This window comes from Schistocerca nitens, chromosome 1 (genome assembly GCF_023898315.1).
Source record: "Schistocerca nitens isolate TAMUIC-IGC-003100 chromosome 1, iqSchNite1.1, whole genome shotgun sequence".
NCBI classification, from domain to species: Eukaryota; Metazoa; Arthropoda; class Insecta; order Orthoptera; family Acrididae; genus Schistocerca; species Schistocerca nitens.
Window position 1 is genome coordinate 1,049,212,336 of NC_064614.1, and position 140,400 is coordinate 1,049,352,735.

General features: G+C 41.4%; 1 protein-coding gene across 1 annotated transcript; it reads right to left on the bottom strand.

The window, feature by feature from the left end:
- Nucleotides 1-56,751: 56,751 nt before the first annotated feature.
- LOC126224746 (peripherin-2-like) lies at nucleotides 56,752-120,745 on the bottom strand. The gene is made up of 4 exons (XM_049942208.1): nucleotides 120,600-120,745; nucleotides 89,871-90,029; nucleotides 65,926-66,070; nucleotides 56,752-56,964 (listed from the first exon to the last, which is right to left on the bottom strand). The coding sequence occupies exons 1-4, from the start codon at nucleotides 120,743-120,745 to the stop codon at nucleotides 56,752-56,754; spliced, it is 663 nt and encodes a 220-aa protein (XP_049798165.1).
- Nucleotides 120,746-140,400: the final 19,655 nt, after the last annotated feature.

The window sequence follows — 140,400 nt, forward strand, 5'->3', positions numbered from 1 at the left end:
CTTTCAACAGCACTCAGCAAATCAAGGAAACGTCCATCACAAATTAATCCCTTATTTTGCTATCCTATTAATACTGCTTGCTTAACTTATTCTTGCCAAATTCTCTCCCTGTTACATGAATCTGTGGATTTCACACACTGCCTTTCACAGAACCCAATTTAATATGCAGCGTTTTTAGAGTCAACAAGTGTTCGCCACAGTCTTCCCTAGGCAGTAGTTAGTAAGGAGCAGGCCATTTTTTTCCCAAAACAGTGTTTCTTTTCCACCTCTGCTGCCACATTCGCATAGAAAGTAGCAGTGCTTTGTATACCCGATTCGAACCCCGAGAGGAACTGAAAATACCTTGAGAGCTTCAGATATACGCCATTTATTCTTCCCACACTGAATAGCTCAAAATATCATTTCTCCTTTAGATTAACAGCAAACTTAACATAAGGGAACTTCTTCCAGTTGTAGAGCAGTACTGCTTTCAGACTACCTTTGATGGAATTTATGAACAAGCGCCACACATTTACATATTTACACTGCAATCATGGCCAAGAGTTTCGATATCAAAAGAAAAGACCATGTCACCTTCCTTGGAGAAACATTCATAAGAAACAGTATGCTGATCATGATAATCAGTCACTTTCGTATAGTGGGGAAGAGTATTCCATCCTTTTATTCATGAATGTAAAGACTCAGCCTGTTACTTCAACAAATTTACATCTCTTTGATACAAGAAGTGTGCCTCATTTGAATGACAGTGGCCATGAAATAACGTGTCGGCATTCTTACCTCCTTCGTTGTCGTCTACGTGAGCATCACTCTTGTGCTGACTATTCTCAGCAGGCAGTGATATCGGCAATTCGCTGGCATACAGGATTTAAAGCAGATAGTAAATTAGGATCTTGCACAGATTTCCTTGTTTCCAGGTGATTGCATCTATTTTGCCGGAAAAAAGTAGACCATAATGTGGTCCTCGGTTTCCTCCAAACAATGGGAACAGCAAAAGACATGTGACGTGGCGAGTCAGTTGGTTAGTTAGTTAATTACGTTTTCCATAAGTTTTATTCAGGATCAGTATTATGATGTGAAACACGTCAACTGAAGAAACTTGAACACATTATTGAAATAGAAATAAAAGAACCTGAAAAAAGTTTATTGTTACGTACTTACCATTTACAAGTTTTTTCTTCATAAAGGACCAATTATTGATACTCAAGAATTCCTCTATGGTATAGAGGAAGTGGGTAAGAAGAAACATCTCTAATCTACATTTGAAAACACTTCTGCTATCTACCAGACATTCTGTGTTCATGGGTAGTTTATCAAAAAGCTTTCTTTGTAGCTGTATATTTCACCAATTTCTGTGGCAATATTAGATTCCTTAAAGACTAACATAAATCATTTTCCCTTCTACTGTTCCGCTTGTGAATATCCCTGTTACTCAGTTGAATTGTTGATAACAGATATCGTATGTAAATAAATGTACTCTATGGTTGTGGTTAACATTTCCAGCTGCTTGAAGAGATGCCTACAAGACGTAGGTGTATGAAACCCGCAGATCATTACCCGGAAATTCATCAGTGACTAAAAATAAGCACAATATATAAACTTACTGCCTTCTGTGTCCCTAAAGTTGTGAATTATTCTTATGGGAAAAGTAGTCGAACCAATATGTTTTAGTACTACTATCTAAGACCTAAGAAAGCATAATTTTGTACCCTGTTTAATACTTGTTGTTGGCATTTGAACTGAGTTTTGACAGTACAGAAATGGATGAGCTGTATTATTCAAAGTTTAAAACTAGCCCATTTATGAAAATCCAGTCAGTAACACTCCCAAAAACATCATTTACGACTTTATCTGTTGACACTTCTTTGTTCGGATACACAACAATGCGTATGTTATCTGTAAACAGGACTTTAATCAGCATATCAGGAATGTAGTACATGACGAATAGGACATGTGGGAACCATCACTAGGGAACGCTTATTCTGACTACCGCGACGATGATCAAAGGCGTTTATTTCAACATTCAAATGGTTCAAATGGCTCTGAGCACTATGGGACATAACTTCTGAGGTCATCAATCCCCTAGACATAGAAATACTTAAACCTAACTAACCTAAGGACATCACACACATCCATGCCCGAGGCAAGATTCGAACCTGCGACCGTAGCAGTAACGCGGTTCCGGACTGAAGCGCCTAGAACCGCTCACTCACAGCGGCCGGCTATTTCAACATTTTTGTTGAACAAGCTTTGCGCTTTCTTTTACATCTTCATGATGAGCATTGGACGCTTCTGTCTTCCAGGATGACAGCCGTGTTGACAAGCCTGCACGCATACGTTCCTGGTTCGGCGAAAACTCACCCAGCCTATCGCATCTCAATCTTACCCCCATAGAAAATGTCTGGAACTGTTTGTAACAGCTAGTGGAACCTAGTATTCAACAGTTACTTAATTTGGAAAATCTACCGGATCTGACTACAAATTAAAACTAGTTGAGAGCTATTTTACATTTGATATGTGAATCTTAGTATTTCAGCACCGCTGATTTCGTTTTTCTCCATTACATCTGCTCTTCTGACAAATCGAGAATGAAATATTCACATACTTTCTTCAAAAAGATTACGTAATCATGACTTACATAAGAGTTACCAATGAAGTTGTGAGTTTTTTTAATATCAGATTTAACATTTATGCCCACTTTATAAACAACACATCATTAAAATATTATTCGTTTAGCGTGGAATGTTTGTCTCGTGGATTTTCTCTTGTGTTTTTCCGCAGAATTCCTTACAGCATCCACCAGTTATCTGCAATTATTGAAGTATTCCATCATGCTTGATTCTCCTCTCTATTTGTCGAATATCCTGGTGGATCTTCTCTCCCTGTTCCTCGGTGACTGTCCCAAGGTTATCAGGAAATACGAAGGTCATTCAATAATTAAAGAGACAAATTGGTCTAGAGAAAAAAGCGTTTATTTTTACTAAACAATACTTTTCCTACTTTTCAACACAATCCCTTGAACATTTATGCACTTGTTCCAACGGGTTTACAAGTTTTTTTATTCCAGCTGCAAAGAACTATTTATCTTGATGTTTGAACCAATTTCCCCCAAACTTTCTCACTTCCTCATTGTCCTGGAACCTCTTCCCACGTAATTCCTCCTTCAGTGCACCAAACAAATGGAAATCACTAGCTCGCTAAATCAGGACTGTAAGGGGAACGAAGCAGTACTTCCCAGCCCATTTTGTCGATGGTTGCTCGGGTTAGTTGAGCAATATGAGGACATGCGTTGTCTTGTTGGAGAATCACACCTCTCCTCTAAGATCCACGAAGTCTCTCTCTCTCTCTCTCTCTCTCTCTCATGCCTGACTTCACCTTGTTTAAAAGCAAACCCGAGTAGTATTGGCTGTTCACAGTGCGCTGCTCTTCGAGATAATCAGAAAAACTGGACCTTCTGCATCCCAAAACACTGTCGTCATGACTTTTCCTGCTGATGCTTGGGTTTTCAATTTTTTCTTGTCAGATAAGTTAGTGTGCTTCCACTCCAAGCTTTGTCTTATACTAGTGAACCCAAGTTTCATTACAAGTTAAAATTTTGTTGAGGATGTATTCACCTTCTTTTTCATAGCGTTCCTTTAGCTCTATGCACACTCTCAATCTTGTTTCCTTGTGTAGGCGCGTCAACTCCTTTGGGGCCCATCTTTCATATGTTTTGCTGTTCTTCAGCTTGAGACAGATAGTGTTATGAACTGTTCCAGTGCTAACCTGAACCTTATGAACAGTCATTTCCACAGTCACACTGCGGTCGGCATGGATAATGCCAACAGCTCGACTTTCAAGTGAACGAGTTGAAAGTGCAACTGGTCGGCCAGAACGGTGTTCGTCAGCCACTGATTCGCGACCATTTTTCAACTGCTCTACCCACTTGTAAAAATTTTCACGATTCATACAACCTTCACCACAAATTTTAGACTTTCTACAGTATTTATTCATTGGTTTCTCGCCTTCAGAAAGCGAAAAACGAATAACAGAATGTTGTTCAACTAATGTGGATGTTTCAAGTGGACTAGCCATCTTGAAATGTATTTTTGAGGTTATAAACAAAATAATGTTTATACATCAGCTGATCAGGGTTTATCCCAGTGATGCCAACTCAAAGCCATAAAAGTACCAAACTTGCCCTACTAACAGTTTTTTCCTCAGACCAGTTTGTCTCTTTAATTATTGAATGAGCGTCGTATATCCAAATGTAAAAACAGAAAGAGTAATTTGAGACTTATGTTGCACACCTGTGTTCTCAACTCCTGTTGCATGTTGTTTACAATTTTGACATAATCAGGATGTTAATCGTCTCCTAGAAAATTTTTCATAATTTATTTAAATGCATTCCAAGCAATTTTTTCTTTAGAAGTCACATTAGCATCATATTTTCTATCTTTAGATAGAGCTCTGACATGGAGACCCACAAAGACTCTTGTCTTGTTTTGTCACCGATACATTAAAGACAATCACCATCTTGGTCAAAAGAATTCATAAGCAATTTCAATACGACAAGTTTTATACGAAGAAATAGTAAAAGGGGTTTCTTAGGATCCTCTAGGCTTCCTCTTATTACGTACTTACTACCTGATATTAAAGCTTCTCTTTTGGACCTTTTATTTTGTTTCCGACATTTTTTCGTGCCCTGTTACACCACTCGCACAAATAACATAAATTTTTGTGAATCCCTTTTGTTTGCCTAATAGCATAAATATTACTTTCAAATCTGCACACAACAACCACTGATGTTCAACATATTTAATTTTCTCCAAACCATGCTTCAAATTTTCATAATTGTCCTTCAGCTGCACTGAGAATGCTACTGGAGCTGAAAACAGAGCAATACCATTGTGTAGTAGCGCACCCTTAAGAATTCTTTTACTAGAATCTATAAATAGTCTCAGTCATTTGCATCCTATTTAACAAAACCCAGTTTGTTTATTAAGTATGAAATGTTATTACAATCAACTAGATTTTCTTCATCACTGAAGTAATGCAAGAGATCTTTTTCTCTCTTCCTGAAGACAGACACCGACGTATCAGCTGCAAGTAAGTTACTTTCCTGTAATTTGGAACCTAAGGCTCACTGCATCCGTGGGAAGCTTATATCTCTTACTGTATCATTTAGCTTGGCTTGCTATAATGGTTACGGTGCATTTGATGTTTTAGGAACGAACTCGTCCCACCTAAGTGATGTTAATGAATAACTGTTCCTGGCTTGGCCGAAATCAGTTTGCTACTGTCTTGACGTGGTTTAGGTATACGGATTCCAGGGCCAGGTGCCACTGTTCTCAATCACATGGCAAGTTAAGGTATAAAAATCCTTTTCTTGTTCTTTGCATATACAAAACTAATAGCCAGTACTTGATTTTGACGTTCATGCCACACCATTGTTATCCCAAAATTTAGTGAATGTTTCTTCACCTTCGTCCAATTTCGTAAGCCTTCCAAAAAAAACCCGATTGATCTCGTAGTTAATACCGAATTAATACCGAAGCACATAATACCTCTTTTGCGTTACATCGTACTGCACTACTTATTTATATGTTGGTTTCTTGCTTTATAGAACAACTATTACATTTTCTGTACATGAATTCACAATACGAAATTGTGTAAGCGGCTAGGGATGTTCTGCCATCTGCCTTACAACTAGTTCTGTTAAGGGGGGACGTCCATGAAAACCACACACTATTTAAGAGATGCACCAAATCTACAGTTTTGAAGATGCACCAATGAAAATCTGTATCATGCTTTACATGAAGCTAACACATTAACTGACGAGTTCCTTGGATTATAAATATTTAACTTTCTGTGGAATTTAAAAAATTATTTAAAAAATAATATATGTACCGTTTTCTCAAAAACTATTCAAGAGAGTTCTACAAAATTTTCTCTATTTAATCTCGTTGTATATAGGATACTTCTCTCATACTGTTTTTTGAATATATGTGATAGGAGAATCATTTTATTTAATCATAATTCTGTAAGTATAATATAAAATTCATACAAAATTCCAAGCACTTTGCCCCATCTCTCAGCTTACACTCAGAATCTCCAAATTTACTCTTGAGACAACATTTATTGGGTGTATAGAGATGAGTGTACAAAATTTCATAAATCTACCTCTCATAGGTTCTGAGAAAAAGGTGTGTAAACTTTAAAAAACTTTTCAGGAAATGTAATCTGAAGTTCAACTTAACTTTTTTCTTATGTCACCTCCTCAGAAAGCTCCAGATTTGTTCTCAGAGTCCTCCTTACTCTTTACCTTAAAGGCTTCCCTTTTGGTTTCGTGTTTTCTGCCTTCTTTCCTTTACCAGGTCTTCAACTGACTATCAGCTTCAGAGAGCCACTGTAAATCTATTTTCCTCAAGATATCTTGAGTGAATTTTCCTATCTTCATGCCAATTCTCTCTAATACCTTGATCCTCCATATGTTCCCATCATTAAATACAAGGACCGCCTTGTAAGTCGCAATTCTTTCAACTGTAGCAGATGAAAGTGTGGTTTTAGGGCATTGTTTCCATATTACTGAATTTAGAGACTCATTTTGATTCTGGCTTTTGCCACGAACAAGCTTTTTTAGAAGTTCATGATCGGCCAGAAACTTGTAAGTGGGTTTGATAACATCCACGATACAATTTGGAAGAGGTTGTTCACCGAGCTAGTATTGAAGTTATGCTCCAAAAAGTGGGCTTGGCAGGAAGGTCGCATCACACACTTAACTATTTTTCAGGCGTTTCGGATCCGATTTCATCACTAAAAATTTGTTTACGTATTGTTCATAAGTTATAATAATCAATGAAAAATAAAAATGAAAATTGACATTTTCGGTTAATTTCAGGAACATCGCCCATTTAATAGATTCATTCCAATACATATCACGTGGTAGTGGTGTAATGGTTTACGCTCACACTACGGATAGTCAAATAAATAAAAATTGAAAATATTAATTTTGAAGGAAATGATGTATGATAAGACGATTTGAGCCTAATTCTTAGAATCAAGACATATAAATTACTATCAAAAAACCTCAGAATCTAAAACAGCAAATTCACTGTTGACCTGTGACATCAGTCAGTGGTTTCAGATGGATGTGGCTACGTCAGTAAACTTGTAGACATCCTTCCTCGCCATTGAGGCGGTTATAAAGGCTATAGGCGCTTTTCACGTGACTAATGTGATGTCTCCTGAGGGAAACTCATTTTATGTACTGTGCGCTAATGATGATAAAGTAAAATTTACCATTTATACTGGGTGTTTGAAAATGTGTCCCAATTCTTCTGATAAACAGTAAAGGAATCACTCGTACAGATAGATGGCTGGAAAGAAATACTTTCTGAGGTGTGGACTGCTTTAGTTGTGTCGAGAATCTTTGCAACGTTGTCTGTCTTCCTGAGGAGATCCATTGCTCACATCTTACTATTTGTGTTTGTCTATGTACTTATTTCAAGACTATGGTGGATAAGAGGCTCATTGCAATTGCAGCTGTATTCTACATTAGTTCGGCTATAACTTACGTATCGCATTGAAATCGCGATTTTATCGGAACAATATTAATGATATCGTGCAGAGCGAAAGCCGTAAACATTCAAATGGAGTCCTATTACTGCACGTGGGAAACCGCGGACGTGGTATTCTGCTACGGCTCATTCACTGGCGTTAATCGAAATGCTCTTGTCGTGTACCAAAAATGACATCCACACCGCTGCGTTCCATGTGAATAAATGCCCAGCATGCTGTTTCAGCGACTCTGAGATTATTCGCGGTAAGGTAATAGCTCTCGATAGACTTCTTTCAGTTCACTCACCAGATATGGAAAAATGCTTGTTCTGATAAGTAGAAGATGATCTTGAGAGAAGTACCCCAACTGTCCAAAAAGCTTCAACGCTGGATCAATCAAAATAAAACCAGAGAAAAGATATGATGGTCGTTTTAATGCTTCAGGTGTTCTAGGTAGTTTCCCGCTACTTGAGCACTACGCACAGGACGTTCATACAACCATGTGAAACTGTCAGAAAAGTTCTTCTGTGGTATGCTGTTCAATTTATGAGTGACATTCGCACCTTCTTCGATCTTGGCGAACCATCAGAGACCCCTCCGGCGCTTCGTCATTTTGGGGTAAGTTCGTATTTACAACACTAAGTCTCGTTACCCATGATGATTTTTTTCTGAAAAAGAACTGTCCGCGCCTTGCATTTTAATCGAGAAGCGGCAGGTTTGTAAACGTCGTAGCTTTTTTTGGGAGTCAGGGTGTGAGGGACAAACTGTTGACACACTTTTCTTCTAAACATCCTGTAGAATGTCTTGAACGCTTGATTTAGACATGTTCAGTTCGTTTGCCCCATTGCGATTAGTGACGCTGCAACAGTGTTAACACATTACGGCCTCAGTCTGCTACTTAGCACTGCCTGCTCACAGCTAGCTGGTCGAAGGCACATTACGACGCTTACATTCGTTCAAGCTGTCTCCATATTTAATGCGCTGACGTCGCTTGTAGGCCAGGAATAACGTAAGTCTCGGAATTTTTTGGACAGACAATGTAGTCTGTGTGGAGAGATTCACCTATTGAAAGTGTCACCTGGGAGCTGGAACGTCACTCTCTCACTTCAACGACATTGTCAGTCAAATTAACGTTCACATTTTAGTCCACGATCTCAGTGTTCACCAGGGAAACATTTGGTAAGGGTGGTTCATGGCCTCATTTTACATGGGGAAATTGGGGGAAAAGGTTCTAACTGCATGATTAACCCGAGTGGCCGTCGTGGAGGCACCGAAGAACAGGGAGAGAGATGAGTTGGGGGCCACAAATGCTGAGTGTTGTGACTGGACTGTGTGAGTGATTCCGGGACGCAGCGCTCAGTCGATCATACCTGCTGAGGGAGTTCTGGCCGAACCCCTCTCCTAATTCCCGTTTAGAGTCGGATAGAGGCGCACCAGTTCGCAAAACATTTTAGTGGGTGGAGGTAGCAATTTAAGAGAAACTACCATAAACTCAGCCTTTGTGCAAACCCTGGAAAGGTCATAAAACTCCTTGCATTCTCATTTTACAAGCTGGGACGATATGGACAGAGCGACTGGTGTCCTTTTTTTATTGGAGGCAAGACTGTAACCCCACCCCTCTGGCGCCAAGGAAGTCGCCAGGTTCTTCTAGCGAGTGGAGAAGACATGACCACGACCGTCTCGGCAGCCTAACAGCGTTCTTTCAGAAACTGGGAAGAGGTCAACCTGGAAATATTTGATCTCTCCGGTGGTTCCGTCTGGATAGATGTTTATTGCAAAACATGGCCATGCTTACGGTGAGAACGACGCCTCCCTAGTCTAAAATTTTCTTTTTTCAGGTAAGAGAGATTTGGAGGGACTGATTGGCTCTCCTCAAGATATGCAAAGCGAAGGCTTGCTCCCCAAGCGTGGGAACACTGGTGCAGTGTCTAGGTTGGCCACCAGTCCAATAAAACAGTCCAGAGGGAAGATTTAATCAGTAGAGGATCGTTCGATTGGTCTGTGCGATGTGGGGATGGTTCCGTTTTTGCTAATTCAGCTCCTGCGCCGAGGTTACGTGCAAAGTGGTTGTGATTCTTTGCCTTCATCGTCTTCTCGTCCTCCCCTAGTGGAGAAATTAAGGTCTTATCCTAGTGGATGAGACTTGTGGTCTGTATATTGTGGTGGACTAAGAGCCAATGGCAGTTCCCAACTGTACCAACAGTGGAACTGCGTGTTATCTCGGACATATCGTGTGTCACGAGGGTGAACTTCTTCGTCCTGAGACGGCCGTCTGACTTTTGACAATTCCAGCACACACCGTCATGTCTGTGAGTCCAATTGATTTGGCCAGACCAGACACTGAAATCTACGGGATGTCAGCGCTCTGATAGGGAAGTTCCCCGCGTTCTGATAATCAGAACGCCAGACTGCATAGTTTTCAAATTTTCGTGGATGCGTCAGAACATTACAGCTGCCTTCAGCGCACCGCTCCTCGTCCACTTGGAGCTGTTTTCTGCAGGTCAGAGGGTAAAGTAAGGTTGTTAAATGATATTCTCAACACCCTCTTCTCAAGTGAATTATAGTTTGTGGTGTACTTGGTCATAAATGATTCCATTTGAATAGATTTGGGCCTCACAATGTATTCCAGTAAACAAAGTCCGATTGCTTTGTAAAAGGGATTAGTCGAGGAGAGAATTGGTATAGCTTCCACCCGAAAGTATGCTTTGTCAATGAATCACCATTCCTTTTCTGATTTGCGTTTGTCCTTTTTGCGTAAGATTTGTCAACTAGTTGTAGTTACAAAAGGATGAATAAAACTTGTCATTATTTCGTAAACTTAAATACGCCACTGTTCTCTTTCACACTCCTCAACTATTCACTGTTTTTATTTGATTGTGGTGGTACAGGGCACCAGAAATTTAAGGTTCAGTTTTATTAAATTAATTAATTTGATTATTTAATTCCAAAGTGACCACAGGCATAGGCAACAAAAGTGCCATGAGTAAATTCGCTAATTCATATATAAGAATTAAGGGTGTCGCTCACGATTTGAAGGTTACTCAGAAGATAATACTTTTCTTTATGTAAAAATAATAATTTTTAGCATCACTGTGACATATATTCATGATTAAAGCAAGCAACAGCTTGCATACCCACTCTGTTGATGAGCAGTTATTCTATCTATATAAATTAACAAAGTGCGAAAGCTCTCGCATCACAGCATCATAACCCCGGATTACTGTTCTGACAATGTCTTCTAAGACAGGGGACTGAGGATCGCTTTTAACAGCTTGCATTTTATTTATTTTCATGCAGACTAAAATAGTGAATGCGAATCCTGTAGTTATAACGACAGCAACGCATTAGATTAGCTTTAATTCAATGTGCAGGCAGGAACTGTGAATGGAAGACTCACAGGCCAATGCACTTTATGAGACAAACCAATACGAAATGCTTTTCAGTTAGCTCTGCGCGAAAAGGAATCCGCATTCCCGGAGAAAGTTATAAGTGTAGTAAAACAGCGGATGTTTCTTATGCACGATGAAACACCATCATACGTAGCTAATTCAAATATTCAATGAGGAATGGATTGGTCGAAGAGATCTAGTAACATGCCTTCCCTGTTCACATGACCTCAATCCTTATAGTTTCTAGTTATGGGTGCAGTTAAAAGTACACACCCGTCGACAACGTGTAAAATTTATAGGAGTATATGTCCCATTGAACTAAGTAAATGCAAGGGCAGAAGGTATGTTGGCAATATTTCATGATTCAGTGAAATGAAGAACTGAAGTTTGTGTAAGAATGAGAAGAAACAACATGCAAACTGAAAAAGCCCTTGTAATGCCAACTGATAGATAATTAATGTAGGACAGAATGGTCCATATGCCAAAGCTATTTGTTTCTGGGGAAATACATACTTTTTCTAGTTTTGATCAATACCATATTCTGTGAGAATATGTGAGTTTTTTTAAAGGCCTGCTTATGCGATGTAGCTACTGGGAGACAGATTATGAAGACTGATTTTTGACAAGCGTGAGAAGAATCGTAACGTGTCGTTGGGAGGAAATGGAAGTGCTGTCTCATGTTCCTCGATCATTAGCATTTACCAGTACTGGGACCTTGGATCTTCCAACACTGGTACTGCTTATTCATCAAAATTGTAATTCTTAGGAATAGACGAATTATGCAGTCGACTAATGCCATCTACCAATAAGACTAAAAATTTGATTCTGAACTTTGAAAAGACTTTCTTAACGACGAGGAAAAACCCATAAGACCAAAAGCAGCGCATAAGTCCAAAAATATCGAGAGTGGAACAAGTATGATTGGAGAAGTGTGTTACCCTCAGATCGGAGGCGTAGCACTGTAACTGACATTCCCAAACAGCATGGGCAGACGGTTTTTACTCAACGATATACATTGTAATCCTTCAGAACTCTTAAATATTTCATACTCTCGTGGAAATTGGTTATGTGAGCCGATTAGGAGTCGCATTTAATTAATAAAGACGAGGATATTGCAAGAAATTATGCATGGGTAACGAAGCCCTTTTCCATATGCCAGGATATGTCAACAAACAGGGCTCCAAATTGTGGAGTGACTGAAGTCACCGGCACTTGCATCGGCAGCCTCTCCACTGTAAGAATCTTTGACTACTGCATCATCAACGACTTCATTACATTACGTGAGCACAGCCATACGTAGCGTTCAGTATGCTGACTACTTATCAGAAGGTCCTGAATCTTTTCCCTGTGATCACATCAAATTTTTTAAAGATGATAGTCTGAAAGGGGCGCCACTGCTTACAAGCCCCATAAGGTTAAATAAGAAGGTGACGGGAAACATACTAACTCTCAGTCTTACAAATATTCAAAGTATGCTATTCAAAGCAAATAAAAATAACTTAAATAACTTACAGGTACATTAAATAGAGATCAATGGACACACACTGAAAGAGACTTCTTGCGTGTAGTTCTTCGATATCCATACGGATAACAAACTGAGGTCGATTCAGCACATGGACAAACTAACAAATATTATTAGCACTACTTGTTTCTCACTAATATATCTCTTTCGCATCACTGACCTGTGGGTGCTAGCGCTACAACATTTTGCATACTTTCACTCAAAACTATCGTATAAGATGATCTTCTAGAGCAATGCAACTTAAAATCACCAGAAACCTGCAACAGCAACAACTTATTGTGCGAAATTGCTAATCCTCTTAGAGGGTTGTAGGTATTTCCCTTTGAAAGCCATAGCTTTCAATCGCCAAGATATACAGTATAAACTATAGTTTTCTTCAGTTTTTTGTGAAACATAGGCGGTTTGTTAGAGATCATATTCAGTTTCTGAGATGAAAAGATCTTCGTATTGTTAATCGGATTACAGCGAGTGTTCAGTAAATGGTGTTACTTCTTGTGTCAATAGCAAGTGCAAACTCGGCAGACTGTTAATTTAATGCCTACAGTAAGAATGAATCATTTGCATTTGTGTTGAAAAATGTCGTCTGAAATGAATTACCTTTGTCTTGACCTAACAGTAAATTAATTCAAGAAGCTATTAACTCGATAGTGTGTTTGGACACCACACTAAACATGGAAGGAAAAAAGCTTAGAGTTTAATGTCCTGTCGACATCAAGGTCATTAGACATGGAGCTCAAATCGGTTTGATTCAAGGATGGGGAAGGAAATCTCCTTGCCCTTTCAAAGGAACTGTCCCAGCATTTGCCTGGAGCGATTTAGGGAAATCACGGAAAGTGAACATCAGGATTTTCGGATGCGTGTTTGAACAGTTGTACTCCCGAATGCAAGGCAAGTGCAACTAATCATGGATATCCCACCGACAACCACCTCACTCAACTGGTACATTAAGTATGGACAGATGATTAGGGGGGCGGGGGGTGGGGGTTTGCATCGAGAGTCCCATCATTCAGCTGGTGTCTTCTCACACATCAACTCAGGTAATGGTCGTGTTAGGGACAATAAAAGGTAAACTCCAGAACCAGCTGGGGATCAAAACCAGAACCTCTGTACTTGCAGTATGGCTACACAGCAGCTCAGCTCTTAATCCTCACTGGAGAGACTGGTATTCGTAAAAACATTGTCAAGGCGAGAGATATAAAGGATTTTCAATAATTTTAAATAAAAATTTTCTTATGTTAATGACATCAAAATTTAAAAATCAGTTGTTGTAGTACCTTAATTCATCATTCTCATGTGAGAAACCAAAGTGGAAGGTTACGGTTCTACCAAAAAATCTCTCTCGTAAAAACTGATCATGGGGGCGTTGTCAGACGAGACAGCTTGTGTCACGTTAGCATACAATACAGCAATATACAACTACGATGATGGTTTCAAATTTTCCCACACAGTTAGAAAGATGGCTAACCACCAGCGAACTCCCTACTAGCATGATGTACAATTACGGATTCATGTCGTCTGCTTCGTACGACATTTTGTAGTTAGGCAAAAAGTTTTCATTGGTTTGAAGGTGACTACGGATTATTTTCTTATTTTTGACTAGGAAACTTAGAACATTCACAGTAGCTGTGTCTGAAGCAGGGAACTACCAGATCAGCACGATATTTCGGTAATGATTAGAACATCCCCACCTAAACCGTTATCTTACTTCACATAAGCTACGAATTTTACAATATTCCCTGCCATGTGATTTCTGCAAATATTAACAGGAAGTTTAGAGCTCTATAAATGTTGCGTGTGGTTTGTATTATTAGTGAGTGAGTATGACACGCACCTTGTTCGCAAGCATTTGCAGCATTACTCCCAAAATGCTTCGTCTCCTTGTCATAAGAAACCATATGCTGTATTCAGATATGCAGATAATTTTCCTGAAAACCGATATTTAATGTATTTCTGACAGAAATACGTTGTCGCATTTGCCCTATGTGTGTGTGTGTGTGTGTGTGTGTGTGTGTGTGTGTGTGAGAGAGAGAGAGAGAGAGAGAGAGAGAGAGAGAGAGAGAGAGTGAGTGAGTGAGAGCCCCTGCACATTTTAATAACGTATTTCGTTGTTAATTTACCTCATCAGTCTGAGCATTCAGTGTCAAAGTTTTTCAAGCGGCGTCTACATTGTTTACGACTCTCGATTTTAGTAGCCACGCTTTCTTAATGGTTTGAATAAGGTAGCACATAATTTATTGATTTCCATCTCATCTCAAGGTGTTGCTTTGTACGACAACGAAATGTAACACATACGTAAGCGAAATAAAGCAGAATCAATATTCCATTCAACCAGTTAACGTCGGAATCGCACTACAGTTTTGAAATTGTGCAGGATTGCCGCCGTCTTTTTGGACAGCTTCTGAATCGGTTTATTTTGTTCTTCTCTAGAAATCTAGAACAACTGATGTTGTGTGCTCATATGGGAGCGAATAGAAAAGTATTTTCTTTTTAATTTTAGTAAAACTTCATGGTCGGCCCGTTTTCGTCAGGCAAGAAAGGAATGCAAGGGTCTTCGCTGACAGGCTCAGAAAACAGCACTGCTCAATTCGTTTGCATTTTGTAATAATAAGTAGGAAACATTACTTCGATCTCCATGCTATGAAAGCGAAATGCGTCAAACCACTCTTTTCTCTGTTCATTTTTTTTTCAACAACATTCTGTTTCTGTCAAATAACATATTGCACTCTACCGGAAATACTACGGCATACCGTAGTGTACACTTGATTTGATTTTATTTCAGTGGCACCATTTGAGTGGAATTACTTATTGGACTCTCTTGCTACATTACTATTGCTTCTAGCGAAAAAGGCCGGCCGCTGTGGTCGAGCGGTTCTACGCGCTTCAGTCTGGAACCACGCGGCTGCTACGGTCGCAGGTTCGAATCCTGCCTCGGGCATGGATGTGTGCGATGTCCTTAGGTTAGTTAGGTTTAAGTAGTTCTAAGTCTAGGGGACTGATGTCCTCAGATGTTAAGTCCCATAGTGCTTAGAGCCATATGAACCATTTCTCGCGGAAAAGATACGAAATTGTCCAGAGTTTCTTGTAATATAAATTTTATGTATAGCGTATATTGGACTAGACAACAGTGTAATATGAAAGAACACTTGCCAAACTCATTTTATCGCAGGAGTGGTTGCCATGTCTAACTACCCACTTTTATATTTAATACACGTCAAAAACCTATGAGCGGTTTTATTAAAATGCAAGTTCGGAAGAGTAAGGTAGAGGTAGTTAGCTTTGAATGTGGCAGATCAGTTTAAACTGGTAAGAATTATATGTCATTTTATACTTGAGATACTGAGACATATAAGTCAGGTGTGGAATGTGGGTAAAAGTCCATGTGATACTGTATTATCTGTTGCTTTCATCTTTTTCCGATTGCTCTCCTTTTCAACAACAGACGCATATCGAAAAATGTGGTTAGAAATCTATGGCTAGAACGGGTGTATAAGCCTTACAAATTATATCACCAAAGCAATTGGAAAAGTTATGGGATGATCTGTTGCACTTCTTTCGTCATGCTGATTTTTCTCCGCAGTCAGAAGTGCATCCCACGCGAAACATTCAACTTCACACGGGAATCTCGGTAACGTCAAAACGTTTATCCGTTTTTCTTATTATAAATGAGGTTTTAGTACTTCTGTTTCCTAATGTGCTGGGAACATTGACGTAAATATCGCGATGTTGTTCATGTCATTGGACCATGAGAACGGGTTGCACCGTATACTCAGTGAATAATGCTGTCGATGCATTTACTAAATGCTCTCGTAACAGAAATAGTTCTGTTTCCCGGTGCAGTTCGGCATATCCTGCCTGTAGCGCGTTCAGTTTTCATAGCTATGGTGGAGAATTTATTCACACGGCTGCGTCGAAAGAGTTCCTATCCCTTCCCGCTTACTTACGCTGACAGTTTCTGTTTGCGCTGGGCCGACACATGTCAAGCGAAACTCGCTGCTGCTAATATCTCAGACGTCCGCCTGTCCGCAGGCTCTGTGGCGCCAGCTACATTAGCGTAGCCACAACACGTCAAGCAATAGACTGTCCAACGTAACTTGCGTTAGTGACACAGTTGCACTCGAAAACTGTGAATACTTGTTGCTTCTAGCCTTAACTTCTAGCTAGATCATCAAGTCCACAATCACCAATCCAGGTGCTGCATGTTTATGTTACTGGACCATCAGATAGCTGATATGTGACAGCAGCAACAAAAATGAATGTTTGACTACACGTGTGTTCGCTGTTACTGTTATTACTAAGGTACTGATTTCTACGTGTTTGGCTCGAACAAAAATTCATTTTTGAACAACAAAATGTACCACGAAACGTGTTAACTCGTTCTGCAACAACTGCTTAAACAAGTTGTTAAGCTACTAGGGAACAAACAAGCGCATCACAATAAGCAATGGAACATGAAGTTTTCGTTACCTAAGCTACTGCGCAGAGATCCGTTGTCCCTCGTGTATCCCTCTGCTTCTCTGGAATAACTTAGGAAGGGGAGGGGGAGGGGTGGGGGGAGGGCGGTTCAAACCGCACCAAATAACTACTAAGAAAACTGCGTTAACGTTGCACTTTGTTTAAAGTCATCATAGATTTTCTCATTTTCTAACATTGTGATCGGCACCAGACCAATCAAACGGTAGCAAATTTGGTTATACGTGTTTAAATATTATTACTGTTATGTTTGATCCTAGCCATAGTCTCATTGGTATACTCTTTGTTTATTCTTTGGAACTAATGTTTATTAACTACCGATATGCTGTTTGGCGGTTAGTGAATAGTAATCTCGTTAAGACAGACTTCCAACAAAAGCACTCCTCTCGCTTCAGCAAGTGAGTGATGACTAAACCATATTACATTTCTACATAGCACTGTTTCTATATTTTTTTTCCCGTTACTGTGTTGTCTTTCGCTTCTGTAACTGCATTCGATAGCTTAGCGATCAGTGTATGAATATGAAAACTCTATCATACTATCTTGCATACAATGCTTTCGGAAGGCAATGAGTCGATTTTTTTATTTTGATTTTTTCTTTTTTTTTTACTGTTCGACTTAATTTTCTGTCCATATGATATTTATACTTTTGACAGATATCTTTATCACCGCAAAAAATGGTGATTCAAAAGAGCTTACTGAATTTCTTGACAAGATAACTGAAAGATTGCATTAGGCCTACATTATGTTTGGTGTATGTTGCAATCGTACAAGAAAATAACAAATAATCCTTGTACCTGTTTCATAAAAGTAATTGTAGCAAAGTTAATAAATTTGCGTAACCTCACAAATGTCAAAAGCTCACGAACCTATGTCTTTCGCCTGTTTTCGATACTAATGGCTGTATATATGCGTGGTTTCGTATGGCCGTCGGTGGCTACATTTGTGTATATTTAGTTTGTCCCCACCCAAAAACCCCCAATTTCCCGCGCTGGTCCCGTTAGAGTCATTAGGCTTTTTGTAAAACTTGTGTATTTTAGTGTTTATAATACGTATGCGATGTTTTTATATCCGCCATATTGGATAATACGTATGCGATGTTTTTATATCCGCCATATTGGAATTGTCGTTTATGGTCGTTTCCGCTACATTTGTGACGTCATGGGTCAAAGCCGACGGGTAAGATCGGACGCTTCTGTATTTCCGATATTTTGATCATATTTGCGATACTGGTTATTGGCTTTGACCTGTGACGTAATGGTAATGGGTGCTGCAACGTCACTTCTTGGAGCTCTTTGAATTGCTTTGTTCTGTATTGTTGATCGTTACTAATTCTCGCTGGTTTATAACACAGAACAGGAATATCTAAGTAGTAAGCATTACGTACGCCATATATCATCAGCATCAAACCGAAACTGTCACATAATTTGTAAGATACATTCAAGTGTCCGATTCGTCGACTCAGTCACGTCATGCCAGGCAGGGACGCTCATTAAGGTAAGAAACGAAGGCTGATGGCACTATGGACTTACCATGGGGGTAAAAAAAGAAGAGAATTGGCGCTACATACTTACACTGTACGTTGTTTTGAAGCCAGGGTGAGAGGGGCCTGCAGCCATTTTAAATAGCCCAAAACATTAGCATACTGCTGTTTACGATTATTTCTTGTTCATCATTTCTGTCGTGAGCACGTAACAGCTGTTTTAAACACATATAATTAAAGTTCTTACGTGAATGACGTAGTGTCAGGAAGATCATTACGAACGTTTTCCTGTTATTGAATGTGCATTTGTTTTAGTAACACGACACGTTTGGCCTCGTTAATGTAGCGTGTTTTTCGTTGATATATTTCGAATAATCAAGAAGAGAAGGACGTTATGTGAAAAGCATGCTTTCGTAATACATTTAATTCCATTTCTGCTGCATTTTTATCGATAGAAAAGAGGCTGAACTCCGAAACCAATGCTTGTTTGCTTACTGGTACTGCTTCTTGTTCGTTACACTTTCAGCTTTCGTATGCACAACATTTTTAATGTTCAGGGAGATTCCATGGTGACTCACGCTTTGAAATCAGTGTTTTTTGACTTGCTATCAATCTATATAAACCCCGATTTTCTTTTGTAAATCATCATTATAAACTGTGTTATTCAGGCAAAGATCTTGAAATGTTATTTAAGCAGGGAAGAGCATTAAAATTAAAGAATAGGAATGGAATTTATGTTGTGACTCATGTTACAAATATGGAACATCCTATTCCTAGTGTGCGTTTTATGTCAAAAATGTCCTCAAACTATTAGGAGTATGGATCTGGTTTTTATCACAGAAAATGCATGTTGGGTTGGCATTCAAATGACAGAGTTACAGATTTCTAAAAATATTTATACCATGTGAAATATTGTAATATATTGAAAAAGGCGCGTGACTCAATGTTAGGTGACTCGTGTAATTTGCTACTTCTTGTTGGAAAAACTTTTCTCCTGCGAGTAGACAAATGAAAATATAACATTATCTGCCAAATGAGATAAACTTAACATTAAAATTTCACTTTTCAAACACTACTAAAAATTATAAGAGCATGGCAGCTGGGAAAATGAATTGTAAATTCAGTTAAAAGTCAGAGAAATGAAAATATCCTTTTGCATTGACAATATCATGTGAATTAATTTTCTTTATAATTTCATCGCATTTAACAGTCCATTTCCAATAGTGACTAGCACACTCCATTGCACTGGTTAAGTAAGAATTTCCAAAAACTGCACTTACTTCTCCAGCATTGAATTTACTGTCATATTCTTTGTACCAGTCTCCAATTTTCTCACTTTCTATAGTTTCTTCAGTGCGATGATTTGCAGCAGCAAAATTCTTTGGAGACAGCAGATATATTTGTAGTACTCCTTTCTTGTAGTGAAAGCAGTGAATGCATTTTATGTTTGGTGCTGATGGTGCTGAAGAAAATATTTGACCCACATTAAGTTTCACATTGATTCCTTGAATTTAATCAATAGACACGTGAAAAACCTGCATAGTTGTGGTACTTGCAGCTACCTGAGCGAAAATTTATCACCTACTACGAATTTTCGCTTTTTTACTGCATTCTCCACTAGCCGTTCTGCAACTGCACCATTTCCATCTACGGCTCCTTTAGCATGGAATGTAGCAAATTAGTTCCAGTAAATATCCACATTACGAAATGATTGAAATTGAGGTACAGCAGCAGTAATATATTTGTTTTTAAACTGTGAGGCAGGTCGACCTGACCAGACTGAAACTACCTGCACATTTTCAGGTATAGTTAACAGTACGCTGCTAATGTAAGCAATTGCGGCACTCGAGCCATGGCTTTATCCAGAGACTATGTGATGTATACAGTCACAAAATTGCTTTACTAGGTTGCTGATCTTGCATCTTATGTTGCCTATATTTTCTAACTCTCCCTATTTTTAGCTCTTCTTTCTTCTAATAACAGCCCTTGCTTATGTCGACTCAACTGCAAAAACTTTTGTTTCTGCTTCTGCTGGCTTTTTCGAACTACTTCCAGATGCTTCTTCTTAAATTCTAAATATTTTCCTTCACTCTGTAACTTTTCCCTTCTCACTCTGTCTTTCTGCTGCTGCTAAGGGCATCCTCTTCCTCTAATCTTAAAATAATACAACTGTGACTCAGATTACGTGACTCACGTTACACATTTAATTTTCTGTTTTTACAATACTGGGTGAAATTGGGAAATTTTGAGTAGTGATATTAGTTACACATTCACACTAAGAAGTAAATTACTGAACAAGATTAAGTTACCTCTAATATCTCTCTTGGTATAAAAACTTAATTACTTGCAAGTGACTCATGTTACATGAAACTTCATGCTATTGTATTATGTTATTTACCCCAACCTACAATTTACCTACTTAGTTTTATACTCCTTTTGCAACACTTTATGGTATGTAACAGTAATATAAATAATGATATGCTAATTCTTATCTGCCAATTTGTTGAAATGAAGGTCTAAAATCTCCAATAATTCACGCTCTCATCACATGAAAAACATACGGCGTTATAAAAATAGCTAGAAATTATGAATGGAAAGTAATAATTGGCCACAAACCATTGTTGCCATACAGAAAAAAGTCCAGCCTTTAAAAAAGCCACAAAAAGTACCAAACTTTAAACTTTTAAATATCGTAAGTATGTCCTACTTTACATGAAATATCCCTCCATATTTGCAAAAAAAAAAAAAAAAAAAACTTTTCTACGCCTTCTGTGTTGGCGCATAAACATAAGGACCGAGGAAAGAAGCAAGGCATGCCATCGCATCCCGCCAACAATTTGAAGCATTATTGAAATGTCAACGAAACCGAACTGTTTAGGAATCGATAGGAAATCTAACGTCAAGTGACAGAAAAAAGACCACTACAGTAAAAGTAAACAGCACAAGCATAATTTATGTATACAAAAGAAAATATTGCTTGAACGACTCCACTTACGAACGAAATGTGATTCCTTTAAACTTTAGACTACTATCGGAGCGATTAGCACACCCGTAAACGATCCAAGATGACAGTTTTGACGAAACAATTATGTCTCCACACTATCAAAGCGCCAGATGCTATTTGGGATACGCCCACGAAAGTCGATAGTTATTCCCAACGGTCGAAACAGTGTATTGGCACGTCAAAAGTAACGTCACGGGGAAGTATCAGTGTGGTGAACCATGGAGGTATGCCGTGATCCTAATGTTTTTGGGCTGCATAAGATGGCAAACGTTGGCTTTAAGTTAGTGACGCAATGACAACTCCCTTACCTCCATGGGCATGCCTCGAGGAAAACGGTTTCCGAAATTCGGTTTTCGTCTTCTGGAAGATGTCATATGTAAACACAGTAGTCTAGGGAGTCTTTGAAAGCAACGGATGATATTCATAAACATAGGAACGTAGCATACGATAAAATTACTATCGCAGTTTTATTTACTTATCCACTGAAACGCATTGAAAATAACAGGAATAAATAAGAAAAAAAGAGAAATATATAGGTGTGAAATAAATTGTCGTAATTTATGCCCACAAAGAACCTCTAAATTCCATTACAATATAGCGCCTGGTGAAGTCGTAATAGTATAAAATAGCATTAGTTTATAATATTAATTATTGAACCTAAGGAACTATCGCGGGAAATTGGTGGTTTTGGACAGAGAGAAACTAAATATAACATAACGGGAAAATGAAATAAATAATCACGTTTATGAAATAGTAGCATGAATGGTGTGAAAAACCGACACAGAAATCCTTAAAAAGAAAGCCAGTACAAAAATAACCAAAACTGTCAAAAAGTAATAACTATTACAATCGATAACTAGAAAAGACAGTTATACGTTAATTCTAGTTAAGGATACCAACATTAGTTACTTTTTCGTAGCAATTCAGAGAGCAATTACAAGACCAGAAATCATATTACATTTCAGTGCACACACCTGCTGCAAAACTGATCTAAATAATGAACAACGCAATGGTTGGTAGAGGTAACTAGAACTGACCTACTATTCTAGGTACCTATTCTAATCTTTGTTATTTTGTAGTAGCAGTTTAGAGAGCAATTACAAATGCAGAAATCCCATTACACTTCGGTGTCCGCACGTGGCGGGAAATTTATCTAAATAATGAACCATGGAATTGTTAGAATCGGTAACTATAATTGACCTATATAAGAGATAACTTCTAGTTACCGATTCCAACTGTTCTCTGAATCATAAGTTTGGAAATGTTTGCAGTACGGGTTTTTGTAGGATTTCTAGAGTTTTGATAATCTCTGAACTAGTGCGAAAAAGAAGCGAATATTGTAGCTATAGATTCCCTTTTTTTTCTTTCTTATAGTAGTATAGAGAGTAATAACAAAATGTAAAAATCCTGTAACACTGTAGTGCTCACACCTGTTGCAAAAATGGTATAAATAACGAACCGTGGAATGGCTAGAATCAGTAACTATAACTGACCTATATAGCTTAATTCTAGTTACCGATTCCGATATGTGTTACTTTTTGTGAATTTTCGTTAGTTGTGTACTGGATTTTCTGAGGATTACTATGTCGGTTTCTCCACATTTTGTGCTATCGTTCTTGTTACGTTTCATATAAGTTATTATTAATTTCATTTTTCTGTTATTGTGTTACATTTTAGTTTATTCCTTCCAAAACTCGAACTTTCCCGCGGTAGTCCCATTATATTCAAAAATTATTGTTAAAAATTAATGCTTTTTTACAATATTACGATTTCACCATGCTCTTTTCTGTAATGAACTTAAAGGTTCTCTGTGTTTTTAACACGTGTATAAATTTCGATAATATTTTATTTCAGATATATATTTGTTCTTATTTACTTTTTTTTACCTTCAATTCTTTTCGATATAGTTTGTGGCTAAGTAATAACAACATGAAGTGTGATTGTAATTTTATTGTATGCTACATTCGTTTGTTTACGACTACGGATAATTCATTGCTTTCAAAGAAGGAAGTAAAAAAAAAGAAGAAAGTTCTCATTACGCCAAAAACTTGAAGCCGACGTCCGCCATCCTAAGTAGCCCAAAACATTAGTTTTACCGCGGTGGTACTTCCCCGTGACATCATTCTGACTTGCCCACTTGCCCATGTCCAGTTTCGACCGTGTTGTGTGCTTTGAATGTCTGGAGACTTTGTTGTTTCACAAAAAATGCCAGCTTGCGTTGTTTACCGGTATACTAATCGATCCGATCGTAATTAAAGTGTAAAGGAATCACATTTCAGTTGTAAGTAGAGTCGTTCAAGCTAGACTTTGTTTTGTATAGATGCATTATGAGCAACGGCCTTGCCGCAGTGGATACACCGGCTCCCGTGAGTGTCCGGAGTTAAGCGCTGTCGGGCGTGGTCGCCACTTGGATGGGGGACCATCCGGGCCGCCATGCACTGTTGCCATTTTTCGGGGTGCACTCAGCCTCGTGATGCCAATTGAGGAGCTACTCGACCGAATAGTAGCGGCTTCGGTCAAGAATACCATCATAACGACCGGGAGAGCGGTGTGCTGACTCCACGCCACTCCTATCCGCATCCTCCACTGAGGATGACACGGCGGTCGGATGGTACCGGTAGGCCACTCGTGGCCTGAAGACGGAGTGCTTATAGATGCATTATGGCTGCACTCTTTACTTTTACTATAATGGTTTTATTTCTGTTATGTGCCTTACTTTACTCAGTGTCCATTCTTTCTCTTCTTTCCCGTATTTTTCAATGCCTTCCAAATCGTAAACGCTCCGACATACGCGTCACACTGTATCAGTGGTCTTGTCCCCGCACAACACGCGGCTACGCAACCACGCTGATTGTTGGGGCAGATTCTGATGCCCTAAATTCCTCTCGCCGATAGCTGTTATTCACTGTTCACATTTCCTCATCCTTTAAAGAAGGTTCTGGCTAGAACACTGGTGATAGCGCTCACGTGTGTGCAAGTTTTGTGTGTATAATTGCGTGAACCTGTATGTGTGCTTTGCTTCGTTTCTAATGAAGGCTTTGGCTGTAAACTTTCGTTGTGCCTGCCTGCCGCTCAGCCTTTAAGTACCAGTCTACCCGTTTCACAGTACAGTTATTCCCTCATGAAGTTTATTTTATATTTCAACAGCAACAATGATATGGGCAGTAACAAGAGAATAAAACATTCATTACGCCAGTTTAAGATTGTCTGTCGCACAAACAGGGGTTCACATCGCTGCAGTCAAAAGTTTGAACACTTACCCACTGACATAAAATGTGTGACAGAGACAAAAGTAAAATTTGAAACTAAACTGAAAATCTTTCTCTTTGACAACTTCTTTTATTCCAGAGTAAGTCATGTATTACTGTAATGTGTAAATGGCGATGGGTAGGTATTACTAACATCTTTGTATCTTTAATTTAAAAAAACGAAAAAAATAGTAAATGATCAGCATGGAGGCACATTTACAAAAGAAAGTGATGTGAAACAACCTTAGCCATGTAAAATATTAACTGCTTCTTCACAATTTTCGCTGCAACCAAGTGCTAAAACTAGACCTAACAATCAAAAAATCTGTGTACTGAAAACACTGGAATTCAGAAAAATTGATATTTATTCGATAATATGTCTGCAGCTAGAGTCCACCCGTCAGCTCATCGAGATGTTAGTTTTAATATAGTAACATCTATATAGTGTATATATCATCTATGGTGTTAGTAAGTGTGTGAGAAGAAAAATACTGTCTTTTATATTTCGGTGGAAATTCCAGTATTTCGTCGTGTTATCTGTCTTTCTCATTGAGAAGTAAGGAGCAACTCTGAAACTGGTTGAGAAGATTAGACATCCGATGAGGATCATTACTCTTATGACAAAGATGAATGTTATTGCAAATAGTTGTATTTGCATTTTCTGTGAGTGCTGTGTGGTGTTGCTGAAAGAGTCACAAAAACCTACTCGCGACTAGTAGCGTCAAGAAGAGTACTCTTGAGAACCAGCCGTCTTTCATCAGTAACCGGCAGAGATATGGCTTAGATTGAAATATACATGGCGTTCGTGCTCTAAGATTATAAATGCTAAGCAGCGAGGTGCGCTAACTGCTATCTACTGCAGTACATTCTCAGAGTGATTTTCAAAAGAAAACGTTAAGAATGAGTGTCAGTAACTGGTGAAAAATATTTCAGAAGAGAATTAGGAGCTTTAATTTTGCTGTAATCATACGGAGCAGATGTCTGCATTATAGGCAACGAACATGGCATACACGTCACGTAGTGCCTATGCCCTGCCGCCACTCAGGGGCATAACCAATACAAAACGACGCTTACAATCGCTGGGAAGCACTACCAAACATTTTGTCTCAGACGAAATTTGTTTCCTATGACGTGATCTACCACTAGACGTTTGCTGCAAGGATACTGAAAAGCCCTGTACACTGCAGTCTTCACTCGTAGTACAAACCAACAGCTTTTTGCAGCGCATATTTCCACTACTTTATACTGAATATGTTTCGCGAGGATTTCTTAATCTTAGACTGTTTATTGTAGGTACTCCTCATTCTACAGTTAATGGTTTAATACGACGCACTAATTATCGTCATTAAAACGTCCTGTTTCATTTGCGGTAATTTGTTTCTATTTTTAATTTACTGCAGGGATTCCTCCACCCAAAAATCCGAAATTCCCACAACTCTGCTAACAATTAACTTTTGTACTGTCGCCGTGAATAACGTGGTATTTACATACATGTTATTACACATTATTATAAGCACGTTTCCATGTGAAACTCCGTCTTTCCGCAGCAGTTTCGATACATCAAAGTTCAAAATATACCCAAGAATTTGGCATTATTGTCGACAGTTTAATTATGTCTTAAAATCTACTACACACATTGTTTATGTGTTATATATGTATTTGTGGACTGTGCATATTCCTTTCATCCAATACACGTTAGAATTATTCGATGTGTACACAAAAATTATAACTTCCCAGTATATTGGATTCACACACAGATATCCACGCAAGGGTATTTAGCGTTTATGGGATCCATATAATGCCGAACTAACATGGGTCGCAAAGGGTATAGAAAGGAGGACAGACCAAATGGCAATAGATCTCCTTGTATAGCTTGAGAATCTGACGGAACTGGACATAAAAGTCAAGGGGCAGATACTCTAAGAAATGTCTCTGATGTCTCGAGAGCATTTATTTAGAAAATTTCAAACAACAAAAAATGAAGGAAAATTAGGGTTTAACGACCAGTCGATATTCAAGAACCGGTTCTCATGGTGGAATATACGCATGTTATTCAGTCTGTTTACATTCGCTCCCACGGATATTGTGAAAACAACAGAATAATGGCAACTAAAACAGTAGGATCATAAATTATCTAATGTCTGACAGGATACCTAAGTATGTGGGAATAAAAATTGCGCTCTGCCATGTATTTTATAGTGAGTCTAATATTATATGTGCAAATGGGGACTGCCAATGGGATAACTTATTAGGTAAAATCCAGGGAGAGGTTAAAAGAGTGAGCATAATCAGAATTCGGTATAGAATATTACAGTTCAAGGGCGTGTCTGATCAACTGGTATAAAAAGAAGGAATCAGGTGTAAACTTGTACGTCTTCTCTGTTTATTTAGTTTTTGGAGATCGCCTGTTAGACTTTGAAGACTTAAGCAAATACCAGTAATGCACGACACAGTCTACTGGTAAGTCAGAAATGTTTTAAGCTATGCTGAAAACTGATTCGGACTGTGGCAGAGACACAAAATTGTTTACAATTTTCCGACGTATTCAGCCAGCTCAGTTGCTGAATGTGTGCGGCATTCTGCAGGATGTTTTCCTGGTATCTTAAATTGCTGTGGAAACACTAGTACATAGGAATTAAAATAAAACTAAACGCCTCTCGATGAGTAACTTAGTACATTAGGGAATCCGGTCGTGACCAATGTGAGATATATTCGTAGAATTGAGAAGAATTGTTTCCACCGCATATTTAAATGAAATAAGCTATAACGTCTAATTACATCATACAGTAGCTTAATTTCAACTTCCTCTGAATTCTTTTGTCGGCCGAGTAATTTGAATGTGTATGAGCTTAGATTGTAGCAGTATCTCCTTAGTTCCCGATGATACATATTAACGCTGAATACAGCGATAATTAAATAACTTGATCCACCATGAAAACTTTAGAGGACATTCGATATGTTGAAAAAACATGAGTATTTGTAAGATTCTGGCAAACGCGACCCTTTATTTTGTTATGTTGTCAGGTGTTGTTTCATACATTACCTCACATTTCGAGTAATAGGCTTCATAATAATTACCTCTCTCTGAATGCTTTCGCGGCGATCACCTTTGGCGGAAATAATTGGCCGTTTCTATCATTCTGTCATTACACCTAAACCTGCATGTGCAGGCTACAAACAACTGTGAAGTGTATGGCAGACGGTATTTCCCATTGTATCTCATGTTAGGATGTATTCTCATTCCGTTTGCCTATGCAGAGGGAGAAGAACGACTGTTTAAATGCATCTTTGGGCGTTGTAATTATTCTAATATTACGAATACGGAATAACAGTGTCTTTCTTATTAAGAAGAGAGAAACAGTGTACCTTCGGACATTCATGGATGAATGCATGTCCGAAGGAATATTGCACCGTACTTGTTAATAACACGGGCTCTGGTATTTCGTATTTATTATCCAGCATAAGGCCCTCGACTCTCAATAAACGTGAAGTACGAGTTCAGGTTGTGACACATGGATGATGACATATGAAAGTTTTGGAGTGGCCGTGATTCATGCACGGATGTCTGAAAAGGTTAATGCAACCGCCTGCGTAAAGTGGTAAATCCGGGTTCGGATCCCGGTCTGGTGCAAATTTCGATTGACTTCATTCCAATTCAGAGCCGAAAGCGATTCATGTTCGTATCTGCGAATATATTTCCTGTATTCAAATACTGTCTTCACACTTCCCGTGGATGCGACACGCAGGGGACTGCAGTGTATTCCTAGATTCCTGATTAATACCGTTTCTGAAGCATTTGCGTAGGCTTTCGTGGCACAGGTGATGTCTATCTCTAAGCGTCTGGAAGTTATGGTTTATCAACATTTTCGTTATTCTCAGCCGTGAATCAAATAAACCTATGACAATTTGTGCCATCGTGTCGCCTGATAGTCCTATTGTTGTGTATCCCACAGACTCAAGCCGCGCGGGGTAGCCACGAGGTCTCGGGCGTCCTGTCACAGTTTACGCAGCTCTCCCCCCCCTCGGAGGTTCGAGTTCTCTCTCTGACATGGGTGTGTGTAGCGTAAGTTAGCTTAAGTTAGATTAAGTAGTGTGTAAGCTTAGGGACCGATGACCTCATCAGTTTGGTCCCATAAGATCTTACCACAAATTTCCAAATTTTTCCACATACTTGAGCAATATTCTAGGCTGGGACGCAAGAGTGTTTTGAAGCAGTCTTATTCCTAGACTTCCTGCACACTACTTTCCGAAAATAATTTCAAAATTAGTAACTCTTTAAGCAAATTCTTCCGATTACTTTGCATATGACATGCTGTCAAAAGATAAAAAGCCATAAAAAGAAGCCGACTTGTACAAATTTACTTCCCCAATGAATGTAGTTTCGAGTGAGGAATCGAAACAAAATTAAAAAATGTGCATGTCATAGTTTTCAGGCCTAAAATATGAGGCGTGTCTTTAAAGTAAGTTGGCAAGTAGAGTCATTCGGCGTGATTACTTTTGTTTGTATGTATTTGAAGTGACTTCTCCGATTGAGAAATATGCCTGTGATTCATTTTCTTGGTGCTAAAGGCATGAAAGCGACTGAAATTCAGCGTCAGATTACTGAAATGTTTGGAGAAAACGAGCGATGGGATGGTATGGAAATGGGTACAAGCTTTTAAAGATGGTCATACGAATGTGCCTGATGAGGAACGAAATGGGGGACCTCCAGTCATTACTGACGAGCTGGTGCACAAAATTGATGAAAAATTAAGAGTGGACAGACACTTTAGGATTTCTACGTTGCGTGATGAGTTTCCTTAGATGTCAAGGGAAGAAGTCAGAACGATCATGTTGAAATGGTTGTCTAATCAGATGACAGATTTCTGTGAGGATGGTATTCAAAAGCTCCTTGTACAATATGATAAGTGCCTTAATATCGGTGGGAATTCTGTAGAAAAGTAGATTAAAGTACAGGGTTTCATGCAAAAATAAAATTGCTAAGAATAGTGTACTTGTTTTATTTTTATTTCAAAACGATACTTAAAAAACTTGTAGAAAAACAACCATCAACTTTGTACAACATTTTCACATAAATAATTCGGGATCCATTGCAGATGACACATAGGTGTCAACATAAGTTTGAGTAAATGGAAAAAGTAATACATTGAGTTTTGGAGCTAGTGGAGATTAAAAACTCAAGTTTCATTTACAAACACGGAAAAAACGTCAACAAGACCTTTGAAAAGACGTTAGAGGAATTTGAGAATGGGGAAGTTAGAGGCGGTGAGAGGGGGGGGGGGGAGAATTTCAGTAGCTGAGAGAAAAGTCGTGTAGAAGAGGGAAGAGTGAGGTGGAAGGCGAGACAAACTGACTGCATGGCGTTCAAGGATTTATAGGGAAATAAGTTTGTAGGTGGGGGATGGGGGGTGAAGAGCCAAGCTACGTTGTTAGTGATGGTGAGCATGGGTTACTGACTGCTTTTGTAGATGTAGAGAACGGTTGGAGGATGAAATCCCTACATATGGCTCATTAGCTGTATCGGTAATTTAACCTGTTGTAAGCCTCTTGTTGGATGGTTGGTAGATGGGTCTGAACGTCTGTTCGTGGTTTTAGGGTTAATCCAAGGTATTTAGAGAGTTAATAAGATGGATGAGATGCTTGCAGACAGTGAGGTGGAAGCAGGGAAATAGATAAAATAGGCCATACGTCTTATTTATTATTGCGTGTAGTTTGACGATATTGCTTTTGATGTACCAGAGGTGACACCAGGAGGTGCAGCTATTGAGATTTGTGTAGAATGACAATTCAAGTATTTGATGAGTTGAGTAGAGACCATGGAAGTGATATTGTCACCACACTGAAGCAGATGGATGGGTCAGGTGACTGGATCTTCCAGCTGTGTAGAGGCAATGGAGGAGAGAAGGCAGGACCGATAATTGTGGAGCATTCCTTCGAATGGATGGACAACAGATATACGATTGAATATGATTGAGATGGGTGGCATGTTGGAATAGAAGCTGTAGCGTGGGCATAATTGACGGAAATTGCATGAGGTTTTATATTTAGTCATAGGATTTTTCGAGGTCTGAGGACAGAAAGAAAGGAAAAGCAGTTGAATGCAATTGAGGAGCTGACCATCTCTAGATTGCTTAGAACGAAAACCACACAGAGTGTTAGGATATGGTAGGGGTATTCCAGATGTTTCTGGATACGAGTGCTTATTATGTGTGTAAGTAATTTGTTGAAGTCGGTAGTAAGCCTTTTCAGTTAGTAGCATAAGGTTTCACGGGGAGGTTTGTTACGTATAAGGAAAAGGGGCATTTCACTAATTGGGGGTCCCACTGCATGGCGTGGCTGGAATTTGTAAGAGGGAAAAGGAGCATTCTTTAATGTGATGTTAGATAATGGAAAAGTTTGCACTCATGAACAGGCGCCGTACTGTATTTCCCCCAGTGTACTGTTTTACTGTCTTACGCTGAACTGTTACATTTGATTCGATTTGTGGCATTGTCTGTAGGTATCATAAGCTGGGAGCAAGGTGTGCACGGTTGTACTGCAGCGCTGCTAGAAGACAAATCTAACCAACGCTCGCTAAATAGCGAATCTCAGTTGGTGAAGCAATGATTGTTTCGTACGCATGCGCAGGAGCCACCGCACTGCCATGGAGTGGCTGCCGCCGCCTCGGCGTTCCGCGAAGCCGGTAGCGGTGAAGGCACCGTCGGTGAAGGGGTCCGCAGTGGACGTTCGCCTGCTTGAGGAGGTGCGCGGGAGGCTGCCCGCCAGCCCGGTGAGGCCCGCCGTCGAGATCATCGCCTTCGTCGGCATTACACGGCCCAAGTGATCGGCCGCTACCGTCTAGTCACCATCTACGTGCTAAACGTCTGTCATTAAATTTGATTCAGTGTTATTGCCTACCTTCTTTCATTTTATCCACTTAACATACATTGCGATTTCCAACTCTCGGCTATCTAGAATGTAATCACAGTTCTTCAGTGTCTCATTTGAAAAACCTGCCACTGTCACCAAAGTCGCTAAGGAATTCCGGTGTGATGGGTATCAGATCGAAAGTAGAGTTCACTTAAATTAAACTGGACCCTGCACAGAAATGCATTCTCTTTTCCAGTGCTGTAAGAGTCCACCCCTTTTTCCGAAGGGCGGCCACTTCAGTTTGTTGTCCGCTTCAGGGCTGTTACATGGGGCAGTCTCAGTTGTTTATGCACTGATTTTCTTATTCGGCACTCCAACGAGAGACTAGTGGTTTGACGAGTTATTGGTCATTCTTGCACAACCTGTTAATGTTATGGTTTGCAGTCTCGCCAGCTGTAGCTTGTACATTGAGATGACGTAAGTCATAGGATACTTCCTAACATCGTGTCTGAACTCCTTTTGCCCAGCGTAGTGCAGTAACTCGACGTGGCATCGACTCAACAAGTCGTCGGAAGTCCGCTGCAGAAATACTGAGCCATGCTAAATCTGTAGCCTTACATAATTACTGATGTATTGCCAGTGCAGGATTTTGTGCACGAACTGACATCTCGATTATGTGCCATAAATGTTCGAGGGGATTCGTATCGGGCGATCTGTTTGGCCAACTCATTCGCTAGAAATCTCTAGAACGCTCTTCAAAACAGTTGCAAACTACTGCAGCCAATGACGTCGCCTATTTTCATCCATAAAATGTCAATCGTCGTTTGGGAACATGAATGGCTCCAAATCGTCCCCACTGGACCTCATCATCCCCTATTGGTGGACGTCGCACCAGTTGACGACCGCTGAATTAAAGATTTACGGAATAACTTCTGTAACAAGTTGAATGAAGCTTTCAGGCACACTCACGGAATTTGCAAGGCGGTCCATCTTATGCGTTGCTGTAATTTTCCTATACGAGGAGCTCCCAACTTTATGACTGCGTACCACTATACATAATTAAAAATTTGGACGTACCACTATAGCTTGTTCACTTTTTAACGAACCAAGAAATGGGAGTGTTACGTTTTCCTTCCTTTGTAATTCAAAAATTAGCCAGGTATGAGGCTTCTATCAAGTTAGTGTCACTGTTAATAAAATTTGCCATGCAATTTGATTCCTTTTTTTTTTTTACAAAACACGGATATCTTTGGCAAAAGTAAATACGTTTACCAACTAACTCAGAGTGCTTATGACTTTGATGACGTTTTAATAATGAAGGCTTCATGCTACTGGAGTTACCTTCGGTAAATTTGGTATGTATCTTTCAGCAGACTTCCTAACACACCCATTCCAAATACACGACGGTAGTCAGAATGATTTACAGGCTGCTTATGAACAACAAATAACTCATTCCGTGGTTAAGCACAGCATCCACAGTGGGGCTGCATTGTTTCTGATGTAAGGCAATATGCAACAATAAACATCTTTCAAATAAGTGTGGCGATTTCCTTTTATTTTTGAATTTGTTATGGTACAGAGATTGCAAGTTTCCCTTCAAGAGCAGAGGAGGTTAACATCTAAGATAGTGATTTCTCTTATAACTGGGAAAACCTTGGTTAAAATATGCTGTTTCCTTGTAGATACTTGGAACTTCACAAAAACAAAAAACAAAACAAAAAAAAAGAAAACAAACAAACAAACACGTCTCGAACTTGTTTCTGAGCTTAAGCGCAGTAATAAACTGAAGTAACAAACTCGAAAATAGCTTAAATTTACAATACACGCTAACACTGTACGATACACTGCCATTCAAAATGTAACACTATGTGATAGCTCTAATACGTGCAGAACGTGTCATTACGCCAAAGCATTCGGTTTCATAAGAGCAATATTTACGTCGAAATTGTACACTTTCAAAAGCTTGCTTAGGCCATAGTGAACGACCAGAAAAAAGATGGCAATATTGCTCTAACTGTGTGAATACTAACACTGCGATTAAGGGAAAACAATTTTCCAACCAGGTACTGCTGTTGTAATTCTAGAATACGCAAAAATAAATCACAACAATCAATCACTGCGAAATATTTTTTGCTTGATACTACCAAATTTATGAATGTTCTCAAAACTATACACTTAGATACGCAGATTTACACTGAAATTACAGGGAATGAGTGTCTGAATAGGGATACCACTATTACCAAAATTGTTTAAAACAAGAATATACACTATTGGATGATAAAGCCGATTACTCAGTCGACAAAAGTACACAATATATCACGACACACGTATTAGCTTTAAAGCAAATAGTGAACAATTATGGGAAAACAACATGAGAAGTACTTTTAAATCCTACTTAAATTGATAGAATCTCATTTTTCGAAGTGTATTTCTCTGACTCACGTGATCTCGATCGCACAGGAATCCGTTCTGTAATATAGTTTCTAGCAGAAAAAACATCAAAAAGTTTTTATCATACACCGTGAAATTTGTACAGCGTATGGACGGATTGTAATTAACTAAGGTCTCGTGCGTCAACAATGTTGTTTATTTAAGAGTATATGGATGAACATTCGTGATGACGACGTTAGTAGTGACAACCCTTCATAGCTGCATCAGTTCAAATTAGACAGTTTTGAACCGTCACGCTACAGCCCTGTCTTAGTTCGAGTTCCAATACTTTGACGAAGAATATCAAGATTATGTCAAGGGCTGACTGCAATCTCAGAAGTCATAATTTTAAGCAGATAGACCTTGCAAACTCACTGACAGACATGATTTATGTTTAAATCTGAGTGTAAATAAGTAACACAAGTCTGTAATACCAAGATTTTTCTAATGAATATTTGCTTTAATTATTTCAATATTTCATTTATAGCGTAACAGGGTTTCTTTCCCGGATAGCCTTCACATGTGCGTTCCCAGCACTGTAGTATGCAACTTTAAGGGAATTTCGAGTTACGACACCAATAAAATACTGCTTTCATCGGGGTTGGTGGAAACGCCTAAATTTCGAAATATTTAAAATGACGACACTACCTCACTCCAAGCTCCTATTCGCAAGAAGTAAAAGAAGAATGAATAATGTGAAGCAAAGCTATGATGTGAACGGATTTTTATTCACATTTGTGTAGCTGAACTCACAGTCAGACAGTAACAGTTATTAAAGTCTACAGACTGCAAGAACTCCACTAGCAGACCCAGGAGAGTCTACTGCAACAGTGACTCTGTATGCAGGACATTTTGTATTAACTAACTTGGGCCGCTGAAGCCGATGGACTGGCAATATATTCTGTCTTGCATGAAAAAAGAGGTTCTCTTCTTTCTTCTTTTTCTCTTGTCCTGATATTACAACTCCCTGTGTGTCTTAGCTCTTCAACAAGTTTAGTCCACTCAGACCTCTGGAACGCGGTTCTTTGTCATTGTCTAACTTTAAGATCTTCTGTGTCTTTTTCCACATCTCTGCTTTTGTGGTCTTCCTATCTGTCTTCTTAATCTCTGCTTTTGTGGTCTTCCTCTCTGTCTTCTTACAGATGACTTCCATTCATAAACCAATTTTGTCCTTCTTCCGGCATCCATGCCAAGAACATTCCCAAGCCAGGCTGCTCTACTTTGATTATTCAGTCTCAGGTAATTGTCAAGGCGGTCCAATACATTACACCCGTTTTACATCTCACTTATCATTATGATTCTGTGCTAACCCATAGACTTTACGCAGCACGTTAAGTCCAAATATTCTGAGCTGCTGCTCATAAGGACGTGTTAATGTTTGACCCCTTATATGACGACTAAGTTGATCTTTATTTTGCTGCAGCTGCGCGGTCTCATGCGCCTTGCCACGGTTCGCGCGGCTCTCCCCGTCGGAGTTTCGAGTCCTCCCTCGGGCATGGGTGTGTGTGTTGTCCCTAGCGTAAGTTAGTTTACATTAGATTAAGTAGTGTGTAAGCGTAGGGACCGATGGCCTCAGCAGTTTCGTCCCATAGGAACTTACCACCACCATTTGTCTTGCTGCACATTTGAATTTCATCTATCGGTGTAATATCACGGACGCCAGTAGGTTGTCAGATGTATGGTAGCATCTATTATCGCTTAATACGTGTGACTTTGTTTCAGTCGACAAGGAATTTGTTCAATTAACATTCTGTACATGTTCAGAATTGAAGCTTTGTTGCTGCTGAATTATCCAAGTAATAAGAGGTAGTCATAAAATATGTGAGGTTATTTGATATATTCTGCAACTTAAGAAAAGCATTTGACAGCATTAACCATAATACAGCGAGGTGACAAATAAAATGAGATACCTCCTAATACCGCATCTGGCCTTCTTAGCCCGGCGTAGTGCATCAGTTCGACATGGCCTGGACTCAAAAAGTCGTTGAAAGTCTCCTGCAGAAATACTGAACTGTAGTGTCTCTATAAGCCGTCCATAAGTGCGAATGTGTTGCCGGGGCAACATTTTGTGCACTAACTAACCTCTCGATTATGTCCTTCAAATCAGTCGCGAACAGTTATGGGACTGTGACATGGCGCATTCGCATCCACAAAAATTCCATCGTTGTTTGGGAATATGAAGTTCATGTATGGCTGCAAATGGTTTCGTAGTAGTTAAACGTAATCATTTCCAGTCAGTGATCGGTTCAGCTGGGACTGAGGACCCAGTCCATTCCATGAAAATATAGCCCTTACCATTATGGAGCCACCACTAACTTGCACAGTGACTAGTTCACAACTTGGGTCCATGGCTTCGTGCGGTCTGGTGCACTCGAACCCTGCCATCAGCTTTTACCAACTGAAATCGGCACTCATCTGACCACTTTACGGTTTTCCAGTTGTCTAGGGTCCAACCGATAAGGCCATGAACCCAGGGGAGGCGCTGTGGGCGATGTCGTGCTGTTGCCAAAGGCACCCGTGTCGGTCGTCTGCTGCCATAGTCCTTTAACGCCATATTTAGCAACGCTATCCTAACGGACACTTCGTCATACGTCCCACATTGATTTCAGCAGTTATTTCACACAGTGGTGCTTGTCTGTTGGCAATGACAACTCCACGCAAAAGTCGCTGCTCTCGGTCATTAAGTGAAGGCCGTTGGCCACTTCTTTGTCCGTGACGAGTGGTGATGCCTGAAATTCGATATTCTCGGCGAATTCTTGACACTGTGGATCTCGGCATATTGAATTCCGTAAACATTTCCGAGTGGATTGTCCCATGCATCTAACTCCAACTACCGTTCCGCGTTCAAAGTATGTCATGCGGCCTTAATGACGTCGGAATCACGTGAATCACCTCAGTACAAATTACAGCTCCGTCAACGCACTACCCTTTTATATCTTGTATAGGCGATACAAAAAGGTACGGCCAAACTTTCAGGAAACATTCCTCACACACAAAGAAAGAAAATATGTTATGTGGACATGTGTCCGGAAACGCTTACTTTCCATGTTAGAGCTCATTTTATTACTTTGTAAGTAGGCTGTTTAGGTTTTCTTATTGGCAACGTTACGTAGCGCTCTGTATGAAAATCACTGGCTGTGCTGTGTGCAGTCTGTGGCTAGTTTACATTGTTGTCTGCCATTCTAGTGTTGGGCAGCTGGATGTGAACAGCGCATAGCGTTGCGCAGTTGGAGGTGAGCCACCAGCAGTGGTGGATGTGGGAAGAGAGATGGCGGAGTTTTCAAATTTGTAACACTGGATATCATGAACTGCTATATACATTATGACTTTTGTACACTATTGAGGTAAATACATTGTTTGTTCTCTATCAAAATCTTTCTTTTGCTAACTATGCCTATCAGTAGTTAGTGCCTTCCATAGTTTGAATCTTTTAATTAGCTGGCAGTAGTGGCGCTCGCTGTATTGCAGTAGTTCGAGTAACAAAGAATTTTGTGAGGTAAGTGATTTGTGAAAGGTATAGGTTAATGTTAGTCAGGGCCATTCTTTTGTAGGGATTATTGAAAGTCAGATTGCGTTGCGCTAAAAATATTGTGTGTCAGTTTAAGCACAGTCATGTATAATTCTTCTAAGGGGATGTTTCATATGGCGACCCTGCCAGGATACCTCCCTGGAATCTTCTGATTTTTTCTTGTAGTTTGTGTGATTAGTGTAGATTTTGTTTATTGCTAGCGCATAATTGTAGAGAGAATCTCAGTCTTTCATTGTTGTACAGTAAAACAGGTGTGGCACGCATGTAAATTTGCACCAAGTATTTCGCAGCTGCGCTTGCAATTAACTAGATATTATTTTCAGTGCTGTGTTAATGTGTTTTCTTATTTTTGCTCTTCAAATTGTGCTTTTCTGTGTTATCATGTGAAAGATTGTGACAATAATGGCGTGTGAACAACGTAACACTGGGCTCCAAAGTAAACACAGAAATAATAGTGACGATGAGCGTAGCTTACCAGTACCACTGTGTAATGAATTAACAGACATTCAAAGTAGTAATTTGGTAACTGTGCATAGGGAAATGGAGCGAGCGTCAAATAATGGTGTAGACAGTGAAACAGGTAGTGAACAGGGAAGCATTATCGATCGATCGGTCGGCAACAGCTCGCCTCAGGAATCGGGAATGACAGAACACAATATTGCAAATACTGTAGACTCAGGTTTTGGGTTCTCACCGTTTTCTCAAATGAGTCAAGACACATTTTCCGCTTGTCAAAATGTGAATGTTGCCGGTGCAAATTCACTGCCGAAAAGCATAGAGGAACAGATTCCAGACACAAATACATTATTATTGCAATTAATGCAACAAATGAAACAAAATCAGAGACAAACACAGCAAGAGTTAGACACAATGGAACAAAATCTTCAAAAGTTAGACACAGTGGAACAAAATCTTAAAAAGTTAGACACAATGGAACAAAATCTTCAAAAGTTAGACACAGTGGAACAAAATTTTAAAAAGGTAGACACAATGGAACAAAATCTTCAAAAGTTAGACACCACACTTGAACAAACACGTGAAGATTTAACTACAGAGTCACATAACATCGAATCGAAATGTCAAAAAGTCTGTAATGATGTAAAAACACAAATTTGTGAGCATTTCCAACCTATCTTTTCGCGTCATGAAAATGCATTACAGAATCACGAAGCAGACATAAAAGAACTGCAAACTATTGTTCATTAAAATCACGACACCTTGCAAGCTAAAATTGACTCAGTTGCATCTACCGATTCGGTTACGCAACTTGCAAAAACTCAGGAAAACTTAAAGGACACAGTAGATACGATTTCAACACCAATGGACACTCTGAAACTTGGTTCAGAAAAACACACAGAGGAAATAATTTCACTATCGGAGAAAGTAGCCGAACTTTCGGATCAGTTCAGTAACTTATCTACAAAGGTAGATGATGATCTGAATGACACAAGAGGAGGAGGAGGAGATTAGTGTTTAACGTCCCATTGACACAAGACCTGTAGCCATTACTGACATAGAAGAGTATGAACAAATTAAGAAATTCAAACAAAATCAGAATCAAATTAATACGCAACACAAAAGAGAGAAATCCGGGAAGTACAAGATCAGTTGGCACAAGTAATACAAAAATTACATATTTCAGAGGACAAAAGCGCTCCAACACGGGAAGAGGGACTTAGAAATACGGAACAACCACAAAATAATAACACAGGACACTTCGGAAATTATGAAAGAAATTGGCAAGGCACACCGAATTTTGAGATGGAACCGCCGAAACGACGTAACAATGACCGATATGTGACTCGCCAACATGATGATTTTGACTGTAAGCTGTTCATTACTACACGTAAATTCAAAACATTTAAGAATTCTGGCAACGACATTCATCCACAAGCGTGGGTTCATCAATTCTCTCATTGTTTTCCTCCCAACAGGTCATTAGAGCACAGATTAGAACTTACGTGTGGCTACTTAGAGAATGAACCAGCTGTAAGAATACGATCAGTCATTCACGATTGTCACAGTGAAGGAGAATTTTATCATGCCTTCCTCTCAGCATATTGGTCTTAAGCTACACAAGACCGAGTAAAACATAGCATCATAATGATGAAACATTTCGAACAATCTGAATTTTCCAGTCTTGTGAAATATTTTGAAGACATGTTGCACATGAATCAGTACCTGTCAAACCCATACAGCCCCTCAGAACTCATCCGCATTTGCTTAATCAAATTACCTGAACAATTACGACATATTATTTTGGCAGGACGTTGCAAAGACGACATTGAAGCTTTTCACGGACTCTTACAAGAATTAGAAATTGACACTGACAATCGCGGAACGCGAAAACAGGAACACAACAATTACAGGTCACATCCGTCGCAATTCCGCGATGAAAGAAATAATAACTGGACACGACAAGGCTATTCTCACAACACAAATCGTGACCAAAACAGACACCACCTGTATGACAACCGTTGGCAGAGTAGTAATAATTACAGGGAAAGATCACCTCTCCGCGGTAATCACTATCACAGAGACAATCAGAGAAACAGACAATATGGGAACAAAAACAATTATTATCAAGGGAGACAGAATAACTTCAGACGCAACAGTTCAGCGCGCAGTTACGATTCCGGGAGAAATTCTCCACCACATGTCTGACACACAAGAAACTATGTAAACTACCGACAAAACGACAGACCTGAATTCCATCAGAACTGGCGGGATTCAAACAGAGCAGGGCACTCTCGACAAGATGAATTTGTAGAAGTTAGGTCTCCTAATCCCAATAACGACGCACGCCAACAAAGAGACAGACAATGACTGACACCGCAGGCAGCCACATGCGCTGGCTGGGCTTGAGAAAAATAACATAGATGCTAACCTTGAGGAAAATTCCAGTGTTCCTTATCGACGTATACCGCTTGATAATTGCGTTCAGGTTGAAACTCTGCGTACTAGGAAGAGTAAAGGATTGCACCACATTTCACATGTAAAACCGTTTATTGAAAAATAATCTGCTTTTTAACTTTGTCTTTGCCATATAACTTTTCACTTTATATTACTAGTATGCTTTGTCAGACTTAGAATCTGTTAATATGCAACAATGTTTGAAGTTAAATATCCAGTCAAGAACCAAGAGAACTTATTTAAACAGTAATTACTAATGCATTGTTATTGTGAACAGACGACACAGTGTTATTGTGTGTGTACATTCTTGCTTGTTAGTTGCACAATTACATAACGACTATAAGGCTCACATACTTAGAACATTTACCAGTACTGCTAATAAGATTTTAATGCAAAATTTTGGTTTACTTGAAAATACATTCTGGATTTAAAGTACTTTCTGTGAGATACCAGATGACACAGTGGTTAGTTTATGTGACAGCTACACGATTTTATCACGACGCTACTAATGAGTGACAATTTACAATGTTGTTTTTGCGGTGTATCTGTTTTATATCTGCACAGGTTTTCTGAATTCTTCTGGAAAGTAAAACATGTTTTAGTAGTAACTTTTGTGGTATAGCTACAATGAGACAGCCTTTATCGTAGCACAACAATACGTTACATTGTAGTACTTTCTTCTTCACGGGAATGAGCATAATAACTACGATATCTATACGCAAAGCATCTCACTTTTGTTTATGATGAGGTGAGTACATTGACTTCAGCAGAACTTTGCTTACAGAGGACGATAACTACGACACTTCAACAGAATTATCTTACAGCAAGACGCACATTTAGCGCTACAGGACACGCATTTCAGTGATTAATTTTGTACTTAAAACATTTATTTTTACAGATTTTTGAATTACAAAGAAAGTTTTCCATGATACATTTCATTCCATTGCTGTAATCTGTAACACCTGAGGGTATAATTACATTAATCCTCAGGGGGGTACACGCTTACTTTGTGTAGCTTGTGTGTGGCAAGCACAAGGAGCCCTAGCTAATATGGTATTTGCTTATACAACTTTAGACATCGGTACCATATTGCTCCAACCCAGAATTACACAGCTACCTGATTATTTAACAGAGAAACAAAAATTTTTTTACTACATCAGTGACACATGTTTACGCAATTACACAGTTGGGTAACTTCACACTTACGAAATTGTATTTTGTCTGTACTTTGTGAACTGTTCATATTTTTTCGGACCAATTGTGATATTATGAGAGCTTTGAATGATATATTTGGTATGGGATCATGATTTTAAAGTACGTTTGAGGCAGATGACATTTTTGACATGAGCAGAGAATTTTTTTTAGGTTTTGAAATTATTGGAGGAAGCTACGACGATTTTGAGAGTTGACTGAGGTGTTATGATGTTATTATTACGACGACTATGTGTATTATGCTGTTGCGGTATGTTTATGATCAATAAGCTGATGCTATATGAGTTATTTGAGTATGCTACATATCTGTTATGATGAAATATTGAAGAAGTGTCGACGAATAAGGTAAGGAATAATGAGTAGTGGTTAGGGACTCCGGTTTGTGAAAAAGGTTGTTGGAAACCAAGAATCATACTTTAAGCGTTATGAAATGTATGTAAATGCATGAGTGTATTACAATGCCAATGAAAATTTTTTGGACAATGATATCAAAAGGATTTTGTTTCTACAGATTTGTAACGCAAATTCTTGACCTGTGAAATTTTTTATATGAGACTGCCACTGCTGTCGTAAATATTTCGGTAAGAAAGTTAAGTGACCTTCACGTAATGCGTCGTGGACGCCCAGTTGTACCACCTGCCTGGAAAAAAGCCATTCGTGTGTGCCTTTCAGAGGCACAGGTGAAAAAAAAAAGAAAAGAGGTCGTTATCCTTGCTATTGACATTTCTTTGTAGAAAGCATCGCAAAAACGACACACTCATTACTTGGAAACATGATTACTCGTACTTTGTGCAACTTACTGAAATGCTTATGGATTGATGGGAAATATTCGTACATCTGCACACCTGATTATGACAGGTGTCTTTCTACGAGAATTGAGAGAATTTCTACTGACTTATGAAATGCCACATAGCTGTTGAATGATGTTTTTATGCTTTGGTTTGCATAATTGCTTATTTCATTTGATATCTGTTTTCCAGCTGTGTTGCAGCATTGGTTTTATAAAATAAAATTAAATGCATTTGCTAATGTGAACACTTTCTGTCAACAGATCTATTAAATAATTACTTTATGATCCACATTCTTCGAAAAAGGAGCTCTTGGAATGGAAGGAACAATAAGAAGGGACTAATAACAGTAACTGCATATATAATTTTCTTTTCAAGTACTTGGTAATTTTTTGTAGAATTAGTTTTTGTGGTCCACCACTTTAATGACATAGGTATTAAGATGTGAACAGACATTTCCCTTATCTGCATTGTTGTCTTTAGTGTAATATTTTTTCTGCTTGAGCTTTTTCATGTTTAGATATAAGTTATTGCATTTGCTGCTGCTCTTTGCAAGGCATAATGTTACTGAATTTGACTTTGTATTACTCTGTTAAGCCAGTTTTACTACGAATTTATTTTTCTTGTTTGCTGCGCATTGCCTTATATTAGTTGTAATGTGACATTTGCTTTGCTAATTTATGCTGCTTGCTTTGCCATTTGTATTTTTTATCATTGCTGTTTGTGTTAATTGTTTTGTGCTGCTGCATTGCCTCGTTCCTTAGTTTAGCATCTGAGCTCAGTGGATTTAAGTTAGCTTAAGATGGGGTAGGCTATATGAGAGAACGAGTTGTGATGAATTGGAAGAAATGCATTGAGAAGCTATAAGAAAATGTTTGGCAAAAAAAAGTATTTTGAAAGAGGATATGAGCAAAAAAGTAGGGTTTAGGGACAACAGGTTTACGTAGGATTTTCTTGGAAGTAAATGATGAGGTAAGATAATGGAAAATAAATAATGAGGTAAGAAATATGTGAACATATAAATACAGAAAGCATGCTTGGATAGGATTTTTTTGGCGGAAACAAATCTTGAAATAAGAAGAAAGATCTATGGAATGAAGTTTTGGGTTGGACTGCAGTACCAAATGTCACACTGAAAACAAACCCTGTCCTGTATTTTTGTGTTATTACACTATGTGAATTTGTGTTTTTCCTGTCTTAATGTGTTTAGCTAATAAGAGTTATGTTGTAGAATTTTTCTGATAATATGTTATTTTCTTTGTAAAGATGTTTAGACATTATTTATTCTGTTCTGTTTTAATGCTCATGTGTGAAGTTGATGTTTCAATAATTATTCTGATCTTTTATGCATTTACTTATGTCATAATTCCTGTAACACTGATGTATATGTTTATTTCTATTCTTTTGTAAAGCCCCTATTACTACAAATGTTATCTGTATTATTATGTTTTAATGATGTATTTTGTACCGTTGTTATTGTATTCTTATGTTATAAAATTGTAATTAATACCAGTTCATCATATTATTAACTTGTAAGTTACATTTCACTGCACGCGTTTCTGTTGGTCATAGTATATGGACAATATGTGAGAAGTAGGGCCTGTTAGTGTTTGCACGTGTGTTAATAATTCAGCAAGGGACTGGATAACAGCATTGCTGGTTCTAAGGACAATTCCAAAAACTTTGTGAGTGCACAAGTGGTGGTTATGGACTTGCTATATTATCCGCAAGACTCTTCAATGGTGATTGTGCACCTGCACAGTCACAACAGATGGCTGCTGGCCATCTCTACAAGGACTACAGTGGGTCTGCATCTTTGATGACCCACCAATACGATTATTTCTACAAGGACTACAGTGGGTCTACACCTTTGCTGACTCATCAGTACCATTATTTCACAAGGACTGCAGTGGGTCTGCACCTCTGGTGGCCCACCAATACCGTAATCTCTACCAGGACTACAGTGGGTCTGCTCTGTGATGACCTACCTACCAATACTCTTCAAAATTTCGACTGACTCTGCTGTGGGTTTGCTCTGATGTGGCCCATTACCTGTCTGCACGTCGAGAGTCAGCACTGTCTTTTCGTTGGAAGGACAACACTACTTCTACAAGACTGCATGGAAATCCACTACTTCTGTGTGCATTTTCTTCTACTGCTCAGACTTTGAGAAAAACACTGCTATTTTACTGTGATGATCGATCAGGACTGTCGTTATGGACTGTGAGAAAATTTTAGCTTTTGACCAACATTGTATCAATAAGTGTGTGCATTTGATTTCTTTGTTATTGTAATTATGAAAAATTTTATCAAATCATTATTGGCCACTGCCCAAAACAATTTGTAAAATTTTTTGTGGGGAGCATGGGGGCTATGTAAGTAGGCTGTTTAGGTTTTCTTATTGGCAACGTTACGTAGCGCTCTGTATGAAAATCACTGGCTGTGCTGTGTGCAGTCTGTGGCTAGTTTACATTGTTGTCTGCCATTGTAGTGTTGGGCAGCTGGATGTGAACAGCGCGTAGCGTTGCGCAGTTGGAGGTGAGCCACCAGCAGTGGTGGATGTGGGAAGAGAGATGGCGGAGTTTTCAAATCTGTAACACTGGATATCATGAACTGCTATATACATTATGACTTTTGTACACTATTGAGGTAAATACATTGTTTGTTCTCTATCAAAATCTTTCTTTTGCTAACTATGCCTATCAGTAGTTAGTACCTTCCGTAGTTTGAATCTTTTATTTAGCTGGCAGTAGTGGCGCTCGCTGTATTGCAGTAGTTCGAGTAACGAAGAATTTTGTGAGGTAAGTGATTTGTGAAAGGTATAGGTTAATGTTAGTCAGGGCCATTCTTTTGTAGGGATTATTGAAAGTCAGATTGCGTTGCGCTAAAAATATTGTGTGTCAGTTTAAGCACAGTCATGTATAATTCTTCTAAGGGGACGTTTCAACTTCTCTTCAAATTACATTAATCAAGGAATGGAAACACACAGCAACAGAACGTACCAGCGTGACTTCAAACACTTTGTTACAGGAAATGTTCAAAATGTCCTCCGTTAGCGAGGATACATGCATCCACCCTCCGTCGCATGGAATCCCTGATGCGCTGATGCAGCCCTGGAGAATGGCGTATTGTATCACAGCCGTCCACAATACGAGCACGAAGAGTCTCTACATTTTGTACCGGTGTTGCGTAGACAAGAGCTTTCAAACGCCCCCATAAATGGAAGTCAAGAGGGTTGAGATCAGGAGAGCGTGGAGGCCATGGAATTGGTCCGCCTCTACCAATCCATCGGTCACCGAATCTGTTGTTGAGAAGCGTACGAACACTTCGACTGAAATGTGCAGGAGCTCCAGGCGGTGAGTCGAAGAAGTACAGTACATACTGACGAAACTAAAATGAGCTCTAACCTGGAAATTAAGCGTTTCCGGACACATGTCCACATAACATCTTTTCTTTATTTGTGTGTGAGGAATGTTTCCTGAAAGTTTGGCCATACCTTTTTGTAACACCCTGTATAGCTAACCGATGACTTCTGTCACGTCAGTGTGTATTACTAAATAAAGTAAAGTAGTGTGGTATTGAGGGTAAGGGTTCAGACGGCTTCGGTACTTTCAGAGAGGAAGGAGGCAGAAAATTGATTTACACTTGCACAGAACAGGAAATGGGCTAGCGACCGACTGAGTTACTGTAATGTGGGATACACCTCGCTTGTCCACAATAATGAGATTTGTATCATGATATGTTTTTACGTTACTGACTTGCTCTCATCTGCAGCAGATAACTCTCAAGCTGTTTTGTTTCCGTATGATATGATCATATTTGTTACAGATTTATCTCGGAACTGGAAACTATAGTAAAGCATGTACTAGAGGGAAGTAGCACTTGCTTGGAAGCTGATACGTCGGCTCTTAATCAATATAAAATACAGTACATCCATTTTCTTGAATACGATTGTGACCGCGTTGATCTTCAATTTTCTACACTCACGATGCGGTTAATGAAATCAGAAAACACCACATTTCTGGCTGATTAGAAATGATAAGATCAAATTAATGACCTCATGTGTAAGCTAAATTAAACTACTTTTGCGCTTAGAATCTTGTTCAGAATGAGCGCAAGTGATAAAGTGAAAGCTGTTAATACAGGAACTTTTAGTCTTTAAAGTAATAAGGGGTAATATTGTAAGGCAAGTCAGTTCAGGCAGCAAGAATATTTCTAACCAAAAACCGAGTCATCCAGATTGCTTGGATGTAACTCACAAGGCTCATGTAGCCTACTATTCAACGAAATGGCAGCTGTTACACTTACATGGCAATAGATAATCTCGATTGTTAGATATGTCTTTAACGATATGAGCTTTGTCTAGAGGATCAGCAGCACCCACTGAGTGAAATGAACTTCAGTAAGTCGTGTTCTACACGAGAGACACATGAAAATTAACATTCTGAAGTCTTTATCTCACTTGAATGCATTTATACTTATATATCATTAAGTTTATATAATTCTTATCATAGTGTCGTTTGGTTATGGACAGATTGTACTCGATGATAATTTCATACTAGGGAATAACTTCAAAAAAAATGGTTCAAATGGATCTGAGCACTATGGGACTTAACATCTGAGGTCGTCAGTCCCCCAGAACTTAGAACAACTTAAACCTAACCAACCTAAGGACATCACACACATCCATGCCCGAGGCAGGATTCGAATCTGCGAGCGTAGCGGTCGCGCGGTTCCAGACTGAAGCGCCTAGAACCGCTCAGCCACACTGCCCGGCTAGGGAATAACTTTCAGCACTTTTATCAGCTTTTATTTAGTACGTCAAGTTTATTTAAAAGTGAGGAAAGAGTATCAACATCCCAAGAAGATTACTTATGAGAAAAGTATTTATTAATAGCAACTATTTAATTCACATTCTGCAAGTGCGCTCTAATTATGCCGTTTAGTACCCTGAAACCAATATCATCAGACTTATATTGTGTAGCTACATGTAGCTCCAATGTGTTGCATTCATGTTTAGAGACGACCGTAGAGATGTCGGATGTCTAGAGAGACCCTGTCCCACACTACCGGTTTTCGCAGTTAGCTCAAAAACGTGAGCTGGAGAAAATACCGTTCCATCATGTCCGTTACTTTTTCAATAGGAGACATGTCTGTTGATTTTACAAGCCGTGGGATAGGAGGAACATCTTGGAAAAAACGTTGGGTAATTAAATAAATATATCCTGAGGAATTATCCTGCTGAAACAGCGCATCTGCCTATGGTGCACCAAGAGCAACGGAATGGACTGATTGATGTCTGGTCGTATCCTACGGTGTTCATCGTTCCCTCAACAAAAATCAAAGGTGTACTACCATTATAGGGTACAGTTTTCCAGACCGTGATATCCAGATTTACTCACCTATATTGCTGCATGAAATTCTGGAGTTTCCTCCCTCCCGGTCGACCGACGGTAATGCGGAAACTTCTCATCGACAAGCATGAGTCCCTACCGTTCACCTTTCAGGGCTCGTCTTGGAGTCTGGGCGAGCAGCACTCTTACCTCGTAGCGCAGCTTTCAACAAGAGGTTGTCCTACGCGGCAATTTACAGTTAAACGCTGCAAGTAATTTTGTTGCGCGTTTAGCTATGTTGTTTATCTCGAAGAAAACCAGCATTTCCCTATCCAAAGATTTCCTTTTTAACCGCTTCCTATGCAAACATTTCTTTTTTAAAGGAAGTCTAATGGCGATCTGAACCACGCTCCTCAGAATGTAAGTCCAGTGTCTTAACTACAGTACCACCTCTCTTCCTAACAACTACATAGCCATCATTTTATGTATCTTCTGCTTTCTCTTAGTCGCTAACTTGATTATTACTATTTTATACGTGCAAGGACGAAAATGGAAAGCGTTGAATCCTGAAAATCCTTAAGGATAACTATCAAAAGGACACTCTAGTGTTTCCATGCCTGTAGTACGCGTTCATTAAAATTTTGTCCTTGTACGAGTTTATTTTCAGTATTATGAGTACATCAAAAGCCATCACTAGTGTAGGGTGTTTCAAAATGAATATCTAGGTTTTAGGACTTGGTAGAATCTTTTACAGTCAAGGTACGATCGTAAATAGTGCATCAAATGAAAGAGCTGCTCAAACTGCAACCGATCAATATAATACCATTCGTCACACAGCATACGTCGAGTGAACAGGCGAATTCTTCCCTTGATCAGTGTGTCTGGAGTAACTGTTCCAACAACTGCTGAATCCTGTTTCTTAAGTTGAATAAATCAACTGATAGCGGAGGTACACATGATCCTTTATGAACACCCAAGGGTAAAATCGTATGGCGTCAGATCGAGTGAACGTGGAGGCCATGCAAAACAATCTCTGTCATCCGGCGCCTTGAAAACAACCCAACGGTCGAGTAAAACGTCATTTAAAAATCGTGTACTGAGTTATGCTAGTGTGGCGGCAAACCATCTTGCTGCCAAATAACGATTTGTGGATCAGCTTCTTCTAGCTGAGGAAAGAGCCATAGTTCTAGCACATCAAGATAACGACCACTAGTTACACTTGCTTCCCTGAAAAAGGAGAACACATTAACTTTACGCTGAAACAGGGCGCAAAAAACACTTGATTTAGGAGAGTCTCACTGCAATTATATCATATCGTGGGGATTTTCTGATCCCCAGAAGAGTGCGTTTGTTTTTTCACATTTATACATATGCGGAGTGTCTACTCATCACTGAAGACGGCACGATACAGAAAATCTTCATCGGCATGCTGTAATATTTCGTTTACAAAGTTGGCACTATCGAGTCGATAGTGCTCACATTGAAGACTAGTAAGAAAAACTGTTTGAGTTGCTCTTTCATTCGATGCATTGTAAGTATTGTAGGTATTGTAAGTTGAACGTAATGAATGCTACAAGGCCATAAAACCCGGAAATTCATTTTGAAACACATTGTACACACATCAAAAAAAGTTTTGCATCACCCTGGTTCCCAGATCTCCTGAAGACAGACATTGACTGTGGATATTGTATCACAGACACAGCTCCTTTGACAGTTCAAGGATGTCACTAAACCCGCCCAAAGATGTAAACAACCGTGCATGAGCAGCGACAGTCGATCAGTTCCAGTCATTCCACCAGAAAGGAGGTACAATGCTCGTGTTGTGTGTAGTTCAATGATGCCTAGACGGTCAATACCGCGGTTCGATCGCGTCAGCATTGTTACTTTGTGCCAGGAAGAGCTCTCAACAAGGGAAGAGAGTGTCCTGGCGTCTCGGAGTGAACCAAAGCGATGTTGTTCGGACATGGAGGAAACACAGAGAGATGACATTCCTTCTCTCAGGCCGCTCAAGGGCAACTACTGCAGTGGATGACCGCTACCTACGGATTATGGCTCGGAGGAACCCCGACAGCAACGCCACCATGTTGAATAATACTTTTCGAGCAGGCACAGGACGTCGCGTTACGACTCAAACAGTGCGCAGTAGGCTGATCCTAGTGCAACCATATCGGCAGCATATTGGCGAGGCATTTGTATTCATGGACGGCAATTCGCGCCCCCATCGTGCACATCTTGTGAATGACTTCTTTCAGGATAACGACATCGCTCGACTGGAGTGGCCAGCATGTTCTCCAGTCATGAACCCTATCTAACATGCTTGGTATAGATTGAAAATGGCTGTTTATGGACGACGTGACCTACCAATCACTGTGAGGGATCTACGCCAAATCGCCGTTGAGGAGTGGGACAATCTGGACGAACAGTGCCTTGATGAACTTATGGATAGTATGCCACGACGAATATAGGCATGCATCAATGCAAGAGGGGCGTGCTACTGGGTATTAGAGGTACCGGTGTATACAGCGATCTGGACCACCATCTCTGAAGGTGTATGGTGGTTCAACATGCAATGTATGGTTTTCATGAGCAATAAAATGGGCGAAAATGATGTTTGTGTTGATTTCTATTCCAATTTTCTGAACAGGTTCCGGAACTCTCGGGACCGAGGTGATGCAAAGCTTTTTTTTATATGTGTATTATTATTCGAGTATTTTTGGGCCGCGCATAATATACTTAACATTACTAATAATCTCCGAGAAAAAATGAGAAAGTAGCATCGTGTGGCAGGAGTTTCAAAGAGAAAATATTCAATTTATCATAACTTCACATAAACGGATATATTTTCTAACCAATCGAGTGACATATGCTCATTTCTTGGCCGCACTTATACTTGCTTTGTGCCGCACGTGGCACGCGGGTTGGACACCCTTAGTGTATAGTATGACGGCTATTGATGTATCTAACGTTACTGTAATTTTTCATACGGAGATCACAACGCAGTGTGCCCAGAGAATGTTCAAGTGCAGTCGATCGCTATCTTTAGGGCTATGAAAAAGTCGAATCATTGGCATGAGGGGCATTGGAGCCGACGTGACGGTTGACTTTAGTGCATTGGCAGCAGAACGAATGGAGACAGATGGGCTCAGAACAACAGTGTGGCGAACAGAGTAGACACAGGCCCTTCCAGAAGGATAGCACTAACAGAAGATCACAAGTTTGTTCCACTGATTCTGGCGAATAGACGGATGACAAGAACAGATATCCGAGCAGATATTACACGCGGAGTGTCGCACGGACAATAGGGAGCGGGCTACTGGAAGCTGGCTTGAGACTTCGAGTTGCCACTCGTCTTTTACCATTGACGGTATACTAATGACAACGAAGAGTTAACGTGTGTAGTGACAACGTCAACTGGGATATTGAATGGCATTCTCTGGTGTTAAGTCACGAGTCTCCTTTCTGTTTGGTGGTGGTCAGACAAAGAAAAACGTGTTAACGATCTGTTAAAGGTGACAGGAAACAGCAATTCTCGAGACCCGTAGCTCTCCAACTCCTGGCAACAGGATGTAGTAAGTTATTGGGCTCTTGGAAACAGGATGTAGGAAGTTATTGGGCGTGTCAACAGGTCTGATAAGGTAATTGTTGAACGAAAATTGAATGTTCGCCAGTAAGTGGCAAGAAGTGGTAAACCCCTTGTCATACCACATGGCGTATTCCAGCAGGATGATACAACACGCAACAATTCAGTTAGGACACAGATGCCTTGAGGAATGTACCGATCCTCGACTGGCCCATCCAGTCACCTACTTCGTCACATGCATGTCTGGCATGCGATGGAAAGAAACACAGGATAATTCCAGCCTCTAGCCAGCAATCGTCGTGAACTGACTCAGAAGGTGTTTCAGGCATCACAAGGAGGTTTTGTGAGTGACATACGAAGTCTGCTTGCTTCCTTGCTACAACGAAAACGGGAGCTCACTCGTTCCTGTGGGGTCATACCTCATATTGATGTTGATGATGGTCATCAATTTCGAATGAAATTAAAGTTTAAACATTTAATGTCTATTACGTTATGAACATTTCCACCAGGTTAGATAAATGTCGGACCGGCGATTTATGGTGTAACACTTTCCATTTCCGATAACGTATTAGTGTGTTTTTGCGCCAAATACTCGTTTCACTTATTTTACTTTCGTTACACCTTCATGATTCAAAAATGAAAGAAACGAAATGCGTATAGCATACACACCAACATTCACAGAGATAGACTTCACCTTCCAAATACATAGTAATATCTTGTGCAACGGTTGAAATGCAAGACCACTCATTCTAAGAGTAAAAATTGTTGTTATGGACACAGCGTTTTTGTTTTCGTTACTTAATACGTGCCCTGTTCGTACTATGGTTCCTTGAATCGTAGCCAGTACTGCCGTTTTCAATGCCCCTATAAATGAGATACATTTCGTCGCATTTTTAGAGGTATTCGTTTATTATTTCCCACTGCTGAGAACGTGAAAGAATTACGAAATATATATTTCATACACACTCTCTCACTCTCCGTCCGAAAAGACCTCGGTAGGCCTGACGGTACCGAGCAATCACCGTGTCATCCCCAGCCGATAGGGGTCACTGGATACGGGTATGGAGGGTCTCTCCCGGCCGTTGTCAATTTTCGCGACCGGAGCCGCTACTTCTAAGTAGCTCCTCAATTGTTCTCACAGGGGCTTATTGCACCCCTCTTCCCGACATCGCTAGGCAGCTCAGGACGGTTACCCATCCAAGTGCCCAACAGCGCTTAACTTAGCTGATCTGACGGGAACCGCTGTTACCACTGCGGCAAGGCCGTTGGCTTTAGTGACAGTAAAGTGATTCACTTTTTAAGATTAGTGTTCTACATCGTATTTTAAATGTGTTGAATGTACTCTTATTGTTTTTGTTTACCGTTTTGTATTCTTGTTTTAATTTAAAAAACTGAGAAAATCAAATTTCTTTTATACAGTGTGGTCAGAAACAGTGTGAAAAGCTGGTGTTCGATGGTAGGTTGTGCTGAGAAATAACTGTGACGAAAACAATTCGATATGTTGCGCCGTTTCTGAGTTAATTACTATTGAAGTTAGCCAATCAGCCCGTTGCCCACGTCAATTCAGAAGACCCCAAGATACAATTAGTGTCAGTTGTTTCATGGCGTAGACGATAGAGCATGAGACTACTCAGCGTTTGGCCCGCTTTAAATCCTTACCGTGGAACGTTCAGTTTTTGTATCGCTCTCTTGCTCGGTTTTGCGAAACCAGACGAAGAACCCTTTGGTGAGGTCGTCTCTGGCGGCCCACTTGAATTTCCCACGCAACAGCCTGATTCAATAATTCCATGCTAATTAACTCTGAAATGACGCAACTTATCGAAATTGTTTCTTAACAATTATTTCTCACCACAACACACCCAGCAACACCGTTATAAGTTTTCATACTGTTTCTGACCACCCTGTATAAACCTTCCCATTAATTCCATTTTTTCGAATTTTTAAATTCTCTGGTAAATATCTGACCTCTTAATGTAGTGTTTTTTAGTCTTAATGTATTGCTACTTACTCTCTGTCTAAATAGTGGGACGTTAATATCAGTGACAGACCCCTCCGCCTCCGTTCATATTGGGCGAGGGAAATGAAATAATAATAAGGGGAAAAAAGTCAAATGTTGAGTGCTCCTGTGAACGGCACGCAGATGCTGCTTACTTATGTGCGACAGCATTATCAGTACCTGACAGAGTTCGCAAGTGACCTTATTGTGGGTCTCCATTTCGCCGTCTGGTCGAATCGTGCAATATCCAGTTTTGTGGAGCATTTGGATGTGACGGTGGCTCGATGTTGGACGTATGAGCAGGCATACTCGTCGTGAAACTTTCGGTCGACAACCTCTAACCATCTGCATCGCCGCCCTGTGCACCAAACTCATCGTAATCCCTTCACATCTGCGCCTGCCACTCGTGAACAAGTAATGGACTCCTTCTCACGCTGTCATCCAGCATCTTTCGTTGGAGACTATTAGGAGCCTGACTACGGAATTACCGTTCTATGCGTAGGTTGCCTTTGGTTGCGTTTGGAATCGTGCCGTAATCGGGAACTATGGACTGCTTATGAATACCGTCGTATTACGTTCAGCGGTAAATCTTGGTTCTGCACTATCACTGATGTCCGCTTCCGGTAGCTGAGTGGTCAGCGCGACAGAATGTCAATCCTGAGGGCCCGGGTTCGATTCCCGGCTGGCTCGGAGATTTTCTCCGCTCAGGGACTGGGTGTTGTGTTGTCCTCATCATCATCATCATTTCATCCCCATCGACGCGCAAGTCGCCGAAGTGGCGTCAAATCGAAAGACTTGCACCAGGCGAACGGTATACTAGACGGGAGGCCCTAGTCACACGACATTGTTGTACTATCACTGATGACCATTGTCGGCAACTAAGGTGGTGGTAACCTCCTATGGGTCCCTAAGATTACACACTACTTAATCTAAATTAAACTAACTTAAGCTAAAGACAACGCACACACCCACGCCCGAGGCCCCCAACCTCTGATGGGGAAATCCGCGTGAATCGTGGGAAGGCGCCTCGGACCACGCTGCTATCCCGCGCGGCGTCGGTGATTATGGTGGCGACCTGGGGAGAGGCCCCATTCTTCCAGTATTTTGGAGGGGCACAGCAGTGATACTCCTGGCGTCGCGGTGTCGGTAGTCATCGGCTATGACTTCAGGTCGTGGCTTGTAATTGAGGGAACTCTGACGGCACAAAAAAATGGTTCAAATGGCTCTGAGTACTATGCGACTTAACTTCTGAGGTCATCAGTCGCCTAGAACTTAGAACTAATTAAACCTAACTAACCTAAGGACATCACACACATCCATGCCCGAGGCAGGATTCGAACCTGCGACCGAGCGGTCGCTCGGCTCCAGACTGTAGCGCCCAGAACCGCACGGCCACCGCGGCCGGCTCTGGCGGCACATTGGTGTTCAAGGACATCCTGCATCCTCCCTGTTATATCTCATGCGACAGTACTTTGGTGCCATTTTTCAACATGAAGCACCTCGTCACACATGGCACGTGTCTCTGTGCACTGTCTGCATGATGTCTAGTTGCGCATGTGTCTGGCAAAATTCCCAGATTTGTCACCCACAAAATATGGGTAGGACCAACTTGGACATCACTTCCGTTCAGGACAGGCAGAAAAAGTGAGGAAGAGCAAAAGAAAAGGTGACAAGAGAGGACGAAATACTAAAAGAAGAGGAAAAAGGGAAATGATTCAAGGATTAGAAAGCACTAAAATGGGAAGGGGGAGGAGGTATATGAAAAGAACTCATTAGGAGATTCGGGTTGGACTGAGATGAGTAATACGAGGGGCGTTCAGAAAGTAAGCTCCGATCGGTCGCGAAATGGAAACGACTATGAAAATCCAATAAAGCTTTGCACAGATGTGTTGGGTAGTGTCTCTAGTATAACCCCAGTTAGCATCACGTCGCTCTTCTCATTTCTGAGCTCGCAGTGAGTGCGTAAAGATGTCTAGAAAATAGTGTCTGCCGCCAAGTACGAGGGCCTGGTGAGAAATTTCGCCTGAAGCTATGCAGCTAACATTACATAACTGTCGTGCTGTTTCTTCTTCAAGACAATTCTCAGCCGCATTCTGCAGGGGCAATGAAGATGCTCCTGCATCGTTTTCAAATGGAAATGTGAGATTACCCACAATACAGTCCGCAATTGTCTCCCCCTGAGTTTCATCTCTGGTCACATGAACCGCTGTCTTTGAAGACAACATTTTGACACAGACAACGAGGTGTAGGCCAGCGTGGAGAATTGGCGGAAAGCACTGGCGGCTGCCTTCTATGACGAGGCTATTGAAAAGTTGGTACAACGCTATGACAAAAGTCTAAGTCAGAACGGCGACTACGTAGAGAAGTAGCTGAAAGGTGTAGCTAATTGTTACAAGTAAAACATTTCTGATGTTCACTGTGGTTTCAATTTGGCAATCAATCGGAGCTTACTTTCTGAACAGGAACAGGCCTCGTAGTTCCATAGGACCTATCTCTGACTTGTGGAGAGAGGCTTGTTCCTCTGGTTTACATAATAAATGGAGTCACTCTTATTATATCAAATGAGCCAATGCAACGAAATTAAGAGTGTTTTTTAGGTTTGTTTTTCTTTTCTACTGCTTCTTACTGATCGTGAAAGAAACAAAAGATATCACGTTACTCTTACAAGCAATGCGACTCTGAACTCTGTGTTATTCCATTGTTTTAACTGTATCACACAAAAAAGAGATGTTAATACGTGTACTTTATATTAGTTACAACAGTTATGCACCAATTTGCCTCAGGAGAGGTTCTATGACAACTATCTCAACCGAGTCAATACATGCAATCCAGGCCAGGGGGCGTGCAACATTATACTGATATACTGATAAGCGAGCTCATACTGTCAAGTTACCAGACGGAGTGGCCGAGCGGTTCAAGGCGCTTCAGTCTGGAACCGCCTGACCGCTACGGTCGCAGGTTCGAATTCTGCCTCGGGCATGGATGTGTGTGATGTCCTTAGGTTAGTTAGGTTTAAGTAGTTCTAAGTTCTAGGGGACTGATGACCTCAGATGTTAAGTCCCATAGTGCTCAGAGCCATTTTTGAACTGTCATGTTCTTTGTAAATTTGACTCGAATTTAGGATCCCTGAAATAACATAACATTCCCTCCCAACCCGTGAAGGTTCATTTCTTTTCGTTGGCCCATGCTGGATACTTCACTTTTTGGTCAGGCAGTCCATAAAGTTCGAAGTTCCTGTGAAACACTGAAACATAGAACCATACAGTATACTATTGGTCGGTTTTGGTGAGATATATTTTATTAAGGGTGTAATCCTTTACTAAAATTGTGTAATCACAAATATACTGAAAATACACATTTTAGAAGTAATCACAAGCAAAACTTAAGCAGAATCTCGCTTTACTTTGAAAGCTCTGTCCAGTGTTTGGCGATGGTACCACAGTTAGAGAACCTGTGCGAGTCGACAGTATCACTTGTTGCGCAATGGTGATGATGCCCAGGGACGCTCTCCTTCCCAGTAGTTGCTGTCCTCTTCCGAAGAGTCTTCAGGCTGCATCTGGCCGGCCACCGGCTGGTACGCAGGAGCGGCACCAAACAGCCAGGCACGGAAGTACGGGCCTTCCTCTACCATCATAGAGAACAGCCCCGTCTGCAGAAGGCGCGTCCCGGCGCTCAGACACGCCTGAAAACACGGAAAACGCTTGTTTCAAAGAGAATGGCGGTTTTAGCATTTTTCTCGCTTAGCGAGTTATACAAACGATGCACAGCACTACAGCTAATTGCCACGTTCCATCAGTATCACACTTAGTAGGAAGTATCACTCATGGCCACAGCATACGAACTAACCTAGCCAGTACCCTGCAGAGGAATCAGTGGCGTAACTAAGCCATATCAGCCGGTGCCTGGCGCCGTTTCCGTGGGGGCGAAGTTTCGTGACAGGCAGAAAAAGTTAGGATTGACAAAAGAAAAAGGGACGAGAGTGGACGAAATACGAAATACTAAAAGAAGAAGAAGAAAAATGGAAATGATTCAAGGATTAGAAAGCACTAAAATGGGAAGGGAGAGGAGATGTATGAAAGAAACTCGTTAGGAGATTCGGGTTGGACTAAGATGAGTAATAGTTCCATAGGACCTATCTCTGCCTTGTACAGAGAGGCTTGTTTCTCTGGTTTACATAATAAATGGAGTCACTCTTATTATATCAAGTGAGCCAATGCAATGAAATTATTAAGAGTGTTTTTTAGGTTTGTTGTTTCTTTTCTACTACTTTTTATTGATCGTGAAAGAATCAATAAAAGACTCTGAACTGTGTGTTATTCCATTATTTGAATTGTATCACACAAAAAACAGTTGTTAATACGTGTATTTTATACTTCGTTATAAAGATGTGTTGATTTTAACAAACAAACAGATGAAGTAGCGATGAAATTTAAGAAAAATTGTGAGAGGTCAGCAAGAGGGTTGGTTCAAATGGCTCTAAGCACTATGGGACTTAACATCGGCGCCCGCATTTCGTGGTCGTGCGGTAGCGTTCTCGCTTCCCACGCCCGGGTTCGATTCCCGGCGGGGTCAGGGATTTTCTCTGCCTCGTGATGGCTGGGTGTTGTGTGCTGTCCTTAGGTTAGTTAGGTTTAAGTAGTTCTAAGTTCTAGGGGACTTATGACCACAGCAGTTGAGTCCCATAGTGCTCAGAGCCATTTGAACCACTTAACATCGGCAGCCAATAGTCCCCTAGACTTAGAACTACTTAAACCTAACTAACCTAAGGACAACAAACACATCCACGCCCGAGGCAGGATTCGAACCTGCGACCGTAGCAGCAGCGCGGTTTCGGATTGAAGCGCCTAGAACCGCCGGCCAGCAAGAGGGGGCGTGGGGTGTCGGATAGTTCAAGTTTTTCGTGGCAGTTACCCTAGTTATGCCACTGAGTGGCACATAAATGCATTTACAAATATTTTCGGATAGATGTGTTATTTTTTTCTAATTAATGACTATGTCTACGACTTTCCCCACGGAGGTCGTCAAAGCTGCACGAAAATAAAGCAAAAATTAGTTACTAGCCTCATTTTCAGAAGAAAAACAGAACATCTTGAACGACTAGAGATAGGACATTCATATTCACAGGATATTTACATTAGTATGTTCTGCAGAAATTATTAATACTTCCGTCACCTCGGTTCAGCAGGTGTCCCGTTGCCTAGGAGGCACAGGGTCCGCCACAGACCCTGATAACTCTTTCCGTAAGTGATGGCATCGATGCGTATAAGGCGCGAATGGCGTCCTGTTGTACAGCCATCCATGCTGCGGTCACCTGGTTCCAAAGTTTATCTGTGGTGGCTGGCATTGGATCACACCGGTGCACCCGCCGTTTCATCATATCCCACACATTTTCGATTGGCGACGAGTCTGGTGATGCGGCGGGCTAGGGCAAAAGACTGACATCCTGTGACAGCAAGAAGGCATGCGTTCGTGCAGAAACTTGTGGTCGTGCATTGTCTTGCTGAAAAATCGCGTCTGGCTACGAGTCGCAGGATGTCATTCACGTAGGTCGCACTGGTCACAGTGGCCTGGACACGCACCTACTGTGGTTTGTGGTTGTACCCAATAGCACCCCAAATCATAAGGCCTTGAGTTGGCGCTGTACATCTTGTGCGAATTCAGTCACTGTAATGATGCTGCCCCTGTCTGCCACGAACCAAAATGTAGCCATCATTTTCAAAGAATAGGAGCCTGGATTCGTCGGAAAACACTATCTGATGCCATTCCTGTCCCCCGTGACGTCGTTCCATATACCACTGCCAACTGGCGTGTTTGTGCGGAGAAGTGGACGGCGCGCACGTAACCCATGCTATAGTAAACGGTGACGGACTTTCACCCCTGACAATGTATAATGTGTTACACTGTTGCGCTAGAGCCAGGGAGGAAGCAGATCTATTCTGTAATGGCATTCGGACGAGGTGTCGATCTTCTCGGAGGGTGGTCTGGGAGGTAAGACCATCTCGTCATGTTCTGCAGCCTTCCGTGAACCACTCTGCACACACCCGCTGCAGTGCCGAAACGCTTCGTCCTATACGAGCAGCAATTTCCCGGATGGATGTGTAACAATCTCTCATGCCGGTGATGCCCTTGTTTCAGAATCACTGATTAGACGGTGCGATTCGCTCATACGTCTGCAAGACACCTTGCACTTCTGCTCAAATCACATTGATCCATTTATAGCAACAACAGGTAGGTGGTGTTGCACCACGATATCGATGTCGACCTTTAGCCGATGGGCCGACATAGTTCAAATGCTAATCATTTATACAGAACATGCTAATGTACATGTCCTGTGAATATGATCGTCCTGGCTCTAGCCATTCAAAGCGGTTTTTTTCTGAACTTGTGTGTATATTACGACTACGAAATAAGAGAACTCCTCAAAAATGGAAATATGGTCTAACCGTAGTCCTTCACAAGAAAGCGTACAGCCAATAGATATGGAACTACCAGTCCTCCCCCCCCCCCTTTACACATTCACTAAAGTTATTACCAACCGCACAGAGAAAAGAATGAACGTAAATCAAAATAAAAGAAAGGTAGTGGAGAGTAGCAAACAAAGTCATGTGGTGGTGAGAGAGTTAGAGTAGGGAATGAAATGTTGATAAAAGTAGACATGTTTTGTCATTTGGTCACCAGATTAACCGACGAAAGCAGAGGCCAAGAGGATATAAAGTACAGACTGACACTTGTAAGAAAACTTCTCTAAAGTTGAGAAATATATTAACAACGAAATTTAAAAATTTTTAATGTAAGAGTTTTGAAACTTTCCTGAAAATGCTTCTCTGAACTGTAGCCTTCTGTGGAACCGAAACGTAGACAATAACCTTTAGAGAAGAGAACACATGCGTCTGACATGTGTTGGATAAGAATCCTGAAGATTTGGTGGATAAATCAGAGGTACTGATCCGAAACGAGAATAAACGACCTTTATCACACAAGTCGATTGAAAGAAAGGCTAGGTTGTTAAGACATACTAGGAGACATCAAAGAATTTTTGGCTGAGTAATGGAGGAAAGTATTGGGGAAAATTATAGCGAGAAACCTAGACTCGCCTACAGTACGCACGTTCAAGTGGATAAAGGCAGTAGAGGCTATGCAGAGATTGCACAGGGCGGATTAGAGTGGCGAGTACTACAACACGAAAGTACATTCAACTTTAATCAAAAGGTGAACATGTATCTTTAGAAGTGGATATACCTCAAAGGGTCATTTGCAAGTTGTGAGTAAAATTGTATTCTGGAGCAATTCACTATTTCTTCTGGTATAAATCGATATTCCGAAAGCATCTGACTTAATTTCAACAAGAACTGCACTAAAAACATTTTTGAAGAGTCCGTTACATTTGACCAGGACAGTGAGACATACAGAATTGAAAGATTAGTCAGAGAAGGAGGCCCTATATTACTAAAGCTACTCTCATCAATTTTAGAGTAATTTTTCAGATCTCTTAGCTGCGAGAAATCTAAGGATGGAATCTGAAACCTTAGTTTTGCTGATGGCACTGTACGCTTTTCGTACAAATAAACTTCAACAACGCATGGAAGAACTTAATGGGACGAGATTGAAGTATGCCTCAAAATAATATACAACAATAACAAATCAGTTTGGTTGCTGTTGTGGCCTTCAGTTCGAAAACCGGTTTGATGCTGCTCTCCACGCTAGTCTGTCCTCTGCGAGTCTCCTCATCTCTGCATACTTACCGCAACCAGCACCAACTTCCACTTGCTTTCGGTTTTTAAGTCTTGATCTTTACAATTTTAACCCCCAGCGTTTCCTTCTATAGGTTGATTCTTATTACCGTTTACAAAACCATTAAGTGACTTGGATGATGCTGAGGCAAGTACTTTAATACAAGACACATGGAGCCGCAAATGTTGGGAAACACACCAAAAGTGAATAACATATGTTGAACATGTGACGTCAGTAGATGACATACCGTGCCCAACGATAAATAAAGGCCTGAGTGCATGTCCGTGAGACGTCAGCAATGTAGTGTTCGAGGTCAAAGCCCTTTGGTCAAATCTTTGACAGTGTAGTAGGGAACGCTTCATCAATGATCTGTTATAAAAGCTAGAGGGACGGCCGTTGTTTACACGTTCATTCGTTTGCTTTGGTTAATTTAAGCTAAAAAATGACGAAATATATTTGATGCGTGACTACTGTCAAAGTGACAATTGCAAAGCATCAAGAATACGAAATTCTCATAATACAAAGCACACTGACTACAAGAACTGCAACAAGCGATTGGAATATCGCAAAGAAATAGCTTATATTGTTGGTTTACACATATATGACTTTTACATACATTTTAGATGAGATACATAAGATTATGACACTTTATGATGAGAGGTTGCTAAAATGTAACCACATGCGAGAGAAGAGAAAACAGCAATAAATAGTTCAGAATGAATTCTGTATGGAAGAGAAAGGAAATAAGTTATGAAATATTTGAATATATTGACATAATTTTGTTTCACTGACATGCATTTGCTTCAAAGGTTTTTTGTGAGATGGAGTAGGACCACAAATACGGTTTTGCTACGAGAATAATAATGAAAAATTTATCTAAAGTTGGACTTAATTTGCCTATGTGGTGTCAGTTTTTGTCAAAAGCTGTCCGGTTTGTCATTGGGTTACCAAATTTTCCCTAACGCTGTCAGGTGTTGTCCTAATGCTGTCAGATTTTATCTGATTGTTGTCAAAGAGGAAGGGTGTTGTTTATTCTGTGTTAGACTAAAAAGAGGGTCTGTGCACAACTTACAGTGAAAGTCGTCGCATTGATAACATGTGGACTGAAAATTAACTGAGACAGTACGAGGTGTGGCTAGAAAAAAACCGGACTAGTACTGGTGAAACAATAAAACGAATGCAATAAGGCTGAAAGTCGCGTGGCCTGTCACGTGACTCTCGCTCTGCCTACTGCTCGAGTTTCATTTGCCTCCTGCACTCAGTCTGCCCGTGGCGTCTGTTTTAAGTAGTTGACGTTTTGTCTGTGCGTCGGAAAATGTTGAGTGTACAGAAAGAACAGCGCGTTAACATCAAATTTTGTTTCAAACTAGGAAAATCTGCAAGTGAAACGTTTGTAATGTTACAACAAGTGTACGGCGATGATTGTTTATCGCGAACACAAGTGTTTGAGTGGTTTAAACGATTTAAAGATGGCCGCGAAGACACCAGTGATGACACTCGCACTGGCAGACCATTGTCAGCAAAAACTGATGCAAACATTGAAAAAATCGGTACACTTGTTCGACAAGATCGCCGTTTAACAATCAGAGCAGTGTCTGAGTTAACAGGAGTTGACAAGGAAAGTCTCGAACAAGTGATCATTGAGTGGTGGAGGCCAGAGTGATCTATATACAGGGCGAGTCACCTAACTATTGCCACCTAGAATAACTGTGAAAGTGTGATGGTAGCTGAAACGTTTGTGGGGCAAATGTTTAATGAGACAACGGGGGCCATAATATGACGTTGGTTTTTTGTTGCTAATTGGGGTCGCATCAGAGATATGAAGGCCAACTTCTTTTTAAAAATGGGATGCTATAGTTTGGTGCTTATTTTCTGATAGCGGTTATCGAGTCGAATCTAATGCTGTGTAACAGTAAGGTCTTTGAAGGTCAACAAAGGTAACAAAAGTTGCATGAATGTCCATTTACAGAAGGTGTTCAAAGTGATGACCATTGGTATCAATGTAGTACTGCAATCGTGTTATCATGGATTGAGTGGTATTCCTTATCACATCGGCACTTATCGAAGCACATGCTCTGACAATTGTCTCTCGTATATCGTGCAAATACTTAGTATTCGCCGAATATGGCGTATCCATCTAAAGTGCCATTGACATGTGAACACCATTCTGTGGTTTCGCAATACAACACCATCGTCGAAATCAAGCGAATGTGAATGATATATTTCATCGAAGAACAAGAGAATGCCAACGAAATTCAGTGAGCGCTAGAGACTTATACACTGAAAGATATCCTCAACGTACTCACAGTATACGTCATAATACGTATGATACATTGAGAATAACTGGATCTTTAACACATTGGAAACATATCCCGCAAAGGAAAGTTAATAACGAGAAAACGGAAATTGGTACTGCCACTGTGGTTCGAGATCCTTGTGTTAGTTCGCGTCAAAAAGCAAGGCAATCTGGCATGAGCCAGAGTAGTGTAGTTCGTGTTCTGCATCGCCATAAATATCACACACACATCACCACAACAGTCTCCACCAAGAATTAACTGGTACGGATTGTATGCATCGTATTGAATTCTGCTGATGGACTCAACTTCAGATTCAGAGGGATGACACATTTATTAATTTGATTTTATTTACTGAGGAGGCTACATTCACGAACCGTGAAACTGTTAATTTGCATAACATGCCTTATTGGGCAATTGAAAATCCATGTTGTCTGCGGCAACTGTGGTCGGTGACTGTATGGCGTGGGATTGTGGAGGACAGAATTATAGGCCCTCACTTCATTGAAGCCTGTCTAATAAAGGGGGCGCAGTCTAAAGAAAGTCAAACATATGTTCTGCCAATCTCAAAATTACATTTAGGATAGAATCTGACATTGAGCATATCAGATTTATACAATTTTTGCACTCTATGTATTTTTTGAGAATGAATTATTTACGGTATCCATATTGTGCTTCATTCTAGTGGGATCCATAGGAAAACTGGTTTGATTTGCTAATAATGAGTAAAACAAATTCCTAGGTGCAGGTTGCTAATCGTAGGGTCATTTTAATCATTTGTAGGCATTAGAATACCATCACAAAAGCAACATTAGGCTACCGCACATACACATGCCATATGTTACAAACACCACTCGGATTTATACAAGATCGTGTGACTCATCTCTCCAGTTCTATCTTTCGCTGCGCAATGCAAGCCCAATACAAAATGATGTGTTGTGGGAAGCAGCTGTCCAAGTGACGCCCCGTAGCCACCCTTCCAGCAAAGAGTTTCTGGCGATCCTACCAGACAAACTAGTGGTCATAATGCATAATGCCTTCACTCTGTGCAAGGAATGACTATCTGATGTGGCTGTTTGCGTATGAATCTGTAGGCCGCTGAAATCCTAGGACGAATGACAAGTGTCGCTTCCTTACACTAATGGCGACAACAGTGATACCAGATGTTACGTCATGTCCAACATGGTAAGAAACCTCCAGGGAAGGACCATCGAGTATCCAATATTGCTGAAACTGTACCTGTCGACGCTGTCCTGAAGTGTCTGAATAATCCAGTGCGATATACAGGAGATGAAGAAATTCTTTCAATAACCCAAATACAGTGACACATGAGATGTATTCGCAGTTGCGAATATGGACAAGCATCAACTGTATAATGGAATGACGACAGTGAAAATTTGTGCCGGACCGGAACTCGACCCGGATTTCCTGCTTATCGCTAGCGGTCTATGGTTGACAACATATGAAAGTTTGGGGTCTAACGGTCAGTCGTCCCCAGATAGCCTAATGGTAAGTCGACTGCCTGCAATAAATGGGAAATCTGGGTTCGAGTCCCAGTCCAGCACAAAATTTCATTGACGTCATTCCATTACACAGCTGATGGTTGTCCATAATCGCAACTGCAAATACATCCCATGTATTTCATAATGGCTGTAGACCCCATAGTGCCTGTTCCTTTGGACATACATGCATGTCCAAAGGAACATTGCATCACAATTCGAAATAACAAGCACTGCAATATCGTAAATACAGGATGTTTGAAAAAGGACTCCCTAGTTTTAAGTAAAAATTAATGAAAAATTACATCAATGAGTACATATCATGAAAGAGAATTCCTTCAAGTTTTGTTTAATGTTAACAGACTTCTACATGGGATCCATTTGTTGCCCTGTACACGTCGAGACAATACTCCACTTCTCGCCACACTTTCACCAATATTTCAGGTGTAACTGTCCCTTTTGTAGCAACGATTCTTTCCCGTACATGACTGATGCCTCTGATCTTTTCACTGTACACAATATTTTTTATGTGGCCCAAAAAGAATCTGTTCAACAACATCTTCAGAAGTTCTCAGTCTACCTGGTGATTTTGATTTTGAAACACTTACGGTTTCCTTGAAAGACTTCAGCCAATGACGGATAGTTTTTGCTGTAAGTGGTTCACCATCATACTGACGTCTAAAATTGCGTTGCACTGTTATAATGACTCAGTTTTCACAAGCCAAATAATACACTGCACTTCCTGTTACTGAGCTGCTCTGCACTCCACTGCACGCGCGCCTGGACCGAACTGAGGGAACAGAGGAAAAAAACAGCGCTGGTGCCATCTCAAGGTCAAGCAGACCTCTCAACTGCAGGGCACCAAACTTGGCGGGTTGATGAATCAAACACCACAAACTAGAATAGTGTATGTCTCTTTGTACAGAATCTAGTACACATTAAAACTAGGGAGTACTTTTTCAAACACCCTGTACAGTTATTGCAATGCGAACTTCCTCGCACCGAGTATATGGTGCATTTTCCACTGTTCAGTTTTCATTTTCCCTTCTCAAAAACTGCACACGCAAGAGTTGTGAATGCTCGTAAATGATTTCAGTGATAAACAAGATCACGGATTACTCTTATTAGAGGCTGCATAACCTGTAGGATAAAGAAGCAAATCAGCAAGGCGGCGGCACTTCGCATGAGGTGACGGTCGGCACGCTGTATCGCCTTGCGGCAGCCAGACTTCCACAGTGACATGCCCAGCCTCTGCGGGTCGTACCTGCAACCAGCAACGCACTTCGCACCAGTCTCACACACTTCACTTCACTCACTCACGATACATAGAGCGATTATGAGTTTCCTGGAAGATACTCGGTCTCACTGCTTATGAACCTTCTACAGTACCATAACTATCTGTACTGTCAACGATATTTGTTTTAATTGTTAATTCATGGAGATGACGGTGATGTACTGCTTTCTTCATCTTTGCCCACGTTCACATATCTCACACACACACACACACACACACACGTGTGAACGGGGCTATTCAGAAGACAAATGTGCGAAGACTATTACGTTGGTGCATAAGTTCGTAGTCTTTTTGTTTTGCATGTTGGTATTCCGTATGCTATGGATTTATATATCAATAGTCATTTTTTATTTAAAGTTCACTGTTGCTATTTGAGCTTACATATTCTCATTTTGTCATTTGGAAATGATGAGTGGAGTTATGGACACTAGAAGATGGAATGCCATGTGGAGAAATCGGGACATATTCTTCTGTTTGAGTTCAGTAGAGAGGTGACAGCAGCGGAGGCAGCCAGAAACTTTTACGCCGGGTATGCTATGGACAGAGCACGACAAGAAAATTGTTTTCTCGTTTTAAGGAGGATCGTTTTGACATTAGTGACTCTCCAAGTTCAGGAAGAGCTTTGGGCTTTGATGAAGATCATAGAAACATATTAATTCACAATGATCCACATTAGTGTACTCGAGAAATGAAATCATTCCACCACTGTGAAAACATTTGCATGCAATGGGGAAGGTTCAAATAACAGGTGTTCGGGTACTGTATGCTCTAAGTCAAAATTACAAAAATCAGCGGTTGCATGTCTGATTACTCGTCATCAAATGGGTCATGAACAACATCAACCATTCCTCTCCTGTCTCATTATGGGTGACGATAAATGGTCACTTCGTGTTAATATAAGGAAAAGAAAGGAACGGTTGATCCCAGACAACGCAGCAACTCGCTGTACAAAAACCTGCTAGCAGCCATGAAAGATAATGCTATGCATCTGATGAAACGGTGACTGTCTGGTGTACTATAAACTGCTTCTCCGAGGTGTAACCATCCCTGCTGAGATTTATTGTCACCAACTGAGACGTCTTGCAGACGCAGTCCGAGAACAAAGACCATGAAGACCGTGTGAAGCGATCTTACCCCACGATAACGGCTACCCACATTTTACTGGATCAGCGGTTCCCAATCTTTTTCCAAGCGGGAACATCTTCTACAACGACCTGAGTTGGGTGAACTACTGACTTTTAAATATACATACAGTAGACGTGTACAAACTTTAATTCTAAGCAAAAGGTCTTAATAGATCAAAGTCTTGTCGGGTCTTCGGCCAGATCAAATTGTCATCTACCCACAATATTACCGCGGTCCACTGCGATGCACTGATCCTGCTGAAGACCCGACAAGAACTTGAGCTGCTATTAGGCCGGGAAAGTCTACATAGTCACAAAAGGTTTAATAACCTTAAATTAACTCAACCGTTAACAGTTAAAACCTAAAATTACTCCAGTTCTAGCTTAAAAGCTACACAACACTTAGGCCTAGTGGCAATAATAAATAAAAGTTTTGATTGTAATTACTTGCCTCTTCCTTGGAATTCAGTGAGAAGATTGCACCTGCTTTCTATCCCACAGGGCTTTGAAGTCAGAAACCCTAAAAGTTAAAGTGTCAAATCAGCCCGCCTGACTAGCTGTGCAGTCTAAGGCGTGCCGGTCCCCGACACGAATCCGCCCGGCGGATTTTTGTCGAGGTCCGGTGTGCCGGCCAGCCTGTGGCCGGTTTTTAAGGCGGTTTTCCAACTGCCTCGGCGAATGCGAGCTGGTTCCCCGTATTCCGCCTCAGTTACACTATGTCGGCGATTGCTGCGCAAACACTGTCTTCGCGTACGCGTACACCACCAATACTCTACCACGCAAACATTTGGGGTTACACTTGTCTGGAATGAGACGTTCCCGGGGGCTCCATTGTGGGCCGAACCGCACAATAACCCTAGGTTCGGTGTGGGACGGAGGTGGGGTGAGTGGACTGCTGTAGCCTGTTGTGGGGTTGTGTATCACTGAGGGCTACGGCAGGGACGGAGCCTATCCGTCGTTTCTAGATCCCCAGTTCAATACATACATACATAAATACATGCAAACAAGTCTCAAATCACTAACAGCACGAAGTCTGTTTCTGTATTTATTTTTTGAATAGGCATATGAAGAAAGCTACTTTTCCACAAATATGTGGATGAAAAGGGTAATGAAGCTTTTATCTCTTTATTCGATAACACTGGGAACTCCTTTAAACTTAACCAATAACCAGTTAATGAGAAATATTTATAACGTTTCTGTAACGGAAAATCAGTGGAAATTTCTATTAGCAGCTCTTTTTCAGTAGTTATTATCGGACATATTACGGCAATATTCTCTCAAGCTTCTCCAAGTCTCTTGAAATATTCTTTAACCATGATCTTGCTATTTTCGTCCAAAGAAAGATGATTATCCACAAATAAGTCGTGAGGGGTATCAAAGCACTCGGTTTGATTCCTATTGAAACACGTTTCCCAAAAATTAAGTTTTTAATGAATGTTTCTATACTATCTTGCACGCCATAAACGTTTATATTTGATCCTGTAGAAGTAAGTTTAAACTGTCAATTTTTGAGAACATGTCTGATAGAACAGCTAAAGTCTGAAATCAGATTTCACAATGTGTCCAAGAATCGTTAGGCGCTACCGATTGCACTTCGTCAACAAACCTAGCATCACACTCTGTTATAGCTTTCACACCATCTGAACAAATGCCCACACAGCGACTCCAGTCTGTCGAATTTTCGCGTTAATATTCGTCGGTTAACTTAAAAATACCTCCTACCGTAGTTCTTTCTTTTATGGGTTTGCAGAATAGCAGCACCTCTTCTACAGACCTACCGTTAATATAACGGACAAAGAGGTAACAAAACGGCTAAATTGGCAACATCAGTCGTACCGTCAAGCTGAATCGTAAAAGAAGGACTGGCACAAACTCTTTCCAAAATTTCATTTTACACATTTGACATATCTTTAATCTGGCGGCTGATCGTATTGTCGGACAATGGTACCATATAAATTTTTTTGTGAAAGATTCTTCGAGCATGAAATGTACTACATCATTTATACATGGTCGCACTAAAGCTTCAGCTATTGAATGAGGTTTTGCAGTTTTGTAACTAACGTGATAAGACGCTTCAAGAGCATTCTCACTGTCAGTGTTTGCAGCTATATAAAATTAGTTAAATCATATTTTGACTCGTTAGCTATTCGTACAAAAAAGTCAGCTGAGAAGGTTTCAGTCTACTGTTAGCAAGAACATCTCCACAAACAACACACTGCGATCTTGGGCAGTTCTTGTCACGGTACTTTCTTTGCTTTATACACGGTTCACTTTTCTCGGACTGACATACATTACTAGAGGCTGAACGACTTGTTGACACAATACTAACTTGCGATTTTGTTAAACCTTGTCTCCCTTTCAAACTTCCACATCCCAACCAATTACCCATTTTAATGTGAACGGTAATGTTTCTGTTACATAATGACAAATTACTACATTTGCCACAAGCAAAGAAGAAGCAGGCTATCGTTGAAAATAAAAGGTCTGACTGCCATGTGACGGTTCCTCAGTGCGGTCGCGGTAGTCTTGTTCGTATCGCTACAAAACAGAGAAGCTGGCAGACTAAATTAATATTGTAGCGAAACCAAATGCATGCCTAACGTTGTTACATGACTGTAAATCGCAATTCGCCATAAATATTAATTTATTGTTAAAATAATGTCAAATTCCCTATGTTACGCATATATAACATGGGTTAATTTAATTTTAAAATATTATTATTATTATTATCATATGCCAGACTGACAAATAACACTACACAGGTGTTGGATTGAGAAGTCATTCCGCACCCAGCTTATTCAGCTGATGTTGCACCCTTAGATTTTCACTTTTTCGCTCTCTAACGAACTACCTCCAAGATACTTTCTTTCCGGATAAAAATGCGCTCCGAACATGTCTCGACGAGCCCTTCGCGTCATAACCACGTGATTTATATAGTCGGGTGATCGAAAAGTTAACCCAGCACTGACAGACTGTTGTAAATTGCTATTGAGAATATGTTACTGATGACCGAATTCTCTGTTATGTGTATCTGTTGAGTTTATTAAACTTATGGAAAAATCCTACGAATTTATGCATCAGCCTAATACAAGACATACGGAAGAATAATCCATGTCAGTCGATAAAGTATTTCTGCAAGTTTCGATTCGCAGTGTGCATTATGACATTGTTGCATTATCAGAGAGGCATGTCAGAACATGTAGACAAATCATCGACTCTGTACTGTCGCATCGATTTAGTTCACGCCTGCAGATTTGCATCTCAATGAACAGATTTCCATAGCAGGCTGCCGTGGCGCCTTCACAAGCAGTTCACGTCAGCGTCATTAATGAACTGCAAGCACGTAGTGACAGTTACCGCGCCACACACGAGGCTCATATTGAGCACCTGCATTATAAGTTTAAAACATATAGAAATCGGTTATGCGCTGATACGTGTCCATTTTCAATATAGTTTTTGCGCAATCATCTTCTGAAATCCTATAGCACATGAATAACGCTGAATATTCAGCTTGTAAAGGGTATAACTGCAGATATTTTTATATGTGGTACCTTCATATCTACACGTATCAGTGTGTTGTTTGTTTTTCCTGAGCATCAAAGAGTCTTCCCACTGTTGTTGTTGTTGTGGTCTTCAGTCCTGAGACTGGTTTGATGGAGCTCTCCATGCTACTCTATCCTGTGCAAGCTTCTTCATCTCCCAGTACCTACTGCAACCTACATCCTTCTGAATCTGCTTGGTGTATTGATCTCTTGGTCTGCCTCTACGATTTTTACCCTCCACGCAGCCCTCCAATACGAAATTGGTGATCCCTTGATGCCTCAGAACATGTCCTACCAACCAATCCCTTCTTCTAGTCAAGTTGTGCCACAAACTTCTCTCCTCCCAAATCCTATTCAACACCTCCTCATTAGTTATGTGATCTACCCATCTAATCTTCGCCGGCCGAAGTGGCCGTGCGGTTAAAGGCGCTGCAGTCTGGAACCGCAAGACCGCTACGGTCGCAGGTTCGAATCCTGCCTCGGGCATGGATGTTTGTGATGTCCTTAGGTTAGTTAGGTTTAACTAGTTCTAAGTTCTAGGGGACTAATGACCTCAGCAGTTGAGTCCCATAGTGCTCAGAGCCATTTGAACCATTTGAGCCATCTAATCTTCAGCATTCTTCTGTAGCACCACATTTCGAAAGCTTCTATTCTCTTCTTGTTTAAACTATTTATCGTCCATGTTTCACTTCCATACATGGCTACACTCCATACAAATACTTTCAGAAACGACTTCCTGACACTTCCCACTAACACATCAAATAATTTATTACCTGATGTTTTATGGACGGTAGTAACTGCATCACTCACTGAACTATGCCGGCAGTACGGACTAACCGTTTTGCGACCACTCATCCACACTTCAACACTGGGCGTACTGCCCAGGGGAAAAATGACTTCCTCCTGCCGCAAGCCGCGTGAGGTAGCTGCGCGGTCTCAGGCGCCTTGCCACGGTTCGCGCGGCTCCCTCTGTCGGAGGTTCAAGTCCTCCCTCGGGCATGGGTCTGTGTGTAAGTTAGTTTAAGTTAGATTAAGTAATGTGTAAACCAAGGGACCGATGACCTCCGCAGTTTGGTCCCATAGGAAATTACCACCACCTGCCGCATTTACTTGAAGGTACTAACCAACCAAAAAAATGCTATTCCTAATTGCTAGAATTATTAGACTGCAAATGAATAAATACTAATGTGATGTCGTTCAGTACACTGTACTGTGTCACCAGCAAAAATGTCTCCACTTACACCCATTACGCGCTGTAAAACATATATTTGTATAAGCATTTCATTTGTTAATGATGTTATTAATTTACACATATAGCGCCGTTACCGGTTTACAACCGACAGGTTCATCTTTACACGGGTGTTCACGTCCAGCTGCACATTTATTGATTTTTACATTGGTTTTCGGCTTTTTATTTCCCCTTGTGGTGTAAGACCTGTGGGACAGTTGCGCCCTGCACTAAAAAGTGATGTTGTAGCCAATGATCTAATTCAACGCAACTCTCCCTAATGACGATTAAGCACAATGTAAACAAATCTTCAAAGTTGAGTTATAGTTCACTAACGTCGAGAATCCCTCGTCGTCTGGTTGTAATGTTGTTTGCTTGTCTTCACGTAATAGTTCAGGCTACATGAAGCACTTAATCTGATTCATATACGCCTACACAGCGTAAAGCACACACAAACACACACGCGCGCGCCAAAAAGTTGTTGCCACACGGAAAAATATATACAAAGATGACGATATCGCAACTAAAACAAGGCTACAGAATTTCTCACAGCTGAATAAACGTGTTAACAGTTATTGCGTTTACTTTTGAAATTATGAACAGTTTACACACTTTTTTTTCATCTGTCACGTTTTCATTTGCTCCCTTACATATATGATACTGGTTCAAAACATGACAGACCAATAGCCCTGCTGAACCCATGGGACTGCATGCCTCAGACGTGGCTTGATACTTGCCAACTTGCCTCAACCACACTCTTCAACGGCAATCATCACATATCAGATAAAATGCGAACTTCCCCCCAGGGGGTCCACAACTCTTTTGTGGATACATGCGTAGCAAGCACGGGACCCCGAGCTAATGTGGCCCTCCTTCCTTTCCGGGCTGCATACCTTCCCTTTCCACATCCTTCCTCATCCCCCATCTTCGTCTCCCCCCCCCCCTCACCTCAGCCTCTTTCCTTCCCTTTCTCCCCCTCTGGGAGTATGTTTTGTGCCTAGGTCCGGAGACGGACGCTCCAAAACATAACACATTCTTCGCTTTCTCTGCTTGCAAGTCTTCATCCTTCCTTTGTCCTTCTCTTGTCCTTACCTCTTCTCTTTCCCCTTTTCTCCGCTGCGGCGTTTGAGACCTCTCTTCCTTCCTTTCCCTTTGTTTTTCCCTTTCTCTTTTTTCCTCCCTGTGCGTGTCTGAAGGCTGACCCACGCATTTCCATGCATAGCCAGTGACGGGGTAACGCGTAATTCCCCACCCCAGGTAGGCAGGTAGTACACGTACGTACCCCCTGGTAACGGCCAGGCCCAGGGAGGGGTGATTACCTGAGCTGATACCTTACGAATGTGCCTATTGGTCCCTCCGGCCGTTTCTTGGGAGGTGTGACCTGAGGTGTGAACAATCACCTAAGGCGGGAGTGCCCTCAGAGAGGGCCCCCACAAGGAAGGAGCGCGCCATCGGAGACGCCAGTAATCGTGGGGGATACATTCGCAATGGTTTCCTCATCTTCTACTATGTCTGCTCACAAGCGTAAGTTCAATGAGTCTCAGCCACAGACAGTCCTTCCATCGTTGCCACAGTTCCTTGTTGTTTCTCGGTCTGACGAAGGTCACGACTTCTCCACGGTCAACCGTTTCATTATTCAGAAAGGTGTCGACGCATTTGCAGGTCCTGTAACGTCTTGTTCCAGATTACGAAATGGCACCTTGTTGTTAGAAACAGTCAGTGCCCTCCAGGCACAAAAATTGCTGCGTACTTCACTGCTACACACCATCCCTGTCCGGGTGGAAGTGCACCGCACTTTAAATTTCTCACGTGGGGTCGTTTATACACACTCCCTCTACGGATTGTCTGACGAGGAAATTCAACACTACCTGTCTGACCAGGCCATAAAGGCTGTTCATAGAGTCATGAAAAGGGTTGACACGAACATCATTCCAACCCGTACTGTCTTCTTGACATTTGACAGAGTTCAACTCCCATCGAACATAAAAGCGAGCTCTGAGATAATTTCCGTTCACCCTTACATCCCAAACCCTACACGATGCTATCGGTGTCAACGGTTCAATCACACCAGCCAGTCCTGTTCCAATCCGGCCAAATGTGTTACGTGTGGCAAGGATGCCCATGAGGGTGCTTGTCCACCTCCATCCCCTCGTTGCATCAACTGTATGGGTGACCACGCTGCTTCCTCTAGAGATTTCCCCATTTTTAAAGACGAAAAGCTCATTCAGGAAATCAGAGTGAAGGAAAAGGTGTCGACCTTTGCTGCTCGAAAATTATTCGCCAGTCGAAAGCCCACTGTGCCTCAGACAGGAAAATACAGCACTGTCCTTGCCCCTCCTCAACCAGCAAAGGAGGCAGCCACGCAGACTTGTGATCTCACCTTTAGTGCCATGGTCGTCAGATCGGCCAGCGCAAAGATCGCCTGTTCAACCTCCCCACTTTCGCCTGCTCACTCTATGGCTCACCCTTCATCGGGTTCTGCTAAATCTCGAGCCCAAAAGTCAGACACCAAGACATCCAAAAAAGAGCCTACTCGTGAAGATTTTTTACGTACCCCAACTTCACAACCATCGGTTCCTCCTTCATCTAAACATCCTGTTTCCAAGAAGGCTAATAAGAAACCCAGTTCCTCTCCTTCTCCGCCACGGCGTGTCTCGTCTACAGCATCACCTGGCGGTAGCCGCCCTTGGCCGTCTTCTGTGTCGCCGAGGCGCACTGCTGGCGGCCGATCAACCGGCCGATCGCTGGTGGCAGGAGCTGCTCCTGAACAACCTATGGATCAGGATCTTCTGCCTTCAGCTGAATGCCGTTCCACGCTGTCGGTCGCAAGCTCTGAGCAGCCGTTGAGTTGACGGCAACCTTGGTCACATTCTTCCATTTTCTGTCCACCCTATGTCCATTATCCACTGGAATATCCGCGGCATTCGAGCCAATCGGGATGAATTGTCGATCCTCTTACGATCCTACTGGCTGGTCATCTTTAGTCTTCAGGAAACAAAGCTGCGTCCCCACGACCGCTTTGTTCTCCCCCATTTTCAGTCAGTCCGATTTGATCTCCCCTCTGTTGAAGGCACTCCAGCACATGGAGGACTCATGTTTCTTCTCCATGATACTCTCCATTATCACCCAATCTCCTGAAACACTTCCTTCCAAGCTGTCGCTGTCCGTCTTTCCCTTTCTGGATGCACCTTCTCTCTTTGTACTGTATACATTCCATCGTCCACACCAATGGCACGAGCTGATCTCCTTCATCTTCTTGGTCAGCTTCCACCCCCCTATTTGCTGGTTGGGGACTTCAATGCCCGAAGTGGCCGTGCGGTTAAACGCGCTGCAGTCTGGAACCGCAAGACCGCTACGGTCGCAGGTTCGAATCCTGCCTCGGGCATGGATGTTTGTGATGTCCTTAGGTTAGTTAGGTTTAACTAGTTCTAAGTTCTAGGGGACTAATGACCTCAGCAGTTGAGTCCCATAGTGCTCAGAGCCATTATAGCCACTTCAATGCCCACCACCCGCTTTGGGGATCTCCACATCCTTGTCTGCGTGGCTCACTATTGATAGACGTCTTCCACCATGCGGATCTTGTTTGCCTCAACACTGGGGACCCTACATTTTTGTCTGCCTCCACGACAAATTTCTCTCATTTGGACCTTTCGGTCGGTACTGTTCCGCTAGCTCGGCGCTTCGAATGGTTCGCCCTTGCTGATACACACTCGAGTGATCACTTTCCATGTGTCCTTAGATTGCAGCCACGACTGCCATATATGCGCCTGCGACGCTGGAAGTTTGCCCAAGCCGATTGGACACTTTTTTCGTCTCTAGCGACATTCGATGACCGTCACTTTCCTAGCGTCGACGATGAGGTCACACATATTACAGACGTTATTCTTACAGCTGCGGAACGTTCAGTACCACGCACCTCCGAATTGCCCCGGCGCCCTCCAGCTCCTTGGTGGAACGAGGCATGCCGTGACGCAATACGTGAGCGGCGACGTGCTCTTCGCGTTTTCCGCCAGCATCCTACTTTGGCCAACTGTATCCGCTATAAGCAGTTACGTGCGCGATGCCGTCGCGTCATCCGCGATAGCAAGAAGGCAAGCTGGGACTTCTTTACTAGCTCATTTAACACCTTCACTCCCTCCTCGGGAGTTTGGAGTCGGATTCGACGGTTATCTGGCGCGCCTAGTTTCTCCCCGGTCTCTGGGCTCACTGTCGCGGATGATACATTAGTGGACCCTGTCGCAATTTCGACTCATTGGGTCAACACTTTGCTGAGATTTCGAGCTCTTCAAATTACCCGCCAGCGTTTCTCCCGAAGAAACGTGCAGCGGAAGTGCAACCTCTTGCTTTCTCCTCTCAAAATCGCGAAAGCTATAATACTGTTTTCTCCATGCGGGAACTCCAACATGCACTCTCTTCTTCTCGCTCCTCCGCCCCAGGACCGGATGGTATCCACATCCAAATGTTGCTGCATTTATCAAAACATAGTCTGCGTTACCTCCTTCGCCTTTATAATCGAATTTGGACCGACAGTACTTTTCCCAGACGATGGCGGGAAGCTATCGTCGTTCCTGTTCCGAAACCTGGAAAGGACAAACATCTCCCCTCTAGCTATCGCCCCATTTCTCTCACAAGTAGTGTATGTAAGGTTTTGTAGCGTATGGTGAATTGCCGTTTAGCTTGGTGGCTGGAGTCCCGCAGTCTTTTAACACCTGCCCAATGCGGTTTCCGAAAGCATCGTTCTGCAGTTGACTATCTTGTTGCTCTCTCCACTTATATCATGAACAATTTTCTCCCGAAACGCCAAACAGTAGCAATATTTTTGATCTGGAGAGAGCATACGATACCTGTTGAAGGACAGGCATCCTACGCACACTGTTCTCTTGGGGCTTTCGAGGTCGGCTGCTCCTTTTTTTTTCGCGAATTTATGGCAGAGCGCACATTTAGAGTGCGGGTGAACACTACTCTCTCCCGTACTTTCTCCCAAGAAAACGGGGTACCCAAGGGCTCCGTGCTAAGTGTTGTACTGTTTGCCATTGCCATAATTCCAATTATGGACTGTCTCCTTCCTGATGTCTCGGGCTCCCTCTTTGTGGACGATTTTGCGATCTACTACAGCTCTCAACGGACAAGCCTTCTTGAACGACGTCTTCAAGGCTGTCTCGATCGCCTCCACTCTTGGAGCATCGAAACAGGCTTCCGCTTTTCTCCCAGTAAGACCGTTTGTGTTAATTTTTGGCGTCGTACCGAGTTTGTTCCACCTTCCTTACATCTAGGACCTGTCAACCTTCCGTTTTCGGGAGTCGCTAAACTCTTGGGTCTTATGTTTGACAGAAAACTGTGCTGGTCCTCCCACGTTTCGTATCTTTCGGCTCGCTGTCTGCGATCCCTCAACACCCTCCGTGTCCTGAATGGTACCTCCTGGGGAGCGGACCGAGTGGTCCTCCGCCTCTATCGCGCCTTAGTGCGCTCCTCCGCCTCTATCGCGCCTTAGTGCGCTCGAAATTGGACTATGGGAGCATAGTTTACTCCTCTGCTCGGCCGTCTATTCTTCGGCGTCTCGACTCTGTCCACCACCGTGGATTACGTTTAGTGTCTGGAGCTTTTTACACCAGCCCTGTGGAAAGCCTTTATGCTGAGACTGCTGAACCTCCGCCGTCCAATCGGCGAGCTGTCCTTCTGAGTCGTTATGCAAGCCATCTGTCTTCCATGCCTGCTAATTCGGTCCATGACATTTTTTTCGACGCCGCCTTGGATTTAGGGTATGCAGGCCGCCCTTCCTCCCTACTACTACCGGGAGTCCGCTTCCGTCAACTGCTCCATTCCGCTTTCCTAAAACCTTCTTGACAACTTGGGGTACAGCACCGCCTTGGCTCCGTCCCCGGACCTGCCTGCTCCGTGACCTTTGTCAATTTCCCACGGATAGTACCCCTTCACTTGTTTATCGTCAGGCATTTGCTGCTCTATGTGCACAAATGAAGGAAGCCACATTTATTTACACTGATGGCTCAAAAACATCGTTAGGTGTAGGGAGTGCCTATATTGTTGGCGGCATCCCAAATCGATTTCGGCTTCCCGACCAGTGTTCGGTTTATACTGCGGAGCTTTATGCTGTTCTCCAGGCTGTCCAATACATCCGTCGCCATCAGCGGATACAGTATGTTATCTGTTCAGATTCTCTCAGCTCTCTCCTCAGTCTCCAAGTTCTGTACCCTGTCCACCCTCTGGTCCACCGGATTCAGGACTGCCTCCACTTGCTCCACTTGGGGGGCGTCTCTGTGGCCTTCCTCTGGATCCCAGGACACGTTGATATCTGTGGAAATGAGGCGGCCGATATAGCGGCCAAGGCTGCAGTCTCTCTTCTTCAGCCAGCTATTCGCATGATTCCCTTCGCCGATCTACGGAGTGTTTTATGTCGTCGTATTGCTCTTTTATGGCACGCACATTGGTCGACACTTCCCAATAATAAATTGCGGGACGTGAAAGCTCTTCCCTGTGCTTGGACCTCTTCCTCCCGAACGCGTCGTCGGGAGAAGGTAATTTTAACTAGACTCCGGATAGGACACTGTCTTTTTAGCCATCAACATCTTTTAAGTGGTGATCCTCCCCCACTCTGTCGCCACTGCTCTCAGCTTTGGATGGTAAGACATCTTTTACTTGAGTGCCCCTATTTTACTCCGTTACGCGCCCGTCTGCAGCTGTCGCCTGACATATCTTCCATTTTAGCAGATGACACGCGCTCAGCCGATCGCGTTCTCGAGTTTATTAGTGCCAGTGAGATGACGTCAGTCATTTGAAGCTCTTTTTGGGGATAACCAACCCCCTTCTATAGTGGTTTTTTAAGATTTCCTTGTATTTTTAGTTTCTCCAATTTTTTTAGTTTCGTTCCCATTTCTGCTGGTTTCCAGTGTCGTTTTTTACCTTTTCCTAAGTCACAGACCGGGCGCTAATGACCGTAGCAGTTTTGCGCCCTAAAACCATAACAAGAAAAAAAAAGTGAACTTGTCGGTGAAGGGACCCGACATCGGCAGGGGGAAGTGGCTTGTACTACTACTGTCCGGAATGGACTCCCAGAGATCAAATTACTCCTGTGGGGACAGTTGCGTACTTTCTGCATCGACGCAGCACTCCTATAGTTGCCTCGAAAACAGCGGTGCCCAATTCGGTTGCCTTCAGCTTGGGATACCTACGAGGCATAATTTGTAGTTAGCGACCATCAGGTTATATTGATGAAGGCCGGCAATCAATACAAGTCATATCAATCGCTCATGTGATGCTCGAATGACGTCTTTGTCGTGCATGCCACTTTGGCTGCAACCTTATTATTCTGAATAACCATCTTCCAGCAAAAATACAGTGCGCTCAAGATCTAAGCCTGAAATGATACAGATTGAAAAAGCCGCATTGTCCCATACACGATCGGAGACACAGCCCGGTCCACAGAAATTCATTGACAATGCAGGTTTACTTTTATTTCCATTACACATATGACAGTAAGGAGCGGTTTTCTGTGGTCAAAAGAGTGTTAAGAAAGAAGCTCACGACAAAACAAACTGTGTTAGTGATGGAGATAGTTCAGAACATTTTGTCAGTTTATTACGGTAGGAAGCAAGGTACCCTCTTGTAGTGATTCGTAGATTCAAATGGCTCTGAGCACTATGGGACTTAACTGCTATGGTCATCAGTCCCCTAGAACTTAGAACTACTTAAACCTAACTAACCTAAGGACATCACACACATCCATGCCCGAGGCAGGATTCGAACCTGCGACCGTAACGGCCGCGCGGGATTCGTAGAGTACAGAAAATGATGAGCATCACGAGAACACACGTTGAGTGGTTTGCAGGAAGTACTCATGTTCTATAAAATCCCGCAGGAGCTTCGAAATACTGATTAGGTGACTTCTTTTTGGGAATCATCAGACTTCCGACTGGTTCGATATGGCCCGCCACGAATTCCTCTCCAACGCCAATCTCTTCATCTCAGAATAGCACTTGCGCCGTACGTCCTCACTTATCTGTTGGATATGTTCCAATCTCTGTCTTTCCCTTCAATTCTTACCCTCTAAAGCTCCCTCTAGCACCATGGCAGCCAGTTCCTTATGTCGTAACACACGTCCTCTCATCCTGTCTTTTCTTCTTATCAGTGTTATCCATATGTTCCTTTCTTCAACGATTCTGCGGAGAACCTCCTCATTCCTTACCAGTCCACCTAATTTTCAAAAACCTGCTATAGCACCACATTTCAAACGCTTCGATTCTCTTCTTTCCTATTTTTTTTTTATTTATTAAAACGCACACAAGCCGCGCAAAGGATTACATTCACATTACGTAACATTCATATAACTTGTCTTTGCTGTAAGCTACGATGGATTTCTGTCTATTCCTGCATTGGATAATATGGCATTGGTCACAAAATTCCAAGCACAGCTCTCACACACATTCGTCATCTGGTTCGTGAAATAATTTGTTGCAACACACCTTGTGGTGAAAACCATGGGCTGCCAATCTCGTCGTCACGTGTCGCATTTCATGGTTAGCTTCCATACAGATCCTCTCTGGCATAGCAGACGTTGCATAAAAGTCCTCTGGTATGTTGTTGTTCTTCTCATGCAGATCCTGTACAAGCTGTTTGAAGTCGGCACTAGCTGGGAGTATAAGCTCGCATCTTAGATCCTCTATCAGGAAGGTCTCCCTAGTAAGCTAGTATACTAGCCTCGCTCTTTTCTGCGGGACTCCTAAAATTCTCTTCAGGTATCAAGCCTTTACTCGCTCCAATTCTTCCAGCTTTTCGAATTTTCCGACTGTCGTAAATCACTGTCAAGAATTGCTATACTCCAAACGTAAAATCTCTGAAATTTCTTCCTCAAATTAAGGTCAACGTTTGATACTAGCAGATATCTGTTGGCCAAGAATGCCCTCTCTGCCCGTACGAATCTGCTTTTTACATCCTCTTTTCTTCCTCTGTCATGCGTAATTTTGTTTCCAAAGTTTCAGAATTCCTTAACTTCCGTCTACTTTGTGATCCCCAGTTGTGATGTTAAGTTTATTACTACTCGCATTTCTGCTACTCCTCATTGCTTTCGTCTTTCTTCGGTTTACTTTCAATTAATATTATGTACTCATTAGACTGCCCATTCCATTCTGAATCTCACTGACTATAGCAAGGTCATTGCGAGTCTGAGCGTTGATATCATTTCACCCTGTATTTTAATTCCAGTCTTAAAACTTTCCTTTATTCCGTCATTGCTTCTTCGTTGCTACAGCCCTCTTTTACATCCTTTTTAAATTCGAGTACTTCTTATTATACCATCTTTGTTTCTGTATATATTGTATGTTATCTATTTTTCTCTATACCTTAATCCATTTTCTCAGGATTTCAAACATCTTGAACAATTCTACAAAGTCAAACGGCTTTTCTAAGTCGACAAGTTCTATGAAAGTGTCTTGATATTTCTTAAGTCTTACTTTGATTGCCAATCGCAACATCGGAACTCCTTTACCGAAAGCCAAACATATCGTCACCTAACAGCTCCTCAATTGTCTTTTCCATTTTTCTGTTATTATTCTTGCTAGCAAGTCGGATACATGAGCCGCTAAGATGACTGTGCGATAGTTATCGCACTTATTTTCTCTTGCAATACACAGGACTGTGTAGATACAAATCTAAATGATAAGAATTAAGTGACCTGTCAACGGGACAACAGCTTCACAAGTATTTGTAGCATTTGTCAGATGCAAGTTTCAAGTTCGTAACTAATTACAATATATCTATGAAGACGAAAACTATGCACACTGTACTACTGGATTAAACTTAACAGTGATTCTTGGACGATATTTATAGTTTTTTTTCTGTCGCATACTTCAGACAATGCATATAAAGAAAGAGATCAGGAATCCTATAAAATACTATTCGAAACTGGTTGCTAGACTCAAATACTGGTCACCATTCGACAGATTCAAAAGGTCCAGAAAAAAATAGTTCTGACAGTGCTGGCATAGAAAAGCATCTCAGGCTCCGGACAGTCAACAGTTTTATTTGCAAATACTAAATGTTTGACGGTGTCAGAAGTATATTATAATATCCAACGATTAGATTTCACGTTAAATAGTTCCACACTTATTTTTTCTCTGTTCCCTTTAATTAAAAAAAATGATGAAATAATGTCCCAAGCTGTAGAAAGGTTTAAGCATTTTACTTTTAATCTGATCACATTGTAGAGGGTGCAAGTTGACAGCATTCCCTTCTTTCCCTCGCTGAAGGTGACCTTCAGCACGTGTAGCGAAATTTATACAAGCGCTTAAGGTCATTCGAGGTCGTTTCCACGCAAGTGGAGTGTCCTAAGGGCACGACCGGTCTCACGAATCACCGTGATGACTCCGTTACTAAGGAGATCGTTTTCTTTGTGTTTCTGGCTACGAAGCAGAGAAGAGCTCCAGGGCAGCGGCGGCATTTCTGCCTCGCCTGTCTCCTTTTCCCTTTTACATCCACCGCTATACTCCGAAACACGACCCTCCTCCTCCCACCACACGTTCATTGAAAGTCTTAGTAGTGCGCCATGCTGTAGATTTTCGTCATTTTCTCAAAAAAGTTTAACAGTTTCTGTCCAACGAAGCGTTATGCAGTAATCGTCTAACGCACTCGTAGCAACAGAAAATCAGGATTGAGAAAACTGGGCTACCAGCAAGAGTGAAACTCCCTAGGTTTCCTCAAAAACTTACCACCAGAGCCCCACTCTGGTAGTGGTGCAGCGGAAGAGTGGTTTGGTGTGTGTGTGTGTGTGTGTGTGTGTGTGTGTGTGTGTGTAGGGCGGGGGGGGGGGGGGGGGAAGCCGAAAAGTCTTGTAATTGTATACGCTTGGGGTGTCGACCAGGAAATCAGCAAATATAGAAGTCTTTGAGGCACTGTGTGCAGAACCAACCCAGGGTTTCACGACGTTGCGAAATATAGATTACAATAACCGTAAACTTCTAATGTAAGGGAGCTTGAAACGCTGTTGTGTTCATCTTGAACTCCATCCCATTTTGTTGCCACTATTACAACGTCAGTGAGATATGGTCTTCTGGCAGAAAAATGCCAGTTAACGCACTTCTGGAGCACTCTTACGGACGTTCAGCTGCCCTGACCTGCCCAGTATCCATATATTAGTCCCATTAGACACGCATGGGACATGATGGAGTGACATCCTTCCCGGCCGCCATTATCAACAACACCTTGTGGCTAGTTGTGACGAGGGGTGGCAGTCGTTCGGCAATGTTCGATGCGAACATTGTCTCCCAAGACGTGTCCGGTGCCTCCCTGATCGTCACTATGCACAACTGCTGGATCGTGTTGCAGCTAGGAGGCTGTGCAAGATGTTGAAATTGTTGTCTAAGACAATTTATCTGCTTCGACATCTGTATTCCGCAAGCCAGGCAAGCGGTGCGAGGCAGAGGGTACTGTCACTTCCCCCCTTTCCTACTCCAGTTACAAACTGTGCGTGGGAGGAACTACTGTTGGCAAGCCTGCCTCTGAACGTGAATCCCTCCAATATTACATTCGTGAGATATATGTAGGAGGAAGCAATATGTTGGTTTGACTCTCTAGGACCTCATGTATAGCGATTTTAACAGTATGTGTTCCACTCTGCTCAACATTGCGGCACACTATAACAGTTTGTATTCGTAATTAATATTCTTAATAAAGTAACCAATTTCAAAGCCACTCTGGAAGATCATTCTGTGATGCATAATGCCTCTGTGCATGCAGCAATTATTTTAATCTTAGCCTTACAATTCCTAAAGGGGCGTTGCGTGGGGGTTATGGTGTACACCCACACGTTTATACTAATAAATGACATTCCATTCCTAACAGCGTGACTCAGAAGGTTTGCCTCAATGCCTCTGTGCATGTACTCGTAGCAGCTGTTCCAATCTTAGTCTTACGATCCCTAAGCGGGCATTGCGTGGGGGCTATAGTGTGCAGCCACACGTTTATACTGCTGTATGGCCGTTAGCAGCGTTATATTGTAGCGCTCGACAGACGGCGCCTCTTCTGCCAACACAAACAATCGCAGTTTTCGGTGCACATTTGACGCACAGCACGTCCCTCTGAAACATCGAGTGCCTCGAGGGCGGCCGGAACGCGCGCCCCGCAAGCGACTGCCGAATTAGCGGGCGCGCCGCCACTGCGATGCACCGCCTGTCATTCGCTTGGGCAGTGCGGCCGCCGTCACTCACTGATGACGCATCTTGTTCTTCTCGTCCGGCCGAGCGGGATGTGGCCGTGTCGTGCTGGAGGGCGCCCTTGCTGCCGACGTGGGCTTTCTCACCTCACACACGCCGCGCAGCGCCCTTTTTTTTTTTTTTTTTTAGATATTTGCGTGTTTTGCCTGTCTTGTAAGTGGAGTTGGATGAGTATATCGGTTGTATTGGTCGTCCGAGGGTTTTGTAACCTACTTCGTTGAACTGCAGACCCTGACCTTTCTTCCAGTGAATAACTTTTAGTCATTTGCCATTCCTGCAAATGATTTTACGTGGTAGTTCCATTTAAAATCGTTCCATACATATCGGGTGATCAAAAAGTTAGTATAAATTTGGAAACTTAATAAACCACAGAATAATGTGGATAGAGAGTTAAAAATTGACACACATGCTTGGAATGACATGGGGTTTTATTAGAACAAAAAAAAAACACCCCATATTTTTAGACGCGTGAAAGATCTCTAGCGCGCGTCGTTTGGTGACGATCGTGTGCTCATCCGCCGCTTTCCTCGTGCTTGGCCTCCCAGGTCGCCAGACCTCAAAAAAATGGTTCAAATGGCTCTGAGCACTATGGGACTCAACTGCTGAGGTCATAAGTCCCCTAGAACTTAGAACTACTTAAACCTAACTAACCTAAGGACAACACACACATCCATGCCCGAGGCAGGATTCGAACCTGCGACCGTAGCGGTCGCGCGGTTCCAGACTGTAGCGCCAGAACCGCTCGGCCACCAGCGGCCGGCGCCAGACCTCAGTCCGTGCGATTATCGGCTTTGGGGTTACCTGAAGCCACAAGTGTATCGTGATCGACCGACATCTCTAGGGATGCTGAAAGACAACAGCCGACGCCAGTGCCTCACCATAACTCCGGACATGCTTTACAGTGCTGTTCACAACATTATTCCTCGACTACAGCTATTGTTCAGGAATGATGGTGGACATATTGAGCATTTCCTGTAAAGAACATCATCTTTGCTTTGTCATACTTTGTTATGCTAATTATTGCTATTCTGATCAGACATTTTTTGAACGTTTGTATTTTTTTGATTCTAATAAAACACCATGTCATTCCAAGCATTTGTGTCAATTTGTACCTCTCTATCTACATTATTCCGTGATTTATTCCGTTTTCAAATTTATACCGACTTTTTGATCACCCGGTATACTTACAGACATTTAATGGTTGTGGCCGCTTCCTGTGATAAGTTTTCTTCCTGGGTCAGATGACTTTCAAGGCACCATGCGTCGATCCTCTGCAATCTTCTTTAGTTTCGCTACAATTTTCTAGCGTCATACGTGCTTTATGGGTCATATACACATAGTTATGTAGTTCAAATGGCTCTAAGCACTATGGGACTTCACATCTGAGGTCATCAGTCCCATAGACTTAGAACTAACCTAAGGACATCACACACATCCATGCCCGAGGCAGCATTAGAACCTGCGACCGTAGCAGCAGCGCGGTTCCGGACTGACGCGCCTAGAACAGCTTTGCCACAATGACCGACAGTTATGCAGAGCCACCTAATGATCAAAATGAGAGTGTATGGAGTATTACACCAGCTTTCTGATTGTATTCAAGTATTCATAGCAAACGAATCACAGCATAATGTCCTTAACGGAGAGAAGTCTACCAACTCGCCTAAGAATGTTTTAGGGTAATCACTTTTCCCAATACACACAAACACCCTTGCACATAACGTCGCAAGCTCTTTTACGCTGTTCGCAGATTATGCTGTATTATGTAGGAAGATCGAGACGTCATAAAACTATAGCGAAGTTAAGAAATAACTGCTGAAAATCGATGCTTGTTACTGAGTCTGGTAACTGATCCTCAACATAAATAAATGTAAGAGACTGCACATAAATACGTGGAAAGGCCTCCTGTTGTCCGGTTGAACTATTGCCGAATAATCAATGAAAACAGTAAGAACCGTAAAATATTTATAAGTATTTGTCTGAGCGACATAAAGTGGAACGCCCACATAAAATAAGCTGCACAAAAGCAGATCTCAACCTGAGATTCATTGTTAAGTTGCTAACGACTTGTAATTCATCCACTGAAGACGTGTCTTAGAGAACACTCCTGTGACCGATTGCTTCCCCTCTAGACACTTACCAGCTGGGAATGATATAAGGAATGCAGAAGACCCAAAGAAGAAGAGCGCGGTTCAAAATGGGTTCATACAGTAAGCGCAAAAATACAACGGAGATGTTAATCCAAACCCAGTGGCAGACAGTACACTAGTGGCGTTGCACAGAACGGTATGGCGTTTCCTTTACTTCCAACGTGCTGTAACAAGCATTAATGAATGCTGGCGTCCATATTATAATAGCTACTTCAGAAGACGAATTACCAAGAAATATTTTTAAACTAAACGAAATTGGCCAAAATTACAATTTCGAAATATCTATGGAAAAGACAAAAGTATCGCATTCCCAGGAAGACAACAGATGTGATTAAAAATACTGATAGAAAAGAAAACAATCGAGTAAGTAAGTCATTTTAAGTACCTGGGCCGTGACGTTTCTTCTGGTCATCATAAAGATATAAAAAATAAAACAGCAAAATTTCAGGATATCTATATAATGACAAAAAACATTAAACGGAAAAGCGATTAAAGAAATGCAACTGAAGTTCTATAAAGCGATGGCTGTTCTATTGCTACTTGAGGCTTGGATAGCAAATAAGGAATATATAAATCGGCACAGTGGCGTCAGAAATGAAATTCCTCAGATCAGGAAGCAGAAGATGTAAACCAGAAGAATGAGTAAGAAATGAATATACTAGAAGTAATTCTGTCAGAGACAGCAAAGGACTTGGAAGAGCAGTTGAACGGAGTGGACGTTGTCTTGAAAGGATGGTATAAGATGAACATCAACAAAAGCAAAACGAGGATAATGGAATGTAGTCGAATTAAGTCGGGTAATGTTGAGGGAATTAGATTAGAAAATGAGACACTTAAAGTAGTAAAGAAGATTTGCTATTTGGGGAGCAAAATAACTGATGATGGTCGAAGTAGAGAGGATATAAAATGTAGACTGCCAATGGCAAGGAAACCGTTTCTGAAGAAGAAAAATTTGTTAATATCAAGTATAGATTTAAATGTCAGGAAGTAGTTTCTGAAAGTATTTGTATGGAGTGTAGCCATGTAAGGACGATAAATAGTTTAGACAAGAAGAGAATAGAAGCTTTCGAAACGTGGTGCTACAGAAGAATGCTGAAGATTAGATGGGTAGATCACATAACTAATGAGGAGGTATTGAATAGAATTGGGGAGAAGAGGAGTTTGTGGCACAACTTGTCTAGTAGAAGGGATCGTTTGGTAGGACATGTTCTGAGGCATCAAGGGATCACCAATTTAGTATTGGAGGGCAGCGTGGAGGGTAAAAATCTTAGAGGGAAACCAAGAGATGAATACACTAAGCAGATTCAGAAGGATGTAGGCTGCAGTACGTACTGGGTGATGAAGCAGCTTGCACAGGACAGTGTAGCATGGAGAGCTGCATCAAACCAGTCTCAGGACTGAAGACCACAACAACAACAACATATTAGAAGTGAGCTTAAAATATCGATACATATAAGCAAAACTGGAAAGAACGTATAAACGGAATAACACAAGGTAGGTATGCTAAAGAAGTTTTGCAGTATCTACCCAAAAAAGAGAGCAAGGGGCTAAGTCGGCTGAGGGAACGATGGAGCTAAGAAGCTGAAGTCGGAACAGGTTCCTCGAAACTAGTCCATGAATTAGATGATGACGATAGTGATGATGATGATGACTGCTTACTCCTAAACATATCTCGTGAAAAGGTCATGAATTTAAAATTAAAGAGCTGATGACTATTGCTTACTCCTAAATATATCTCGTGAGAAGATCATGAATTTAAAATTACGGAGTTTCGATCTCATACAGAGGTTTATCAACAATCGTTCCTCTCGCGCATCATTCGCTGCTGGAGAAAATTACGACGAGAATGGCCGTGGTGTTTAAAGGACCCTGCGTCGTACACTATACGTTGTGGAGTATAGGCGTAGATGTAGATATAGAATCTGACTGTTCAGTGAAATTGGAAACAAGAAGTACATGAGTCAAACACTTAGCAAGGTGATTAGGAAAAATGCTGAAGATTTACAGTGTTTTGGCGTGCCTGAGAGTATCATTCGCGCTATAATAATAAAAAATACCTAAACAAACAAGTAGGGCCCTTTTTAAGTGGCGTTGCAACACCAACTGGATGGACGAGGGTCACTCCAAAAGAAATGCACACTATTTTTGTAAAAATACAATTTTCATTCTGCATGTGTGAAAGTTTTACAGTGTGTAGATACATCCTTCCCGCTTGTTTTCAAACTTAGTTCAACCTGTTCCCGTGAGTGGCGCCGTCACAGCATGTCTTCAAGATGGCTGCTACACTTGGCGTTCGTCAGAAGCAACGTGCTGTCATAGAATTCCTGTGCTGTGAATACGAGACAGTGGGAAACATCCACAAGAGGTTGAAAAAGGTGTATGAAGATGCTGCTGTCGATCGCAGTACAGATAGTCGGTGGGCAAGCAGGTTACGTGATGAAAGTGGGCACAGCAATATTGAGGATTGTCCTTGCAGCGGCAAGTCTCGTACTGCACACACTCCAGACAATGTGCAGAGAGTTAACGAACTGGTGACTGCTGACAGACGCATCACGGTGAACTAACTGTCACGCTACGTTGGTATAGGGGAAGTAAATGTTTCCAGAATACTGAAAGTGTTGGCGTTAAAAAAGGTTTGTGCCAGGTGGGTTCCCAGGATGTTGGCAGTGGCTCACAAAGAAACAAGAAAAACGGTATGCAGCGAACTTTTGGAGCAGCACGAGAATGGTGGAGATGAATTTCTTGGAAGAATTGTGACAGGTGATGAAACATGGCTCCATCATTTTTCACCAGAGACGAAGAGGCAATCAATGGAGTGGCATCATGCAAATTCACCCAAGAAAAAAAAATTCAAAACCTCACCTTCTCCTGGAAAAGTTATGGCTACGGTGTTCTTGATTCTGAAGGACTCTTGCTTGTGGACATCATGCCAAGTGGAACCACCATAAATTCTGATGCAAATGTGACGACACTGAAGAAACTTCAAGCTCGACTGAGTCGTGTTCGACCATATCGGCAAAAGCAGGATGTTTTGCTGTTGCACAACAATGCACGGCTACATGTCAGTCAAAAAACCATGGAAGCGATCACAAAACTCGGATGGGCAACACTGAAACACACGCCTTACAGTCCTGACCTGGGCTCCATGTGACTATCATCTCTTTGGGAAACTGAAAGACTCTCTTCGTGGAACAAGGTGCACGCTGCCAATCAGTGGCTCCAACAGGTTGGTCCAGAATTTTACTGTGCGGGTATACAGGCGTCTGTTCCAAGATGGCGTAAGGCAGTTGAGAGGGATGGAAATTATGTGGAGAAATGAAAATATTGTTCCTAAAGGATGTATCTACACACTGTAAAACTTTCAAACATGTAGAATAAAAGACGGATTTAAAAAAATAGTGTGTATTTCTTTCGGAGTGACCCTCGTACATAGCGGCCGACGACCAATCATTGACCGTGAGTATACGCTGAACATCGTTGTGTCGCAAGAAGATGATCAGCAGGTCACCTGTAGATGGGACTGCGGGAGAGCACTCCGTGGTGCACGCAGGGCCGGAGCTGCTCGCTGGAGCAGCAGCTGAAGGGCGCGTCGTCGCTGACGAACTGCGGCATGTCCTCGCCCACCTCGGCCACCTCGGACTCGTTGCCGCTCTCGTACGTCGGCCACCTGAAGCACATCAGCGAAGTCTTATCATCTACCTACAATCACTCGAAGTAGCTGACTCTAAACCTTTATGCAGATTATTCGTATTTCAAGTACTGATTCCATGAATCGAACAGTTCATTCGAAGAATATACAGGGTGTTACAAAAAGGTACGGCCAAACTTTCAGGAAACATTCCTCACACACAAAGAATGAAAATATGTTATGTGGACATGTGTCCGGAAACGCTTACTTTCCATGTTAGAGCTCATTTTATTACTTCTCTTCAAATCACATTAATCATGGAATGGAAACACACAGCAACAGAACGTACCAGCGTGACTTCAAACACTTTGTTACAGGAAATGTTCAAAATGTCCTCCGTTAGCGAGGATACATGCATCATCCACCCTCCGTCGCATGGAATCCCTGATGCGCTGATGCAGCCCTGGAGAATGGCGTATTGTATCACAGCCGTCCACAATACGAGCACGAAGAGTCTCTACATTAGGTACCGGGGTTGCGTAGACAAGAGCTTTCAAATGCCCCCATAAATGAAAGTCAAGAGGGTTGAGGTCAGGAGAGCGTGGAGGCCATGGAATTGGTCAGCCTCTCACCGAATCTGTTGTTGAGAAGCGTACGAACACTTCGACTGAAATGTGCAGGAGCTCCATCGTGCATGAACCACATGTTGTGTCGTACTTGTAAAGGCACATGTTCAAGCAGCACAGGTAGAGTATCCCGTATGAAATCATGATAACGTGCTCCATTGAGCGTAGGTGGAAGAACATGGGACCCAATCAAGACATCACCAACAATGCCGGCCCAAAAGTTCACAGAAAATCTGTGTTGATGACGTGATTGCACAATTGTGTGCGGATTCTCGTCAGCCCACACATGTTGACTGTGAAAATTTACAATTTGATCACGTTGGAATGAAGCCTCATCCGCAAAGAGAACATTTGCACTGAAATGAGGATTGACACATTTTTGGATGAACCATTCGCAGAAGTGTACCCGTGGAGGCCAATCAGCTGCTGATAGTGCCTGCACACGCTGTACGTGGTACGGAAACAACTGGATCTCCCGTAGCACTCTCCATACAGTGACGTGGTCAACGTTACCTTGTACAGCAGCAACTTCTCTGACGCTGACATTAGGGCTATCGTCAACTGCACGAAGAATTGCCTCGTCCATTGCAGGTGTCCTCTTCGTTCTAGGTCTTCCCCAGTCGCGAGTCATAGGCTGGAATGTTCCGTGCTCCCTAAGACGCCGATCAATTGCTTCGAACGTCTTCCTGTCGGGACACCTTCGTTCTGGAAATCTGTCTCGATACAAACGTACCGCGCCACGGCTATTGCCCCGTGCTAATCCACACATCAAATGGGCATCTGCCAACTCCGCATTTGTAAACATTGCACTGACTGCAAAACCACGTTCGTGATGAACACTAACCTGTTGATGCTATGTACTGATGTGCTTGATGCTAGTACTGTAGAGCAATGAGTCGCATGTCAACACAAGCACCGAAGTCAACATTACCTTACTTCAATTGGGCCAACTGGCGGTGAATCGAGGAAATTCAATACATACTGACGAAACTAAAATGAGCTCTAACATGGAAATTAAGCGATTCCAGACACATGTCCACATAACATCTTTTCTTTGTTTGTGTGTGAGGAATGTTTCCTGAAAGTCTGGCCGTACCTTTTTGTAACACCCTGTATATCTTATTTCTGATAAATTTCATAAAGAAGAAGTTATACAGAGAAGCCGTAGTTAGTGTTTTCAGTTCCTGAAACTAGCACCAGCAGTACATTCTTAACAAATTATTTGTATTACACACTTTTGGACTCACAAAATTTTGACTTGATATGTTACACTGAAGTATGATCCCATATGACATTATGGAATAAATGTTAGCGCAGTATGCCACTTTTTTTTAATTTCTAAATAGCGTCTTCTGAAGACACTCGCAAACAAAAATATGATAGGCATATGCTTCTGCCAACTGAATGTATTATCAAATTTAACATTGCCAACTTTTATTTGTGGACCATCACATTTTATACTTACGATCGTTGGATGCCTCTCAAAAGGTTTGTTTTTCATATAACGTATCTTTGTGAAGTGTACTAACAGATAATTGGTTGGAAGCTATATATTAATGACCATGAAAATTTCATTAGCAGCTCATAGTGCAACTTTGCTTATTTTGTTATTTATCACAATGTTTGTATCATCTGCATACAAAATAAACTTAGCCTTTGGTAATGTCACTGATCAAAAATCATTAATACACCCAATAAAATGTAAGGATCATCGAATGGAACCTTCTCAGGAACCACACATAATTAGTCCCAGTTGAATGATCACTGACAGCTTAATACAGGGCTCTTCCTCTAAAGGATACAAATAAAGAAATGAAATATGGCTTAACATAATTTTATTGAATGAGAAATTCATTGTCCATGATGTAAACGATCTTCAGTCTACTAGTCTTCAGTTAATATTGGAACAGTGGTTTTCTATAAAACAGTGAAACTTCATGAACTGTAAGTTTTGTATGAATGAGTTCTAATAGTTTCTACAGTAAAAATATGAAGAAAAAGATTTGAAATCCAAAATAAACAGCTTCCTAGCAAAGAATATGTAGAATTCAGGGGATTGCATAAAACATAAATATTATTGTGTATGTGTACTGAGGGAAATTTAATTGAAGGAAATGCATAGATGAAATACATCCAAAATAATCATATTATAAAAAAAAATTACCCAAAAAATCCGATACAGAAGCATTTAAAAAATTAAAACAGTGTTAGACACAGAGATATACTACATCCTTAGTCAAAAATACTTAGTAAAATTATTTAAGGATTGTGAATTAAATACAGATGAAATGCTATCATGTAATTCAGCAACAATGAGAGGTTTTCAGATTAAACTGATTCCTAAAGATTACAAAATTAGTGGCTTTTCTTATGTAAATGGAAGTACCAGTATTTTTTAAAACTCTTCTAAAATCTTAACCAAAAAAATACAGTTGCAAGAATGCAGCAACATAAAGCTAACAAATTGTTGTGTTATATGTCACAACTGTAAACACGGAAATTGACTTTGTTATAGAACATATAATAGAACAGTCTTCACAATACAAAAAAATTAGAGGTAACCCTGTTAAATGAAAGCCTAGGAAACACACATTATAGAAAAATATAAGAAAACTCTATTAGGACCCAAAATGAGGCCTAAAAAATGTGGTTACAATTAGGAAATTATATTAAATCCTGTAAACAAACTTTAAACTTCACATAAAAACTGACCATGTTATAGTAATCAGTAGAATTCAAAGAATATAGAAATTTGACATCATTAAGTGTAACATCATTAAATGTAAATGTTAAACATTAATGTTAACATTGAACACTAAACATAACAATAAACGTTTTGCTTTTAGTGTATACATTCTCAACAACTATGATGTTTGTACAAAATTTAGTGTTACAAGTCAGTGAGTAGGATCAGTACAATGTGAGCGTCTGAAATGGTTGCTGAGTGTTAGGCCAAGGGTCAAAAGTCTTCTAATAAGGAGTAAATCAACGAGAATCTCGATATACATTATTAATTAATTTGAAGGGAAAGGTCCCATTGTATACCTGAATACCTTAGGTGCATAATCTCATTGAGAAGAAAAGAAATGGTTGCTGAGTGTTAGGTCAAGAGTCAAAAGTTCTCTAACAAGGAGTAAATCACACGAGAATCTCGATATACACTATTAATTAATTTGCAGGAAAAAGTCCCATTCTACTCCTGAATATCTTAGGTGCATAATCTTATTGTGAAGAGAAGAAGAATGGATGTACTCGTGATCTTACATACTTACAGTACCTATAACACGCCCTGAAGAAGGAATGAGTCCCACCTGAACTTAAGGGTAGAGATTCGAATAGTATCTTTGAGTATAGAAAGTAGGAAATATGTTGAAACATTGGGATTCACACATGTTGTGTCTGGGTATTTTAGCTTGTGTGACCATTGCTCCAAGAAAGCAAGACTCTGTATCTGAACCACATTTCCACACATTGTTTGTATCTGTCAGAAAGTTTCATCATAAGCACCTGCAAAGTGTCTTTGGTCGGAATAAATTCTGTGATACATATAATGCATTTCCAAATTGCATCCTGTAAACGAGTAGTACGTTTTTCTGTGCAGTAGCTAAATCAGCACAGAGATAACAGATCTCCGCTGGAAACTAATTGTTATTGTCATGGTCTCCACTCTGAAGACTAATTTGATGCATCTTCTCACATACTTCATCCTATGGAGGCCTATTCATCTCCAAATAATGCAACGTACATTCATTTGAACCTGCTTATTGTATTCATCCTGTGATCTCCCTCTACAATTTCTCCCCCCCCCCCCTGACGCACTCACCCACTCACCACACAAGTCTATGAGCTAACTGGCTATTCCTTGATGCCTCAGAATATGTCCCATTAACCAGCCCCTTTGTTTAGTCAAGTTGTGCCATAAATTTCTTTTGTCCTCACTGTATTTCAGTACCTCCTCATTAGTTACCTATCAGTCTAATCTTTAGCATCCATCTGTAGCAGTACATTGGAAAAACTTCTGTTCTTTTCTTGCCTGAACTGTTTAATGTCTATGTTATACTTATGTACAAGGCTACACTCCAGAAAATACTTTCAGAACAGGCATCCTAAAACATTCACATTAATTATTATAAAATTCCTATTCTTCAGAAATACTTATCACCTGTAGCCAGTCTGCATTTTATACCCTCTCTACTTCGGCCATCTTCACTTATTTACTTCGAGACAATAAAAGCTTCTACAAAGTAGTAGTAGCTATTTTATCACTCTCAGTCTTTAATTAGATAACAGCCACTGAAATCAAAGAAATCTGGGAAAAAAAAATAACCAAAGTGTTGGGGGGGGGGGAGGGGGGGGAGGAAGGAAATCTATGTGTTTGATGTAGGTAGATGATTATGACGACTGTATAAAGATTTGAGTGCTATGACTGGGTTGTTGATCAAGATGGGAGACTTCCAAATCCAGTGCCCACAGATAGCCTCCGTGTTTCAAATAACACGAAAGGACAGCTGATTTTGATGTCATAAGTAACTGTCAACATACAGCAATCACTCCTTAGTGTTTATCACCATGACGTAATCAGGAATAACGACAGACGTTGCCCCATGTAGCCTTGTAGGTAACACACTAGTCATTCGAAACAATCTTCCTTTTAGAAAAACTTTTGTTTCGATCAGAATCTCTAAATTTTTATAATTCTGTTTGATATGCACATGCACGTGCGCAAGTGTGTGTGTGTGTGTGTGTGTGTGTGTGTGTGTGTGTGTGTGTGTGTATTGTAATGTGGCTGTTCTTCTCTGATACAGTCCACTAACATATTTCAGAGGATGATATGCACTTTTCCTTGGTCAGGTAGTCGTTTGGTAATTGCAGATATGGGTTAACTTCACCAGTGGCTGTTTTCGTTTTGCTGTTTGTTTTTCTACTTTTCCTATATAGCTGGTGGATGTTTGGTGGATGATTCGAAGACCTGGAAGCTTAAAGTCGGACCGGCCCGCATCTCGTGGTCGTGCGGTAGCGTTCTCGCTTCCCACGCCCGGGTTCTCGGGTTCGATTCCCGGCGGGGTCAGGGATTTTCTCTGCCTCGTGATGGCTGGGTGTTGTGTGCTGTCCTTAGGTTAGTTAGGTTTAAGTAGTTCTAAGTTCTAGGGGACTTATGACCACAGCAGTTGAGTCCCATAGTGCTCAGAGCCTTAAAGTTGGACCGACGAGATAAGAGTCCTTTTAAAGAGGAATTTGCCGCTGTAAAACTGTTGAGCTCTGAGCAGGGGCTCGGCCACAGGTACCCAGACTGGCTTTCTCGCCCATTCTCGTTCCTCCAGTTCACTTTCCAGGAGGATTGCGGCTCGCTTATTTCTGTCGAAATAAACACGGAAGACTTCACGGAAGCAATTTAGCTACACTACTGGCCATTAAAATTGCTACACCACGAAGATGTGCTACAGACGCGAAATTTAACCGACAGGAGGAAGATGCTGTGAGATGCATATGATTAGCTTTTCAGAGCATTCACACAAGGCTGGCGCTGATGGCGACACTTACAACGTGCTGACATGAGGGAAGTTTCCAACCGATTTCTCATACACAAACAGCACTTCACCGGCGTTGCCTGGGAACCTTTTTTGTGATGCCTCGTGTAAGGAGGAGAAATGCGTACCATCACGTTTCCGACTTTCATAAAGGTCGGATTGTAGCCTATCGCGATTGCGGTTTATCGTATCGCGACATTGCTGCTCGCGTTGGTCGAGATCCAATGACTGTAAGCAGAATATGGAATCGTTGGGTTCAGGAGGGTAATACGGAACACTTTGCTGGATTCCAGCGGCCTCGTATCACTAGCAGTCGATATGACAGGCATCTTATCCGCATGGCTGTAACGGATCGTGCAGCCACGTCTCGATCCATGAGTCAACAGATGGGGACGTTTGCAAGACAACAACCATCTGCACGAACAGTTCGACGACGTTTGCAGCAGCATGGACTCTCAGCTCGGAGACCATAGCTGCGGTTACCCTTGACACTGCGTCACAGACAGGAGCGCCTGCGATGGTGTACTCAACGACGAACCTAGGTGTACGAATGTCAAAACGTCATTTTTTCGGATGAATCCAGGTTCTGTTTACAGGATCATGACGGTCGCATCCGTGTTTGGCGACATCGCGGTGAACGCACATTGGATGATTGTATTCGTCATCGCCATACTGGCGTATCACCCGGCGTGATGGTATGGGTTTCCATTGGTTACACATCTCGGTCACCTCTTGTTCGCAGTGACGGCACTTTGAACAGTGGACGGTGCATTTCAGATGTGTTACGACCCGTGACTCTACCCTTCAATCGATCTCTGTGAAACCCGACATTTCAGCAGGATAATGCACGACCGCATGTTGCAGGTCCTGTACGGGCCTTTCTGGATAGAGAAAATGTTCGACTGCTGCCCTGGCCAGCACATTCTCCAGATCTCTCACCAATTGAAAACGTCTGGTCAATGGTGGCCAAGCAACTGGATCGTCACAATACGCCAGTCACTACTCTTGATGAACTGTGGTATGGTGTTGAAGCTGCATGGGCAGCTGTACCTGTGCACGCTATCCAAGCTCTGTTTGACTCAATGCCCGGGCGTATTATGGCCCTTATTACGGCCAGAGGTGGTTGTTCTGGGTACTGATTTCTCAGGATCTATGCACCCAAATTGCGTGAAAATGTAATCACATGTCAGTTCTAGTATAATATATTTGTCGAATGAATGCCCGTTTATCATCTGCATTTCTTCTTGGCGTAGCAATTTTAATGGCCAGTAGTGTAGATAGGAGATCTCTAAGCAGGTGTGGCTTCCCTCAGGGTATGTGAATGCTTGTTACGATACCTCGGAGAAAATTTGGTTTGAACTCTTAGAATAAGCCTTCTCATAGGGTCGGACCGTCATTTTTGGGAGAGCGCGCTATTTCCGTTGTGCCTATGTGCACAACATCCGATAGGCCCTTTTCAGCACTGTGCCAAGCAGAGGGAGAAGTTTTCTAGATTTTTTTCTGATGGTTCAAATGGCTCTAAGAACTATGGGACTTAACTTCAGAGGTCATCAGTCCCCTAGCATTTAGAACTACTTAAACCTAACTAACCTAAGGCCATCACACACATCCACGCCCGAGGCAGGATTCGATCCTGCGACCGTAATGGTCGCACGGTTGCAGACTGTAGCGCCTAGCACCGCTCGGCCACTCCGGCCGGTGATTGTTTTCTGCCTTCCTTCACACCCAAGAGAACTATTCGTTCAAAAAGAGAAAATATATGAGAGCGGGAGATTGTTTAACATCTTCTTTTGAGCTTTACTGGTCCACATTTGGAACCTTTGCCAACATTGGCCAGTGATTTCCTGCTCTGACGAGAAACAGCTAAGTTCCAGAGCAGCCAGAAAGAGAATACATCTCATTAGGCTTTTGTGGAGTAAAGATTTCTGTTTAGGACAGGAGAATGACTAGTGAGACGAGCTTGCTGAGACTTCATGGATGTCTGTATGGAAGCACTAAGTTCAAAGAGGGGTCTGAAATCATATCCTCCAGCCACTGTGCTGCCGGCTTCCTTGACCACACTCCATGTGTTTCGTAAGATAGGCCATCACTGCACGTGCAGCCTTCATTCAGAAACGAAGTAAATTCACTCCCTTCATGAGCCAAATATGCGACCTTAAAAGTCACGCATCCAGCTAGTTACTCGCACTGTGCAATTTGTTCGCTCCTGTCTTTCCGTGTACTTAATACTATTAACTAGAGTTCACTCAGGATATGGTGGGCGATGTGTAGTGACCAATTTTCGTCCAAAACGCTTGGCGAATTCATTCCTTTGTTCGGAATGGAAGCCGACACCATCAGCTACCTTTCAGCGATCGAGGCGCGTGCCCTGCATCTCTCTCAAACGATTTTACACAAAGCGTTCGGTAAAAATAAAACTTCATTTAAGCTTTACTTGTAGCTTTATATGCGAGCTTCACGATGATGTGCTCATCATTTCGTTAATGGTCGTAGTAATTGTGATATTTATGTGGAAGTAAGACACTGCGTGAAATTCGAAAAACTTTGTCATGAAAAAATAGGGATCGCTATCCCATGAACCATGGACCTTCCCGTTGGTGGGGAGGCTTGCGTGCCTCAGCGATACAGATAGCCGTACCGTAGGTACAACCACAACGGAGGGGTATCTGTTGAGAGGCCAGACAAACGTGTGGTTCCTGAAGAGGGGCAGCAGCCTTTTCAGTAGTTGCAAGGGCAACAGTCTGGATGATTGACTGATCTGGCCTTGTAACAATAACCAAAACGGCCTTGCTGTGCTGGTACTGCGAACGGCTCAAAGCAAGGGGAAACTACGGCCGTAATTTTTCCCGAGGGCATGCAGCTTTACTGTATGATTAAATGATGATGGCTTCCTCTTGGGTAAAATATTCCGGAGGTAAAATAGTCCCCCATTCGGATCTCCGGGCGGGGACTACTCAAGAGGATGTCGTTATCAGGAGAAAGAAAACTGGCGTTCTACGGATCGGAGCGTGGTATGTCAGATCCCTTAATCGGGCAGGTAGGTTAGAAAATTTAAAAAGGGAAATGGATAGGTTAAAGTTAGATATAGTGGGAATTAGTGAAGTTCGGTGGCAGGAGGAACAAGACTTCTGGTCAGGTGACTACAGGGTTATCAACACAAAGTCAAATAGGGGTAATGCAGGAGTAGGTTTAATAATGAATAGGAAAATAGGAATGCGGGTAAGCTACTACAAACAGCATAGTGAACGCATTATTGTGGCCAAGATAGATACGAAGCCCACACCTACTACAGTAGTACAAGTTTATATGCCAACTAGCTCTGCAGATGACGAAGAAATTGAAGAAATGTATGATGAAATAAAAGAAATTATTCAGATAGTGAAGGGAGACGAAAATTTAATAGTCATCGGTGACTGGAATTCGAGTGTAGGAAAAGGGAGAGAAGGAAACGTAGTAGGTGAATATGGATTGGGGCTAAGAAATGAAAGAGGAAGCCGTCTGGTAGAATTTTGCACAGAGCACAACTTAATCATAGGTAACACTTGGTTTAAGAATCATGATAGAAGGTTGTATACATGGAAGAGCCCTGGAGATACTAAAAGGTATCAGATAGATTATATAATGGTAAGACAGAGATTTAGGAACCAGGTTTTAAATTGTAAGACATTTCCAGGGGCAGATGTGGACTCTGACCACAATCTATTGGTTATGACCTGTAGATTAAAACTGAAGAAACTGCAAAAAGGTTGGAATTTAAGGAGATGGGACCTGGATAAACTGAAAGAACCAGAGGTTGTACAGAGTTTCAGGGAGAGCATAAGGGAACAATTGACAGGAATGGGGGAAAGAAATACAGTAGAAGAGGAATGGGTAGCTTTGAGGGATGAAGTAGTGAAGGCAGCAGAGGATCAAATAGGTAAAAAGACGAGGGCTAGTATAAATCCTTGGGTAACAGAAGAAATATTGAATTTAATTGATGAAAGGAGAAAATATAAAAATGCAGTAAATGAAGGAGGCAAAAAGGAATACAAACGTCTCAAAAATGAGATCGACAGGAAGTGCAAAATGGCTAAGCAGGGATGGCTAGAGGACAAATGTAAGGATGTAGAGGCTTTTCTCACTAGGGGTAAGATAGATACTGCCTACAGGAAAATTAAAGAGACCTTTGGAGAGAAGAGAACCACTTGTATGAACATCAAGAGCTCAGATGGCAACCCAGTTCTAAGCAAAGAAGGGAAAGCAGAAAGGTGGAAGGAGTATATAGAGGGTCTATACAAGGGCGATGTACTTGAGGACACTATTATGGAAATGGAAGAGGATGTAGATGAAGATGAAATGGGAGATACGATACTGCGTGAAGAGTTTGACAGAGCACTGAAAGACCTGAGTCGAAACAAGGCCCCCGGAGTAGACAACATTCCATTGGAACTACTGACGGCCTTGGGAGAGCCAGTCCTGACAAAAAACTACCATCTGGTGAGCAAGATGTATGAAACAGGTGAAATACCCTCAGACTTCAAGAAGAATATAATAATTCCAATCCCAAAGAAAGCAGGTGTTGACAGATGTGAAAATTACCGGACAATCAGTTTAATAAGCCACAGCTGCAAAATACTAACACGAATTCTTTACAGACGAATGGAAAAACTAGTAGAAGCCGGCCTCGGGGAAGATCAGTTTGGATTCCGTAGAAATACTGGAACACGTGAGGCAATACTGACCTTACGACTTACCTTAGAAGAAAGATTAAGGAAAGGCAAACCTACGTTTCTAGCATTTGTAGACTTAGAGAAACCTTTTGACAATGTTGACTGGAATACTCTCTTTCAAATTCTAAAGGTGGCAGGGGTAAAATACAGGGAGCGAAAGGCTATTTACAATTTGTACAGAAACCAGATGGCAGTTATAAGAGTCGAGGGACATGAAAGGGAAGCAGCGGTTGGGAAGGGAGTAAAACAGGGTTGTAGCCTCTCCCCGATGTTATTCAATCTGTATATTGAGCAAGCAGTAAAGGAAACAAAAGAAAAATTCGGAGTAGGTATTAAAATCCATGGAGAAGAAATAAAAACTTTGAGGTTCGCCGATGACATTGTAATTCTGTCAGAGACAGCAAAGGACTTGGAAGAGCAGTTGAACGGAATGGATGGTGTCTTGAAGGGAGGATATAAGATGAACATCAACAAAAGCAAAACGAGGATAATGGAATGTAGTCGAATTAAGTCGGGTGATGTTGAGGGTATTAGATTAGGAAATGAGACACTTAAAGTAGTAAAGGAGTTTTGCTATTTGGGGAGCAAAATAACCGATGATGGTCGAAGTAGAGAGGATATAAAATGTAGACTGGCAATGGCAAGGAAAGCGTTTCTGAAGAAGAGAAATTTGTTAACATCGAGTATAGATTTAAGTGTCAGGAAGTCATTTCTGAAAGTATTTGTATGGAGTGTAGCCATGTATGGAAGTGAAACATGGACGGTAAATAGTTTGGACAAGAAGAGAATAGAAGCTTTCGAAATGTGGTGCTACAGAAGAATGCTTAAGATTAGATGGGTAGATCACATAACTAATGAGGAGGTATTGAATAGGATTGGGGAGAAGAGGAGTTTGTGGCACAACTTGACCAGAAGAAGGGATCGGTTGGTAGGACATGTTCTGAGGCATCAAGGGATCACCAATTTAGTATTGGAGGGCATCGTGGAGGGTAAAAATCGTAGGGGGAGACCAAGAGATGAATACAATAAGCAGATTCAGAAGGATGTAGGTTGCAGTAGGTACTGGGAGATGAAGAAGCTTGCACAGGATAGAGTAGCATGGAGAGCTGCATCAAACCAGTCTCAGGACCGAAGACCACAACAACAACAACATGATTTTGCATTTGGTACAGATTACATAATATGTTGCTGCGTATGGAATTTAGCTAACATACTGAATTTTTCTTTATAATTGTGCGGTGACTTCTATCTGTCACCAGTCTCGAGAAAATTGATTTGACGTAGCACACTCATATGCGACCGCGTCGCGCCAATGATCAAACCAGAATGAAATGTCCACAACATTCCTCACATTTCATAAACGGTTTGAGATATTGGCAAATGATAGCATACAAAGAGGGGACTATTTTTCCGTATGGTTATTATGCAGAACTTAATTATCTACCTTGTTATTCCACAGACTTTTTCAATGAAAGAATGTAATTTTTAAGGGCCATCGATGGCTGGTGAAACGAGAAATGCTATAGGTTTTGGAACAACATAAGATATTACACGTATTTTGCACTGACGATGAGCTTTTCCTTAAAATGCTGACCTTACTTTTCCTGAGTTCCTCACGCAATAAATTTAATAAACCACTGTTTCAGAATTCTCTTGCAGTTGACTCTGCACAAGATGTCAGTGTGGTGACACTGTGTAAACTTCGCTGTGTTTTGGCAAAAGAAGCAAAATTTTAACATGGCAACAGGAGAAATGTGTAAGTTTTACTCAAAATTCGCCACTCGCGACACTTATCTGAAAGTCATTAGTTGTTAATAAACCATGCGAAAATAAATTGTAGCATTTTCAGCGGAATTCTTTTCAGATGCCAACCAAAGCAGAGGTGACAGAGCTTCTTGAATGATCACCATGCAAGTGTGGGCTTGGAGGGCCCCACTCAATATTTAAAAAAAAAAAAAAATTAGTGTAGGCTTCAGTTCGGAACGGCACTTCCCCTTCCAGCTCATGGCATTTCCCCTACAGCGCCTGCCGCTCTTCCCATGAGTGCCCTGCAAACCATACATCTACCAGCCACGGAATACTGCGCGCACTCTTGACAACTTATACAGTCACTGATTGTGCCGTAAATTATTAACGTAATTCTCTTTCATCCTCCTCACACTCGTGTGCCAAGGCTAGAGCTATAATCCCTTCACCGTTTGTCAGCGGCAATTCTCAAAAAAATGGCTCTGAGCACTATGGGACTCAACTGCTGAGGTCATTAGTCCCCTAGAACTTAGAACTAGTTAAACCTAACTAACCTAAGGACATCACAAACATCCATGCCCGAGGCAGGATTCGAACCTGCGACCGTAGCGGTCTTGCGGTTCCAGACTGCAGCGCCTTTAACCGCACGGCCACTTCGGCCGGCGGCAATTCTCATGTTAAGACAGAAAATATAATTATTACAGTGACCATTTGTTTCCATTTATAGTTAGATGTTCGCTCCTCCCATTAAAATATTTGTCTGAGTGATGTGCTACCCATTTGTTTCATGATTAATTGGGCCACCCCTACTAATATCCATTTAAATAAGACGGTTTCCTCTGCATGATAGTATTATTTCCTTAAAATTAATTTGCAGGATCACTTTGGGTGGTTCCTCACTCCTTTGGTCACGAGAGTTTGGTCCTGTGCATCCTAGGGGTAGTGGTATGCTCCAACCACAATCTACACCCCACATTGTGTATGTGTTTGAGAGAGAATGTTAGAGTTTATTTCAAAATGCAAATGCAAAAGGTATGTCTATAGTCTACAGAACTGAAGAAGAATATTTTTCATGTGATATATTCTCTGCAGTCAATTTCCTTTGCGGTAGAGGTAATAATGATCCGTTTCAAAAAAATGGCTCTGAGCGCTATGGGACTTAATTTCTGAGGTCATCAGTCCCCTAGAACTTAGAACTACTTAAACCTAACTAACCTAAGGACATCACACACACCCATGCCCGAGGCAGGATTCGAACCTGCGACCGTAGCGGTCGCGCAGTTCCAGACTGTAGCGCCTAGAACCGCTCGGCCAGATCCGTTTCAGTCAGATGTCTCTAATGGCTCCAGTGTCTACTTGACGATAAATCTAACCTTCCTTCATTGCCTAAATATCATCCTTTCGAAATAAAACAGGACTTAAGTAGACGATTGACATGTGGATAACTATGAAAATTATATAATTTTGTTTTTAGGCTGTTTAGAAATCAGGATAAAATTTACGTAGCACTTCTGAGTATTAAACAAAAATGCTGGTAGGGTGTTGCTGTCGACCGTTAGTTTTCCCTTCAGCGCATGTTTAAAATAATCATTAATTGTTAAATTGTGACAACGTTTCATTTTCTGCAAGTGTGTGAAAATATGTAAGTATTGTTTAACGTGATTTGTCCTTAAGTTCGGATAGAGCTCATGCCTTGTAGGTACTACAGGTATGTAAATTACGAATACATCTTCTTTTCTTCACAATGAGATTATGTAGCTAAAGTATTCTGGAATACAATGGGAGCTTTCCGTTCATATTAATTAGTAATCGAGATTATTGTGCGATTTACTCCTTGTTAAAGGGCTTTTGACCCTTCGTCTAACATTCGGCATGCATTTCAGATACCCGTTGCACTGATTCTACTAACTGACCTCTAACACAAACTAAACTTGATGTCAAACTGCAGCTACCTGCTCGTGCTACCCAAAACTCCACTTATTTTGAGAATGTTATGTTACAGTAGAAACAGAAGTGCTGCAGTAAACAGCCAAGATCACTATTGTGCAGTATTTATTGAGATGACAGGTTTCAGCAAACTACATTGTCGTCATCAGATATTCTTAGTTTGCTGAATCCTGTCATCTCAATAAATGCTGTACAACAGCAGTGTTAGCGGTTTGAAATTGTATTTTTGTTTCTACATTAATCTACATCACCCCCAACTTGACAATTTCAAGCATATATGATACGTCACAGTTGGACAAGAGAAGTAGTTGCACTAAAATGCAATGTAAATACTTTCCAATTCTGTGCTACATTAATTGAATCTGCTACACGGTATGTCCCAGATTTACGGAGAACAACGAAATGGACTTTTTTTCATGACGAGTGCAAAAAACAGTGTCGCTATATCACTTCAAAACTGGAAAGTCAACTGGACTTTGACTCAAATTCACTTATACTTTATTTATTATCTCACAGTCTTGCAACACAACAACGCCAAATGCAAAGAATAATAAATTAGCTACTCTATTCACCAAACATTCAAACACGTATGCTCCGTAAAATCAAGTACCCCAAACAATGCAAACGCCTCCTCAACAAAGTAATCATCATTTGCACAGACACTCCATTACCAATGTAAATAAAAGCGACAGAACTGTGCAAGATTAAGTACACAATGATATTAATAGGTACAAACGTGTCTACTTCTCAGTTTAAAGTGAAATACATTTTTAACATACTGGTTATCTGGAGTAGTATGTTGTCAGTTTGTGGCTTTTGCGAGGCGAAGCAGATTTCAAGTCTATATCGCTCTGCCTCGAGCTTTCATTACGGAACGAGGAAGTGTGACAGTGCATGTTTGCCCATCAAAAAACAGAGTTACTTTCTTCTGGGTGGACCCCACAGCCTCAACAAATTTGAGAAATAACGTGATTCCACTAGGCTGTGTTTTAAATTACTTTGTTTTCTCTAGAACTTTCTTTTTCAAGTGCATCTATAGTAACAAACGTGACCACAAATTTGTCAGTTCGTTAAAAAAAGGTCGCGTGCCATGTATATTTCTGCACAGTACGGTCGTTAACGGTCATCTTCTACAATATACGTTGCATGACATGCAAAGTGCTTTCGAGAACGATAACATTACTGCGTTATTAAAATGACCAGCGAGTAGCACCAGGGAAATATACCTTATAATATTTCTAGAACGAAATTTCCACTCTACAGCGGAGTGTGCGCTGATATGAAACTTCCTGGCAGATTAAAACTGTGTGCCGGACCGAGACTCGAACTTGGGACCTTTGCCTTCCGCGGGCAAGCGCTCTACCGACTGAGCTACCCAGGCACGACTCACGCCCCGTCCTCACAGCTTTAATTCCGTCAGTTCCCCGTCTCCTATCTTCCAAACTTCACAGAAGCTCTCCTGGTAGGAGACGAGGAACTGGCGGAATTAAAGCTGTGAGGACGGGGCCTGAGTCGTGCTTGGGTAGCTCAGTTAGCCGGCACGGTAGCTCAGCGTGTTCGGTCAGAGGGTTAGCAGCCCTCTGTAATAAAAAATCTGAGCTAATCGATCAACAACGAACTTAAATGGATGTCTTACGACGTCCGGCCCGAGCAGATGCAACGAACAATAGCGAACAAAATGAGATTTAAAAAAAAAAAAAAAGAAAAAGGTCGGTAGAGCACTTGTCCGCGAAAGGCAAAGGTCCCGAGTTCGAGTCTCGGTCCGGCACACAGTTTTAATCTGCCAGGAAGTTTCATACCTTATAATGTTTACCATAAATCACGCTGTATGCATTTGTTGGCATGACTATCACACTATCACATTATCACATGTGCACGAAACTTTTTTTTTGTGCTTCAAAAAGATTCATCCGATCACAAACCGCGAGATTGATCAACATCGGGAGCAAATGGCACTGTGCGAGATTAGTGTGCTCCTTACGGTCGATCGATCGTTCGAGGCGGCCTGCCGGAGTGACCGTGCGGTTCTAGGCGCTACAGTCTGGAGCCGAGCGACCGCTACATTCGCAGGTTCGAATCCTGCCTCGGGCATGGATGTGTGTGATGTCCTTAGATTAGTTAGGTTTAATTAGTTCTGAGTTCTAGGCGACTGATGACTTCAGAAGTTAAGTCGCATAGTGCTCAGAGTCATTTGAACCATTTGATTTGATTGTTCGAGGCGGCTTACTGGTGATGATAAAGGATTTTACATGCAAGCTTTTTGCTCCGTTCTGTTGATAAATGAAATTTTCGGTGCGTTCTTGCAATTGCAGAGCGTCATATCTTCAACATACTCCGCTGCGCATCTTTTCCGCAAAAAAAAAAGAGCGGATTACAAAGCTTTTCCAGAAAAAAATAGCGCAAAACACGTGATGCCTTGGAGACTCTCTGTCAGGCTTGCCTGTGGTTTGTGGCTGCTATGTTCCCTACGTTCTTACATAGATTTGACCTAAATCACTGAACATTAAACGTAAATGTAAAGTGTTATCTTTCATTTCCAATCCTAGAAAGAGCTCACTAAACTCTACGCGTTGTTCTTCATCACCATCATGGAGATCTAAACACCAAAGTCTTGGAACTACTTGTGCTGTCGTCGAATGCTTTGAGCTGTAGGAATTACAGTGATGTACTCTAGACGAAAATCACGCTGCACAGTTGTAAATGAATTACATACAAAACGCCTTCTGTCACTGTTTAACCGCTATCTAAGCTCGATACTCGTTGGGTAATGAACGAGCTGTACAAGGTGGACCAATGCTGGTAATCACACGAGACGGCAGCTTACAACTGCTGCCAAGGCAAACTTTTAATTTCAATGACTAAGTTAAACACTACCCCGAGTATCTGTCTTCATTCGTGTAGAAGATATAGACTCGTGAAAACGGATGACTTTTTTCTCAAACACTCGGATCATCTTCCGTGGTGCACAGTTTCAGTTATGGGGAAGACCAGATGAATATTGCTGTGTCCCAAACACCATGACCTGCTAGCAGTTCACTTAAAGATATTAGAATTCCAACTTTTGTATGATCCACCGTCGGCCTTTTCAATCAGGCATAAAAAAATAGCAAGTGTGCAACTGTCGGAGCCACACAGCTTACAACGCACAATAATATTTGAACAAGAATTACCGCTGTAGATCCAGCACGACCATGGGATATGTCAACAGGAGGAAATCCAGAGGACGAGGGACAGAATCAGGCAGACTGCAGGAAGCTATATCCACCAGCGTACGACTTCTGCAACCTGCACATCTGTCGCTGATAAAGCCATCATGATGATAACATGAATACCTGTTGGTGCAATTTTCATCAAAACGAACACATAGTGAACTTGTTTGAGGTTTAATAACAGAGGCCCGCTTTTGTGTTTGTTAAATGGGAAGACAAATATATACAGACTACAGCTGATACCGTCTGAATAACTATTGTACTAACAAGCAGCAGACAGGATGAGCGTAAATGTTACGAATATATTCCCCAATCGACGTATAAGGTACTAATGTACTAAACTCCGGAAAGCCAGTCAGTTACCTAGTCGACCACCAATTTATTTTAAATTACCATCTAAAGACATAAACCAAACATATGGCACTTTAGCGAGGTATTCGAAATGTGCATATTGAACTATGATAACAAGGAAAGTTAAGAACCATAAGACGTGAAGTTAAAGTCTCCTCAGTCAAAATATTTTTTTAGAAAGATGTACTCCCCTTCTTATATATGTTCATATGCCTTCAAATCACAGAGAAGAATGGATAATCTTTATATTCACGGAGTTCGCTGGCCTATAAAGTCGTGTAACAGTGCATTCCTGCAGTGTTTCAGATGCTTACGCTCTGGGCACAACGGTAAACAGTAAGCAGTGCCGCAGTCAACAGAGGTGTGCCCGCATAACATCAGGGAGTGCAACGGGACCACACCCTCACTACCCCTGTACGCATACATCAAACAATCGTAGATGTACTGAACACATTCGACAGGCAGAAATTCAAAGAAAGATGGCGTACAAAGATGTTTCATATAAGCAGGATGCTGACAAATGTGGTAAATGGACATACGTTATTGTGGCGTTGGGAATCGGTGTTAAAATCTATCAAAACGCGACCATATTCCTATCAGGTAAGCAACAGTATGTACATACACGTAGTGGAAGTCTCGGGTAGAGGCATTATCATCCCCTGCGGTATGCACACAACATGAGGAATAATCATTTCAGCCACCACAAACGCACCAAAAAAGGAAGAAAATATTATCTATTGCTCCACTCGGAGAGTTACGACCAGAGTACATTTCTCCTGCTGCTAATTGTTCACATCAGAAGTTATGGCTTCCCATCAAACATATTATACCCCAGGCCGCTACAATCCACGCAGTCCGATAGACAAGGAAACAATGCCCTAAGTACGGAAGAATTCATCAACAATATTTTAATATAGTATTAGCAGTGTTGGAAGAGGTAAATCCTGATGTCTAGTTAGGATCATCGACACAGTGCAGCTTCGTCAAGGACTCTTTGTAGCATCTGACAACTTTAGTGGAGAACTACACCAAAGGTATCATGCAGCGAAGTCCATGCTCTATAAAGGCAAATAACGACAGTGTCCTGATGCTGATACAGTCGATCAGTATATCTGCATTTGCTTAAACGAGAAGAGTGCTTCTTTTTTATGGCTACGACGTCGTTCAGAGCTACCAAATACACTCCTGGAAATTGAAATAAGAACACCGTGAATTCATTGTCCCAGGAAGGGGAAACTTTATTGACACATTCCTGGGGTCAGATACATCACATGATCACACTGACAGAACCACAGGCACATAGACACAGGCAACAGAGCATGCACAATGTCGGCACCAGTACAGTGTATATCCACCTTTCGCAGCAATGCAGGCTGCTGTTCTCCCATGGAGACGATCGTAGAGATGCTGGATGTAGTCCTGTGGAACGGCTTGCCATGCCATTTCCACCTGGCGCCTCAGTTGGACCAGCGTTCGTGCCGGACGTGCAGACCGCGTGAGACGACGCTTCATCCAGTCCCAAACATGCACAATGGGGGACAGATCCGGAGATCTTGCTGGCCAGGGTAGTTGACTTACACCTTCTAGAGCACGTTGGGTGGCACGGGATACATGCGGACGTGCATTGTCCTGTTGGAACAGCAAGTTCCCTTGCCGGTCTAGGAATGGTAGAACGATGGGTTCGATGACGGTTTGGATGTACCGTGCACTATTCAGTGTCCCCTCGACGATCACCAGTGGTGTACGGCCAGTGTAGGAGATCGCTCCCCACACCATGATGCCGGGTGTTGGCCCTGTGTGCCTCGGTCGTATGCAGTCCTGATTGTGGCGCTCACCTGCACGGCGCCAAACACGCATACGACCATCATTGGCACCAAGGCAGAAGCGACTCTCATCGCTGAAGACGACACGTCTCCATTCGTCCCTCCATTCACGCCTGTCGCGACACCACTGGAGGCGGGCTGCACGATGTTGGGGCGTGAGCGGAAGACGGCCTAACGGTGTGCGGGACCGTAGCCCAGCTTCATGGAGACGGTTGCGAATGGTCCTCGCCGATACCCCAGGAGCACCAGTGTCCCTAATTTGCTGGGAAGTGGCGGTGCGGTCCCCTACGGCACTGCGTAGGATCCTACGGTCTTGGCGTGCATCCGTGCGTCGCTGCGGTCCGGTCCCAGGTCGACGGGCACGTGCACCTTCCGCCGACCACTGGCGACAACATCGATGTACTGTGGAGACCTCACGCCCCACGTGTTGAGCAATTCGGCGGTACGTCCACCCGGCCTCCCGCATGCCCACTATACGCCCTCGCTCAAAGTCCGTCAACTGCACATACGGTTCACGTCCACGCTGTCGCGGCATGCTACCAGTGTTAAAGACTGCGATGGAGCTCCGTATGAGCCGGCCGCTGGTGGCCGAGCGGTTCTGGCGCTACAGTCTGGAACCGCGCGACCGCTACGGTCGCAGGTTCGAATCCTGCCTCGGGCATGGATGTGTGTGTTGTCCTTAGGTTAGTTAGGTTTAAGTAGTTCTAAGTTCTAGGGGACTTATGACCTCAGCAGTTGAGTCCCATAGTGCTCAGAGCCATTTGAACCATTTGAGCTCCGTATGCCACGGCAAACTGGCTGACACTGACGGCGGCGGTGCACAAATGCTGCGCAGCTAGCGCCATTCGACGGCCAACACCGCGGTTCCTGGTGTGTCCGCTGTGCCGTGCGTGTGATCATTGCTTGTACAGCCCTCTCGCAGTGTCCGGAGCAAGTATGGTGGGTCTGACACACCGGTGTCAATGTGTTCTTTTTTCCATTTCCAGGAGTGTAGATGGGTGCAAAAGAAGTACTAAGTTCATTAAACGTGGCATAAAATGCAAACCCCTCTCTCTTTCCTAGCGTTCAGTTTCAGTTTATTTTAACAGATAACTTTTTTGTGACTGGATTCCTATGTCATTCCTGTTGCCACAATCGTCAGTTGATCACAGGAGGGGAAGTTGTGCGCCATTTCTCTGTGAGTTCTGCAAAATCTTTTCTGTGTGTTAACTCATTTTAACTGTTTGCGTGTCGTGCGTTCTGAGGCGGACATAGGAGCCAGCCAAGCATTTACCTAAAGGAGCGTGGAAATACACGTAAAATTCACACTGCCCGGCGTACCAGACCAACGGTCACTTATTCGCATCGTGAATTCGATCTGCGTCTGGTTCATTTACCTGCCCACAAGCTAATGCGTTGCCTGTTAAATTATATGAGTAAGTCTACAGACTACAAACATAGTACTAATAATATGTACAAGCCGTGTTAAAAAACGAGAATTTTGCTATATGGAGTGTTGTATTAATCTGACTAGAGCGATTTTGTACTTGTCGCGTTGATAAACATATTTGAAAAGTATCTGAATAGAGTTAGTCTTATCGGATGTTCACTCGGGTGTGAGATGTCAGGTTAAATGTGTCCTAGTAGTATCGGTGATTATTCAATTTTTTATAAAAATGAATCAGGGAACGTTTATCAAATTTTACTAGATCAACGAAATGTAGTGCAGCAAAGTTTTAGAAATGTTATATATTGCTTCCAGCGGATCTGCTATGAGTAAGACAAGGGTTTACGAGTAGTATAAGGGTTTCGAAGAGGGTCATGAAGACGACGAAGAAAAGCAACAGCCCTGGACGGCCCAGCACATCATTAAACGATGAAATCGTGGACTCTGGAAAATGATTAGGAACAATCGCCGAAACACAATCAGCAAAATCGCTGAAGAATCTGCTGTATCAACTGGCTCGTGGGATGAAATGTTTTTGAATGTTTTGGTTACAACACTTCTGACAGCAAAATCTTTTCCGAAATTGTTGAATTACGAACCAGAACAGGGGCGAATGCTACTTGCTCAAGAGTCGCTAGATGCTGTCAACAATGATGCAGAACTTATAAGATGTGTCATAATAGATAATAAATATGGGTGTACAGATGTGATGAAATTAAGGCTCAATGGTCCCAGTGGAAAAGCATTCTGAACCATCAACAATGAAAGCTCGGCTAGTAAGTACAGTCAAAAGCGAAGATTATGCATACTGTGTTCTTCGGTGTTAAAAGCGTAGTGCACCATGAGAGCTTGCCACAAGGTCGAACGATCAATAAGGAGTATTATTTACAAGTTCAAAGCGCTGTAACGCCCATATTCGTGGCGTAAGAAGCCAGGACTTTTGAATCACAACAATGAACCTGCTCACATCAACATTTCCAGGCTTGGACGCATTTTACTTTTTTCTGTTAGCAGAAATAGAGAAAACCTTTTCATAAGCATAGATGAGATTAAAAACACTTTGCAGAGAAAGCTAAGAGCTATCTCAAAATCGATTTCCAGAAGTGTTGCGGGAATTAGAAAAAGCTGGCATAAGTGTATAACATCTAGTGAGGAACATTATGAAGGGGATAACTCTTATGTAGAAGAATAAATAAAATAATTTCCAAAATATAAACATTCTCTTTATTTTCTGAACACACCTCGTACATTTACACCACAGATGTTACTGGCGAGTCCTTTAGGATGTGGGATCTTCTCTCCGTTGAGTGCCAGACTGAAACAGCACCAGTCATCAACCAAAAAGAATGATTTAATTCAACAAAACACCAAACAGTTAACGTTGGGAATGTTAATGCCCATTACTCGTTCTGGGACCTACTCCTATTAACATGAGGGGGCTGCTTGGTTGTCTTAAGCAACAAGATTTCAAAAAGTGCAGCAAAACATAACAAACGTGACAGCACCGTAAATGGCGGCTTCTCCACAGCCAATATCACTCATTACCTCAGTTGAGAAGTATTCCAAGGATCGCTGATACCTAATCACCTACCTATATCAGATGTTAAGTACTTCAGTAGTAAGCAATATAGTCTGCCTTTGTCGTAAATGGAGTATTTGAATAGTTGGCTGGGCTGAGTATCCTGAACAGACAACGGAATGTATAAAGGAAAGTTGGCAGACGAAGACAGATCATACCAACTTTATCAAGTGCATCACAACAGCATTTAAACGTAACATTCCACAAAACAGTGCATTTCAACCATTCAGTACGTTATTATCACTCTGGTAGGACAGAGAATACGAGGAAGTAAGTAACGAGGAAAAAAATCGTTAGGAGATACAAGCTACAAGTAACCTTGTCATCTTGAAGTCAGAGCCATTGTCAAACGCTCAAGTAAGATACGAAGAGGAGATTTCTATGGCAACCTATCTGTCAAAACTAGAAATCATAATGCATAGAACAAATCTTGTGTTTCATCGTAGAAATTCCTAGAAAATATAGCTTACAGCATCACACCTGACATCGTGGAGCTTATAATCACCAAAGTCAACAGCGACAAAATATCAGCCTTTCAGAAATCACCTTGGCAATAGGACATGGAAAAAGCACAAGGAAAGCCAGAACGTCCTACCTAAGGGTCAAATAGTTTTCAGGAAAGAACAGAGCACAAAAGTTAGTTTATTTGCAGGTAGTCATCGATAACATGCAATAATTGCATTCTGGTGGTGTACGCAGGCATCTCCAGTGCCTATGAAAATGTGTTGATTCCTCTATTAGCTACGAAGCTTCTAAATCTTAGAATCCCGACTACAGTCTTTTCAACCGTTGTCCGCTACTAACAGGATACTCATCAACACGGATAAGGGAAAATGTATATGATCAAGAGAAACAACTGTAGGACTACTGCAGGTCTCAGTTATCTCTCCTTTGCTATTTAATGTATTCGCTGCGGTTTTACATAATGCCATGCAATGGGAGATTCAGGTATTACAACTCTAAATGTGAAACATATGAAAGAGTACCAACATAAAATGGGTGACGCTATGAGAAATATCTGGGAGTGGCTAAATACAAACGGTTCGGCAGTATCGCCGAACAAATAAATCATCCCTGCATGAATACACTCGACGTTGGTAAAATGTGCGGAGTACTAACAGACTTGATCCATACAAATTCAGCATTAAAACAATAGTAAAAAAATTATATTGATTAGAGGCAGACCTGATCAACCTATCTACCACGCACAATTAGGAAATGTGAAATTCCTCCTGTAACGCTTCAGTTCTTACAAGATGAACTCGCAGTCCACTGCCTCAGCTTGGGAACTTTCCTCCTCTAGCAGGTCTTTAATTCTCAACTCTGCCTCTACGTCATCGACTTACTCCTCACCCATTGTAGATTACAGCAAATTTCCGTCCTTAAGCACAAGAGTCGTCACAGCGTCGTAACCCTCTGTCAGTCTGCTAACACGGCATGAATAATAGCGTAACGTATTCCATACCCACATGGACGACAGAAAAGGTAATCTATACCAATGCATCTAAAATACTTCAACGAAGAAGGTAGACAGGCAGCGCTTTTCTAGACTACACTAAGAAGTAAGGGGTTGTGTTTAAATTGCCATCAGAAGCAACAGCCCTTACCGTGGTACTCAATGCCATCTTGCAGGCCCTAAGTTAATCAAAAAGACCCGAGGAAAACACAGATTTCACGATTGGCCTCGAAGCTGATAAAATATCAGTACATAGACACCACAAATAATTATATCATGCACGGCATCCTCTGTGTAATACAAAAGTTACGCGACAGAAAAAAAATCACTGTTTTTATATTGGGCAATAGAGAAAGCATTGTATACAAAACAGAGGAGTTCAAAAAAATACCAACTGTTGATGTCCTTTTAATAACATCAAAATAAAAATAAGGAAGCAAATGAACAAAAGATGTAAAATTCTCATGGGAAAGCTATACCAATATTGTGCCATCGCTTCCAGCAAACCCATGCAGTAAAAAATGTAAATAATGTAGACTTTATATGGTTGCCATTACTCACCTAAGATTTAATCATGAGCTGTTCCATGAACACGCCTATCTAGTCCGCGTTGTTGACTTCGGTCTCTGTAATTACTGCGTTGAAGGCCGCCTTTTTCTTGGTTGCTGACGGAGATATCAAGAGGCAACTTGGCTAAAACAATGACTGTACACGCCTACACCGTCTCCAAAGTGAAAATCGTAGTGAAGACAAAAGAACTCTCAATGAATTTTCTTTTGTATTAATTTACATTCCTGGAAATTGAAATAAGAACACCGTGAATTCATTGTCCCAGGAAGGGGAAACTTTATTGACACATTCCTGGGGTCAGATACATCACATGATCACACTGACAGAACCACAGGCACATAGACACAGGCAACAGAGCATGCACAATGTCGGCACTAGTACAGTGTTCAAATTGTTCAAATGGCTCTGAGCACTATGGGACTCAACTGCTGAGGTTATTAGTCCCCTAGAACTTAGAACTAGTTAAACCTAACTAACCTAAGGACATCACAAACATCCATGCCCGAGGCAGGATTTGAACCTGCGACCGTAGCGGTCTTGCGGTTCCAAACTGCAGCGCCTTGAACCGCACGGCCATTTCGGCCGGCCAGTACAGTGTATATCCACCTTTCGCAGCAATGCAGGCTGCTATTCTCCCATGGAGACGATCGTAGAGATGCTGGATGTAGTCCTGTGGAACGGCTTGCCATGCCATTTCCACCTGGCGCCTCAGTTGGACCAGCGTTCGTGCTGGACGTGCAGACCGCGTGAGACGACGCTTCATCCAGTCCCAAACATGCACAATGGGGGACAGATCCGGAGATCTTGCTGGCCAGGGTAGTTGACTTACACCTTCTAGAGCACGTTGGGTGGCACGGGATACATGCGGACGTGCATTGTCCTGTTGGAACAGCAAGTTCCCTTGCCGGTCTAGGAATGGTAGAACGATGGGTTCGATGACGTTTTGGATGTACCGTGCACTATTCAGTGTCCCCTCGACGATCACCGGTGGTGTACGGCCAGTGTAGGAGATCGCTCCCCACACCATGATGCCGGGTGTTGGCCCTGTGTGCCTCGGTCGTATGCAGTCCTGATTGTGGCGCTCACCTGCACGGCGCCAAACACGCATACGACCATCATTGGCACCAAGGCAGAAGCGACTCTCATCGCTGAAGACGACACGTCTCCATTCGTCCCTCCATTCACGCCTGTCGCGACACCACTGGAGGCGGGCTGCACGATGTTGGGGCGTGAGCGGAAGACGGCCTAACGGTGTGCGGGACCGTAGCCCAGCTTCATGGAGACGGTTGCGAATGGTCCTCGGCGATACCCCAGGAGCAACAGTGTCCCTAATTTGCTGGGAAGTGGCGGTGCGGTCCCCTACGGCACTGCGTAGGATCCTACGGTCTTGGCGTGCATCCGTGTGTCGCTGCGGGCCGGTCCCAGGTCGACGGGCACGTGCACCTTCCGCCGACCACTGGCGACAACATCGATGTACTGTGGAGACCTCACGCCCCACGTGTTGAGCAATTCGGCGGTACGTCCACCCGGCCTCCCGCATGCCCACTATACGCCCTCGCTCAAAGTCCGTCAGCTGCACATACGGTTCACGTCCACGCTGTCGCGGCATGCTACCAGTGTTAAAGACTGCGATGGAGCTCCGTATGCCACGGCAAACTGGCTGACACTGACGGCGGCGGTGCACAAATGCTGCGCAGCTAGCGCCATTCGACGGCCAACACCGCGGTTCCTGGTGTGTCCTCTGTGCCGTGCGTGTGATCATTGCTTGTACAGCCCTCTCGCAGTGTCCGGAGCAAGTATGGTTGGTCTGACACACCGGTGTCAATGTGTTCTTTTTTCCATTTCCAGGAGTGTATAATAAAAGGCGAAATTAAGTGTGAGTTATATAATTCTCATTAACCAACGTGGAATCAGAAATCATTTGTCTTATTTTGCATAACACGCTGCACTGTGCTATTAAACGTTTATACAACTATGAAACTATTCAGATATTATTCGTCACATTGTGTTCCTGTCAAGTGATGTAGAATGTACAAAATATTATAATAAAAAAATTATTTCGCTCTGTGACCCGAGTTCTCAGTCCAAGTGGTAGAGAGATCGTTGATTCAAAGAAATACTACGTTTACACAGGGCTCCCAAAACAGAATCTACACCAAAACGCAGGTATATATCAATTACAGAGTAAGTATGGGACAAACCACTCCATGTAGAACACCTAAGAAAACACTATGAAAAACTAACTCTGGAGAAGGAAATACGAAAATAAAAAAAATAAGAATAAAACACGCCTCCTAGCCCTGCAAGAAAATTACCACATACAGAAAACCAAAGTAGGAAAGAAAACCCTGTTGAATACTCACGTGCACATGCCAAGCAACTCATTGTTCACACTAGCACATATAACAGTCGAGTAGCACTCCGACAGAGGATTATTGTCATAATAATAATAATAATAATAATAATAATAATAATACCACCCAATGTCTTCCCACTCACTTGTCCATGAACCCTTCCACAAAATAGTTTACACCAGCACTCAAATCAGTTGAACATCAAAACTATCAGCCACTCTCTGTCAGCTATTACAATCATATTAAACATTCTACAACTCGCACTGAATAACCACCAATACACCCACCCCACCACCACTCCCCCTCTCCACACACACACACATACGCTAAATAAAATAACAGGCATCGTTAGGTGGGCAACATGTTACGTAAACAAACCAAACAGCATCAGACATATCGTGAATGCAAAGTGGTTACATTTTTCAATAACAGTTTTCGATCAAATATCTACAACTAGTGACAGAAGACTAACGTGCAACAACAACAAGGGGAAACAATATGAAAACTGTAAAGAAAAAATTTCGTAACATGAAAACGTGCTTCTGTTTCGAAAAAGAAGGTACAGCGCGAGCTCTAACATGAGAGTAAACGTAGATGCCAACAAAAAACGTGAAGTACTGTAAGTAATCACCTATTTACACAAGAAACGAGATCTGAACTATTTTATAATCTACAAAGAACATATATCAAAATAAAAACTGTATCATTTTAGATCCCACTGAGGATGCTTTAAAGTAGAATGGGCGAAAGGTGGATAGGAAATTGAAATTCAGTGCCGCAAGAAAAGGTGGTTTTTAATTTACAAAACAAATACTCCCAACAAAGGGTTCCGTTAACCAATTTTGCTAACACCGCTTTATACTGATCATACAAACACTCTAATATCGATGCTGGAAATGTGACTCCAGATGTCGGACTTCATTTTTTACAATCGATTTTCGAACCCGTGTAGACACTCCACCGTTTTTGTGACAGTGATGTTTGATGTTGACGTTGTTTGCCCAGCCAAGGTGATGAAGAAATACCACACTGAGGAAGAAGTCATTTATCTCCGACCTCGAATTGGACAGCAATCATGCTGACTATACCCCGACTGTAACAACAAAGTTACCACAGCAATAATCAACTAGATAACGAGCTTAGTTGCTGCCTCTCTTTTTTTTCTCCGTTATGCTATCGCTTTACAGACTGTAATAAACTATGTCCAATAACGTAACATTTGTGAATCGTTTTCGTCACGTGCTTTGTTTCTTTGTGCTGTTTCTTTTACAATATGCAAAAGAATTATTGTAGCTAAAAAGAAAGTGAGCTGAAAAGCGATACGTCTATTATGATTCTGCAAGGCGAAGTCAGTACTGCAGGTTAATGGGAAACGAACGAAGAAATTCAGTACTTAAGCCGGTGTTCCACCACGGCCGCTCTAGGCATGGGCAACGGCGAACCGACAATAACGCCCCATTCGGTGTCTGTCAACCATCTTGTTATTTTAACCCACCTGTTGTTGTTGTGGTCGATGCAGCTTTCCATGCTACTCTATCCTGCGCAAGCTTCTTCATCTCCCAGTACCTACTACAACCTACATCCTTCTGAATCTGCTTAGTGTATTCATCTCTTGGTCTTCCTCTACTGTTTTTGCCCTCCACGCTGCCCTCCAATACTAAATTGGTGACCCCTTGATGACTCGGAACATGTCCTACCAACCAATCCCTTCTTCTAGTCAAATTGTGCCACAAATTTCTCCCCAATTCTAGTCAATTCCTCCTCATTAGTTATGTGATCTACCCATCTTATCTTCAGTATTCTTCTGTAGCACCACATTTCGAAAGCTACTATTCTCTTCTTGTCCAAACTATTTATCGTCCATGTTTCACTTCCATACATGGCTACACTACCATACAAATACTTTCAGAAACGACTTCCTAACACTTAAATCTATACTCGATGTTAACAAATTTCTCTTCTTCAGAAACGCTTTCATTGCCATTGGCAGTCTACATTTCAAATCCTCTCTACTTCGACCGTCATCAGCTATTTTGGTCCCCAAATAGCAAAACTCCTTTACTACTTTAAGTGTCTCATTTTCTAATCTAATTCCCTCAGCATCGCCCGACTTAATGCGACTACATTCCATTATCCTCGTTTTCCTTTTGTTGATGTTCATCTTATATCCTCCTTTCAAGACACTGTCCATTCCATTCAACTGATCTTCCAGGTCCTTTGCTGTCTCTGACAGAATTACAATGTCATCGGCGAACCTCAACGTTTTTATTTCTTCTCCCTGGACTTTAATACCTACTCCGAATTTTTCTTTTGTTTCCTTTATTGCTTGCTCAATATACAGATTGAATAACGTCGGGGATAGGCTACAACCCTGTCTCACTCCCTTCCCAACCACTGCTTTCCTTTCATGGCCCTCTACTCCTATAACTGCCTTTTGGTTTCTGTACAACAGCAGGTTGTGTAACAAAATGTAGGTAGCAATCACCACGATTTCCCTGTAAACATGTGAACTGACGGTACACATCCACTATACCAGCTTTCCCTTGCTTACTTCGAACTTTTTATTACATCTATAAGTCGGAAAAGCAGATTTCGAGAGTCCATTCGTATAAAACAATTGACGATCGGAAAACCAATGTCTGGTACTTTCGCTTATGAGGAAAAGCGACAGCGAAAAACTGTTTTCGTATTCCGGAAGTTTGTCTCATGAAAACGCAGCACGTCAGCAACAAACTCTCAGAACCTGCCGTTGGGAGGTGCAACTCAGAAAATGAAGTCTCGTAGTTCAACTACAAAAATCACTAGACTTTTTCTAAGAAAATTCGCACCAACAGTTAAATAACAAAAGCTTTGTTGACAAAATAGATGCCTTCTCATCTCCTATCAAGATTAAGCAACTGAAGATCTATGGAGAAGAACAAAGAAAACTTTAATTACCTTCAAATTAGTCATATTTAGAATATGTGCAGTACTCGACATGGGAAATCGTCTGTTTACTGAAAACATTTGGCCATTTACTGCTCGCATTATTATTTAGGCACCATAAAGTAAACAGCAGGTTGTGTAACAAAATGTTGGTAGCAGTCACCACGATTTCCATGTAATCTAACGGTACACATCGTCTACACCAGCTTTCCGTTGCTTACTTAGAACTTTTTATTACATCCATATACTTTTCGGTGGCGTAGCCCGAGACTTAGTTTAGTGAGTGATAAATCCCAACAACGATGATATCTACTGAACAAGTCTACATTTAGTAATTTAAAATTATACTTTTGGACTTACTTCTCTAGTTCAACGCCGCCCAGCTGAGGATCAAACCACGAAACGTAGAACCATTCCTTGTACGACTTACTCCCACAACATTTGAACGTAATCTGGAGAATGTCGATCGATGATTTCATCTGCGCATTTGTAGCATACTCTTTCATAGCCTTTAAAAGAGCGTGATGAACACTTTTGTTGTCATAAATAGAATGAAAAACGCATATAAGCGTTACAATCAGTATCGCTACAGAAATCACTGCAGCCGTGACAGCATACCAAAACAGCCACTTGTTTATTCGCATGTCTGCTTTCCTAGGTCTCGCCCAGCGGCTCATTATTAATCCCACGAAGCTCGGCGGCAAACATACCGTCCCTATTCCCGACAGTAGGACGGGAAGCATGTACCCGTCGCTGATAGATATCATGCTCAGATACGACCCAACTTTCACCCAGATGTGAATGCCGGTTGCTATTACTCCGACAGAACATATCAAAGAGACCAAGTTAAGAAAAAGCAAAATATACGTCGCAGCATGAAGAGTTTGCTGTGACAGGGTTGTCTCTATTAGAACCATGAAAATAGTCTCTTAACGACACAGAAGAAGGCTGATCGCCGAACAAATAGGGCACTATCGAGAGTCGCATCCCGCAAGCTGCATCTGTGGACTGCACAGATAAAATTAGTAATGAATACAGATGTCTTTGTTATCATTAGTAAGGACAAGACTGTTCTCCGTTACATAGAGTAGGAATATCTATGAAGTGAGCATTCAAATACGCATAACGAATTTTTTGTCACCAACATACGACTTCTCCAAGTCACGCAATTATGATAGGGCATACAATTTGTCCATAAGTGCCGTATAGATTTGGAATGAAATTAAGGTAATATTCAAGAATAATTGCCTATCGAAGTCGCAGGATCCAAATGATACATATCTAACGTGCGATTGTAAATCAGTCATGCGATTCTAGTGGCGTGCGTTATGTTTACGGTCGTCACTACAGCAACGACAAAAGAAGAGCGTTACGAAAGTACTTGTAATTACAAAGGAGACGACTTACCTTACTCGTCATCGGTGTTGTCTTCATGTGAAAGTCCATTACGGTGGTCTGGATGGATAATTTTGAAGAGTAGAACCATATATTCCTGCTTCTCGTTCGTTTTCCGTACTGTCCGCAATGAAATTGTAACGGTATTTCAGCGTCGAAACTGTCCTTACGAAGTTTTACACAGTTCACACCACTAAAGTCTACACAGTCCCGTTTTTCCTCGTCCGGTAGTACTCCATATTTGCGACAAAAAGTCGAACAATTTTCTACGGTGGGAAAACATGGAATTAGATTTTTCCGTTTGAGGGAATCCGCCGAATAAACGTCAAGAACACCAGACATCTCGCTCACTAACGACATAAATCGTCTGGATTTCCCTAGAAACTCACAAATAATTCACGTAGGTATCTAATTTAGAGCAACTAAGGGAACGACAGAAAACAGATAAAAGTGACGATCACAAATAACTGATCAAAACGCCCGCCACCGGAGTCGATTGATCGTTTTGCGATGCACGTTCGATATGTATCGTTTACACCCTGCAACTTCGGTAGGCAATCATTCTCGGAAATTAATATGAAGCCTATAGACAGATCTCACTCAAATGTTTCATGTATTTTTACACGTGTTACATACGTATCTTAATAAATTTGATTCGATATCAGGAATGGACTTGGATTAAAAGCTGTTAAACACTAGTGCATTTCTTTTCTTTGCAAGAAATGTTTCTTCTCAGTGTCGGTTTTTTTCGGTGTAGTGAAAAAGGCGTGGTCACAGCTATTTTTAGATTTTTTTACTACGTATTACGCTACTGGTGCGCCACGGCTTTTCTAAATTATGCTGTGGCGGTATTGCCAAATCGCTTCTATTACGCCAAAGAGAAAATGGCCCAACAAACATCGAGTCTAATGTTATGACCTTCAGCATACTCTTACTATTTTACTTCCTTTACGTTTTTTATCTGTTTAATTTTCTTTCACTCTTACGGAAACTAAAATTTTAATCGTACTTGTTCACTCAGTATGTGAGCTGCACTGGTAGTCCGGCTGAGTAGGCGAATACTCAGTGGTCAGCATGAGTGAGTGCAATGCGAGGATCTCAGGTACGATTCCCGGACTGGTCGAAAATTTTATCCGTTCTAGGATTAGGTGTTGTATTATCATCATCGACGCACATGTCGCCTTAGTGGCATCAGTAGAAATGCTTGCACTAGCAGCAAACACGTTATACAACCATTTGGTTTCATATGTACTAGTACTACAGTTCCCTATTGTGACTAACTCTAAAATAAGCACAGTGGTTTGGCAGTCTCTATAATACACAGGTCATATAAAAATTTCATCATCAGATAAAATTGCTCGAAAGAGTATACATTCATCATATAATTCATCATATAACAGCTGGGTCGGTCAAGCGAAATCCATTCTATAGCCTTACTGATCGCCAGCTTTGATTCAAATGGATTTTTTTTTCCTTTGGGAACATTTAAAATTCTTGATGTATTCGTCTCTCATACCTAATGTTGCTGCTCTAAGGGTGTGTATACAAAGAGGATTGACGAAATACAGAACTCAACAGGAGTTGCCCACAGCATACAGCAAAGTATAGAACACAAGCATACAGCAAAATTTAGAAGGAAGCTCAGGGGGTGCATGGAAGCAGGAGGAGCTCACTTCGAAAATTTTTGTAGATGAAAACTTGTTTGGTAAATGTATTATTTTTTACCATGGATAATAAACTGTTTCATACACATAAATGTGTTTGGTAAATGTGTCATCTATGTGCAATGAATAATAAATCCTTTCATACCTCCCTAATCAGGGATTTTCTGATATATGCTGCTACGAGCATTTAGTAACGTTTCGATGTCAAACATTAATCACTAAGGTTTCTGACATATGTTTTTATAAACTCTTGGCATCCATGTCCAGTGAGTTTGGGTTAGCTCTGCGTAGATCCATCATAGTGTAGGTGTTTTGACAGAACTCACCTGCAAGAGGTTAGTGGAGTCCGCAGATGTCCACAGTCACACAAAGTCTGTTTTTCCAAGAGGACCCATCTCCACGCGTATTCTTCCGACTTTGCAACTTAGGAAGCACTGTCGGTTGAGGGGTTTCCAGGTGGTCCACTCCTCCAGAAGAAGCTCTTCTGTGAATGTTAGTCAATCACTGAGGTGTACGATTTATTATAACTGTGGATGCAGTCTTGTGTGCTGTGATGTATAAATAAGGCTGTGTGTGGTACATAGAAAACGTTTCCTAGATTTAAGCCAAGCCACTGATGGACTGTCAGGTGGCCATATAGCTCATAGCTTTCTTATCGCCGAGGTTCGTGCCTTTGTTGTCTCATTTCTGGTCACCACTCCTCAGTTGATGTCCGGTAGCTACATTATGATACTTCTGTATCCAGAAGTTACATATCAGTGTCACGTGTGTGTCATGACAGGGACATTTCTAAGTTTAGCTAAAATGGCTATGCCTGTTCTAAAAGATGAGAGTGAAATTTCTTTACCGAATTAAACTGTGTACCAGCTCGTTACTCACAGCTGGAATTTTGCATTTCATGATAGTGCTCTTACTGACATGGCTATCCAGCCACACTGCATGGCCCGTCCCCCTAGCTTCGGTCCTGACAGACCTCTCTTCTACTTCCTAAATTTCAGAGAGACATTACTACATAACTTGCTGGACTAGAAAGAAACTATGAGGGGGTAGTGAGTCTTTTCTGGATGTTTGCGTCGCTAAGAGCATTTCACATGGAAGACCTGGTGCCAGTTCAATTCCCAGTCCATGATACAGTTTCAAACTCCCATACATTTTCACAACAGCGTGCAATTCGCTCCAGAATAAAATTTCATTAAAGATGGGAGTGACAACTGCGGAAGCACAAAAACAGAAGATACCTGTAACAGTTGAAATTGGTCATGATTGCGTGAAGCTACCCATAGCTATGATTAAAACAAATAACTTGTTATAATTCATCAAAAGTTGGTGTGCCTATTTTAAGACATATCCTTAGAAAAGGTGTTCCAAAAAGGTCAATCCGATCTCATAACACTGTATCTTCTACAAGAACGAAGATAGAAATTTGTGATACATTTTTACCTAACCATGGAAACTGAAAATTTGCCGTGGCCCCAGTTGTAAGCAGGCACTTCATGTGGTTGCCGTTAGGGGTCTCTGTGGTGCAGTTATCTCTCTCATTTATTATCCATACTGTGTTGCATCGATAGGGAGATACTCATCAACAACAGGCAGAGTTCAGTAACAACTGCGCAGCGAAATCTCCATCCTGAGTGGAAACGGCAGGTCTCCCCCTTATGCTCGTTCAAGACGTAGATCGCTTTCAACGTACTATTGCATGTTGTCTGCAGAAATGTACTCGTCACACCAGCTGTGAGTTAGGCATTGGCTCTATTGGCGTGTTTGAGGCGATATTAGTGCTTCAAACCATACAAGATTCACTTACAAGCCCTGCATAATGGTAAAAAAATAACAATATATAGAGTTTTGTGAATTCATCTGGGCAATGAGATGAGTAGCATGGCTATAGTGACTCCAAAGTACTTTGTTTTATTTGTGACGTCTCTTGCGCAAGTTAGTACCGTTTCCATGATGTCATAATCTACGCCCCCTTCCTACGATCGACTGAGATGGCGGAATGATTATTACACTGAATTCGCATTCAGGAGGATTATGGTTCTGTTGGAGTAGCCAGAAGAACATCTGTGATTGCACAGTGAAACGCAGCATTATTCTGTGGCGACGATCCCTCTGACAATTTACTTTACTCTTTGATCTTTGTTAGCATTCTTTTTATTGGCTTAGATTTTTCAGTTGATTGGTTGCCGAGCTTAAGTAAATAAAAAGTTATTGCCGACTACTTGGTTGTATCTCTCTAACAGATGGAGATAAGCTATAGTTGCCTGAAGCTCAAATCTATGCCGGATCATCAGATATAGGTTTTCTGTGATGCCCCTAAATAAGGTCCAGGCAGATTACTGGGACGATAACTCTCAAGGTGCACAACCAATTTCCTTTCCCATTCTTGAACATTCTGAGCTTGTGCTCAAATTCTAATGAGTTTGATATCTACAAGATGTTAAACCCTAATTTTTCTTCTTATTTCTCTTTCTATGACGTCATCATGCATGCGAGGGGGAGAGATGGTATGTCAGCAGCAACTTGATCACAGTATCATCAACAAAAATTTATGCTCATAAGTTTCATCTCTCTCTCACACATACATACACATATTTTGCTCTCACAGTCACAGCCCAGCATTTTAGCAGACATTATAATGAAACAGCCAATCACAGTCCAATGTTGCACTAGCCATTGAAACGAATTAGCCACCCCATATCTCCATTGTCAGTAAGCATAGTTAGATCACTGAACCACAGTTTGTACAAGGCACAATGGATATTTAAAACGAATGTGTGATTTATCAAAATACACTTAGCTCACCCATTGGTACCTGTCAACAAATATATTTCAATCATTGTACCACACTAGGTGTAATGCACAATGGAAATCCAAATTAAATATTTCCAAATTAAATTGTCTGCATTCTACAACTGTATACAACTTACAGTATTTCCACTTCTAAAATTCCTGTCATAAATACGAAAACACACGAACACACACACAAGTTTTATGAGAAAGTTATTTCCACGTCTGAAATATGTAAAGGTATTGGCAATAGTGTAGTAACTTACAGTATTTTAAGTCTAAAGCGTCTGTATTACTTATCAAATATACATAAGCATACACACAATGATTGTGTCGTATCATAACAATGCCTGAATTGCTTCTGTTATTGTTCTTTATAAAACATGTTATCTAAAATAATTTGTCAGCCACTGGAAGAGCTCAGTTACTGTGTACCTTACTTGATGCCTAAAACATGACTGTGGACTCTCAAATTGAGTGCCACAATGCTGTTTCCATGCCTAAACTCTCCTGTAACAGCAAAAAAACACATTTCGATAAAATAACATACTGCAGTAATAATGCACAAGGGTAGCCATGCATGTTAAAATGCTGCTTCCAGGATGTAGAGATGAGCTGGCCCAGGATCGAATTTGCCTGGTAGATTAATGACAGGTATCATGTGTCCATCAATCTGAATGTGGTTTATAGGTGATTCTCCACACACCACAAGGTAAGTGCTGGGCCCTTCCACTTCAGCTACGTCAGTAACAAGCATTGATAAAACTTCTGCTCAATTTCACATTGTAACATATATGCAATCAATATGTAACGTAGTTACAGCCAATATTGCCTATGTTCTATAGCCAATAATGTCTATGTTTATCTTTGAAAATGGACTCGATAAGCAACCTGAGCTATCAGCAAACTGAATCTAACCTGTGTAACACTGTGTGGATGTTGTATGAGTGTAAGTTTCACTGTCATTTAAGCCCTCAACAGACCGTTACATGAAAACTTAAAACCAACATGACTGCGTATTTGAATATGAAAAACTACAGCAACAAATGAACTTGTAACAATGAGTACCTAAGCTATATAATTGCGTTTTTGAATAAGAATTTACAAGTGATACAGAATCTGACTTATGCAACGGAATTTACTGTATTAGAGTACATCACATATTGTGGTATGTGAGTGCCTCTGTTCTGGCCCTACGTTTTGCGCTCACCTCTTTAGATGACTTCCTTTTTCCATGTTGTTTACAGCAATTTGCAGCAGCTGAAGCTTACTGCTACTAACAATGAATTTAATAAAAAGCAGTTCGCCAGGGTCCTGTTAACTACTAAATAACTTGTGAGAAGGGATTTCATCGATTAAGTCTGTTTAAAACTTCAGATTCATCATAACCCAAAAACAATAAAAGACGATGACAATTACAGTGACACAGGTATCAACAACAGTTGACTGCCAGATTAATAAATTATTTCAATTTCAAAGTTACAATAACAGTCAATAACTACAGCATTTACTTATTAATGGATGTGGAGTCTTCTTCAACTGACAAGTAAAATATGGGATTAGTGCAAACTCGGTCTAACATTCACAAGCGTAACTCTGCAATTGTTTTTGCGCTATGCTTTACCTTGACTTCCATATTCAAGCGTAGTTATGCCATCTAAATCTCTCTTGGCTATATAAATGAAATCAGTTCTTGAGTGTGGTAAGACCTGCCATCACCGATATGAGGAGAGAAGTCTTCCAAAGTAAGATTGATTTCAGGTGTGCCGCAGGGGAGTGTTGAAGGACTGTTGCTATTCACAATATACGTAAATGACCTTGTGGATGACATCGGAAGTTCACTGAGGCTTTTTGCAGATGATGCTGTGGTGTATCGAGAGGTTGTAACAATGGCAAATTGTACTGAAATGCAGGAGGATCTGCAGCGAATTGACGCATGGTGCAGGGAATGGCAACTGAATCTCAATGTAGACAAGTGTAATGTGCTGCGAATACATAGAAAGATAGATCCGTTATCATTTAGCTAGAAAATAGCAGGTCAGCAACTGGAAGCAGTTAATTCCATAAATTATCTGGGAGTACGCATTAGGAGTGATTTGAAATGGAATGATCATATAAAACTGATCGTCGGTAAAGCAGATGCCACACTGAGATTCATTGGAAGAATCCTAAGGAAATGCAATCCGAAAACAAAGGAAATAGGATACAGTACACTTGTTCGCCCACTGCTTGAATACTGCTCAGCAGTGTGGGATCCGTACCAGATAGGGTTGATAGAAGAGATAGAGAAGATCCAATGGGGAGCAGCACGCTTCGTTACAGGATCATTTAGTAATCGCGAAAGCATTACGGAGATGATAGATAAACTCCAGTGGAAGACTGTGCAGGAGAGATGCTCAGTAGCTTGGTACGGGCTTTTTTTAAAGTTTCGAGAACATTCCTTCACCGAAGAGTCAAGCAGTATATTGCTCCCTCCTATGTAGATCTCGCGAAGACACCATGAGGATAAAATCAGAGAGATTAGAGCCCACACAGAAGCATACCGACAATCTTTCTTTCCACAAACAATATGAGACTGAATAGAAGGGAAAACCGATAGAGGTACTCAAGGTACCGTCCGCCACACACCGTCAGGTGGCTTGCGGAGTATGGATGTAGATGTAGAGGGCAGAGTGACACATCACAGCCAGACCTCATCTCACAACAATGCTTAGAATCGCGCTCCCATGTTCGCCCTCAGATTGCCATTATCCACATCTCAGTCCTTACACAATGCAAAGAATAGCATTAAGTTGGATATATTGTTTTCAATGCAATGGACAGTTCTGACACAGTCCTTACAACATGAATAACAGTACACACACACACACGCACAGACAGACACACACACACGCATACACACATACGCACACATGCAGCTGGGGAACACATATTCGGTCCTGGAGGGTAACAAGGTGGTAACAGGAAGAACATCTGACCAGCCATTAAATTAACCATTTGAACTGCAATCATAACCATGCCATATGTGACAAAGGTATACTTTTATTACTTTTAATCTTGAACTTTCTCGTGGTAGCATGTTTGGCAACCGATGACACATTTTCAGACATGCTGCCACGACAAACAACATTAAAATTTTTATGTTTTGGCCAGGTCTATAATGTTCTGTATCACGGAGACTGCAAATTTTTTAATATGCCAGCAGAATGCTGGAATACACAAAATATGATTTGTAAACAAAATGTAGTCAAAGACAATGTTGAACCAGCTTCCACCAGAACAGTATTCGATCTCTCGAAAAATCGATTCTTGTACCAAAATAAAATGTTTTTCAAAATACATAAAGACCAAGTACAAAATACATTAACATCCTTATCATAATATACAAGATAACAACATATGTCAGATCACAAATGAAAATAGAATCTTTGCAGCTATCAAAACTGTATTGTTTATCAAAATATGTAAACATTTCTACTATAACTGTACAGAAGACACATGGTGCTAGTGTCGTAGCTTAATTATTGTGTATCAGTAAAAAGAAATACACGTGAGTTGCATATTGGCAGTGCTGCTCTAATTTATAGGGTAAGCCACACTTGTCAACAAGAATAGATCAATCTTTGTACCACACCTTAAAGGAAACAAAAATTTTCAGCATTATTTATGAGAATCCTTAAAATTTGTTTTATAACATCACAAAAACACAAGGAACTACTGCTGATCTAACTTACACTTTGAAGTACACTTGTCAATAAGAATAATTTGATCTCTGTACCACCTTTAACGAATTCAAAAACACACATGGATTCCTTATTGATACTTCTGATATAACGTACAGGTTCAAGAACATTTGTTGCTTACTGGCTTCTGCTGACATACAGTGGAAACCACATGATACTTCACTTGAATACTGTACTGAATAGCAGTAATAAATAAGTACGAAACCTTCACCCTCTACCAGTAAGGCTAACTTACACTATCACACAGTGCAGACTACATGACACTTCACTCTATGCATCGACCTGTGCAGCAAAATTGAAACAAATAGCCCTGTACATTCTACAGCAAAATTTTAACAAATAGTCCCATTTTATATTCAGTTAACAGATAAGCATCAAATGCAATTGTAGCAAACTGCTCCATATAGTAGCATGTTACAGCGAAATCGTAACAAATTGTCCTGTACATCACCATGTTACAGCGAAATTGTAAGAATTTGCCCTATACAATAACAGTTAGAGATAATCATCACACAGAATTGTAAGAAATTGTCCCGTATATAACTATTTTATATTCGAATAGTTATTTTTCTGCATCTTCAACTTCAGTTTTTCTTAGCTTTGTTATTGTGACGTGATACAAATATTCGATAATTTAAAAATGGATTGTATTTTGGTGATGATGGCCAGCTGATGTGGCGATTGCCATTATCTCCTCTTATGGTGAATCATATTACCCTAAGTGCATGATTCATCATGCACATGCAGCTCCCCTTCTACACCTCCCTCATCCTTCTTTACTGCATCTCCAAGCTGGCCATATTTTCTTAAGCTGACATAAATGCATGTGCACCATTTCAAACAAGCTGAGACTTCTTGACATCAGCACATGTACATTCAAAGTGATACAACTCGGTTGTCGAAGATTTTGAAAAATAATGCAGACAGTTATTGGTTTCTTTAAATCTGCCTACACAATTGCCAGCTTCTGGTGATAAAATACAGTTTTAAGATCCAGTAGTTGACACCTACTGTCAGGTTAGGGCATGAACACTGTCAGCTTCTGGTGTTACAACATTATGTGGACTCTTACTGCTGACACCAACCATCAGCAAATAATTTTTTAATTATTGTGTAAAATCATGCATTAAGGATGTCAATATTCATTATGATCAAGATAATAGCAATCACCATGTCAACTGATCATCATTGTTCCAGAAGTAGCAATTTTTTATCATTAAAGATTTTCTATTGTATTACAGCAACTAAGTTAAGAGAAATCGCGTTTTAACTGCAGAAAAAGGCAATTTTAATATAAAATGGCAAGGAATAGGAGAATTTGCTACAATTTTATTTGATAATTATCTGTAGCTGGCTATGTGCAGGGCAGTTTTTTACGATTTTGCTGTAACATTATGATGTATGGTGCACTTTGTCACAATTTTGTTTGATGCTTATGCGTAACAAAATGTAAAGTGGGTACATTTGCAACAATTTTGCTGCAACATTGTGATGTATGGGGCATTTCTTTACAGTTTTGTAGTGAAATATCAATAGATGGGGGAAGTATCACGTGGTAACCTCTGTGTTTTATTGCAACCTAGCATTATCAGCAGTAGATGACAAACATTTTGTACTGCAAGACAAAGTTAATATCCTAGTGTAGAGTGACTATTTGGCGTTTGGGTGACTTCGAAAAGTAGTCTAAATAGCTTAGATGCAAGCACAGAAAGCCTCATTTCTTACCTATGTATATTACCACTCTTCAGTATGCTATTTTATCTCAGTTTCATATAGTCCCCAGTGTCTGTCAGCAGAAGTCAGTCGCTGGCAAATGCACTGTAATCTGTAAATCAGATCAGTAGTAGAAATAAACAAGAATGTTTATTTCTTTTTTACTGTTGTAGTGTCATTTCCTCTCAGATACATACTTCTCGAACAGCCAAGAGATCTAGACAGATTATCTGGCTGCCAATTTTGTTGCCTTCTTAGCACCACCCGGGGGTCACATGTGGGGCAAATTTCAGGTTTACACCCATAGACATGAAGCAACATTGACCCCCCAGGACTAGACATTTGTCTGTGAATATATGTAATGTAGAATAATGTGACCTAATACTGAAATGTACTTAAATACTTTGCGCTAAATAAACTGTTGTAGAACAGTTGAACAACATCAGTAGTGCCACATGCGTTTTTTACTATTGTAAAAGAAACCTTGAAGTATTTTGATAAATGAGATAGTCACATCTTTTCTAGTAAAAACTGGTTTTTCGAGAGATCGAACTTTCCTCTGTGTGGAAGCTTGTCCATCATGGTCTTTGAACATATTGTGTCTACATATCGTATTTTGGTGCATTTAGAAGTTACACTTGATATTATGGAAATTTGCTGTTTAAGTGAGACAACACATTAAATATCTCATCAAAACTCACCGTTTTTGACACAGTTTGTTATGCTAAAGTATCTGGAAACGTGATCTCCATGGCTAAACTTTCCACAACAGGTAATTTCAAGATCAAAAGAAATAAAAAAGTGTATTAGTCAGTCAATAATATTAATTCTGTGTTTCTTGATGCATTGTCTTTTATTCCTCAGCTTAAATGATGCTTTGTCAGTTCATTTTTGTAACAAAGCCTAATTTAGGCTTAAAAGATGAAGTGTCGATTATTAAAGCAGAAAAATAATTAGCCACATATGCTTTGTAGCGATAAGCAACAATTTATACATGGTAATAGTATTGTGGCACTTAATTTGAGAGTCCACAGTCATTGCCGTGTGGGATAGCTGAGCGGTCTGAGGCCATGTCATGGTCCACACAGCTCCCTTTGCTAGGGGTTCGAGTCCTTCCTTGGGCATGGGTGTGTGTGTTTTGTCCATAGCATAAGTTAGTTTAAGTTAGATTAAATAGTGTATAAGCCAAGGGACCGATGACCACAGCAGTTTGGTCCCATAAGATCTTACCAAAACTTTCCAATTTTTCCACAGTCTTTTTTAGGCACAAAGTGTAAGTTGCACAATAACTGCACTCTCCCACTATCTGACAAATTATTGTAGTTAATATGTGTTTTATAGAGCAAAAAACCGATGTAAATGTGGAAATATCATGTAGTAGTTAATTTGTTATTCCACAATCGGGTTTAGGTATCAAGTATAAGTTACACATTAATTCTCTCTTGTAGTAGTTGACAAATTATTTTAGCTAACATGTGTTTTATAGAACAATAATACTGACAATTTAGATGTGCTAATTACATTGACATATCACTGTATCTACACTTACATATTTTTGATAAATAATTCCAACATCCTACTGTTAATATCTGTACATGTATCAAATGGGGAAATAACATTGTTTGTGCTTTTGTATTGTCGGTAAGTAATATAAATGTGGGAATACTGTAATTTACCACAGGATTGTCAAAATTGTCATGTATTTTTGACAGATATTTTAGATGTAGTAATAACTTCATGACGTTTGACAGGCATATTAATTTAGCTAACATGTATTTTGTAGTGTTACCAAACAGTAGTACAGTGAATTTATATTTAGAAATTTTTAATTTGGGGTAGCATGATGCCTTATAGAAAGTGTGGCACAACGATCGAATTATGCTTCTTGACAAGTGCACTTTCACCTGTAATTTAGATCACTACTCACAGGCTACGTCACTGTTGTCAACATCTTTCTTTACTTACTGTAAATGATGGAGTACTTTAGAACATGACACCAATTTATAAAATAATACAGATTGTTCAGATTCGTTTTTGCAGGACCATGATAGTCGCTACATACTGATGGCCTATTTCATTTTTATAGCCAGTAAAATACTGGGCTGTAATTGGATGTCTCGCTTTAATGGCCAGTATAAGGCCACCATAACCTCATGGATTGCACCCTCTTTGACTCTTACAGCTTTCTCCTCATGTGGATTATACAACATAAGCATGTATACTAATGAGCCAAAACGTTATGAACCTTGTTTAATATTATATTGTTCCATTTTTCAATCACAGTATGGAACAGGTTCTGCTTGGCATGGATTCTACAAATCCTTGATAGGATTCCAGAAGTATGTGGCACCAGATGTCTACAGACGAGTCAAGAATTTTCCTGCAGGTTATGGAATGGTAGTTTATGGGCATGCAGCTGGCGACTGATATGCGTCACAGTGGGTAAAGACAGGCACATTTGCTGCCCCAGACATCAATGTGTGTTCACTACAATGCCCCTCAAACCATTGTAGCACTAATCCAACTGTGCAATATGAACAGTTAGCCTACTGGAAGTCGTCATGGCTGGAGAGGGAGACTTTAAGCATGAAGCAATGCAGACAGTCAGCTATAACGTTCATATAGTTCACTGCTGTCATGATGACTTCGATTACCACCACGATCCCATGGAAGCTCAGCTTACTGTACCCCACAGCATAATTCTGCCCTCACCATCTTGCAACTGTGGCATGGTGCGTGTTTCGTGCAACTTTTCACCTGGATGACCACATGTAAGGTCCCAGCCATCGACCTGGTGTCACAAGAAGTGCAATTCATTCGACAGGTGATACATTTATATAGATACACAGTGAAAACTTGGTGAATCTGTGCCCACAGCACTCACACTGACGATGTCACTGGGTCAACACAGGAATGCATAGTTGTTGATTGATAGGGAGCCCCAGGTTTAACATTGGCCTTTGATAAGTGTGCTGCTAAACACTTGTGCATGCACCAGCACTGCACTTTGTTGTCATATCTGTCACAGATCACTGCCTATCTTGGATTACACAGTGGGGAATTCTCCAACCTCTAAGTTTTGTGATGAGATGTGGACATCCAGTACCATACAGTCTACTCGTTATTTTAGCATACTTCGACCACTTTCCACAGATGCTCTCGACAGTATATCTCCAACAGCCGAACAGCTTCGCTGATTCAGAGATTCTTGTTTCCAGTTGTAGCACCACAACGATGTGTCCTTTGGGAAAACCGCTTAATCAGTGGATTCCGTACTTGCGGCCCATGCCTCCGCTATAATGACTGTCCATTCGTCTCTCTTCCACTTACATTCTTTCCTTCCTGCATCATGTGCATGCAACAGCATCAGGGGGCATTCAGCCTCGCAGTGGGCAATGGTCATAATGTTTTGGTTCATGAGTGTATATGGTAGGAAGCTGCACAAGTGACGTCATAAATGTTGACAAAGTGAGTCAGAAACTTCATAGTTATACTACTCAAATCGAACATAACAATTTTGCTTCATATTTAGGTGACGTCTGGTTTGTGGGGAGCTCAAATGCATGGTCACCAGTGCCCCTACAAATTTTTACACAGTCCAGTTTTTTTACACAGTCCAATCTAGCCACTGTCACAAATGATGATGATGATTAAATGACGAGGACAACATCAACACCCAGTCCCTGGGCAGAGAAAATCCCCGACCCGGCCGGGAATCGAACTCGGGACTCCATGATCCAGAGGCAGCAACACTAGCCACTAGGACACGGGCTGCGGACTTCATGTTTAGTCTTCATTCATGAGGTTCCACTCCACTTACACAGGGAGTCAACAGCCATGACATATGAAAATGAGGGACGCAGCAGCCATGTCTGCTACTCGAGTACCAGAGAAGTTTTCCAAAGCTCCTTAAGATTTTCATCAAGCCCGCTGGCATCTGGCCTTAAGCTGGCAGCGACTTGTTGTCAACAGCAGGCATCAGTGCCTGTTCTGGACGAGTGGATGGTGACTGGCGCTTTGATTCCAGAGAAAGTAATTCTCATGTGACCCAAGCAGATATTAGCTGTGGTTTGTGGTGTTGTACAGCAGTGTATGGGAAAAGAGTAGGGCCAGTTGTGCTTGGTAGAAAACTTTGTTTGGGCAGAGGGCTGTGTCTGGCTATGTTTCCGCTTAAAGTGTGTTGGATATTATATTGCCAGAATTGTGGGGCTGCCGCAAATCCTACTGTTGTTTTCTGAAATAAATTTTCGTTGGGGAAGATTCAGTGTGAATTAGATCCTAGAGGTGCACCTTATTTTATTTTCTATTTGCTTAAATGATTTACCTTTCTCCCTTCCAATTTTCTGGCATTGTTTTAATTTCTGGTCTGTTTTATTTTGTCCTTTCACCAGCATTGTCTCACTTGGTCCTGTGGGCTTTAATTATCTAATCACTTTTATCTCTTGTTGTTTAACTGTAACTGTATTAGTTTTGGGGCTCCAGTCTGTCAACTGACATACCAGAGCTCCAAAACTGTGAGCTTTCTGTCCTGAGTTAGAATCTTGTTGTTTTATGTTTCTTGTCATTTCTTCCAGTTGTATAATTACTAGTGGTTTGCCTAAATATCATTTTGTGTCTTCCTTGTTGTGGTAACGTTATAATTATTTTGAAGGGCACAAATTTCACCATCTGCTATATACGCTAAATATTGAGTTTATGCATATTTTTGGGTTAAGTGCTGGTCATTTTCCTTGTGTTTTACCTGATTTATTGAATTCTGTAGTTATTAAATGTGTTTATGAGTTGTTAAGTATTTGTGCTCTCACAACCCCTATTTATATTTCCACTCCCACTATATCCTGCACCACATCATTTTCAATAAACCTCTCTCCCAAAATTAGCAAGAGTCCTATTACATCCCTCATGTTTGTGTTCCATCTAAATCCAAATTGCTCCTCTCTACCACTTTACCATATTTAAAAAAAACGTTTTTGAGTATGGAACATTTAATCACTCAATCCTATTTGTGCAATGATAGAATCTGATGATATAGATTTTTATTATGTTCATACCAACAACCAATCAGGTATTTAGTGAAAGGTATGTGTTGCCAACTTATAATAAAGGAAGATTTCATCTAGATGCGACAAAACCATCCCACCAACACATATGGAAGTGCAACAGTTGGGACAGAGCAAAGCTGTATGTTTCGTCCTACAACCTCCTCCATGAAGAGTTTGTAGATGAGATCATCGTGCCACTCCAAGTCAAACATACTGGAGACATCTTGGAGTGCTGGTCCAATGTACGAAGTGTGTTACAGAAATAATGATATCTCTGTAACTGAACTGTATTCATTTTATACGTTAATGTAATCCCCTTCAAATTACGTCCTTTCAGTGACTACACAGTGACAGAGACGTTTCCAATTTTTGTCAGTTCTGGAAGGCTTCTGCTGTAATACCCTTCACTTTATCTGATATGCTGTCTGTCCCTGGTAGCTGAGTGGTCAGCACAACAGACCAACAAACTGTCAATCCGAAAGGCCCGGGTTCGATTCCTGGCTGGGTTGGACATTTTGTCCCCTCAGGGACTAGGTGTTGTGCTGTTCTAATCATCATCAATTCAACACTATCTACTCACAAGTCGCTGAAGTGGCGTCAAATCGAAAGACTTGCACCTAATGGTCTACCCAAGGGGAGGCCCTAGTCATATGATATTTACATTTACGTCTTATACACTCTTCTAAATACTATTCCAAGAATAAAATTACTCTCTTACAAGTAATTTAGGCTATCAGAAGAAGCCACAGAGACTCAGATCCGGCAAATAGTGAGGCTGAAAATCCAGGGGAATGTTATTTATAGCTAAAAAAATCATTACAGAAGGTCCGCTGTGCCTTTTCCTGGGTCATTTAAGGACTTCAAAATAACAATATTGATTGACAGTTATCCTGAAGGTAGAAATATTTGGTGGACGATCCCCTGACTGATCAAAAAAACTAAGCGTAGATTTTATTTGAGTTTTCCCAGTCTCACTTTGTGGATGGGGGGAGAGTTTGTGGTGTGCCACTCTTGGCGTTGGTGTTTTATCTCTGCATCATATTACAAAGTTATTTTCGTCACACTTCTCACGTGTCCTAATCCTATGTTGAAATTTGGTGGATGCTAAACATGTTCCACTTTAACTCGCAATTGATCATTCCAATAGTCAGTCGACAGTGTGCTCTCACAAGATAAACAGCTTTTTCCACGTTGTAATCAATTCTTGCAGCTGAATGTTTTGCAGCGTGATATTCTTCTTATACATTATCTCACCCTGCTTAAAACGACTTGCACCATCTGAAGACATGTGATCTAGACAGAGAACGCCCTTCATAAGCCCTTTGTAACATTCAGTAAATCATAGAAGTAGTGGCACAGCATTGTTCGTGATTTTGTCAGTCTCTGTTCATAACGCTCATGACAAATACGACTTCACTTCAAATGCTCTCAACACTCGTGTTACAACAGTAATGAACTCATACTGGTTCTGTGTAAAGGACGCAATTCAACCTGACAGCCACGCAAAGGGGAAGATAATGGAATTGTTGGTTCATGTTCAGTGTTATCAGCCTCATACTTTTCCAACACACCTCGTATTCCCACTTTGTTAATAGACTTTCTCAGGACAGTTTACGTCTATTTTTAATAGTCTTCCAGTTCAGTTCCTTCAGTGTCCCTGTGACACTCTCCCAAAGATTAAACAAACCAGAGACCGTTTGTGCTGTGCTTCTCTGTAAATTTGCAATGTCCCCTATTACTCCTATCTGGTACGGGTCCCACACACTAGAGCAATATTCTAGAGCCGTTCAGATAAGTGATTTTTAAGCAATCCCCTTTGTAAACTAACTGCACTTCCCCAGTATCTACCAACGAACCAAAGTCTAGCACCTGCTTTACCCATGACTGAACTATAAGCTCATTCCATTTCATATCCCTACAAAGTGTTACACCCAGGTATTTGTGTGAGAGACAATGACTCATTCAAATTATAGTCATAGGATACTATGTTTTCTAGTTTTTGTACTGCACAGTTTTAATTCTCTGAACATTTAGAGCAACTTATCAGTCTCTGCACCATGTCGAAATCTTATCAAGATCTGATTGAATAATTATGCAACATCTTGCAGATAGTACTTCATTATAGATAACTGCATTGTGTGCAAAGCATGATTTTGCTATTAATGTATTGTGTTAGGTCATTAATATACAACATGAACAGCATGGATTCCATCATACACCTCTACACACCAAAAGTTACTTCTATGTCTGATGATGATTCTCCTGGATGCTGTGTCCTCCCTATCAAAAAGACCTCAATCCACTCACGAATTTCACTTTATACCCCCTATGATTGTACTTTTAACAATAAATGTAGGTATGGTACCGAGTTAAACGCTTTTCTGAAACTGAGAAGTATTGCATCTATCTGGTTGCCTTGGTCCAAAGCTTTCAGAATGACATTTGAGAGAAGTGCGACCTTAGTTTCACATAATAGGTGTTTTCGAAACCTATGCTGGTTTGTATTGATGAGGGCACTCTGTTCAAGATAACTCTTTATATTTGAGCTCAGAATATGTTATAGGATTCTACAATGCATTGATGTCAAGGATTCTGAACGGTAGTTTTATGGAGCACTTATACTATGCTTCTTGTAGACAGGTGTGACCTGTGCCTTTTTTGAAGAACTAGGCATGTTTTTTCTGTTCAAAGGATCTACGATAGATTAAAATTAGAAGAGGGACTAACTCAATCACAAATTCAGTGTAGAATCTAACATGGATTTCATTGGGGCATGGAGTTTTGTTCAATTTTAACGATTTCAGCTGTCTCTAGAGAGGCACCCACATGCCTTGCTCATACTGTGGCATCAAGCAGTCTGGCCTGCAAGATGAGTGGTCTGCCAAGCGAGTGGATTCATTCTTATTTATCGAGTATCATGAACTCTCGTACTCACAATTAAGTTACAAATTATCCTCCTATATGAATAATACGCAACGGAAACGCACATCTGACTATCAGTAACTTACAGAACTCTGACTGTTCACTACGCACTAGCAATACCACATTTTCTTTTTTTTTTTTTATTTAACGGCTTTTATCAACACATGGCCATCGCACTGAATATGAGTGGCTCACACATTATAAATTCTGGACATCATGACAACATACATTTCGAAGGAAAAGACCACCAATCTTTTTCTTTTCACTATCTTATTTATTCCGATAAATTCTATAACCTAAACACACAAATTCTATAACCTACAACAATAACACATGAGAAATGCCGCCCAGTGGGCATGGCTTTACATTGGTGATTCTCTATCTTACAGTCTCGTAATTATTTAACGCTACAGTGCACTTTCTGGATAGGACGGTGGATCTTTTTCTATATCTCACACTTCGACTCTCACAACCATCATCACGAAACTTTCCTCCAGACCGAGCGGTACAAAAGGAACACGCATAACCCACTACCTCTGAAACTACCTAGCTACTCTCCCATGCAAACCACACATACTTAAATTACATGACATGCACCACACTACAACATGAAATACAACACAGGGAATAGTCACAACATTATCACTTTCAGCTTTCCCACTTCAATTAATATTTATCCCAGTTTCACACGACACTGCCCCACTTCGTAATTCTACTTTCCTACTATGAACTCTGGAGGTATATGCACGTCTTCCTGTGCAATGCAAGCCAAGTGGCGTTGCTGGATAGACGGCTGACTCACCTTGCTTCTCTCTCAGAGTATGAATCAAGCGTCACACGGAAACATATCACGCAAAGTAATATTAAGAACATATTCATCACACACGCGAGTCCT

What these genes read in the sequence shown, in the direction of transcription:
- LOC126224746 (XM_049942208.1), bottom strand. Translation starts at nt 120,745, where the DNA reads ATGAAAGAGTATGCTACAAATGCGCAGATGAAATCATCGATCGACATT. An exon ending in GGCGGCGTTGAACTAGAGAA is followed by an intron (nt 90,030 to 120,599) that starts GTAAGTCCAAAA and finishes GATGTGCTTCAG; the next exon opens with GTGGCCGACGTACGAGAGCG. An exon ending in TTATGCAGCCTCTAATAAGA is followed by an intron (nt 56,965 to 65,925) that starts GTAATCCGTGAT and finishes CCGTGTTTTCAG; the next exon opens with GCGTGTCTGAGCGCCGGGAC.